At 32.5% G+C, this 138,969-nt stretch overlaps 19 protein-coding genes across 36 annotated transcripts in view; 9 read left to right on the forward strand and 10 right to left on the reverse strand.

Moving 5' to 3' along the window:
• Positions 1–3,183: 3,183 nt before the first annotated feature.
• Positions 3,184–5,975, forward strand: LOC113847243 (threonine synthase 1, chloroplastic-like). Its single transcript, XM_027476225.1, has 2 exons — positions 3,184–3,314; positions 3,361–5,975. The coding sequence occupies exon 2, from the start codon at positions 3,401–3,403 to the stop codon at positions 4,982–4,984; it is 1,584 nt and encodes a 527-aa protein (XP_027332026.1). The 5' UTR covers positions 3,184–3,314; positions 3,361–3,400; the 3' UTR covers positions 4,985–5,975.
• Positions 5,976–6,025: 50 nt separating this feature from the next.
• LOC113847244 (WD repeat-containing protein VIP3) lies at positions 6,026–8,567 on the reverse strand. Its single transcript, XM_027476226.1, has 2 exons — positions 8,136–8,567; positions 6,026–6,780 (listed from the first exon to the last, which is right to left on the reverse strand). The coding sequence occupies exons 1-2, from the start codon at positions 8,472–8,474 to the stop codon at positions 6,154–6,156; spliced, it is 966 nt and encodes a 321-aa protein (XP_027332027.1). The 5' UTR covers positions 8,475–8,567; the 3' UTR covers positions 6,026–6,153.
• Positions 8,568–9,277: 710 nt separating this feature from the next.
• Positions 9,278–12,411, forward strand: LOC113846214 (UBP1-associated proteins 1C). The gene is made up of 6 exons (XM_027474223.1): positions 9,278–9,537; positions 9,621–9,695; positions 9,981–10,111; positions 10,937–11,393; positions 11,645–11,758; positions 11,854–12,411. Exons 1-6 carry the CDS (start codon positions 9,451–9,453, stop codon positions 11,914–11,916), a joined length of 927 nt encoding a protein of 308 aa, XP_027330024.1. The 5' UTR covers positions 9,278–9,450; the 3' UTR covers positions 11,917–12,411.
• Positions 12,412–12,739: 328 nt separating this feature from the next.
• On the reverse strand, positions 12,740–17,360 carry LOC113846215 (60S ribosomal protein L18a-like protein). 2 transcript variants are annotated; one of them, XM_027474226.1, is made up of 7 exons: positions 17,170–17,360; positions 16,880–16,978; positions 16,253–16,321; positions 15,138–15,248; positions 14,154–14,280; positions 13,964–14,081; positions 12,740–13,102 (listed from the first exon to the last, which is right to left on the reverse strand). In XM_027474226.1, the coding sequence occupies exons 3-7, from the start codon at positions 16,260–16,262 to the stop codon at positions 13,028–13,030; spliced, it is 441 nt and encodes a 146-aa protein (XP_027330027.1). In that variant the 5' UTR covers positions 16,263–16,321; positions 16,880–16,978; positions 17,170–17,360; the 3' UTR covers positions 12,740–13,027. The 2 variants fall into 2 exon arrangements, with proteins under 2 accessions (XP_027330027.1, XP_027330025.1); XM_027474224.1 differs by lacking the exon at positions 16,880–16,978.
• Positions 17,361–22,814: 5,454 nt separating this feature from the next.
• On the forward strand, positions 22,815–27,441 carry LOC113846212 (mitogen-activated protein kinase kinase 2). 2 transcript variants are annotated; one of them, XM_027474222.1, is made up of 9 exons: positions 22,815–23,009; positions 23,100–23,184; positions 24,273–24,407; positions 25,196–25,420; positions 25,526–25,708; positions 25,798–26,027; positions 26,326–26,371; positions 26,452–26,547; positions 27,072–27,441. In XM_027474222.1, the coding sequence occupies exons 1-8, from the start codon at positions 22,933–22,935 to the stop codon at positions 26,539–26,541; spliced, it is 1,071 nt and encodes a 356-aa protein (XP_027330023.1). In that variant the 5' UTR covers positions 22,815–22,932; the 3' UTR covers positions 26,542–26,547; positions 27,072–27,441. The 2 variants fall into 2 exon arrangements, with proteins under 2 accessions (XP_027330023.1, XP_027330022.1); XM_027474221.1 differs by having other exon boundaries at positions 26,452–26,543; positions 27,072–27,440.
• A 163-nt stretch (positions 27,442–27,604) lies between these two features.
• LOC113846249 (protein phosphatase 2C 50-like) lies at positions 27,605–31,168 on the reverse strand. Of its 5 annotated transcripts, none has more exons than XM_027474292.1 (6): positions 30,882–31,168; positions 30,417–30,456; positions 29,278–30,251; positions 28,845–29,201; positions 28,647–28,752; positions 27,605–28,201 (listed from the first exon to the last, which is right to left on the reverse strand). In XM_027474292.1, the coding sequence occupies exons 3-6, from the start codon at positions 30,103–30,105 to the stop codon at positions 27,867–27,869; spliced, it is 1,626 nt and encodes a 541-aa protein (XP_027330093.1). In that variant the 5' UTR covers positions 30,106–30,251; positions 30,417–30,456; positions 30,882–31,168; the 3' UTR covers positions 27,605–27,866. The 5 variants fall into 5 exon arrangements, with proteins under 5 accessions (XP_027330093.1, XP_027330092.1, XP_027330094.1 ...); XM_027474291.1 differs by having other exon boundaries at positions 27,651–28,201; positions 30,360–30,456; XM_027474293.1 differs by lacking the exon at positions 30,417–30,456 and having other exon boundaries at positions 27,651–28,201.
• A 1,606-nt stretch (positions 31,169–32,774) lies between these two features.
• Positions 32,775–45,269, reverse strand: LOC113846392. Of its 3 annotated transcripts, none has more exons than XM_027474588.1 (16): positions 45,117–45,269; positions 44,005–44,072; positions 42,493–42,976; positions 42,132–42,408; positions 41,245–41,543; positions 40,399–40,581; positions 39,406–40,155; positions 39,223–39,314; positions 39,071–39,130; positions 38,896–38,984; positions 37,362–37,949; positions 37,141–37,215; positions 36,844–36,914; positions 36,691–36,748; positions 35,479–35,737; positions 32,775–35,254 (listed from the first exon to the last, which is right to left on the reverse strand). In XM_027474588.1, exons 3-16 carry the CDS (start codon positions 42,903–42,905, stop codon positions 34,533–34,535), a joined length of 3,936 nt encoding a protein of 1,311 aa, XP_027330389.1. In that variant the 5' UTR covers positions 42,906–42,976; positions 44,005–44,072; positions 45,117–45,269; the 3' UTR covers positions 32,775–34,532. The 3 variants fall into 3 exon arrangements, with proteins under 3 accessions (XP_027330389.1, XP_027330390.1, XP_027330388.1); XM_027474589.1 differs by having other exon boundaries at positions 42,138–42,408; positions 42,493–43,027; XM_027474587.1 differs by having other exon boundaries at positions 42,493–43,027.
• A 1,758-nt stretch (positions 45,270–47,027) lies between these two features.
• LOC113847210 (protein ALP1-like) lies at positions 47,028–51,456 on the reverse strand. The gene has a single exon (XM_027476171.1). It carries the CDS (start codon positions 51,434–51,436, stop codon positions 50,033–50,035), a length of 1,404 nt encoding a protein of 467 aa, XP_027331972.1. The 5' UTR covers positions 51,437–51,456; the 3' UTR covers positions 47,028–50,032.
• A 4,344-nt stretch (positions 51,457–55,800) lies between these two features.
• Positions 55,801–58,371, forward strand: LOC113846062. Its single transcript, XM_027473899.1, has 5 exons — positions 55,801–56,016; positions 57,106–57,274; positions 57,375–57,458; positions 57,533–57,736; positions 57,863–58,371. Exons 1-5 carry the CDS (start codon positions 55,966–55,968, stop codon positions 57,955–57,957), a joined length of 603 nt encoding a protein of 200 aa, XP_027329700.1. The 5' UTR covers positions 55,801–55,965; the 3' UTR covers positions 57,958–58,371.
• A 113-nt stretch (positions 58,372–58,484) lies between these two features.
• LOC113846061 (U-box domain-containing protein 34) lies at positions 58,485–65,023 on the reverse strand. The gene is made up of 9 exons (XM_027473898.1): positions 64,786–65,023; positions 64,121–64,242; positions 63,523–63,638; positions 62,174–62,301; positions 61,716–62,011; positions 61,485–61,586; positions 60,532–60,960; positions 59,270–60,019; positions 58,485–59,067 (listed from the first exon to the last, which is right to left on the reverse strand). Exons 1-9 carry the CDS (start codon positions 64,952–64,954, stop codon positions 58,876–58,878), a joined length of 2,304 nt encoding a protein of 767 aa, XP_027329699.1. The 5' UTR covers positions 64,955–65,023; the 3' UTR covers positions 58,485–58,875.
• A 10,155-nt stretch (positions 65,024–75,178) lies between these two features.
• On the forward strand, positions 75,179–76,987 carry LOC113847968 (peroxidase N-like). The gene is made up of 3 exons (XM_027477309.1): positions 75,179–75,397; positions 76,090–76,275; positions 76,400–76,987. Exons 1-3 carry the CDS (start codon positions 75,179–75,181, stop codon positions 76,985–76,987), a joined length of 993 nt encoding a protein of 330 aa, XP_027333110.1.
• Positions 76,988–80,528: 3,541 nt separating this feature from the next.
• Positions 80,529–82,863, reverse strand: LOC113874735. Its single transcript, XM_027512949.1, has 3 exons — positions 82,628–82,863; positions 81,022–82,504; positions 80,529–80,549 (listed from the first exon to the last, which is right to left on the reverse strand). The coding sequence occupies exons 1-3, from the start codon at positions 82,861–82,863 to the stop codon at positions 80,529–80,531; spliced, it is 1,740 nt and encodes a 579-aa protein (XP_027368750.1).
• Positions 82,864–88,000: 5,137 nt separating this feature from the next.
• LOC113874736 (DEAD-box ATP-dependent RNA helicase 3, chloroplastic-like) lies at positions 88,001–97,833 on the forward strand. The gene is made up of 19 exons (XM_027512950.1): positions 88,001–88,240; positions 88,402–88,433; positions 88,522–88,617; positions 89,368–89,444; positions 90,216–90,261; positions 90,678–90,738; positions 90,826–90,879; positions 90,992–91,072; positions 91,944–91,983; positions 92,135–92,247; positions 92,392–92,502; positions 92,827–92,943; positions 93,097–93,178; positions 93,385–93,440; positions 95,199–95,355; positions 95,546–95,615; positions 95,768–95,874; positions 96,115–96,545; positions 96,829–97,833. The coding sequence occupies exons 1-19, from the start codon at positions 88,040–88,042 to the stop codon at positions 97,462–97,464; spliced, it is 2,568 nt and encodes an 855-aa protein (XP_027368751.1). The 5' UTR covers positions 88,001–88,039; the 3' UTR covers positions 97,465–97,833.
• A 2,470-nt stretch (positions 97,834–100,303) lies between these two features.
• LOC113846417 (diacylglycerol O-acyltransferase 1A-like) lies at positions 100,304–108,844 on the forward strand. 4 transcript variants are annotated; one of them, XM_027474659.1, is made up of 17 exons: positions 100,304–100,489; positions 100,834–101,182; positions 101,470–101,556; positions 101,650–101,723; positions 101,834–101,909; positions 102,144–102,211; positions 103,021–103,144; positions 103,675–103,773; positions 104,979–105,080; positions 105,206–105,342; positions 105,960–106,041; positions 106,165–106,185; positions 106,505–106,567; positions 107,108–107,155; positions 107,815–107,877; positions 108,183–108,236; positions 108,339–108,844. In XM_027474659.1, exons 2-17 carry the CDS (start codon positions 100,862–100,864, stop codon positions 108,447–108,449), a joined length of 1,530 nt encoding a protein of 509 aa, XP_027330460.1. In that variant the 5' UTR covers positions 100,304–100,489; positions 100,834–100,861; the 3' UTR covers positions 108,450–108,844. The 4 variants fall into 4 exon arrangements, with proteins under 4 accessions (XP_027330460.1, XP_027330463.1, XP_027330464.1 ...); XM_027474662.1 differs by having other exon boundaries at positions 100,309–100,489; positions 100,596–101,182; positions 101,476–101,556; positions 108,339–108,823; XM_027474663.1 differs by having other exon boundaries at positions 100,331–100,536; positions 101,476–101,556; positions 108,339–108,823.
• Positions 108,845–109,576: 732 nt separating this feature from the next.
• On the forward strand, positions 109,577–110,390 carry LOC113846418. The gene has a single exon (XM_027474664.1). It carries the CDS (start codon positions 109,754–109,756, stop codon positions 110,114–110,116), a length of 363 nt encoding a protein of 120 aa, XP_027330465.1. The 5' UTR covers positions 109,577–109,753; the 3' UTR covers positions 110,117–110,390.
• A 1,504-nt stretch (positions 110,391–111,894) lies between these two features.
• LOC113848245 (casein kinase 1-like protein 12) lies at positions 111,895–117,819 on the reverse strand. Of its 5 annotated transcripts, XM_027477678.1 has the most exons (15): positions 117,422–117,812; positions 117,295–117,335; positions 116,313–116,382; positions 116,025–116,173; positions 115,831–115,926; positions 115,675–115,745; positions 114,380–114,441; positions 114,212–114,275; positions 114,052–114,136; positions 113,839–113,965; positions 113,625–113,707; positions 113,475–113,541; positions 112,971–113,077; positions 112,676–112,764; positions 111,968–112,615 (listed from the first exon to the last, which is right to left on the reverse strand). In XM_027477678.1, the coding sequence occupies exons 1-15, from the start codon at positions 117,495–117,497 to the stop codon at positions 112,468–112,470; spliced, it is 1,335 nt and encodes a 444-aa protein (XP_027333479.1). In that variant the 5' UTR covers positions 117,498–117,812; the 3' UTR covers positions 111,968–112,467. The 5 variants fall into 5 exon arrangements, with proteins under 5 accessions (XP_027333477.1, XP_027333478.1, XP_027333479.1 ...); XM_027477676.1 differs by having other exon boundaries at positions 111,895–112,764; positions 112,998–113,077; positions 113,478–113,541; positions 117,422–117,819; XM_027477675.1 differs by having other exon boundaries at positions 111,969–112,764; positions 112,941–113,074.
• Positions 117,820–119,954: 2,135 nt separating this feature from the next.
• On the reverse strand, positions 119,955–123,418 carry LOC113848244 (IQ domain-containing protein IQM1-like). Its single transcript, XM_027477673.1, has 10 exons — positions 123,119–123,418; positions 122,981–123,034; positions 122,195–122,662; positions 121,965–122,079; positions 121,773–121,838; positions 121,571–121,659; positions 121,367–121,454; positions 121,042–121,272; positions 120,815–120,916; positions 119,955–120,711 (listed from the first exon to the last, which is right to left on the reverse strand). Exons 3-10 carry the CDS (start codon positions 122,623–122,625, stop codon positions 120,280–120,282), a joined length of 1,554 nt encoding a protein of 517 aa, XP_027333474.1. The 5' UTR covers positions 122,626–122,662; positions 122,981–123,034; positions 123,119–123,418; the 3' UTR covers positions 119,955–120,279.
• A 7,572-nt stretch (positions 123,419–130,990) lies between these two features.
• LOC113847501 (heat stress transcription factor A-2-like) lies at positions 130,991–133,157 on the reverse strand. Its single transcript, XM_027476653.1, has 3 exons — positions 132,750–133,157; positions 131,438–132,281; positions 130,991–131,346 (listed from the first exon to the last, which is right to left on the reverse strand). Exons 1-2 carry the CDS (start codon positions 133,119–133,121, stop codon positions 131,460–131,462), a joined length of 1,194 nt encoding a protein of 397 aa, XP_027332454.1. The 5' UTR covers positions 133,122–133,157; the 3' UTR covers positions 130,991–131,346; positions 131,438–131,459.
• A 3,091-nt stretch (positions 133,158–136,248) lies between these two features.
• Positions 136,249–138,969, forward strand: part of LOC113848540 (nucleosome assembly protein 1;3-like) — a 2,956-nt gene continuing 235 nt past the window's right edge. Inside the window, exons 1-12 of one of the 3 annotated variants that reach the window (XM_027478126.1) lie at positions 136,249–136,422; positions 136,518–136,561; positions 136,643–136,738; positions 136,947–137,039; positions 137,224–137,305; positions 137,387–137,448; positions 137,544–137,728; positions 137,843–138,020; positions 138,127–138,170; positions 138,329–138,518; positions 138,649–138,663; positions 138,798–138,969. The exon at positions 138,798–138,969 is cut by the window's right edge and continues 235 nt beyond it. In XM_027478126.1, coding sequence (XP_027333927.1) covers positions 136,377–136,422; positions 136,518–136,561; positions 136,643–136,738; positions 136,947–137,039; positions 137,224–137,305; positions 137,387–137,448; positions 137,544–137,728; positions 137,843–138,020; positions 138,127–138,170; positions 138,329–138,518; positions 138,649–138,663; positions 138,798–138,866 — 1,104 coding nt within the window. In that variant the 5' untranslated portion in view covers positions 136,249–136,376 and the 3' untranslated portion in view covers positions 138,867–138,969. Of the gene's footprint in view, positions 136,423–136,517; positions 136,562–136,642; positions 136,739–136,946; positions 137,040–137,223; positions 137,306–137,371; positions 137,449–137,543; positions 137,729–137,842; positions 138,021–138,126; positions 138,171–138,328; positions 138,524–138,648; positions 138,664–138,784 lie in introns of all 3 variants that reach the window. The other 2 variants (XM_027478128.1, XM_027478127.1) reach the window with 2 other exon arrangements.

A 138,969-nucleotide genomic window follows, 5' to 3' on the forward strand; every position in this document is an offset into this window, starting at 1 on the left:
TAAGAAAAACGTTGCATCTTAATACACGGTATCAATACGGTTGTGCATTCTATTTAAGAAAATAAAAAGGAATTCGGGGATTCAAAATATGCAAAGCAAAGAATTTTCTAATAGTTACAGACTTACAGCCCTTTTTTTCAGGGAAAATTAAAAAAGGGAGGTTTTAAGACATTGCAATGAGATGTCCGCTCATAATTCGGTGGCACCAAAATATTTTATTAGCAAATTACTTGGGACAGGGAAAGAAGCCTTTTTATCAGACATCATGGTCCATAGTGATGTTTAGAAGTATGTGTGACGTGGCAATCATGTTCAAACTGAAACCTGATGCGCAAAACTCGTAATTTTGTTTGCAACTCTAACCAGAACCCCTACTCTCCTAGTTGCAGATGGATTCAACTCCATAACACTCACGAGTTAAGAACTTAGGATGTGTTTGCTTGTAAAAATAGATGTTCTGAAAAATCAATTTTAATGATGAAAATTACACACAACACATTATGGTTTTTCATTATGTATAAAATTATTTCAGTGTTTTGTTTTGTTTTTTTATATCTAAATATGTATTTTAGAGACATTTAATGATAGCATGAACACATTCTTAAAGGAAAATTTTATTTGTTCTATAATTACTCGTTTGTTTATTATTCATTTATAATATTTTAATCATTATGCGTTCAAGTTTTAACAAATGCGACAATATTAAATATTACAAAAAACGAAGAAAACAATATTATAAAATTGAGTTATTTTCACTTCCCTACTATATATATTAAAAGGCATCACGACTTACACAATCAAAATTACAACTGTATCATATTTCAAATTTGGTTTACCTTCTCTTAAACAAAACATTAAAGCGACAAGTTCAGTTTAAAAACATGTGAGGAGAAAATTTTAGGGTTCTTTCTTTTTCCCAGCTCCAACGAATCAGAGAAATCTGAAACCAAGAATAAAAAACATGAAACTAAAAGCAGAGCATAGCCAGAAAAAAAAAAAAAAAAACAGGGGATTCAAAAGCCCGGATTGTCTCTGGTCTGATGCATACATGATCCAACTCGATAAAAGGAGACAGTAATTATTATTATTTATTTTATTGAAAAACCCGGGCGCGAGGCAACGTGGCAATAAATAATAATAATAATTTATTTTTCAACATGATTTTATCTGTTATCAGTGAAATTCTTTGATTCATTAATTTGGTTTTGTTAGGGTCTACCAATCTGGCCCATAAAAAAAAAACTGCAAATAATCTCTTTTTTATGCTCAAGCAATCAAGGAAAGGTAAAAACAAAATTTAAACGAATATTATGATCAGTTGCCATCAAATACATATATTAGTTTGTAACAAATGGAACTCGTTTCTCTAAAACTTGAATTACAGTATTTTATAAGTATAATTGATTTTAAATTAGTGATAGATGGACTTTTTTTCCAATTTAAATATTTCCTCAATTTAGATAAATTAATTTTCTAACATGTACGCAAATAATTTTATAGTAATACATGTGAGAGGTACTATTTTAAATACTTGTGTGTATATGTGTGTGAAGGTGAAAAATACGTATGTGAGAATTTATACATCGTGTGAATATTTTGTATATACAAATTATAAAATTATTATAATATTTAACAAATTTAAATTATATTTTAATTCAAACGTAATAACAATATTTTGTTTACATTGCTGTTCATTTATAAATTATCACATTATTAATAATATTTAATATTTATGACAGCTGATTTAAAATTTATACCTATTGTGTATTTTGATTATTTGACAATATAAACACAATTACACTTAAAGGGTATAAAAAAAAAAAAAAACTCTTATATTATTGCAATAGATGTTAATTGAATGTTACAAACATTTGTTCTAATCACTCGTAATATGGTTAAAGTTGATTAACTGTGCTATTTTCTTAAAATACGTTGCTAACTAAAACTCCCGAGTTAAATATTTGACAATGTTTTTATTAAAATATTGTGTTAGAGTTCATTGAAAAGATAGATGTGCAACATTCGATTTTTTAGTAAAAAAAATTGTATAAGATTTTTTACTACTAACATTTTTCAACACACTGGTTGATTCACTCGTTCAAATACTCTAATTGATTCATTCACATGACATATTTTACTTTGACAAAACATCATTTATGCATGAATTTATTCATATTTAATACCAAATAGGATTAAAATAAATTATTAAATATATATTTTAAACACAATTTATAAATGTAAGCATGATTAATTGATTATTTTTTAAAAATATTTTAAAAATTTACCTGACTGCATAAAATTTAAATCATATACTTACTTGTACATTTTTTTAAATCATACATAAAAATAATTATTTACTATTATTTTTTATTCAAGAGAATAATAAATATAATATAATTTTTTAATTTAAAATGCCATTAAATTTGAAAAATATATATTTAATTATATTTTTAAAGAGTTGGAATTAAAGATGGTTAAGGAAAAATCAAAACATATTATAAATGTTAACAGGAGCAATCCTAGCTCTTCCTTGAGCTTCGCTTCTTGTCGCACGGGTACTCCAAACTTCAGGTTAAATCAAAAGACTAGCTTTTTTAATCGTTCAACATATAAAAAAAGCAATTATTGATGTTGATGGTGAGAGACTAGAATTTTATGCAGTTGAAAATTCAACCATGCAGGAATCCATATCAGAGCCATGCATTGATAATTCATTTCCTCCCCATGCCAGCTTCTCAACTCAGCAATTTCTAGTAAAAAATTTACATAATCTTACCGCATTTAACTCGAGTACATTAATTTAATAAGAGCAAATATTTATTGTAATATAATTTAATTCACTAAGCACATATATCACTATAAAAAAAACACCAAATCATCACAAGTGAATCAACACTATTTTTTCAATTGAAAATTCAATTATAATTAATTTGCCGAGATTTGAATTATTAGTTTCATATTTTTATACAAAAGTTAATAATTAACAAATTTGAATCTTAATTATGAAAAACATATATTAAATTTTTAAACTTTTATTTATTATATATTATTTATATAAATGAGTATATTAATTAGATACATGTTAATTATTTTACTACAATTACACAGTGGGAATGATAACCACATTTTAAACGTTGGAGAATATTACCTGCACGTGCTCATCAACGAGGAAGCCAGCCATAGATCTGATGTGAGTGGAGTCAATTTAACATCCATGAAATCACTTAGGAAGATAACCATAAATATAAATAACAAACAATAACCATTCATCCATCATCATTTCCTTCACCACTCTCAGTTAACTTAAGCACTCACTTTCCCTCTCTTCTTCTTCTTCTTCTTCTTCTTCTTCTTCTTCTTCTTCTTCTTCTTCTTCTCAATCCTTGTTATAATAACAAAAATGATGTCTTCCTTGTTGAACCCCTCTTTTTGCATCAACCCTATTCATATTCATTCAACTTCCACCCTTAACAAGAATAACCGTTTCGCCTCCACCTTAGTAACATGCACCTCCTCCACATTCGATCCCTCCTCTCACACCTCCAACAATCACTCGCCTCCGCAGCCGGATCCGCCCAACAGCATCAAAGACGAGGCGCGTCGAAACCGCTCCGCCGCCCACAACTTCACCGCCAAGTACGTCCCCTTCAACGCCGGATTCCATTCCTCCGAGTCATACTCGCTCGACGAAATCGTCTACCGCAGCCGCTCCGGCGGCCTGCTCGACGTACAACACGACATGGATGCCCTAAGAAGGTTTGACGGCGCGTATTGGCGCGCGCTCTTCGACTCGCGCGTGGGGAAAACCACCTGGCCTTACGGCTCCGGCGTGTGGAGTAAGAAGGAGTGGGTGCTACCGGAAATCGACGCAGACGACATCGTAAGCGCCTTCGAAGGAAACTCCAACCTCTTCTGGGCCGAACGTTTCGGCAAACAGTTCGTAGGAATGAACGACTTGTGGGTCAAACACTGCGGAATCAGCCACACAGGTAGTTTCAAGGATCTCGGCATGACGGTTCTGGTGAGTCAAGTGAACCGGTTGAGGAAAATGAACCGGCCGGTCGTCGGAGTTGGTTGCGCCTCCACCGGGGACACCTCCGCGGCGCTCTCCGCTTACTGTGCCGCCGCAGGGATTCCTTCCATTGTGTTTCTCCCCGCGAACAAGATCTCGACGGCGCAGTTGATCCAGCCGGTGTCGAACGGCGCTCTGGTGTTGAGCATCGGGACGGATTTCGATGGGTGCATGAAGTTAATCAGAGAGATAACAGCGGAATTGCCAATTTATTTGGCGAATTCGTTGAACAGTTTGAGATTGGAGGGACAGAAAACTGCGGCGATTGAGATTCTGCAGCAGTTCAACTGGGAGGTTCCGGATTGGGTGATTGTTCCGGGTGGGAACCTTGGGAACATTTATGCGTTTTACAAAGGGTTCAAGATGTGCAAGGATTTGGGGCTTGTGGAGAAGATTCCGAGGTTGGTTTGTGCTCAGGCTGCGAATGCGAACCCTTTGTATTTGTATTATAAGAATGGGTGGAAGGAGTTTGAGGCTGTGAAGGCTAAGACTACGTTTGCTTCTGCTATACAGATTGGGGACCCTGTTTCGATTGATAGGGCGGTGCATGCTCTCAAGAATTCGGAGGGGATAGTGGAGGAAGCCACGGAGGAGGAACTTATGGATGCCATGGTGCAGGCTGATTCTACTGGGATGTTTATATGTCCTCACACTGGGGTGGCTTTGACGGCTCTCATAAAGCTTAGGAATAGAGGTGTTATTGAGGGTAGTGATAGGGTTGTGGTGGTTAGTACTGCGCATGGGTTGAAGTTTACGCAGAGTAAGATTGATTATCATTCTCGACTTATTCCTGGAATGGGTAGCTATGCCAATCCCCCTGTTTCTGTTAAGCCTGATTTTGGCTCTGTCATGGATGTGCTCAAGGATTTCTTGCACACCAAGTTCCCCAAGTATAGGTCAACTTCCATATAAGTAACCCAGTTGTGCTTAATTCTTTTTTTTTTTCTGTTCACCTACGATCGTCAGTTTTGTAAAATTTGTTTACGGTATATGAACAACCTGCTTGTGGATTCTCGCCCTCTTGGGGCTGCTAACACATTACATTACCTTACTGTCGACAATGCAACTTCGTGAACTATTTTCTTAGATGTTTATGACAAGTAAACATCAAGAAAATGCTACCCGAATGGACTTGTCGTGTATAGTACCAGTTATTCCCTTGTTGGTTATTTGTACAGGAGATTTTCAATGTGTTATTTTATTTCAAGTGTAATCACATCAAATAAACCTCGAAGCTTTTGTTACTGCTGAAAACCACTCTCGGCCGAAGATATCGTGCTGCTAGACTGTCTTGGTATGTTTGGATTTGCAAAAATCTTGTTTTACAATCAAACATGATTGCATCCTTAAGAGTAACATTTGACTGAAAATTAAAAATGTAGGTTGAAAATTTCATATTTAGTCTAGCTACCAACTTGCTTTTGATATAAAAATCTTAAACATATCTTTTGCTTCAATTTAAAATCTTTTCGGTAATATATAAATTTTATTAAATTATCTAAAATAAAGTTTGTAAATAATTTCCAAAACCAAACTGTATAGAAATGTTGAAATAAATCACTTCCGCTCTCAGGGTGATCACGGGCAAATACAGCGTTCTCAATTTGACAATCACGGGAGACTTGGCGCTTTTCCCACTCGGCTTTGTAACTAATAGCAAAACAAATAACAAATCTTAAGTCTGCTGCGCACTTCAACCTGTATCTGCAGGCATCATCTTCGTAGTCAACGGTTTAAGACGCAAGTATAATAATCGATTGCGACTTGCCCAATATAATATCTTCTAACAGACTTGTGGGCTGATGCTATTTCGAGATAAACTAGGCCAAGTCATGAAAGGTCATATCCACTGCATCATTTTTTTCCAAAATTTGCAACTGGCGGATAAAATTTAAGGTAAATTCTTGAATGCAATGACTAAGAACAAATCATGAACAAAGGATACGGAATCAAAACTCGCATACAGTATGTACAAGGATGCATTTTTTTCAAATCATTTTGTAAAGAGAAAGCACTACAAGTTGATAACATTCCACAAAAAGTACAAATACACCGTCTCCTTATCGTGCGCAATATGCAAATCAGGAATAATCATACAGGGAAATGCTCTTGTCATCTGATACACTAGCAAGCCGACCACTTCGCACGTCATTACCTCCAGGTGGTCTAAAAGCCACTCCCCATACCTGGTCTGTATGGTTGCTCATTGTCTGAACAGATGCCCTCATGCTAAGATCCCATAGCCTTACAGATCTATCACTAGAACCTGTGGCAATGGCTGACCCATCTGGGCTCACATCCACACACAATACCCAACTAGCATGGCCTGACATGGTCCCGACTAATGCTTTTCCCTCAGCATCATACATGTGGACGTTACCATCATCTGAAGCTGTAAACAGTAGCCTTGGATCATAAGGAGAATAAACAAGAGATCTCACAGCCATGAAGTGACCTTCAAGGTGATGTAAAAATTTGGCACGTGGTACATCAAAAACAGAAATGGTGCCATCCATTGAGCCACAAGCCAGTCGTTTTCCATCAGGGCTCCATGCAACTGACAGCACAAATTTCTTGCTGCTGCTTTTGTCAGTAGGTTTGGGACCTTCTGGACGAGGAATTGAAAGAGTAGCAACCAGTTCCCACGTGGAAGTGTCCCAAAGCTTGACTGATGCACTACCTCCGCCAGCAACTGCTAGAATGGCACCCTGAAGGCAGGGAAATTGGTTGATTAAATAACTCTGTATTATTAAAAGGATAAAATAGTACTCTGGATAAAACGCTCATTTTCAACAGTATCATAAGGTGACAAAGCAATGAATGCTTTCTGCTATACTGCAAAACAAAATGGAACAGGTACAATTTCCATAGAAGGGTACATAGTAACAGGAGGTCAACAAAGCAAGGTAACAGTTTGTGGTTTGTAGTGCAAGAATTGGGGAATTGAACAAGTCCCTTTATGCAACAAAGGGCTATTTTGGGTCTCAGATTCTTGCTTATAGTTTTGTTACATACAACCTTCCTTTAAAGAATGTGGATGAATTTTCTCATGATACTCATCTTGAAATTTGCACCCCATTTTTAAGGGTGCATGACCCTAAGCAAAGGGTATGCTTTGAAGAATATTTAACATGACTGTAAAATCAAACATTTGCATGCAAAATAGCTCTTAAGCATGGCCATCACCCCATTTTTAACGAGGAAGTATATTTTTAGCATGCAAAAATGCCCACACTAGTGGCGACAAAAAACAAAGAGTCAATTTCAACACATTTGCCACGATTGTTAAACCATGGCTATCACAAGAAAAGGAGAAAAGATAATCGGTACTAAAAATCAGTTACGTAATAAAACAAATATAACGTGAAGAGATTTCATTGGAAATGAATCTTTCACTACAACCAGTATGTATTGTTATGCTTGCTTGACTGGTAAAAGAAAACTGCCTAACTGTTTTTCATACGAATTTCTTCACACTAAATAGCTCTTCTGCCAGAAAAATTAGTTAAAAGAATGCTTTGACATAAGGGCAGTCTCTTACTTGTTTTAGACTTATTAAGCCCATACCCACAAAATATCCCTAAAAAGTGGCTGGGTAGGAAGGAAAAACCTTTCTCCAAAAACACAGAAGCATTTGCACACGAATGCAAATATTAACTGTTGATTAGAAATACTACTACATTATATAAGTTTCAATGATCATTGGTCACATGTCACGAATCAAAGCAGAAATCATTTAGAATGTAAATACTTCGAGCCCTGACTTAGCAGACAGAACTTTCACTTAGGGTTGACGAAGCCTAATGTCATCAATCTCTAAAAGAGGAAAGAAAAAAGATTACGAACACTGAAAATTCTCTACGATCTTGAACATCATCATAACTAATCACTTGTCTGCAAAAATAATAAGCCAGCATTTCATACATAGCAGGTTTCACTGTTTTAGGGATTTAGCATTAGCACCAAACGAAAGGAATCGTTTATGTTAAGAACAAGAGACCTGCTTGATTAAAACAATTGAATAAAGTGAAGAGAAGAAAAACCCTATCATTATGATTATTACCTTGGGATCGAAACGCATTTGCCAGACTTCAGAGGGAGGAGCCTCGAGGGTGGCGATGGTGGCGTTGGAATCGACATCGAAGACGCGAACGAAGCTGTCGAGCGAAGAGGAAGCGGCGATGGAGCCGAGGGGGTGAGCGGCGACGGAAGCGACGCCGAGGCAGTGGCCGGTGTTGGTGCGCTCCAAAACGAGTTCGTCAGATCTCCAGAGACGGACGGTTTCGTCGAGAGAGCCGGTCAGGAGGAGCGGTGGTCGGGTGGCGGTTGCGGGTACCCATGTGACCGCCCACACCGAATCGTCGTGCGCGTTCTCCACCGATTTGATTCCACCCAGTTTCATTGTTCTCTCTGCTATATGCTCTTTCTTTCAGTCTTTCCTCACTTCGCAGCATGGACTTCGCTTATGCTGCACTCCAGGTTTTCAACTCTGCTACTGCTTCACTTCATGGGCCTCTCTCTTTTTGCTGTTAGGCCCATTCATGGACTTTTCTTAAGAATAAGGAAAGTCAGACAAAAACAAAAAAAGGAATAAGGAAATGCTGCATTGTTAGCTAATAGCTCCTTTCCCTCGTAACATTTATTTGTTGATAAAAATAACAACATATTTTGCTTTAAGCAATAATTTATAGCTTATTTGGTTTGTGTTTGCATTTATTACGATTCATAATTGTCAGATTAAGAGAATGCCAAGGTTTATGTTGATCTGTTGGTTCTTTTAGGCTTTGGAAGATCTAATACAGTATGGCCTGTTGTTCTGGTATATGAAATTTTAGGAGGATGAAATGTTCAGAGTTTTCATGAAAAGAAAGTTACCGAGTTTAATGGGTATTTTAAATAATAAACAATGATACATAATATAGATTACAATTTTTAATTTAATATTTGTAATTACAATTATTTTACTCTTGTTTATTTACTCATGTATAATATAAAACTCTTCACTAAAATAATATGTACTAACACAAATTTTAGAACATGAAAAAATTTAAATAGAATTTCTAATATTATATATAATAGTTCAAAAGATTACATGATTTAAAAAGAACAAAGGATAATAATAAGAACATTTTTTTGTTGAATTAATATTATTTTTTATTTTTGAAATCTATAAAATATAAATAAAGATAATTAATAACCAAGGTTAAAATTTTAAGATATAAGTAGAATAAGAAGCATAATCCCATTATCCTACCCACCCAAAATTGGGAGCAAATCGAAAAACCCTAGCCGGCTGGTGAAGGCTTAAACCCAGAATTAGGTTAACGGCAATTGCAGAACAGAAGCAACGTTGTGACCTTGAAAGTTAAAACTCAGACATGGTTTGGTTTCAATGTGAAGTTTGTGGAGACAACCTCAAAAAGCCTAAGTTGGCCAGCCACTTCCGAACTTGCTCCGCTCACAAAGTTCTCATTCAACTCCGCTAGCTAATAGTTATTTCTCATTCACATTTTGATGCCATTCCTCATTTTTTGTTTCTGTTGCGCAGTTGTCGTGCATTGACTGCGGGGAAATATTTGGGCGTGATACCGTTCAAGATCACACACAGTGTATTACGGAAGCGGTGTGTCTCTCATTCTCGCTATTCATTGTTATTTCTGAATGATGCATGCTTAATCACTTTCTTCCGTTTATACACGACGACGTTTATTTTGTGAAGATGGGTGGCTCTCTATTTCTACTAATGTGCAAAACAAGTATCTGATATGATTTCTCACTTTGTATATAATTACATTGTATTTGTTGGTTTACTTTTATTTTTGTCAGCATTCCAATTTTAATATAAGTTTTTAAAATATATATTAGCAATCTCATTTTCCCTGCTACCTATGCTTACTTTGTTTACCAGGAAAAGTATGGTCCTAAGGGCCAAGGGAAAACTTTGAACGTTGCAACTGCCAAGCCTAACCAGGATAACAAGCAAAGAGCTGAAGTTGATATTAATGTGGGGTTATCTGAGCATCCTCCATGGTTCTGCAGGTATATACTCTGCTTGACAATCTTTCTAGTGTCATGGTAGTGGTCAGAGTCATTCGTAGATGGTGTATTTATGTTAGAGAGCAAATGGAAATTGAGGTGCTGTGTTATTGTTATGTGTTTTAAAGATTATAAGAGTAAAACATTTATCATGGCCTGCATACTCTGTTCTGATAGGATCATTAAGGTTGAAGTTCAAACCTTTTATCTCCATGTAATGTAAATAGTGGATATAAAACTTAGGTGAGCCTATTGTAGAAAGTTCCAGTGCACTAGTTGAATGTGAATCATGTGCCTTCTGTTTTTGTTGAAGTATGCTAGGGGGGAAGGTTTGATGTATATGTTTAATGTAATATCATAACCTTAATTTTTTAAAACAAGTGGATTCTTGAAGTATAGTTCTGTTTAAGAGGATGCTTGCAGTTGTTAATGATATTAATGTTAACTTATTTATAGCCTGTGAGCATTGTTTGTTATAAATCTTGTGAAAATGCATGCTCTTAAAGTTCAGAGAATATTTTTCAGTTTTATTGGTGTCATCTACTTCATGTGAATATGTTGCACTGCCTGCACATTGCTGTCTCTTTCTTCTTTTCCTTTCAAAACATATAAGATTGATAACTTATACAAATTTGAGTGTCAACTGCCAAAAGTAGCGTATTATCTGAGAGTTTGAGACACTCTTTAAAAAGTATGTTAGTATTAGAAGGAGATTCATTGTGATTGGCCATTGTGCCCAGCATTTTCAGCTAGAAAGAGTTTTTTTTTAAAGATTGTGTCACCTTTATGATTTTGTCTGACTTGTTACACTTTTCTGTGGCTTTGCAGTCTTTGCAATACAAAAGCTACAAGTAAGCAAACACTTCTTCTCCATGCTGATGGAAAGAAACACAGGGCAAAGGCCCGAGCGTTTCATGCTGCAAATCAACAGCCTTCCCGGACAGACAAATCTGCCCCTGATGCAAAGGTTGCTGTGGGGACTCCTAATAATGACAAAATTGGGGAGCTGCCAAAATTGCACGAGTCTTCTAAACAAAATAACTCAAACACAGGGAATGAAATTTCTTCAGCAAAGAAAAAGAGAAAGCTTGAAGCGTTGGAGGATGACCTTATTAAACAAGGCAAGAATGACACTTCAGTTGACATGGGAAATGGGGAAGTAATTCAGGGTGAAGCAACTGGAGAGAGCAACTTGAAGAAAGAAGGCATAGTGGAATCTCACTGTACTAGTGCTGTCAAAAACAAAATAAAATGGAAGAAGTTTATCAAGTCAGCCTTGAAATCTGTATGTGTTTTGGATTATAGAATGAAATCGTTCCTTGTTTTGTGCTTAATTTATCTGTTATGTTATACTGATCTTTTCTGTATACAATGTGCATAGAGCAGTCATATAGAATCAATGAATTTTAAGATGAGCTTAACTAGAGCTGTGACGGCATCTATAATGAACTTGCTAAAAATGTGTGTTTGAGTGTTGGTCTCTACATCTAATTTCCCTGCTGCACCTGAATGTTGTTATTTTTATGCTTGTGGCAGCATCCTGATGGAATTTTGAAGATGAAGAAACTGAGAAAAGTTGTCCTCAAAGAACTGCAGGAGTCTGGAATTGTAGTGGATGAAGCTGAATTTAGTGAGGCGCTTGAGAAGAAGGTAAGTCCATCTAATGGATTGTGTATCTGTTTATTTATACGGTAGACATAATTATGAACAAAAATAAGTTTCCTTACGAAAGATTTGTGTGACAGATCAATTCCAGCTCCAGATTTGCAATTGAGAACAAGTATGTGCGTTTGCTGGCCAAAGATTGAGCTCCATGGAAATTTTCGTGATTCTATTGTGGTTTGGTAGACATTCATTCATAAAAAAATTAAATCTCCTTATAGAAAAATTTTGTGAACGAGAATACGGTACTGTTGCTTTGTGCAAATATTCAATTATTATCATCTTGCAGAAAAACCAAAGAAAACATCGAGGCAGAGAAATTTGTGTGGTTATAATGTTGAGTCATAAGCAATTGTAGAATTTGCGAAACATGCGTGTTCTTAAACGTGACCTTGCTCTCCTATATGAACGCTATGATGAGTTTATCAATCAAGGTGTACTTTTTCTTAGTAAACAAAATCATTATGTACTTTTAAGTTGAGGGAGTTCCATTTAAATTATTGTATTCGACACATCTCTAGCGTCTGTAATATGATATTTCCTATGTATATAATAAACGAGAAGGGTAGGATGAACATTTGTTCAAAATTAGTTTTCAAGGGTGGTAATTTCCCCGCCTTCCTAGTTCCTTCCAATTAAATGACAAGCTGGTTTCATGTTATTGGGTTTGAGACTAGTTAGTGCCGTAAAATGAATCAATATTGTGCAAGAGTCAGAACTATACGTGATTTTGTAAGTGAAGGTTGTGTTCATCACATTAGCAACATTTGCTAAAATTTTAGCTATAAAGTTATATAAATTTGTTTTTTTTAATACGAGGGATGTAATGTGCATGCTTGTGTTCTGCGTTTTTCTAGAATTTTTTTTAATAGAAACTGACCAAAAATGTAATTTAAGCACAACAATTTACTTATTCCTTTGAGCGTTGCACTTTTCTTGTCTAGACGAACATGCACTTCAGCATCCAAAGAGCTATAAAAAATTAATAGTGATTTTGGGAGAATTATAAACACTCACAATATTTCTTTGAGTATACACCAGTTCAGAAAATAATCAAATAAGGGATATGACGTATCATCATTCTCTCAACTTGTGGTACATAGCCGACAGATTTCTTGCTGTGAATTACTTCAACAATGTGCAAGATTTTTCCCACCTATTTGAAGTTTTTATATACATATGTCCAATAGTTTCTGATATCCCATCAGAATTGCTTCCGAATTTTTTTTCTTCTCAAATTTCACCTTTGCACTTGAATTAGAAATAGAGAGACCGTAATTTCAACAGAAGAATTACTGCAATTATCAGCAACGCTACTGAGCACAGTAATGCCTGCAAGTTGATCACCATGTCAATTTAGACATTACAGAAGCCACAATAAAAAAAAGACATCACTGAAGCCAAGTGAAATACAACAATTTGCAAAATCTGTAATCAGAAAATAAATTTAAATGGCAAGAATAATCAAAATAGTTGGAGAACAATCCTCAATATTTATAACTGTTGAAGCTCATTCTGCTTGATCAAGTTAGTCATTTGGCTTGTTAATATATTATTCCTCTGGTGTCAAATAAAGCAAAAGAATAACTAAATTATGCTAATTAAAAAATTAATTAATCTTATGTAATATTCCTAAATGGCAACGTCAAAACTGTGAAAATTAAGAAGTCATTTAATATCTTAATAGAAGAGAATTAAATTTTGGTAACTAGTTTCAAAGAGATTTCTTTCTAGTTTAAAAGGTGTATGAAATTAACTCATATTTCAAAAATTAAAAAAAAAAGTCATTAAAAATAAAATTTGAATTGAATAAGAGTATTTTAGAGATAATTTTATTAAATAATGTGAAATTATTTAAGATTTACTTATATTTTAACCACTAAACCATATTTAAAATTTTCTTATATTTGAGACCAAAGGGAATGTAATTAATGTTCATAAGTGTGTTTGATCCACAAAAGAAGCTTGGACTGTAAACTGGAGTTTCTAATGGTTTCTTGTTTATTTTAGTTCGATCCAACCTGAGCTAAGTAGTAAGTACCGGCCTTGGTTAAACCAATCGTATTTACAGCTAAATTTATTCCAGTGCACAATGTTGCCGTTAACATCTGCTAAAGTATGCACGAGCAAACAGACACACAAACACAAAACAAAATAGACAGAAAGAGAGCTGAGAGAAACAGAAGAGATTACAGCGATTGCAGAGGCTCCCAACCCTGCTCGCTCCCTAGGGTCCTTTCGATAGTGATTTCCAAAATAGAGAATTGTAGCATAGTACCACATAGGAGGGCATAGAAAACCAAAAAGAAATCTGCAATTTAACAAGCAAAGCCATGAGACAAGATGAGGATATAGGGGGAGAAAGTTGATTATAATTACTTACGAGAACCATCCGATCCCACATCCAAAACATGGAAGGGGCTTGTCATAAATTCCCATTGGGAAATCCTCTGGGTCTCTAATTAAGGCATACTTTCCCTTTCCATGCCCTGTTGCATCTATTGCTTGTCCTGCCATGGCCATAAAAATTGTTAATATTTCATTGGGGAGTTGGGACACATTGAGATGACGAGATAACAGTGAAAAATGAAATAGATTTGTACAGCTGTCTTTAACAAGTAAATATCGCACATGAGAAATACTAACAGCACACTCTTGTTTATTATCTAAAATTTATTAAAAATTACAAAAATTATGTGGGTATCATGTTTTCTCTCTCATACTTTGTTAACTTTCAATAAATATTAGCCAATATCTAAGAGTGTGTTAAAGATCTTTTTTTTCAAGGAGGAGGAGCTGCTTAGCCAAAACATATATGTATATTTGTCATAGCATATAGTACATAGCAGAGTCTGCTCTCTAAATGGTGGTAAATGGACAATTGGGCCAGAGATCAAACTCCAAGGAAAAACGGTAAGGGGTTCAAGGGATTTATCAATATCAATATAATAGAAATAGGAATTAAGTGTCACGAAAAATGTGATGCAGAAAACAGACAGTTTCATTCATCAATTACAAAGAGGAGCTGGTTCTTTATGAAGTAAAAGTTGCAAAGGAAAATGGAAAAGGCAACACAGACAAAAAAATAACTGCCAAATTTGTTGCATTTTGGACAATAAATGTACTGTAGTAAGATATATTATTCAGTCACAGATATCCTTAGCTGCATCCCCTCCCTAATTAAAAAAATAATGGAGGATGATACAAGTCCATTGGAGCCATCAGCATACTAATCCTAGTGTTCCAACAGATCCAATTTGATGATAAGGTTTGAAAATAGTAAAATCATGAAAATAAGTGAATACTAGTAAATAAATACAAAATATATATTTTGCCAGGTATACCGACATATCATTAATATTGTTACCTCTTGAATAGTTTCGAGCTGATGGCCTTAAAAGTTCATGATGCTTATCAGAGGCTGATCTCACTAACTCCACTTTGTTTCGCAAATCAACAGCCTCTTCCACCCTCAGATCTGCGAATACCAGGAAAATCTCATTTCATGGCAGGCAAGTTCGTTGAGTTGCATTGTTTCTTCTTGAGTTTCAAATGGCCCTAGATATATTCTAACAGTGGAAAGTCTACAAGTAGATTAACATGCAAAGTACAGGTGACGAAGGCTTGTTCCTATGGACAGTCATGCTTTCCTTGATAATTTTATTTTGATTTTAGTCCTCATATGCAAACAGGTTTAAGCATGATAATATCTATATATTCTTTATGAGGATATGGTCCTTATATATTCCTATGACGGGTTTTGGTCTCTTAACAGCTGGTACCTTATTAAGTTAGAACTATAAAGGGTCAATCCATCATAAAACGTAGGGATCAATACCTTAATAAATAATAAGTAGAAATCTAGAGGGTCTAAACCCCAGTGAGTGGACAACCCAAATGACCAAACACATATGAACTAAAACCTAAAAGAGATACCATTATGACTAAAACCCAAATTGGTGAAAACTCAGGGACTACCATCTACCTTAAACATCTAATTTTCATGGATACGTTCCTTCCCATGAAAATTTATTAGATGGAGATCAATCCTCACAATTTGGCCACAAGGAACAAATAATATGTTGCAATTCTTCTGTTCTTTTGGCCGTTTATTCTTGGCTTTTATTTAATTTCAAACTGCAACTTCTAGAAACTTGAAACCTAATAGCTCAATTATCCAAACAATGATAAACTATGTAATAAGGCTTGAAATCATGTAGACCAAGTGTTGTTCAAAATTCAAATTTCTCGTGTGCCACACTACACCAACTCTAACAATCATATCATTGAATAAATATTGTTTGGATAAATTCTAGTACTGATTTATATGATATCTTACAAGGATCAGTATTTGTGTCAGAACAGACAAAACATGGCAGGACGTCGTGTTTATTGCAAAGAGGAGATAAATAATCAAGCAACATTTACAATCTAAGAATATGCAATTGTATTTATACCCATAGGAAGTAATTGTTTAAGTACCTTTATCCATGGATTGTGGAGTGCGTTTGCACGTCAAGCCTCCAGCTGTGCAAATAACACTCAAAATCCCTGTTCAACAAAATACAATATGTTAGAACAAAATGATTGGTGAGACCAGCATGGTTCCACTTAGAAGCAGATAAACAAAAAAATATGTAACTTGCAAAGTAAGGTCATATTGGTTTGAGTTTTGACGACTTTGAAGCTCAGAAATCTTCAGAATATTTCAAAAAATATGCATGTGTAGACCTGTAGTCACTCGCATGTCAGAACAGGGAAACAAGGCCTCCCATATTCTGAGAAATATCTTATGTTTTCACAAAAATCATACATAATCTTTTTCAGGTTTTCAGTTATTCTGAGAAATTGGGAAATTCTATTTATCCTTCTGACTGCATCAAAATTACAATACACTACTATGTTACATAAACAACCTTTGTTCTTGGCCCTCGGCAGAAGCAGGAGGCTTTTCAATTTGATTGTTAGATTAATCAATTAAACTGTTAAACCCGAAGCTTGTTAATTAAGATACTAATCCTGCATTGTACACTATTTGGATGATATCCACAGTGGAAAACCTCAGCATAAAACTAACGAGAGCATCCTCAATTCAGAACTTCAGCTCACATAAAACGCATAGAAATTCTATCACATGCAGCTTGGATTGCACAATTCATATAAGAGCATGCCAATGAAATGGGCACCAACCAAAAGAAACGAAAATCCCTGAATCTACCGCAACCATCAAGAACAAAAAGGATCAACCAAACAAGAAAAAGAAAAAGAAAACAAAAGGAAAGAAAGAAAGAAAGAAAGAAACTTTTTTTCGCATCTGAAGGAAAAACTAGAATACCCATGTAGAAAAAAAGAAAGAGGGAATTAAAAACAACAGAAAAGTGAGAAAATTAAAGAGATACCGGGCTTTGAAGCACAAGAAGGAGTGGCACCGATCAGAGAGAAGGAAGTGGAATTAATTAGAAAAGAGAGGATCTTCGCATTTGATAGGTGTTCAACAAGAAAAGCAATTGCTGCTTCTTTTCTAATTTATCTGTTCTTGGCGCAAGACACTTCAACATTAAACAACTGAAAGCTCAATAGATTTGACTTTGTTTTGTGTCTGTTTCTGTCTTCTAGGTCTTGGGTAAAGGAAGTTAAAACGAATAGGAAATTCGATTGAAAAGGAAGAAAAACAAATGTAATTGCAATAGCAAGGGGTTAAAAATCCTTTTCTACTCGTCAACATTTTATTTTTAAAACTACCTTTTAATTTATAAAAAAATAAATTTTATGTATTGAAATGATTTGATAAAGTGAAGTAATTAAAATATATATAGGTATACTTTCAAATTAATAATTTTTATATGATAATTTATTGGTGAATAATAGAAAAAAAAATCAACATTCCAGTTGATTTTTATAAAAATATTAAAATTACATTTTGAAATCACTTATCAGTTGTTATTTTAAAAAATTCAACAAAAAGTACATTTTAAAAAAATAAGACAGCCCATATTACTTAATTTTTTTTTTTCAAATGGTGAAATTTCAGTTACTATGCAGATTCCTTGGCTGCTTTCAAGTCATTTTATCTAGTCTTTTCTTGAATCCAAACTCTTCAATCTAAAAAAAAGAAAAATAATTGAACAAAACAGTAATGGACTATTAATTCCCTAATTTGACTGTTAGTTTTTTTTGCATAATAATGTGTTTTGATTGGTCCGCCGCTGGTTGTTGCTTAGTAGTTATGAAATCATTTTAGCATTATTTACCTTCGCATCATATTTTTATACGAATTTTAATTTATAAAAATTAACAAATGATATTAAACATTCCTTTGAAAGAAAATTAAAATTGAATGGTCGATAGCCGCCGGCAGTGACCGTATTTGGGCAAAGCCTAAAGTTTGCTTATTTTTGTTCCAACGTAATTTTTGTGGAAATATTTTTCTTTTTTATACAATGTCAATTGTAATTCATGTTTTTAAAATTCCAACTATTAAATTTATCTCGTAATTTTTGTAAATTCAAATTTGAAAAGTTTCTTTTGAAAGAAAGGTGTGAATGTGTTACCTAATATTGAGTTACGAAGTTTAAAACAAGTGTGCCATTCATTTATTGAAGTATTAAAAGCTTAGAGAAGTTTTTTTATTATTATAAGTAACATTTGAAATTGATCTTTATAAGAAAAAAACTTATTAGTATTTAATTATTAACATTTTAAAGGAAGTCAAAATTAGTTTCTTAACATTTTATGAAATAATTTATTAATATTTAATCTTGATAGGGATCAAAATTTCACGTCTTAAAAATTAAACAGTAATAAAAAATATTTTAGGGGTAATTTTAAAAAAATTTCAAACTTTATACTTGACCAAATTTTATTTAAGTCAGTAATAAATAAAGTGTCATTGTGTGAATGCATCATCAAACAAGGGAACCATGTTACTATGAAAATTATTGGAATCTAATTTATATAAAAAAAAATAACATATAAATATAGGTTGTTGACTGCAACATGTATTTTATTAAATTAAATATATGAATGTTTATATCTCTATTAAAAGACATTGTGATAATAAGTTAGTAAAGGAATATTAGCAAATATTCTACCTAATATATTTTTAATTATTAATTAAAACTTATTATAAATTAATAAAGCATAAGATAAAAACATTAATTTAGGAGTAAAAAAGAGTAATATTTATATAATTTTTATAGTTTTTAATAGATTTTAACTAATAATAAAAGGTGTATTACAAAGAATGTATTAATAACTTGTATATAGGTGAAACAGGGTCTTAACATGCTTAATTTATAAATCAAACAACCGAATTGATCACATTAATATTCTTCTTGATAAGTCTTCTCTGTTTTGATGTAAATTTACAATCTTGTCAAAATAATGATGTAAAATAAAATAATTTTCAATCACATGTGTACGATAAAAGAAAAATGTCAATGTAATATTTATTGCTAAACGTTTAATCAGAAGCAAGTTTAGAAACGGTTTTCTTTCTCATTGTTGAACTTTCTTCTTGTCTCCCTTGAAGAAATAAAAAGAAAATACTAGTAATTAACTTAATATTTTGCAATGTCAGCTCTTGACTCCATCAATCATAGCCAAGGGTGATCGATGCTATGCAAAACTAAATAATTGGAGTTTAATGTATTATTAGTGTAAAGCTTTAACATTTCATAACGTTGTGTATCACTAATTAATAGTATAAAAAACTTTATAATAATATGTGAAATACCTTAATGGAACAATTTTACGTTGCCGAATATTAGTTACAGTTGATTTTTTTTTCTTATAAAAATGCTATACCTCAGTAATTTATGCTAACTCGTATATTCCTTTATATACTTCGGAACTACTATAAAAAATTTCATTACCCTTTCAAACCAAAGTATTTTGTTTTACATGTACAAAAATAATCCTAAATAATAAGAAACTCAGAGCTTGTTTATTTTTATTTTTTACAATTTTTCAAGTAAAAAAAATAAAACAGTAACAAATAATTTCATGAAAATTATATAACACCGTCATGAATTGTCTACTTTTCTTGATTTTTTTTTTTTAACTAAACTTTTAAAATCATGCAACTTTCATAAAAAGAAATCTCAAACCATATAAACTTAATACTAATGGAATATTATCCACGTCTACAAAGTGCCACCTACCACAGGGCAACTTTGACAAGTGTTAATACCTCTGCTGATGATATAACATTGTTATTTTTATTTTTAGCTATATGTAAGTAGAAAATTCTTTGTAGTACAGTTGGTTAGGTTATTCAGTTGTCACCCTAGAATTCAGTTTCGAGCCCTTTCATCAGATTTTTTTTTTTTCATTTTATTTCCTTGAATATGCTATATATAGGCCAATGAATTATTATTTTTCATTTCCCATGATAACATTAACATCTTTTATATCACAGTATCATGAGTGAAGTAGTGATATGCATGTTACTTCCTTTGTTTTCACTTGGCAAGATACAATACAATTCTTTAAATTATTAGTTTTTTGTTACATTAACACAACACTGACTAGAGTAATAAAATAAATAAATTCAGTTTATTTTAATCTGTTGTGAACTGAGTTAACCTTGAATATACTATATATAGGCCAATGGATTATTATTTTCCATTTCCCATGATAACATTAACATATTTTATATCACAATATCATGAGTAAAATAGTAATATATATGTTAAAATCTCATCAATATGCATGTTACTTCCTTTGTTTTCACTTGGCAAGATACAATACAGTTTTTTAAATTATTAGTTTTTTGCTACATTAACACAACACTGATTAGAGTAATGAAATATATAAATTTAGTTCATTTTAATCTGTTGTGAATCAAGTTGAAAGATTGTGTGTGGAGTTGCATGAAAGGGGTGTATAGAGGAAAGTGAAAAAATAGTGAGAGAGAATATTTTTAATTTATTTTTGCATACCTCGATAGCTACTATAAGAGTGTCTAATATATACTATAACAAAAAAGCAATAACTTAAAAGAAAATTTTAAATCATTAAACTTTATACAAAATAACAGAATTGGTCCTATTATTAAAAATAGTCTTACACATAGCTAATAGCGAATGTAATCTTTCAAACGGATAGAAGCTTGAATATCTTTTAGTTCTTTTTTACTGATGTCAATTATTATGCTTTGACCGGGACTAATGGGCTTTTGAATACTTTCTTCAGATATAGTGGATGTGGTATTAAGGGTAGTTATACTATCTGAGAGGGACAAAATGTTGTTAGCTATGCCAACAAAAAATGCTGGCTACTAATATTTGGTGGGGGACCTTATTGATGCAATTGCAGAAACACCCTCTTTCTCTTTAGCCTCTTTCTCTTTAGCATTTATTTGTTTAACTTCTAACAGCATGATATTTTGATTCTCTAATTGATTGCAGATTCACACTCGTAGGCCCATTCCAGCCAGGTAGCAATGATAATGATTGACGGGCTAATATTTACATGTATATGAACTTGCATATCATTAGAACTAAAGTCTTTCAAAATATATAATATCTTAAGAAAATATATTACTCAATATACTCATACGCCTCGTATTTTAAATATAGGACATGAAATGAGAGATAAAAAAATTTAATTAAAGTACGATAGCTAGAAATATAAATCCAACCACACTTCATGAAATAAAATTTTGTTGTTATTTGTAGATATATAAATATCATTATCACAATATTTTAATCATGATTTGTTTCTCAAACTTTTCTCCAACCACGTATTTCTCGAGTCCTTTTGTAGTCATGAAATTTGACTAGAAATGAGCCATGAAAAATGATTTTTGTTTAAGATAGCCACATTGAAGCTAGCGCAGGTGTGAAACGTGTTTTTTTGTGTGGGGGTCAATGATAACAATATCCACCAATTCCTATAATTCTTAGTTCATTTGGCTGGAGTTCATAGTTATCTAATGCTGGCAATGGCTTTTTGTCATACATTAGGTCATTAATGCCATGCGTTTAATTACACATGTCATTAATTGAACGTTGAACGCATGGAACAGTGAAGGCATTGTTGGTATTTGTTCTCAAAATAATATAATAAAAATTCAATATTCTTAATCCGATTTATCTCTAAACGTAGCATATTGAATGGACAACTTCACCTTGATATTAAATTATCAGTTTACTTCTAGTTAAAAGACAAATAAGATATATACACCACTAATTCTTGTATGTATCAGGCAACTGCACTCTATCTCACAGCAAGGAATTCATAGGGGGAATTTCCTCTTCATTCCATAAGCTTTTAAACATGATATCTGGGTCACATTAATGTCACAAAGAGAGGGAGAGAAGAGAAAAATAAAACTTGGTAACTTGCTCTCCTTGTTAATGTCAATAGGGTAGCTTGCTTTATCTTCTTGTAAATAGAAAAAGTAGCTAAAAAAGAATCTTAAAAGAGACGGCAAAGAAACTTTTAAAATTTAGAAAGAAGAAAGAAAATGACAGTGCATATTAGATAAAGGGTTAGGCACTAGGCAGCAATCACTCCCTAAAAAACAAAACGGCAGCAACAATACATTGTCAAGTATCTTCAGAACCGTGCTATACCCACCACAATTATATAGTGACTATACTATTTAACATTCACATACAACTCCACAAACACCACTATCTAACAATTGTATGTATGGGTAATGAGCTTTTTACTTTTCATGCAACTTAGTTATCGTATCGTCATATACTAGTATTTTTATGGAATAAAACTTCAAATTAATATCTTAGTTGTTTAATTTGATTTTTTTAAATATTAAAAATAGTTTAATTTATAATTCAATCATTCTGTTAAAATTTATTAGTTAAAACTTCGAAAAATAATGATGTAACAAAACGTTAAATGTGTGGGCCCGAGGTGAAGGGGCCTTGGAGTCTGAAAAGTCAACAAGAGCTGCATCTTCAAAGCTGCATCTTTCCATCCTCAGTTCGTCAATGGTGACTGCTCTCTCTGTCAGCCAATCACAAAATTTGTAATTTTCAGTGATAAAGCTATCATTTTTAACTTAAATAGTTCTCCTACCATACACTGTACTATGTTTTGATCTTAATTCTTATATACAGAGAGAGAGAGAGAGAGAGTCTTGGTTTAGTTTGAAAACCTAGTGAGTGAGGGGTTGTGAGGTGAAGCCCATAATCATGAAGAAAGGAAACTTGGGGCCCAGTCTCAAACTCTCAGTTCCTGCATCTGATCAAGCTAATTTTGCCAAGTTCTTGTGAGACACACTCTCTCTCTCTCTCTTTATTTGTGTGTGAATGTGATTGATTGATTAGGTTTGGGTTTTGACCAATTGGCTGTGTTGTAGGACTGAAAGTGGGACGTTTAAGGATGGCGATCTGCTTGTTAATAGGGATGGGGTTCGAATTGTCTCTCAGAGTGAAGTCGAAGCTGTAACATGATTCTCTCCATTTTCTATACATTTTTTACTTTGCAGCTTTCTTCTTCTTTTTGTTTAAATCTATATCCAATCGGGTTACTCAATTGTATCTTTTGTTGCATTTGATCTTTGGATCTGATGAAATGACTAGTGTGATAAGAAGGGATTCCTGATTTTTCTGTAGTTTCCTTATTCTGAGTTTTCCAAACACAAATGGAGTGTTACTTGTTTATTTTTAAATTCGATGGATTATTTGTTGGAGCCTAATTTTACTTAGCCCTTCTCATCTTTGTAAACTATAAATGGCAAAGGGTGAGGTGGGGGTTTGAGCCTAGTTTTACTTTTCCTAGTCTTTGCTGCTGTTTTAAATGGAACCAGATGTTGTTAATGAAGTTAGTGTCTCTTTGAATTCCTCATCTTATTTGTGTTGTGTCTTTAAACAAATGGAGAACAAGTTTATGAAGTGGAAGTGTGTTCAGCATACGTCATTCCCTTCATGGCTACTAAAGAAACTGAGTATTTAAATTCATTTCAATTCTATCCAAAGATTAAAATTTTTTACCCTCAAACAAAGTTTGTTGCATAAAATTGTTTACATTTTGAGTTAATGTTGGATCCTCTTCTTCCTTCCTCCATCTTCTTATTTTTGCTATTTGGGCGGGGGCTCAGGGAGACTGCTAAGGAACTCCTTGTTTCAATGCTTTCATCAATTTCTGATGTATGACACTGTCAGTCACGGGGGAAAAATCAGTCTGACTAATGATATTGGAAATTTTCTTGTGCATACCCTTGTATGGTCAATGCATTTTATTAAACAGAATAAGTTGATGGTAAATACATGGCCACGTTAAATGAAGACTCAGATTTATAAGTGACTCAATTTAAATTTGTTTCTGTTAAACTCCACATATGTTTAGTTATACTCAGCTGGAAATTGCAACTGGTGGTTTATGGTATAAAAAGAGCAGGGACCAGGGAGGCTTGAATGTTGATCTTCATGCATTTTCTTTTATGATTTGGTCGGAGTGCTAATTCTGGCTGAATTCATCAATTTCTGAACAAAATTTGTACATTGGTTTAACATCTGTGTTATGTTTTCAGCCACCTCCAATCAAGCCAACAGACAACCAGTTAAGTTTGGCAGACATAGATGTAATCAAAGTTGTTGGTAAGGGAAATGGAGGAGTAGTCCAATTGGTACAACACAAATGGACTAGCCAGTTTTTTGCATTGAAGGTATGCTTGCTGCATATTGCATACTTTGGTTTGGATTTGCATATTCTGTTCTCTCACCTCTAGTTAATTTATCCTTTTGTATTGGCATTGTCTACCCACATTGCATGCTTTTAAAGTAATGCCGCTCCCCATTTCATCCTTTTCATTAAGCAAGGACATTTGAAATGTGTCACACGAAGGCATGCTGTTTTTTCAACCAATATTTAATGATTAATATCATTAGGAGCAATTCAATTTCATTCAAAAAGTAAATAGTTCATTGTTAATATTGTTGCAGGTGGTTTCTTTGTTATGTCAGAACATCATATTTTTGTTCACCCAACTTTGGACCTTTGTTTAACTTAACATAATGATTGAAATGTGGGTCTCTTCCATAGGAACTTGTATATATCAATCAATCATTGAATGAGACTAAAGCATGTTATGGTCCTACTCAGATGACATCTGGACTAATGTTTTCAACTCCCCCTCCCCCTTCTCATTATTGAAAATTTCAGTCTTTGATCATTCCTTTTTTATTTTTCATTGATGGTGTAACTAATGTTTCCCCACGCTTTTAACAATTTTAAGTTTCAATTGTTTCTTTGTGTGCTTGCTTGTTGAACAATCTAGTATATTAGTTTAGTTTGAAGGGTGCTACTTCTCTATCATGATTTTCCTAATGTGTACTTAACTAACAAAACAAATACTTTCCAGTTATTCTGATATATTCACAACCTTAATGCTATCATATAAATCCATTTCTCTTCATTCTATTGTCACTCATGTATATATTCTTCACAACTCAGGTAATTCAGATGAATATCGAGGAGTCTATGCGCAAGCAGATTGCACAAGAGCTGAAAATTAATCAACAAGCACAATGTCCTTACGTTGTTGTCTGCTACCAATCATTCTATGAGAATGGTGTCATATCAATCATCTTAGAGTACATGGATGGAGGTTCCTTAGCTGATCTTCTGAAGAAAGTTAAAACAATTCCTGAGCCTTATCTTGCTGCCATCTGTAAGCAGGTATGAAGCAAGAAATTACACTTCAGTCTTGGTACCCATAATTCTTTTCACAGAATCCCAAACAAAATCTGATCCCTTTCTTTTTATCTTTTCTTAACGATGTAGGTGCTGAAGGGTTTAATGTATCTTCACCATGAACAGCATATTATCCACAGAGACTTAAAACCTTCTAATTTGTTAATAAATCATATAGGTGAAGTAAAGATTACTGACTTTGGTGTGAGTGCAATTATGGAAAGTACATCTGGTCAAGCAAATACTTTCATTGGCACATACAATTATATGTCTGTGAGTAAAGTGTGCAATTATTTATCATTTTACCTCCAAAATTTACCAGTGTTACCTAGAAAATAACATTCGCTCTGTCAATTTTACAGCCAGAGAGAATTAATGGAAGTCAGCGAGGCTACAACTACAAAAGTGATATATGGAGTTTGGGACTAGTATTGCTTGAGTGTGCTGTGGGGCGGTTTCCATATGCACCACCTGATCAAAGTGAAAGATGGGAAAGCATATTCGAGCTTATTGAAACGATTGTTGATCAACCTCCTCCTAGTGCTCCATCTGAACAATTTTCTACAGAATTTTGCTCATTTATCTCAGCATGGTAATTGTTAAATGTGCTAGCCTTTATTTTGCAGTGTGTTTTTGTTGATAAAAAATAGTAGAAGTGTAATTCACTTGCCCTACCTACATGCATGAACCCTTCTTTTCACATGCACTCACATTTAATTTTTTAAGATATCTTCTATAATTTCATTGAACAAGCCTTCATGTGGGTTTAAACATGTATAAAAACTTGGCTCCTCCCATCGCTATTCAGTTGGCTGTTTTGACATACTTCTATGTTACGATGTGTTTTTTGTGTTTACTGATCTTCCTTTTTGAATCTTCTCTTCCTTTAGTCTACAGAAAGACCCAAAGGATCGACTATCGGCTCAGGAACTAATGGTATGTGTAAATCTAGTTTATGTTCATATACCATGTACAATAATGTTTTTCTGATGCTATATATCTGATTGAAACTCCAGAGACATCCATTTATCGGCATGTATGATGACTTGGATGTGGATCTTTCAGCTTACTTCTCCAATGCAGGATCTCCTCTTGCAACCTTATAAAAGTTGGTTTGTTCTAGTCTTCAACTCTATTAAAAACTTAAGTAAAAGGTTATTCTTTTGTTCTTTTTCATTCTTTATGGTGGTCTCGAATGTTGATCACTATATGAATATAATGCATTGATTGGTCATAAGCAGGAGAATTTTTTCTTCTATATTGAGGAAGTTGTTTGTTGTTCTGTAAATGATAATGATGGTAATATTTTGCGGTTCTTCTTTTCCCTGCCCAATTAATATGATCCCTAGTGATGATGAAAGCTTAAAGGAAATATCATCCATTTTCAGATATGATTACATGAATTACAAATGATATGGTGTGCTCTCTCAGAACCATCTTGGTTTCACTGTTTCTTATACAAGCTTCTGAAAACAGGAAACAAAGTAAAAATATGGTGACATTTCAGTAATTAAAAGTGAAAATAGAAAATGTTTTTTCAAACCTAATGACTCCTAATATTTCTGGATAATCTGAGTACAGTTTTTTAGACAGTTGGAGTTAACGGTAATTTTGATTCCCTCTTTTTTAATTGTAGAGCACCGGTTGCATATGGGGAGCATTTGCAGATGAGGTGAAGAAACAGCTCCTAGAGTTATGTCAAAAATTCTGTATTTTGTTGATGAATGGTTGAGTTCTAGAATTTGTTGAGAAACTCATGTAGATGCAGAGGTCAAGAAATTTCAATGATTGGCACTTGGAAGAATTTTAATGCAGAAGATTATCAGGGGTTACTTGTGACAAAACATATCCCTAGGATTTACCAAAGTTGCTGATAATATGATCTGATGTACAAATTATTATGAGATAAAGTTTTGCCAGGCTCTCTCAATTGAACGTGAAAATTTATGCCTGTAATCACTCTGGCTGAACAGTCCCTCAAGTTATATTTGAGACTTTATTTGGTTAAAACTCGTCAAATTGCCTGATTAATTTTGGGGATTTTATTACTAGGAAATAAACTAATAATCAAATTTAAGGATGGTTCCAAGGTAGGATTTTATTACTAGGAAATAAACTAATAATCAAATTTAAGGATGGTTCCAAGGTACATTTAAGACTATGTTATGATCATCTGAGCAGCTAACTCAAAAAATTGGCTCTTAATATTTTTTAATAATTTTTTTATGATGCTTGGAAAGCTCTCACAGATACACAGTGATAACTCCTCCAAGCTGAAGGTATCCTTGTACATTGAGAATTTTAGCATATAACTTAGCCCTGGTTAAAAACTGACGAGCTAAAAAGTGCTAATGACTCTGAAATACAACTACAAATCAACAACATAAAATTAAGATATTCCAAAAGGAAATCAAGCTAAAAAAAAATTATTTTATGCTTTTCTCTTAATTTTTCTTTGAGGCTTTAAGTCTATCACTATTACAGATATGTTATCTTCGCTTCCCCTGTGGACGGCAAGTTTAGATAGATATTCTGCAGCAGACTGAGCTGCAGGATCAGCCCCTTCTCCGTGTCGTGTTGATCCGTCATCGCCATATTTCTTGTGCCAAAGAAGGATTCGCTTCCTTGCAACCTCACAGACCTCTTCATTTGTCATTACATCCCATAAGCCATCACTTGCTAGAATAAGACACTCATCGTTCTTCTCTCGATGCACAATATTGATTTCTGGTTCTGGAATTATCCATGGTTTCAAGTACCTATCACCTGTTGGACAAGAAGAAAATTAGACAACAATGGTTATTTGAATAAGAAATTTATGCAGCGAAAACCTTGTAGACTGAAATCAATTTGAAGTGTATTAATGTCCTCAGGACATGGATATAGGAAACTTCCCAAAATGTACCATTAAAAGAACACTAACTACGAAAATAAGTTATTTTTCTTTCTTGAAACTTAAAACATAAGTACAATAATGACGTGCAGAAAACAATGTTTGTCCTCGGTATCCAACTTCAGCACAAATTTCAGATAAATATTGTAAAAGTAGAGATGCAGAACTGAAAAAGTGCAGCTAAACCATTTGATTCATATCACAAAAATGTTCAACCCCTTAAACAAACACTAAACTCTTAGCAGCAACATGCAACCGCATAATATCAAGTTACAGGAAAACAAATCATGTTCAGGAGATTATGCAGCAATCACATACCTATGGACCTTGACATTGCCAAGACACCAAGTACTCGATATCCTTTCCAATGTATGACTCTTCCTCCTGCAGCTTCTATCCTTGCTCGCTCGTCATCTCTATCTGGCTGCAAACAGAAGTTAAGTTTCCTCTATGAGATAACTTCAGCTTCTAATGTAAATTCACCAAAAAGAGTGAAATTAGAATGAAACGCTCTACTTTGTGGTCAGCAGATAATGGCATAGCTTCTTTTCCACGATACAAAACAGCTCTTGAATCCCCACAATTTGCAACTACTATGTGGGTTTGACTTAAAATGGCAACCACTGCAGTGGAGCCAGCAGTCTCAGGAGCAACAGGTTCAGTATTAGACTCAGATCCATCACTGTTGTTTCCACTATTATCCGCACCAATTCCTCCAACCTCATCATCTACTTTCTGAAAACAATTGATGAATGCTTTCTTCCAATTGGCCTGCCAATCGTCTCTCCCATTTGTTTCATCCAAACTTGATTGTGTAGCATTTATCTCCTCAATCAACACTGAATGAAGACGTTGCTGGCAGTAATTAGCAACCTATGAAAACAGCACCCTATCAGAGAAACAAATTAACTTCAACAGTATAATTTGATAGAGTATTTTTAAGGCATACCTGTATTCCCCCATGTCCATCATAAACCCCAAAAAAGTGGGCAAGTGAGTGTCTTTTGTTTTCATTCACATGATGACTCATTAAAATCTGTGAAGGAACTTGTAAAAGTTGAGGCTTAATAGCAATAGCATCTTCCATCTCCTGTCTCTTTCCACAAATTGATGAGCAACCCCAGAGAGGGAAACTACTCAATTCCAAAGCATTCTGGTTGCTTGTTACCCATGTTTTATTCTCCTCTGGCAACTGATCAACAATCTCAGCAGGTAGTTTTGGATCAGACTTGTCATTCTCGCAAGCAATATCCATTGCAACAGAAACTGTGTTTTGCACTGGCTTTATAGATGGACATGGCTTGTTTATTCTAGACATACCACGAATATCATCATCAACCTTGATGACCATTGGTGAACCTATTTCAGCATAACTAGTCTTCATAGATGCAGATTCCTTCCCACACTCAAAATCCACAGCTAACATGAATTCATCTTCCTTTCTTGCCTGATTATGGCTTTCCTTCAAGACCCAATTACTCTCACATTCAATAACCATTTCTGAGACAAGGGCAGCTCCAACTTGATTCTCCTTTACCTCAGCAGATACTGTAATTTGGTGCTGTAGATGACTAACATCTGCATGGCTTTCACTTCCAACAGAATATGATTGACAACACTCCACTGTAGGATTTAATATTAAAGCAGCTGCTGCCGTATTTGCCATAAGCTTTAGCCCAGTTATCTCCATGTGGGTCGTCACCGCAGACTCCTTTTGAATCAAATTTCCAACTCCAAGTGTAAAAGGTACTGCAACACTAGAAGATATTTCCTCCATTGGTTTACTTTGCCTTGTAGCAATAGCCTTTCTTATTTTCCAGTACCCAATAAGCCGCAAGCCTTTAACTACTTTTTCCACCCTTTTTCCTTAAGCCTCCTTTCTATGATACAGTTTCAATCAGCATCAAAACACCAAGAAGGCACCTACGCCAAGAAATAAAAGGACTTTAGAATCAACCTCCTAGGAGAACAGTCAAATACAGTGCATCAAAATCCAAAATTTTAAGTTTATTCTCTTTGGGTATAAAATACTGGAATAGCCCACAAGATCCTTTCTGAATTCACTTGTTTTGGACTTCTATTTTAAACCTTTTCAAACCTTCTCTCTCTCCCTCCTTTTGATTGATCCCTGGAAAAACATGCAATAGATTATTCAAGAAACCAGCAGCAAATAATTGACAAAGTAAGTACCTTGTCCCTCTCTGGCAAACAGAGACAAGGGAAATGGGGTCACCGAAAATGAAAATTAGGAAGGAAATAGTGCAAATATGAGAAGAGAGGTTCCCTAGATCTGAGGCAAGTCACCCCAGCCACTGAAATTTCCCTTCCCTGGTTTTACCTCTTTCTGTTCCTTTCATGTGTCAATTACAACAAACAAGTCTTTGCCACCCAACCTCTACATGAATAATGATCATATCAAACCAAAGGCAAATAATTTTGCTCATATCACTATGGTGAAGGTGACCTTTGCTTAGATTTCTTCTCTAAAGTACACTCAGATTAATCTCTACAAACAATGAAAGGACATAACATATAGTAATCTTAGTTACTTACCTTCACCAAATGAAAATACAGCATGTAAACTGAAGGTTGGGAATGAAGGAGGAACAGAAACCTCAACAAACTATATGCAGGATGGACATATTATTTCATTAATGATTTTTTATTTTTGACAAAAAAAAAAAGAAGAAGAGGAGCTTCAGCTTTTTAAAATAAATTATTACGCAACAGATGACTTTGTTTTCCCTTCTTTTTTAATTTCATTTCATTTCATTTCTTTACAAACAAAAAGAAAAGGCAAAAAGTAAATGTATCATGAAGCAGGCTTTCCGTTCCATCCTCTGCAGGGTCGACACATAGCCCCTTTTTTCTAATAAAATATAATATTGCTAATAAGTGTCTAAGAATATGAATATTGATTAAAAAAATAATTTTTTTATCAAAAGTTATAATAAAAATCACAAGAGAATGTGTTAATAATATTTTTGTGTGATAATATTTTATTTTTATTCTTAAACAAGTAAATATTGATTAACAAATTTCTAAAAGATATTTAATCTTAGTTTGGTTCCATGGATTCCAGAGAAACTCTTTCTTTAATCTACCAATACAAGATTAAGACGTGGAAGTCACTCTAATCTCGATCTCTCTCATCCATTATGGACTTTAGTATCTTCTGCAAATGTGCTCTTAGATTATTTTATGCTATGTTAATGTTTGTTGATCAAAGATCAAACGTTGAACGATCCACCCCATTATTTTTCATTCTTTTAATACGAAAGAAAGAGGGCCAGTACGAGGAAGCCACGTGGGCGTGACAATCGAGAAGGGAGTACAAACACCCAAGTTCGAAGGGAGATGTATATGTATATGTACGAAAGTAACACAATAATAAAAGAAGAACAATTATATTATTAATTTTATTTTATGTGAATAATTTAGAGATGTTGTATTTGAAAAGATTACATGGAATATATAATACGATATGAGATACTGTTGAGTATTTAAAAAAGAGAAATGGTGCATTTAGAAACAGGGAATAGGAAGATGCATGAACCGAAGTGACAGAGACAAGAAACAAATAGTAAAGGCGTGACAGTTGACGCGTACAAATGAGGAAGCTCCAAAAAAGATATCTTAGAGATTCTCTTTCTCTTTGCATTTAGTTTTGTGCCGAAAGCCATGACAGACAACACCTTCAAACCCTTCCCTTTGTCTCCACGTGTTCTCCATTTCAGTGCTGACCAACCGACCATATCATAATCATTTCAATCTCTCTCCCTCCCTATGTATACGTCTTCTTCTTCCATACGTATTTTAAGCCAAAAAAGGAAAATAAATTACCGAAACAAATATGTATTTTATAGCTTCATCATATTACGTTCGTATCTGTTAAGTTTTTATTACAAACACTGAATTTTCTTCTCATATTAAAAACACAGCTTTGCTTGACATACTTTTAAGTACAAATAATTTATATACATATATAATTAAATAAAAGAATATTTTTAATCATTATTGTAATAGAATAAGTTATTTTAAAATATATTTATATTGTAAGTGTTAATTGATTATTTTTAAGTAAGTTTGATTTAATCTTAATTGTTTAAATTAATAACTTTAGTTACCCAAAAATAAACTTTATACTTGTTAATTTATAATTCTCTATAAGAATATTAATGTCAATTTATTACAAGTTTAAGTTTCATTCAAGTTTAGTGTTTTGAATGTATTTAATTCAGAAAGATGAAAATAGATTGTAATATTATGAAGAACTTTAATTTTGATTAAGTGATTCAAATTAAATTATAAATATACTTTTTAATTTAAAATTGCAAATATCTTTCATAAGAAACAAACTTGTTCAAATTAAAAATATCTACAATAAAGTACAGTTATTTTTTTCTAGCAATTTTTTTTTTCATAATCGAAAACTCTATTTAAACAAATTTATATATCACCCGAAATAATCTCTCTTCGATAAATACTCGTTTGAAGCAATATTGCGAGGTGTTTTCCACTATCGATAGTGCATCTGATTGAAAAACTGTTAAATATCTTTTTTAAAGACATTTGGCAATAATGATACTATTTCCCTGATAACTAAAATTTTTAATGTTTAATCACTGTTGTATGCCAGACATTAATGTGCCAAGTATATTTCAAAAAATGAGATTTTGGATTTTTCGTGTTTGTCATGCCTAAGTATATAGGTTGTCAATTATTTGATTTGAATAATATAATAAACAGATACCAACCCGTAGACTAATAAACAGAACATAACCCATACTCAACAGGCACCCCAAAAAAAGTTCTTTTAAAGGGACAGATAAAGGAACTTCAACTCACATCACTATTAAAATAAATCCCATCATTATTCGATTTTTTTGGCACATTATTTTAATTCGGAAGCAGGTAGCTAATTGGAAAAAAAAGAAAAACCTGAATTGTTGACTTTATTATAGTGTTAAACCGCGCATTCAAACCAAATGAATTGAAAATTCCCATCAAGTCCCAATATAAAGGAAATCGTTGGCTCCAGCAACATAAAATATGTTAATTACATAGAGGAAGTAAGGCTTAAAGAGGAAGACAATCCATACGAGTCACATGCTATCGATCCATGGATAGTATCCAAATCATTTGCGCCTTTGATGTCCCAACGGAATTTTACTACAATATCAATCTTTTAAGTAAAAAGATGGAAATCCGGAAGGCCAGCAAGAATTCAAAGCTTACCTCCAAGCATCACCTCATTTTCGTCAGGGAAGAAAATTCCCTTGCATAATTTCTTACAAAGGTGAACCCTGTCAAGAATATTTCAAGTTATTCAACGAGAAAATGAACCTTCAATCTTCAATGGTAGTAATTCATCCAGCTAAGGAATCTCTAAAGTCAATCAACTAGAATGAACATAAAAATTTCCCAATTCCTTGGCATAACTTTCTATGCTTAGGTTATTACAATATCAGGTAAAATGTCTAACCTGGATTCACTTGCAAAACGTAAATTGAAATTTAAAAGAAAAAAAGACTGAGCAATGATAGATCCCCAAAATCTCATAATATACCCAAAAAGTTGCATAAGCAGGACAGCAACAGGATTATCTGAACTGATCCAACGCAGACAACAATCAGTTGATCACATTCACAGCAGTGTAGTTATTCCTTGGAAATCTCATACAATAGTGTGCATAATACCTGGATGAAGCTACTGCAGCAAACTACTTGCACTCCATCTCATTTTAGGCATGTATCTGCAAAACGCAAAATGCCAAAAGAAAACCCAAGCAGGAGGGAAAAGAAGAGAGACCAACGGAGTGGCCAGCCAGTGTCATTTCAGCAAATGAAAAGCTGATTTTATTAGAAATATTAAATGTATGTACAAGAGGTCTTGTTCTCTGATTTTTAAGAGCTACAACCAGGACAGTGTTTGCTAAGATATAATTACTAGGATAGCTAACTTGTACCTTGAACAAAAAGATCTTTACAGTGGAAGTCATTAACTTTTAACACGAGCAAAATCTGAAACAGCTGGAAAGGTCACTCAAAAACAACTTGGGGAGAGAATAGCCTACCAAAGAATCTATATAGCCTAACTGTGGACGGGATTAGTCATAAGACCATCCTATGTAACTAGTCATTTCTTAAAAGTACTTTGCTTTGTTACTGGTATACTGAACAGGACTATACAAAGAAAGCAGCTTCAAACCATCATATTCAAGTCTGCAAGATCATCCATGGGAATTTCAAGGCCCATAAAGTCATCATGATCTTGTAATCCATCGTCATCAATATTCAACCATGACCCAAGATCCTGACCTTGGTCAGCAAGGTCATCACCTAGTACATCCATTCCAGGTAGCTGCAGGTTGGACAAATCAATAGGCTCATGGTCATCCAAATCACCCAAGCCAAACTCATCCTTTTCCTTTGCATTGCCATTTGTGGGCATTTCATTGGACTTTGAAACAGAAGGTAATGCTGGTTTTGGTTGCTCTGAAAGCTTGCCAAGAAGGCCATTCACAGAAACGGAATGCTGATTTGCTCTCTGCTTAGGCTTTGTCTTGGATTTTCTTTCTCCCTTAGCACTGGATGACGCTGGCCGACCCACTTTGGCAGTTCCATTTCTGGATAGTACCTCCCTGCTGTGCCCTTTTCCGTCTCTGTCCCTCTCGCTCCTCTTTCCTTTTGCACTGCTTGTTAGAGAGCTTCCAATGCCTGAAGCACTAGAAATACCTGGCATACCACCACCAACATCATCAAGGGACAATTCCCTCTTCTTCACTCTGCTTGACCAGAGATCTTCCTTCCCACTAGTTTGTTCAGATGAATGATTTAAAGCGGCAAGCATATCTGAAGAGTTCAGATCATGATTACCCATACTTTGACTAAATTGTGATGGGCTCTGCTGTGAACCCATGGAAGCTGCAGATAGTAAACAAAAAAAATAAAATATCAAAATCCAGCCTTTTCTGAGATGAGCATAACCATAAAAAAGATTATTTCACATTACATATCAGACAAAGAAGATGGTATATCTAATCAAAGCAATGAGAGTGTAAGCTAAAATGGTCATGCTAAACACAGCTGAGATAGAAGCATGGGGTAGATTAGAGCATTTATTCCAAATAAAGTAATGAAGAAGACACCTGTTCTTGCTTCCAGAGAGAGGGAAGAAGCACATGGTTTTGAGGATTCAGCCTCCATTCCATCTAACTGCCGAGCAAAACTAAGCTGGGAAGCAGCAAGGAACATATCCTTGAATAATGGCTCGCTGAAGCAGCTCTTGCCAGTATCTTCAAATTGATGGCATCGCTCCAATGTCCGTTTAACAAATCCCAATGCAGCTTGCTTGGCCATTTTGTTGCTTGAATTTTTCCCACCAGAGGGAGTAGGACCCCAACAAGCCTGACAATAAATCATTTTTCAATTTACTCTGCCATATGACCTAATTATACAAAACACGGGATTTTGAAGGGGATCACCGTAACAGTAATGTAATAGCCTTTTGACATGGTAGTCATGGGTTTTAGTAACAGAAATGGCCTATTTTCTCACAAGTAATAGTGCATACCTCTAACCCTCCTTAAACCCCATAATTGTGGGACTTGGGAGCCTTGTGCTTGGGGCACCCTTTCCTTGACTCTACTAGTAAATGGAAAGGCTTGATTCTTTTTCTAAAACAGTTTAAATTATTTTAAACAAGATAAAGAGGCAAATCATGGATTTTGGTTTTACTTGTAAAAAACGAAGAATAGGTCAAATATATCATGTCTGAACTATTTCTTGGGATTTACGCTTTCCAGATGTAAATGATAGGATTTATACACTAAAATATCTTAATTTGATGCAAACCCCAAGGGAGGAATACTACAATCACCCACTTTTATGTGTACAATACCTTAACAGCTCCAGCAGCTGCTTTATGGATAAACATGTTGCCAACAATACATATACTTACATGTGTGATGTGTTTCTCCTCCTAACACCCCCCCCCCCCTCCAAAAAAATAAAATTAAAAAAATAAAGGAATAACAATTGCTTTGCTTCCCAATAAAAATTGGCCACTTTTAATTGCTAAAATCAGCTCAGGGGTTTGATGTTTACAAAACTAGGGGAGAAAAAAATGTCCTACATAGACAATCGAAGAGAGTTTACACCAGGTTCTCACTAACAATCCTGTACCTGTTAGTGCAATATAAAGATCCCCAACCTTTTCAACAGGTGCATAACTAAATAGCATGCAAAAATTATATTCTGTTGAATTTGGGCTTTAACCCTAACTTAATGTCAAAAGATAGCTCATAAGGTGAGGAAATCATATTATATTTACAAATAGTATTGAATGTTAAGAAGATTACCATGTATTTCTCATAAGCCATGATAACAAGTTTATCTAGAGCATGTTGCTCAAAATCCCTGTTGAACAGAAAATTATATTTCCATTCAGAATAAAGAAAGCAAAAATGGTTAACATAAGCAAATAATTAGGGTATAAATGGCAGTGCAATTACTTCTCTTGAAGTTCTTTTTCCACCGAGGCAGATTTCAACAATCCATCTAGCAAGCTTTTCTTCTTGGAAATCTATAATATGCAAGAAAATAAGAATCATAAGTAAATTCATTAAATGTTGAATGAAATCTATAAATTGAAGGTTTTCATCTCTATGACTGATCTATATGTTTACATATTAGGAAGTAATATATAAATATCTAATATATGAGACATTACATAACAAATGATAGTTTTGGGGGAAAAACAGTTTTTTACAGATAATAAAGCATAACTTGGCTTCAACATCAGTCAGTACCTGTCTTTGGTAAAGCTCCTCTAGCCTAGTAATATCCTCCAATATTGCTTCATCATCTGCTTGCACCATTTCAGGCTTGAAAAATAAAATTAAAATCAGTATCATTCAAAACACCTTGAAGTAAATCCATTAGGTACATTAACAAGAAGAGTTCAGACAGAACTACAGAACAAACTAGAACAATATAGTTTAAATCCTTTGGATTAGGCAAGTAAGCTTACCACTGGTTCAGGGGCAATTCCAATGCTTTGAAGCTCCAAGAGAAGCTTATCATTTATATCCAAGTTATCATATTGCAACTCTGAACATGAGCTAGACATTGATGCTTTATCATGAAGAAAACCATTTACAGAGTTACCAAAGCTTGATTTCAGCCCAGTTGGAGGAATACCAACTACATCATTTTCAGTTTCATCACATTCTGGCTTCCCAATAATGCTATAACCATTATAAGCAGAATGACAAGCAAACTGACAATTTGTTCCTGGGCGGTGATCCAAACCACTCAATTCTAATTCTCCATCTGGCTCAAATTCAGTATCATATGCATCAAACTTGAAGTCGTCACTAACACCACTACAATACTCCTCTGAGATTAAAGCAGTTATAAGCCTTTGACAGAGAGGAATCACAGTATGATCTCCCTTGGAAAGTTGTAACGGTTCTGTAATAATTCTAGCATTCCATTGAGCATCAGATCCAACATCTCTTTCATGGCCTATCAACCCATATCCATTAACATAGGTTTCACAACCATCTATATCTGAAGGAACTGGTGTTGGTGTCAATGAGCTTGATTCAAGATTTACCTGAAGGGCAAGTGAAGTACTAACTAATTAAACAAGTTTGAATAATTTGTTCCCATTCTATGTTCATCTCAGAAATTCCATTTTTTAAAAAACCAATTTAATTTTGCTTCAATCATCAATAAAATTTATTTTATAAAACATTAAAGGGAAAATTTTAAAACATATATCAAAATAAAACAGAACAGATATATGATACAAACATAACAAAACAAAAAAGTTTATGGCCAATGTTCCATGCTGCATCAGAACATAATAGGCATTTGTAGTTTGACAAAAAAAGTTATTACTCCCAAATAATCAACCAAAGGTCATATCAATGCTATATAATAAAGGAAAAATCTGTGCTTGAAATTAAATACAGCCAAAAACCTGTATTCTTTAAAGGTGGAAAAATTAAACACTAAAACAGTCAATGGCTGTGCTGTATTTCATCCTCTAGATCATATTTATTGCACCAAATAAATGTCTAAACCAAAAGACAACATTGCATACTTGACCTGGTTGACATAAGAGTACATTTCAGCAATATTAAAAGGTTAAATTAAAAATTTGGTCCCTACACTTCTCACCATTTTTCATTTTAGTCTCTAAAAAAATAAAAAAATTGCATTTTGGGCACTACATGAAAATAATGCTCTCTAAATGTGTGCATCCTGTATAGGGACCAAATTATGGAGTTTTTTATTTTGTCAATATATGGACCAAAACAAAGTGTAAATTTTTTTTCATATAAGTAACAAATTAAAAATTGTTATCGGATGTACGGACCAAATCTAACAACATTGTGATATCAACAAACAACAAAGACTGATTCGTATATGTTTATTTTCATGTAGGGACAATAATGTAGAGTTTTCTCATGTGTAATCAGGGACCAAATTATTAATTTAACCAAAAAAAATTTGTCATTGTCATTCATAATCAGTTCAAAGGTAAAGATTAGTACCCTTTCCTTCCAGTAAGTAATAACCTCCTCAGATATCAAACAGAAGAAAGGCTCCATCTGCCTCCAGAAGGGGCTGGAAAAGGCATGAGCTGCAGTATTAAGAAAATACAAAACTACTCCATCAGAGAGAAATATTTAAGCTGCAAATACAGATAGTATTTAGTTAGATTCATACCAGAGTTGATAACACCCTTTACAGCAGCCAACAGTTCTTCATGTCCATCTTCTGACCCAACTAAACCAAATAAAAACAAAAAGTGAATAACAATATACTTGTACTGCTGACAAAAGTTGAGTTCATTAATATTTTTCTAGAGAAATGTGTACCAAAAAAATCTGCTGCTGTATTAATAGCAGGCTTTTGACGGGCATAGGCCTTGCGATCAGAAAGTTTCCTAGTTGGTGGACGACCTGCCTTGCTGCAAGCATTTCATCAAATCATAGATTTTAATCCATGTGCTCAAACAAATTGTCAAACAACCTAAACAAAGTACTTAGATGGATGTGAACCTTTCATTCTTATCAGATCCTAGTCTTGCGCTTCTAAGTTGTTTTGCAGTTCCTATATTCCCAAGTTTCTCAGAAGTCATTGGCATCAGGGATCTTGTGGCAGTATGACTGCGTCCTGTCCTCCCTTGCCTCCGAACACCATCTCCATGTTCTTCCCCAGAAACAAGTTTATTCTTTCTTGTTGGCAATACTAAGTTAGACACCTTTTGAACATTTTGTCCAGCTTTCAGATCTATATCTTCTGGTTTCCTACCCTTTTCTTTGGGTTTAACCTCAGCCACCCCTGACTCTTCACTTTCAGATAAGGCAGCAGAGGATGAAGGCTCGCTTTTTAATTTAATTTGCTGAGGAGAACTGCCAGCCAGACGTCTGGCAAATCCTAACCCAAGATCATTACCAGTCACATCAGAGGCAGTATCCAAACCAGGAGTTTCATCATTATTTGGAACAGGAGGCATGAAATTAGTTCTTCTGGCAGTGCGAGAGCTCTTTTGAGGTCTCTGCCAGTGGACAACAGGTGGGGAAGATGACCGTGCTGATGCCACACGTTTACGATTGTTACTACCAACACCAGCAGGTGGCTTTGAGGCACAGTGAGATAGCTCCCAATCATTAGGAACAGCTGCTCTATGGACAACTGGTGACAACTTGGGGGCAACGCCAGAACCTGATCGTGGGGCCCGAATAGCAGTGTTCATTTTTGTACTTGAGGTAGGGCTAGCAGTGTTAAATTCATCACGAACAGTTGCCCTGGGCATTGAACAAAACACAGATACTGAATCAATTATCAACTACAGAAAATATATCACACAGACGAAGAGATATTTGAACTATAATCACAGGGATCCATAGCACCCAGATATGGGACAACTGAACAACTCTACCAAAACAAGATGAAACAACATGCAGAAATAATTGTAGTGCAGGACAATTCTTTTTCCCAAAAGCACAAAATCATGTACAGAAGAAATGGGATCAACAGCTTCTGTTTACTTGTTAACAGCTCTGAAGTTCACCCTTTCCTTGTCCGAACTAACAGGACGACCCCGCCTATCATTGACAAGGGAATTATTATCTTGGTCATTTCTAGGGGTAGAGGCACGCATGCCCAACCCAGTCTGCTGAGAGATACCATCTGATTTGCCAGCTCCAACTGTTCCATTAGCAACTCCTGACCTGTACAAAGATACATGAAATGATTATATTTACAGCCTAAATTGAAGCTAGAGAATCAATAAGAATTGGATAAACAAAAAAAAATGTTACATGCTGTCTTCCATCAAGAATTTTAAATTCATGAGCCATAAAATCAGAAAGAACCTCTCAAAATCCCTCACAACTGTATTATCTTTCTTTGAAGTAAATCCTTCCACCATTAACACTCTCAGGAGAGAAGTCCAAAACAGTTACTTCCTATAATTTTACTTTTTTTTTTCAACTAAAAGTTTTGAAAGCAAACAGAGGCTACAATTCTATGGAAGTAAACAGTTTATGCAGTTATTCAGCAGTTAGTTAGAGAGGAAATGGTATGCTTGTATTTTCAAGAATGGCTATTTGCCCCGAAATTGAACAGGATTCTCTGTATGATTTCTCTCTAGGGATATATGCTCATGGTTATTTCATAGGAATTTCAATTATTGATATGCAGAGTTTGAAAAGTCTAACTGTTTTTTTTAAGACATTATGCCACTTTTCCCCCTCTCTTTAAAGGATGATTTTCTTATCCTCAAGCACCTCAAAAAATGTACCTACTGTCCTATCTTTCTCTTAAAATATCATATCGAAAAATGAATACGATAACCAAAATAATAATGATAACATAACGCATTCATTTCATACCTGAAAGAATGAGAATCATTTCCCAACTTTGACCGCGAATCAGTAACAATTCTTTGTTGTATTCCCTGCTTAGTTTCCTGGAAGGTGCTAACAGGTTTAGTCAATGTTGTATTTGGAGAACCATCTATTTTGATGCAGGAACGCTTCTTCTTCATTTTTGACTTTTCCCAACCATCACCTCCAATAGGTAAGGTTCGTTCTTCACTCGGAACTACACCATTGTTGGCAATCCGTAGTTTTTCCTTATCTCTGTCAACTGTCCCTGATGGCCTAACAAGAGAATTGGTCCGCACATCCATCTGGAATTTATCAAAACAAATCAGTTTCACTTAACAGGTTTTCATGCATTCCATGTTAATCTGAAAGATGATTCTCCACATAAGGAAAGAAAAAAAAATTAAAGCTTCAAGTCTACAACACTGCATCACATGCTTAATTAGAACAGAAAAACTGAAAAGGTAGAATATCCTATATTTCACCTTTCAGAGAAGAAAAATGAAAAGCATAAACAAACATAAACCTCATAAAAACCTACATGCCAGCTTCTGGTAGAACACTAAATACATAAATAAACCTGCATATAGTTTTTTTTAATATAACAGAATTTTACACAAAGTGATATCCACTAGAATACCAATGGAGAAATGTTCTAGCAAGCAACTTTTGCAAAGAACTAAAGGAGGTTTCCATGTAAATCAGGGATATGAACAAATGTTTCAAAATATACTACTATGGCATGTATACTATTTATAAGTTATAACTGTGCAGTATATATTTTTAATTTTGATACAGTAAGAAATTGAATAAGAAATAATAGGAGGCATTAAAAGAGTAGTGTTAACACTTGCAAACATGCATGGGGGAAAACAGAAATCAAAGACACATACCCTTACATCTACCATGGAAGTTCGAGTGCGCTTATTTGGAACAAGATTTTTGGCTCGTTCTTCTGACTTTTGCTGCTCAAGTTCAAAAGCACTTGTGACAGGATGACTTTGAACTCCAACCTTACCTATGCTTGGACCCAAGACCGGCCGATCACTTAGCATGGCATTAGAACGGTCATTAGAAAAACCTTCAGCTCGAGATCTCTTTTTAGAAGTTATAGCTGGGAAAACTTCATGAAATACAGATAGGGCCTCACTAAACATTTTCACACGTTCCCTGTCGAATAATGCATGGGCAATGTTATGACTTAATTACACACATCTAACTTCAACGCTAGCAACAAAACCTACAAAGAACTACCTTGCTTTCACATTGTTTGCATGCAAAATTTCCTTAAGTCGTTTGATGTCTTCTGGTATGGGCGATGGCAGTAGCTTGCCTTTAGAAGAACTAGATGGAGATTCGTCAGGTGAAATTCCAAGAGCAGCATTAGTGTGCCGCTTATAATCCATTTGACGATTAGACTTATGCTCTAGTGCTAACAACTTTGGATCAAAATGCACATAATTGAAGAAGCTTTCCACATCCCCATGCGTTGCTGAAGAACTGTTTCTCAACATGCTAGGAAGAGAAGACAGACTTGGATTTTCCATGCTTTCCCGAAAGCTACCTGATCTATCTAATGAAGCAGCTATGTGGGATCCACGTTGCCCAGGGTACAATGGTCTATCTGGGCTACTGGAAGATGGATCAAACTTGTTAGATGTTGCCATTGCACTAGTTCCCACACATCCTTTGAGTCAAAATTACAGGACAGAGAGTGGCGCATGACAAAGGTGTGGCACTGTAGCACATAAAGGGCAAATCTAAATTACAAGAGAATTGGACAAAGGACCTGAAAGAATAAAAATATTCAGCGAAAAATCAAACTCTAATGGCTGAGATGTGGAGATATTAATGTGAGCACCAATTCACCAAATGTAAGGCTTGGAATTACAAATAAGGACTAATGCTCTACAGTGCCACAAATTCATATGGCAAATAAAAAAACTTTCAAATTTATTAAAAGCTAAGGAATTTATAACACACCATGTAGAACTTATCTGAATGGTTAAAATTATATCATTCTCTTATTCCAAATCCCAGTGCTTAATAGTCAAAAAGGCAAAATATATTTGACATATATTCTCTAATGATTTCCACAGATGATGAAAACAAGTTTACATAAACATCAAAATTTTCAGAAGTAAATAAAGCTATCAATGCCAGCATTCTAATAAAAAGCTAATTAAATTGAAAACTTCAACAAATCATTATAAAGTATATTTTTAACTCCAATCTACTAAAAAAATCTCATAAAAGAATTAAATTACATCATACTTGTCAGCGATTCTGGTTTATATAGGCATAGGTCCTCATTTTCATTTCTCTAATTTATCATTTCTGATAATAATATACCACTTCAACTAAAAAAAATCAAACTAAATGCTGAATCTTTTAAAGGAAGAGTATATTTTAAATAAAAATTGTTTAAAAAATGATAATAAATACGTTTTTGAAAAATAAATAAATACCTTAATATAAGCTATTTTAGTTCTTTCCTTAAGGGATGAAAATAATAGCTTCTGGAAAAAACATTAAAAAATTATATTATAGAATCACTTTATTTTGAGCTTAAACAAATACTTCATAAATCTCTAGTATAAAATCTCATTTTAATAATGACAAATACATACAAGACTGACAACAACAAGTCCTCATAGCATGTGAACCTTCTTCTTGATGTGTTTAACTATCTAAGTTACAGTTGAATGAAGAAAGACTGCAGGATAAAAAAAACACATAAAAATTTTGTAAGATGTAGTAATTTACCTTTAGTCCTAATAGCAACTATCTGCCATCAAGCATCCTTTTGTAATAAATGTAGGTATTTTTTTAAGCTGCAAATTATAGAATGAAGAAAACTTGATGTTAACAGGCACTCCCATTCAAAAATGGAGGAAAAGAAAGTGAATAATATAACCATGTGTAAGAATTTTTCCAAGTTTACATTAGTCAACATAGATTTTGACCATAGAAGAGATGAGCAAGCTCATCATATGCAAGTCAGATTGACTGTACTTTCGCAAGTATCATGATCATATAAAGAAATATAATTTTATAAAAATAAATGAATGACTAGCATCATGGAGAAATCTATATATTTACAACAAATGCTATGAAGACTGGTTAACAATATACCATATACAAACCAATTACTTCTAGCATTTATGCTAACTATAAATCAAACTCCAATCTTCATTTACCGTATTCACTAGCAAACAGAATGCCAATCCTTACAAAAAATAAGCACAGTTTCTGACCACGCAAAAAACAGTTTAAGTCCCGCTCTCAGAAGGTGCCAAGCAGAAACATTAGATGACGCACACAGTTGTTCACAATTTCTCCTTCCTATACTCACCCGTCTTCCTTTTGCTCTAAAGTTTACTTCCTCAGTTCAGCGCATTATCTACCAACATATTACGCAATGACGGCACATACAATTTGCCATGTAGTCTGAACTTTTTTCTTTAATATATGATAAAATATAATGCAATATAACTACAATTTCGGTACGTCAATATCCTCAGTAGTTTTTCTTATAAAAAGCAATAGAAAATAAATATGTATCAATCAACGAGATAACTTGTGTAGCCTAAGCTGAAGCAAGTCCATGCAAGCAAATACCTCTTCTCCCCTATTGCCTCCATCTAAATTTGCTCGAAAGCACAATTATAATTTTAATTTGTTTATAAGGAAACAGATAAGTAAGAAGACGAAACCCTAGGGGTTCAATCGACGGAAAACAATAAAAGAGAAATAACGAACTACCTTCGTGAACCAGTAAGAGCATTATGAATTGCAAAAAAACAAAACCCTAGAAGTTGAATCGTGAAGAAAAAAAACTAAAAAAAAAAATAGCGAAATTCAAAATTGAAGAAGACCTTGAATGTTGTTGCAATGAAAAGAGAGTGTTATTGGTGATTGAGAGAATCGAAAGGTGGTTTGAATTTTGAAGAGTTGGGTTGGTCGACGCTGAGTTTGAGCTCCAAATTCGTACGACGCGAAGCCATGGAGGAGGAGGAGTCCGGTGTTTTGATCATGATCGCCAACAATTGGACCAACGTCGTTTTACCTTTTTGCCCATCTTTTGTGTTTTTCAAAATTTAGGATCCCCATTCAAACAGGGACTTTTCCGGAATACCATTTTCGATACCGTATAACTGGCAATGTGTTACATACATGTGCCATGATTATTATGGTGTCATGTAAATTTATGTCATCAGCTATATTCCAAACACTTAGGATTATAAATTATTTACACATCATATAATTTAAAATCACATGACCATAGCTAACCTAAAAAAAATCATACTATATTTTCGTGTCAGCTTAGGAGGCATACATGGTGAAAATATTATTATGATATAAAAGAAGTTAGTCTTTACTATTTAATATATTAAGTCAAGATGTACATGAATTGATTCAATCAATTTATTTTTTTAAAAGATAATTTTTTTATTAAATTAAAATTATTTAATTTGAATTTTAAAAATAGCAAATTCAAATCAAAACTACTCGATGAAAAATACGTTGGTTCATTTTATAAGTCGAGTTGACAACTTTATATAATTTTTTAAAATCTTAATTCAAAAATATTTAAAAAAACACAAACTTGCTATTAAAAATACGCAATAGTATCGTTAAACTTGATTTTAGAATACTAATCCATAAACACTAGTAGTGTTACACTAAGAATATAAAGTCTACTACCACGTGGTCATTTACCTTTGTTTTTTCAATTTATCTTTTTAAAAAATTATTAATAACATTTACCTTTATATTATAACTAAAAATATATTATTTGAGAAATAAAATATTAAGTAGAATTAATGTATATTTTTAAACATTAAAATTAATTAAAAATAATTTATAAATTATATGAAGTGATTTTAATTTTTATAAAATAAAATTTTCTATTTAACTTTTTTTATTACTTTATATAAATTTTTATAATTTTTAAGAATATCTGAATTTGTATTTATAAGTTTTTTCTTATATAAATTTTAAATTTCTAGTAAACACTTATATTTATATTTATAAATTATTTTATCATTTTATATAAATTTTTTAATTGTGAATGTTTATAATATTTAACACATTATTTGTATTATTTGTAGTTAAAATTTTCATTTATTATCTATATTTGGTTTAGTAAAAAATAATTTTTCTTTGCAAAAAATTTTATGGTCTATTATTTTTATTTATTTTTCTCAGAATTTATAATTTTTTAAAATATCTTCTATTTAAAAAATATAATTTTATATACACGTTTTATTATACTTGAATATATGGTTTTTTATTTTTTAAATTTATATTTTAAGTAAATTTTTTTGTTAATATGACTAACAAATTTAAGATATTGACTAGCTACAAATATGTGTAATAAATGAAGACGTGTAACATGTGAAAAAGGGTAAGAGATGGTGAATAAATTGAAAGACCATAGATTAGTTTTATACTAACTTTTTTATTTTACCGGTAAGTTGTATTTGGACGAAGCAGTTAAAAATGTTAGAGAATTTAAAATTTAAAAAAATTTAGATTACATTATTTTAATTTTTACTATTTAAAAATGTTTTATTTAAATAAAATAATTAAATTTTCTTCATTTTAAATATTTTTTGTTTTGATTGAGTAGTTAATTAACTTATATTCTTAAAAAATAAAATTATCATTATATTTAATAAAATTAATTAAAAATACAAGTAAAGCACACAATAAATAAAAAATATATATTATAAATTCTCACCTTTTATTAAAATTTAGAATTTTTTTTATTTTTGTCTACTAAAAATACTCATTTAAAATATTTCAATCAAACACACCCGCAATCTCAGTTCCATGAAGACATACACATGCTCATTCATCAAGTTGTTATGATGATGGTATATTCTGTAGTACATTGAACTCTTCCACTTCGAACCGAATGATGTATAAATGCAAACGAAGGGGGGCAAAAAGCAATAACCACTTAATTATAAATGCTCTAAAATACCAAAAAGTGCCAAATCTCCCAAAATCTTAAATTATGAAGTGAAGGCTCGTGAGTTTTTTGGTATATAACACACACAAACATACTCGTACCCATGAACAAATATTTTGTGGAATGACACTAATCGCTTGCCAAATATTTTGTACATGGTCAGGTGTGTAAAACAGAGTGCAATGTGTATGACCCTTACAGATTTGCTGCATGTGAACGTGCGTTAATTAAGTACAATATATGTCAAGGCAAGAGATATTAGGGCCCTTGACCAAGTTTTCTCTGGGTAACATAATTGTCAACAAAACTTCTAAATTAGGATTGACAATTTGCCTTTTATTTTGAAAATTTTTCTAATTTGATTGGATTATTGATATTATAGTACATGCAAAATGCATTTTGAATATGTATGAGTGAAGAAGCTACAGATAGAAAAAATAGTTCTTCACTGGTGTTATATAGCAGCAATGAATGATGAGTAAACATGTGGCAACTGCCGTTGGCTTTATTGGCAATGGCACCTACTTCTGTCAAGAACAGACTGGCCAAATGGCAGGACCAAACCAGAGTCAAATAAGTCTTGCAGGTAAAGAGGATACCGATGAGATTGAAAAGCAGACAAAGGAATTCATAAATTATAGCATCTTACATCATCGGATTTATAAAATTTTCAGTGTCAAGTCCTCACTGACTCGTGTTTTAAATGCTGTTTCCATTCCGTAGAGATTGTTCTATTCGACAAACTCTTAACCACAGAGGAGCTTGGCCAATAATACTATAAAGTTCTGTAGTAAATTTTTTTTAAAGAAAATGTTCTTTTAGTACAGAGCCTATGCTTAATGTCACAAAGCAACCTACATAGTAGATCCTTTGCTTTAGAAATCGTCAACCTTTCCTCCTTTGGAAAATTTAACTGACTTTTCCATTGCACGAACTGAAGTTTTTGATCGCGGAGACAAAAGAGAATAGAACATAATTTAAACCGAAACTGATTGATTGTCCCTGTTCGGCTTGGCCATTAAAAAAATTCAAAACAGTGATGACAATAGTCACCAGATGATGGGACAACCCATTTTCATTTATTCACTCCAGACCTTTGCTTCTTCCTTGAACTTTTCCCATAAATGACATTCTAAGCACAGGCTGTCCCCTGCTTTTGCAAAATAAAATCCTTGGTAATTAGAATCAATATCTCACTGGTGGATATTCAACACTACGCACGTGTCGAATATCAACTATCAGCTATTAATGCAGGGTCTTCTAGGTTTTCAAAAGGAGATTCATTTTTTTTTTCTGAAAGTAAAAACAAGGAAAGGGAAGAAGAAGAAAAATAAACAATTCCTTGAGAAGGGAATTTCATTGCAAGAGCAAAGCTTTCTCGTATGTACCCGAGGTACATGGTAAAGGGTAAATTCGTGTATATACATCTGTCATGTATCAAAAAGGGCCTATTGACATATTCAGTTAAAATAAATGAACTGCAAGATTCCCTGTAAGCCAATTATCCTCAAGGCAGTCAAATTCAAAAGATGCAAAACCATCCAAGTTTACTCACTAATATTACCATTGCCGTATTCGAGTTGGATGCGGCAATAACTATATTTGCCAAAACAGAAAAAGGGACTCCAAAATATCGACAGCATAAACCAAGCGCCAAAAATAGAAGCCGCCAACAACAAGAGAGAATCTGAGGGCAGTGGAAGAATAAAATTTGTCACCTGTTATTCTGTGCCGTCGGATTTGCTTTATCTGAGAGACTGAGACCTGTCATGTCAAGCTCGAACCTACAACTCCTTGCTCCTTCTCCGCCTTGTGATTCTCATATCTCCATGCACAAAGTCAAAACCCCTCCCTAGTCCTTCACTCAAATTCTCTATTCTCCCACAAAAACACAAAGAAAAAAAGAGATTTTTCCCTTTCCCCAAAGGCTTGGTCGATCGTCTGACAGTTGCTCAGTGGTAGTTAAGAGATCGCAGGGTTGGGGGAGTTTGGGCCTGTAACATTACGTGCGTGAAAGAGGGAAACATACGAAAGAAACCGGGATCCTACGGTCTTTGAAAGAGTCCTACTTTTTTAATGGGAAAAGAGTGAAAGTAGTTGGGACAGGGGATGAAACAGAAAAAGAAAAAGAGGGAAAATATTATAGTGGGTAAACAGATCGATTTTAACAACCCAACTGTTCAAAAAAGCATGCTGAGACCAGCAGTTTTCCAATTCCAAATGCGGATACACGACCAAAATATTCCACTTTCATTCTCTGTAACATTAGTCTTGGGAGCTAGACACATTGACTTTTGACAGAAGTCAAAAACATTAATTAGATCACATCATTAAGATTTCCAGGTTGGAGAGCTAGGGTCGTAGGGTCAAACATTGTAGGACACAGCAGAACAACAATATGTGAGTCATGGCATTGAACCGGAGAGAAAAAGAAAGAAATTAACACGCTGTGGTATCAAGTTAGCGTACATTAATTGAGGATTTAAAAGTCAAATTTAACGGCATAATAAGGAAGAAGTAGCGCGTAGTTTCGAACCAGCACAACCCGAAAGAGGAACTGAGCAGAAAATCTCTGAAACCATTAAGGACATGGCCAAAATCATTCAGTAAGAAAATCAAAGAGTACATTAATTTTTTTGGTTGGATAAAAGAATATCTTTACATATTGACACACCTAAACCCATCATTAACATAACATTACAATCTTATTCCCTCTGTGACTATAATAATAAGGCATAGCCAAAAGAATGACAAAATGAGGGTAAAACTACAGTACAACACGAGTAAGCATCCCTGTGGCACAAGAGAGAAAAGCTACAAAAAAGTAGTGCCAGCACGGCCATGGTGCAACAAATAGTGAGCAATACGATCTCTAGCCAGCACTGAAGCAGAAGAACGAACAGCATTCTCAGCAACCATCTCATCATCAAAAAGTTCAAACCCCCATTCAGGATCCATTCCCTCATTCCTCATCTCACAAATATTATGCAAAACACAACAAGCCCCAAGAACCCCAGGCAAATCCTCAAGCTTCACTTCGGTCCTCTTCTGCAAACAAGACCACCTTCCTTTCAACCTGGCAAAAGCATCCTTAGCAATCTTCTGGATATCAGCAACCTTCTCATTAAAAGCATGCTGCGTCCAAGTAAGGTTCTGATGCGTGTAAGGGACCAAAATCCCATCCATAAGAGGGTGCCCAGAATTTCCCACAACCCAAACATCCTTCAAACTCCCTCCACTAGCTCTCTGATACAAAGCGGATTTCTCCAGCACTTGATCATCAGAGAGAGAACCAGGCCACCCTATACACACATCACTGAAAACCCCTTTTGGATCAACCACACCCTGAACTGTTATAGAGTAAGAAGTTTTCTGGTTCCTCTCCGTGTGACGCTTATTGAAATAAGCGTTAACGTTAGATTTTGGAGCAATAATAGGAATGTGAGTGGTGTACATGGAACCCCCAACATTGGGGATTCCAGAGAGAGCTTCAAACTCTTCCATTACGAGTTTCATGTTGCCTTCATCTGGCCAACGGAGAAACTTTCGCATCAGAACGGTTTTAATGGCGTAACAGACCTCGAGAACGAGCTTGTGACAGGTGGAGATTCCTAAGCCGAAGCGTTTGGAAACTTCGCGAAGAGGGTCGCCGGTGGCGAGTCTCCAGATGCAAACGGCGACGCGTTGGCGAACGGGGATGGCGTCACGGAGCATGGTGTTCTTCTTGATGACGGCGGAATCGAGCTCGCTACAAATGAAGTCGAAGGTGGCTTTGCTCATTCGGAAGCATCGGCGGAACTCGTGGTCGGGGAAGTCAGGGTGGTTGCAGCGTTCCCACCAGTCTTTGGAACGGTCCTTCACCCATAAACGGCGTTGCGGAGCGGTGGTGGTTGAAGAACTGGTCGTTTGCAATTGCATGAGGGAGTCGTTTTGTTGGGGGCGACGACGAGGCTTTTTAGTTGGGGATGAGTCGACGTCGTTTAATTGGGGTTGGAATGGGTGAGGATTCATGAGCGTTGTTGTTGGTTGTTGGTGTTTTTCTAAGAGAATGAGGGAATTGAGTAAGTCGTTCAATGCGGCGTCGTTTAAGTCGGTCCAAGGGGTTGTCTGTTGGGGTTGGTTTCTGCGACGCTTCTTTGCGTTTGGATTGAAATTGGGATCCATGGTGGTGTCTGGGAATGGGAATGAGAAATAATCTTCCAGAGAATCGATTTCCATGTGTGAATATGGAGTGTGAACGCTGAAGAAATTCTAAAACCCTTCTGCTATTTATATACAGCGGGGAAAAGAAGCGCGTGCACAGATTGGAACGCGCTACCTTTGACTTCTGACTCTCACTCCACGATGGGAAACGTGCTTTTTTTGTTGGACGCGTTTCAAGATTAAGAGCGTTGCAAGAAACTTGAAAGAAGTTTCGGTCAATGTCATCGTTGAGATTGGGATTCAGATTAAGATGACCACACACTATTAGAAGTAAGTAGTAGTTTTTAATATATGTAAATAAATGTAAACACTCAAAGATTAAATGTTGGAATATTCAATAATGTGTCATAATGCAATAAAATCAAAGCATTCATAATATTTTCTTATTTAAATCATTTTAAAAGTTGTTTAAAATCTATAATTTTTTTAATTATAATTATGCAAGAAAAAATATAAACTAACGAATTGCTACACGTAAATGCAAAATATATGATATATCATCTGTACTTTTTATTTATATTTTTCATTTCATTCGTGTGTGAATATATATATATATATAAGATAATTAGTTGAAATTTTAGTAAATGTTTTTTTAATTAAAAATCAGGTTTCTTTTAACATGATTTTGTGAGTATATTGAGAACATTTTTAATCAAAAGTTTCACCTTTAATTTTTAACATTTTTAAATTTAGTAGTTGATGTTTATCTTTTATTTTTATCATTTTATATTAAAATTCAACATAGTAATCTTACCTTTATCTAGTTATATTGAAGTTAATATCATTAAAAATATTTTAATTTTAAAATTTTGTTAATTTCTTTGATAGATTTAATTTATAGTAAGAAAATTATTTTTATGAGAAGATGATTTATCACAGTAATTGTGAGAAACTGTGGAGGAAAAAGATAAAAAAAAATGTAAATGACATGTTGTTGTGAAAGTATAATGGTAACAAAAAAATATAATGTGCAATTTGTTTATCAATACATTCATACTTTTTTTACTGCAATTAATGGTATAGAGCTTAGTCTAGTAGAGGTCTTATGCAAAATTTAGAATGCCAAAGTACATCGAGAAAAGTAGTGATATTCGTTTAATGTCTATTGCTTAATGTAGTTCCCGTACAAAAGAACTTGACCAAGTATGGAATGACGATTCCCTCTAAAGCTTGTAGGTTATGCGATACATATTTTTTTTTATTGTGATATCTCCATGAAACTGTGGTACATGGTGTTTTAATGTTCAGTGTCAGTTATGATTACCTAGAAATTTGCACGAGATGTTACTAAGCATGGAATTCAACATGAAAAAAAAAGAAATTGAGTGGAGTTGTAATGGTATGATTTGCAGTAATATCGATAATTTAACTTCAATGGAATAATATTTTATCCAATAACAATATGTTAAATATTAGTGAAATATTTGATTCTATCAAATATTATTTTTGAAAGTGACTTACAATAGACATCTAGAAAGATTTATTGTATATGTGAATTGAATTAATTATTTTTTAATATGTATTGTTAATTTCTTTTATAGTATAACGGGTTAGAGTATCCTTTGTACTCTAAATTTATCATTGATATAATGTTAATGTTTAACAAAAAACAAATATTAAAATTATAGTTCCTGACAACTTTATTTGTACAAGAAAAAAAAAACTTAAAAAATACCTTAAAATCCTGTTAAATAATAATACATTATAAAAACAAATGAAATTTTTTTTGTCATTTTATTTGCATTAATTATCTTTTATACATTTTTTTTGACATTTAACTTAAAAAAAAACGTATTCTGACAATTTTAGTGTACCAAATTATAAAATTTATTTTTATTTAATTATTTTTTCCTATTTAAATGAGATTACGAATAATTCTGAATATTATATTTTTGTTGTCATTTTTAAGATAAATGCATTATAAAGACTATCACTACACTTAGTCATATCTACTGCTACAAATAATTATTGTCACATCAGTGAGCTTAAACGAAGAAGAAATGGACATTTGAGTTTAAACAAATTTATTAGTGATTAAAATATACAAAAAAAAATATTGATATATATAAACATAATATGTTTTTTTTATAGGCAATACATTTAAATAATATTAAATTATATTAAAGTGAAAATACTTATATCACTAGACACGTTGATTATAAAGATTGATCTAAGTTAACCTAACATGATGTGTAATATTCAAATCGAGTTGACGTGAGAAGAAGAGTTTTGTCACCAATTTTATCATCAATGGACAACAACTTAGGCTTTGTTTGGGAGTTCGGTTTAAGAGAAAAGAGATTAGAAGAGGTTTAATCTTGTTTGGAAGTTGTTTAATCAAGAGGGGAAAGTTTTTGGGTTTTCCTAAACCTCAAAAACTTTCTCTATTTTGGAGGTTTTCTTTCTTCCACTCTTTCATACTATTTTACAAATAGGATTTTTTAATTTTTTTTTAAATGTTAGTTTTTCAAGTGATAATTTTTTAAAAAAATTTTTAAAAATAAAAATTTTAATTTAAAATTTTTTTATATAATTAAACTCTCTATCACCTTCTTTTCTCAATATTAAATATCCAAACAATTGAGAAGTTTAACCTCCTTCCTCCGCCTTTCTTTTGTACTCCTTCTCCCTTCTTACCATTTTCCTTCCTTCTCCTTCAAACTCCCAAATAAAGCCAGATTTGTCTATAAATTTGCTATAATTAATTTATACATTCATGCATAAAGTTAATGCAAATTGCAGTGGAGAAGAGGGATTGAATTATATTGACACAGGTTATATTATTTTCTAAATTATCAATAATTTAATATTAAAATTTTATTATACATATAGAATATTGCAAAAAATAAATAACAACAACAAGCATATTTTTTTAAGAAAATTTTAAAATTATAAACCACACCACTTTACATAAAATATAGTTTTAATCCATCTAACCATTAAAGTATAATATATTATTTTAATTACTTGTAACAAAAAATATATAAAAAACGTATTTAAATACACATGACATCAATTTTAAAATTCACTGTTACACCTCTTAATATTTTTATTTATTTATCCAAAAATTAACTGCTGGCTTATAAATTTTATCATATAGTTCATATATTTAAATTTTAAATTTATTTAACATCTCATTTATATACCTTATATATATATATATATATTAAAATTACAAATTTTAAATTTTATTCATATAATTGCTTAATTTTAATAAAGTTAATATAAACAAACAACCTACTATTTAATAAAAATAAATTATGAAATTAATAAAAAATTTATTAACAATATAAATAAATGTTAATATCATTCAGAGCTCAATGGGTCCAAGCAGTTGCTAAACTTTGAATTTTCTATCGAGAGAATGGCTTGGACCGTGTTGACTGTCAAGTGTCAATATAAAAATATAATGTCTATAAATTGATAAGAATTGTATACCAAAAGGTTTTTGTGTTTAAAAACAGCTCAATTATGTGTATGGTTAATACCCTTTTTACGTGTATGATTAAAGAACAGATTCTTATCAAAATGTTAAAGGACTCAATTATGTAAAAAAAAAGGGTATTCCTAAGACTTTGTCAGTTTTCTTTCGAACAGCGACGTGTGACAAAATCTAATCTATAATTAATAAAATTGTAGAAAAGTTACTGTTGATAGCCACTAATTATTTATATTAAGCAGCAGCAAAACCTAAGTACTTAAGTGAAAGATTAAAAAACTTAGTCAGCAACTATAAATATCATGCGTAACATGTGATGATATGATATCACTATATTAAAAAATATAGGTACGAATTATTCCATATTTCAAAACTGCTAAAAGATAAAATAAGATCATAATTCAATTTACTTGCATTTTTTAAACACATATTTCGAGCCACGTGCATTTTACTTTTCTGGTATACCGTAGAGGTTCGTGTATATCTACGAAATGAGAGACTCTTGTCTTATCCATACATAAAGTGTTTTAAAGAGTAAAATTTCCTTCTAATAAGGATATATTTGGAAGTTTGATTTTTAAGGAAAAAACAAAAAGATAACTTTTTAATAACTCGGCAGTAGAAATACCCTATTTGGCACAACAGCCACAGAAAAAAAAAGCATAGTTATCGCTGCATATTCTTCTTATTATCTCAAGTATACATAGTTTCTTTAATAATTATAGCTTCACATTTTATTCCCCAAATCAAATTGTTACTGTACATAGTTCTATTGAAATATTAAATTGGATAAACTTGAAAAAAAATTATAAAAGAAAACAAAAATGTATAAATTTTGTTTTTATATATTAAAAATAACTTGTAGTTCTTTAATAATTTATCAATTGTGAATATTGCCCTCACTCTATCATATTTATAAATCGATCACTATTATGTTTTTATCTTATGACAGTGCCCCATGTCCATATTAGTGGCCACTGATTAGTGTTCCTCTGAAATTTGTGAACGGCAGAAGCAGGTAGGGGTGTTGTGTCCACTCATCACACGCGGTTCACAAATCATATACCAAACCAGACACGAAACCCAGATCAATTGTTCCTCTGCCATGGCTTCCCTTCTCAAAGTTCCTTCCTTTATCTCTCCTCTACACCAAAAGGTGATTTGGAACTCATGATGTTCCGTAATCTCAATGGTTACAAGTAAACAAGATGGATAATCATCAAATGGGGTTTAAATTTGTGTTTCTACTTTGGGGGGAGTTTGGAATTAGGATAGGTGACTTGGGTGGGTATGCTTTTAACTTCTCATTCCTTGATTTCTAATGCACAAGCTACTCATGTTGTTGGGTTGTTTGAACTTAACTTCCTAGTTTAGTAATTTATAGGAGTTTAAGGGATTTGGATTCTTAAAAGTGAGGTGGTCTTTAAGTTAAGAAAGTAAGGGCAGTTTGGTTTATAAATTATTTTCTGTTTTCGTTTTTAATTATAAAATTGCTACAGTGTTTTCGTTTTGTTTTCTGTTTTCACAGATTTGTAAAAATGTCTTTTGCAACCAAACAGGCCCTAAGGATGCATGAAACCGTGATTTAAAATCAGTTAAGTTCATGAGGTTATTTAATTCGAATCAAGAGTGTATTTTCTTATTTACATTTTTTTTTCAATTTTAGTATCTCACGGTAGAGGAATTGAATCCGGGTTTAAAATGCTCAAGAAATTATCAGTGTCATCACTAGTATCTGATACCACCTCACTCTCTCTTTCCCGTTGATGGTTAGATATGTTTTGTACCTCTTGTCCTCTGTTCTTGGTGGTAACTGGTAAACATGATCATTAGTCAATGTTGTCAATTGAAGAGCTAGCTAAGAGGGAAAAATGTGATTTTTCCTGAATATTTGATGGGAGCATCTAACTCCCCTTATCCCTGATGACTTGATATGTTTCTGTTTAATTTTTGTTGTTGCTGGCGCGTTATAAAGTAAACAAGACTTTATTGTTGGTATTTCCCAATCAGATTGAGAGACAAAAAAAAAAAAAGAAAAAGGATCAATGAGTGGATTTCAAAAGCATTTAACTTCAAGTTTTTCAAACTGAATTTCAGCAATGTTAGTTTTGCTGGTAATTTCAGCAATTTCTTGGCATTGAGTCTTGCTAATTAACACTTTGGTAGTGTGTCGTGTAATATGCTTTGTCATTTTGGACGACTAATCTTAATTCCGGAGTTTTATCAACTCTTTTTTTTGTTGCAGTTGAATAATGTTAGCTTTTCTCCAACCACCACAAACATGCAATCCAAATTTTATCACGCTAGTGTAAGAAATGGGAGATGGCATGTTCCTAGCGTGACAATCAAAGCTCAGATGGCTGTTGAAGGCGATGTACTTGACAAAGAATCCATCTCAATCAACGATGAAAGTGGTATGTAGTTGGTATTAGTTCATTTTATGCTTTATTCATGCGTCTTAGTGTTGCTTTTTGTACATTATTTTTATTCTAACTTTTGGATGGGATGTTTCAGATTATGGGGTTGTTAGCATTCACCATGTTGGAATTTTATGCGAAAGCCTAGAAAGATCACTTGACTTTTATCAAAACGTTCTAGGTATGCCAGCTTTTCAGACTAATATTTGCCGTGTAACAAGAGGTATATGAATGACTAAGTTAAATGAAGTGCAGGCCTTAAGATAAATGAAGCAAGGCCACATGACAAGCTTCCATACAGGGGTGCTTGGTTGTGGGTAGGCTCTGAGATGATTCATTTGATGGAGCTTCCAAATCCTGACCCTTTAACTGGACGACCTCAACACGGTGGTCGAGATCGCCACACGTGTATTGCAATCCGGGATGTCGCTAAGCTGAAAGCTATCCTTGATAAAGCTGGTACTCATTTACTTCTTGAATAGCATACCTTGAAGTTCTTCACCAATTCACACCACGATTTACAACTTTTAGATGGCAAGTGCTCTATTTTTTTTATTGCTTCCTCTGTTGTTTTCTACTTTGTAGGTATCCCCTACACACTTAGTCGTTCTGGAAGACCAGCAATCTTTACACGTGATCCTGATGCAAATGCTTTAGAGTTTACACAAATAGATGATTGATGCTTATGGATGTTACTTGCTTGGCCACTCCTCTGGCAGTCTATATATGTCACCAAAAGGCAAAACGTAGAAATATGTATGCAGATGACTACATGTATGTAAAGGCTGGAGGGATTGTAACTATTAAGCCATAGGAAAGTAGCCAGCTATGCAGTGGCACTCGCAGCAGTAGAGTATTAGTTCATCTTATTTTTCCAAATTCCTACTTGGAATATGCTGTTGGCTTATGGTCTCTTTTAAGGATAAACGTAACGTGAATAATTAGAAATAACTTTGAAGGACACGAGACTATAGAAAGTGATTTTTTCAGTCAAAGTATTGGAGGATCCATGAAAGGAGAGCATAAAAAGCACGTCATATAAATGAGGATTATAATTTATTTTTGAGAAAGTTTAAATAATAGTCAGCGCGTTCTAATATTGCGATTCTGCTTATTTTAGAAGAATAATTGATTTTTCTTTTTACTTTCTGAAAGTTCTTTTAAAAAACGATTGTTTCTTTTAAAGTTGTATTAAATATGCTGTTAAACCATCACAAGACTAATGTCATTCCAATAAAACGTTTGAAAAGTCATTGTGAATTACAAAATGTTCCCATTGGTAAAGTAATTAACCTCACAAAATAAAGCAAACAATAGTCCGTTATGTTATGATTGAATACTCCAATGATGGAATAATGTCTTGATGTAAACGAATAACTTAATATTTCATCTATAATAATAAGAAACTTCATTTTAATTCGGGCTTTATACAACGGCTCAAGAAAAGGTTATATACAACCTAGGAAAAAAATGGCTGCGCGTGCAGATAAATTACCAAATTTGTTTTACAAACCTTCTGTACAATTGAAATTCTGACAGTTTTTTATATGCTGCAAGCAAAATTAGGTTGAGAGGAGCGGTAAGGAATTCACTGCTTGCTAATTAAAAGGGGTTACTCCAGACTTCCACTCCTGAATGGCAGAACGTAAAGTATGGTTTGGAGTCAACGTAGAATGCTGGAGTTTAATCTTTGTCATGGGGGACACACAGTGTTTGCTGAGCCATGCCTTGATTGCTCTGTACTCATAAGTGAAACCATCCGCAGCAATATATGGATCATCCATGATTTCCTGCATTATTCACAAGTCAATCAAGAATTTGAAAAATGATAAAATATGTTTTTAATCCATTTAAAAAAATGAAAATAAAATTTAATCATATTTATAGGGACTAAAAACATGTTTAAGTAAAAAAAATATGAACACGATATGCATCAACAAAGATATCAAAACTCAACAACCTAATGTTCATCAGATAAGTGCAATCTAGTACCTGAAGGATTGGACAATAATACTGGCTTGGTGCTCTTGCACTATTTCTTCCCCTCCTTGCACTAACATTTGCCACATCAGAAAGTCTTTTGAGCAGTGGAAGAACTTCAGTATCAAGTTCTGGTCTATCTCTGCATCTAAGTGCAGCACATTGAAGGGCAACTTTAGCCAATTCCACTGTCTCATCCAGTGGCCAATTCCCAGCTGATTTATCTAATATATCACGGAAGGAGCCATTTCTAATTGCATCTTCAACAGTCAGAATGAGTCCACGTGCATGGCCACCAGTTATCAATTGGAGAGTTATGACTCCAAAAGCATATACATCTGATTTTGGTCGGACAGTGCCTGTTCTCTGATACTCAGGGTCCATGTAGTGCAAAGTACCAGCAAGCATTGATTCTCTGTACTCTGTTACATTGTCAGGCACCACGTCTGAAAGAAGTTTAGCTAGCCCAACATCTGAAATTTTGCTTACATAATTTCTGTCTAAAAGGATATTGCCAGGTTTTATATCTCGATGAACAATAGGTTCTGGCTTTGAATTATGTAGGAATGAGAGCCCACAAGCCATTTCAAAAACTACACGAAATCGAGAAAACCAAGGAAGTGGTGGTTTTCCATTTTTGTTGAGAAGATAGTCTTCTAGGCTTCCATTTTCCAGGTATTCATAAACAAGGCAACCATTCTCAGGACAGGCTCCAAGTAATAAAACCATATTAGGATGATGTAGTTGACTAAGAATCTCAACCTGCAACAAATGGGAGACAACAGCAACTCTGAAAGGAATGCTTTCTTTTGTTGTTGCAGCATTCAAATATTGAATTCATTCAAGATATTTAAAAAGAACCTATCATTAGAAAGCAATGAAAACTAGGATGTGCAAAGGAGTACGAGTTTGAAAATTTAATCAACTTTTAGATCAGCAAGATTTTGTATGAGTATTATTTCAGCTCACACAGTGAATCCAGAGGAAGCTAGATCTGTCAAGAATTAGTTGATTACTACCTTATTATCTGTCAACTTTTCCTAGAGTAGTCAAGTAGAGGTAGTGGGATAGTCAACTTTGAAAATTTCCCAGTGACTTGTATACTTGAGCTTGCATTTGCAAGTTTTATAAATCAATTCATGCTTTAGAACATTTAAAACATAGTAAGAAAAATCCCACAAGGACTCAACGATTTAAAGATTTCAGTAAGTCTCAGCATCTCACTCTCATATAGACAAATTCAAAGGGAAGAAGAAACAAAGCACAAGGAAAACCTCTTTCAGAAACTCCTCTCTCTTGTTGATTGCATCCTGGTGCAGAACCTTTACAGCTACTGGTGTGTGATCAAGATTGCACTTGTAAACTTTCCCATATCCTCCTTCACCAATTACTAAGTCCTCAGCAAAGAACTTTGTTGCTATCTTGATTTCATCCATGGTGTACTTTCTGTATCTCCTGTCATTTGAGAGCAACGTATCAACAATTCTCTGTTTTTCTATTGATTCTTTAAGAATATCAAGTTCAGCCATCTGTCTTTCGTATGACTCTTTGGCAAGCATACTTTTTGCCTCCTCTAGTTCTTTCATGACTTTCAAATATTTTGTTTTCTCTTCAGCAGCAATCTTTCTCAATATCTCCTCTCTTTTCAGGGAAGCATTTACTCTTTTAGCTTCTTCAAGAGATTCAGAAGTAAGTAAAAGGGCCTGCAGGTGAAGGTAGAAAAGTTAAGTCATGTTGTAAAGTAGTAATTATCTCTGATTGGGGCATGATTAATGTGGAGTGCCAAGCTCTAAACTATAGATTTAAGAACAATTTTAGCAACTGCGTCACAATGAAGCAGACATGGCTGTGGCTTTCAGAGTACTAAATTTTGAATAAAAAATTTGATGAAATTAAAGAGAGCATAAGCTTTATGTTTGAATATGATAGAAACCAATCATTTTTTATTTTGTTTTTGTTTGTTTGTTGAACAGATGACTTTAAGTTATCCAAAATTTATGTTATAAAATAATTAAGCAGCAGCACTGTATGCTCTGAGGACAGACAATTTACATTTTGTTTTAACAAGTTATTGTGACTCTCAAGTGATTAATACCTTTCATAGGCATCGGCTTAGGCATAGAATGGGCGGGGAAAAATAAAAAGAACTAACTTAGCTGAATTAGAGACCCAGACATGTATTTCTTTCTTCAAACAAAAGAGAAACCATATATTATCAAGCTCTCACCTTGTTTTGAGCTTGAACCAGGTCTTCACAAACCTGTTTGTACATGGCAATAGTATTCTGCAACTCCATCTGCAGCCGTTCCACTTCTTCTTGCATGATAAACTGCATAAGGACACCTAATATAAACGCCACAGCCATGTTGGAGAATCACATAATATAACTCTTTTACAAGTTATTCATCAGTGATACCCCTATTGTTCTTTTTGACCAAAAGAAAAGAAAGGAAGTTACCTGTTCACGTTGTGCCGATGTAATGGAATCAAACGAGTGGAGGTTGAAAGTGTCAATATCATCTCCACAGTTTTCTGTATTTTCTTCTTCATTTTTGGTAGAATTTTCAAAAGAATTCCTACGACTAGATGTCTTCAGACCAACATAACTCCGCTCTGATATTGATAAAAATCTGAAATTTTTTAGTAGTTTAGGTTCTGCTGAGGATGAATTAATTCCAGACATTTCTCTACTAATGCCAGCACCATTGTCTACTTTATTTACTTTCGTAGACATGAAGTACCTTGAACTTGCCTCTGTCGGAGGAAAAATAAGAAATCAGAAACTAGACAACTTCCATAGAGATTTTGTTCAAGATCCTGATTCTAATGAAAGCATCATCAAAATATAAATATAAGATGATCAAACTGTTAGGGCGCAGACATTAAGATCTTGAAATGCAAGAAGTTCAATTGTACCATGAGAATGTGAAGATGAAAATCCAGCTAACTTCGATATAATTCTATCTCTTGCTACAACATATACATCACAGCTCTCAGGAGCATATCTTAGAATGGGAGTTGGTATCCCTGGTCCTTTTAGCTTCCTGGAAGAAGAAAAACTCAAATTTAGGAGCTAGCAAGACGGGCATTGTTCTTGAATTCCTTTACAAAGTTCGCAAAAAGCTGAAAATTAATTTTCTTTCACAATCAAGATTGGTCCAGTTTTTCTTGATTTTACCGTAAAAAGTAATAAAAATACAATTTTGATAAAAAATGAGTAAATTCTTAACCTGAATGTTGAATTTAAATATGAATTTTGAATTTGACAATAGAAAATTATATATTTTTCTATGGATAAATTATATTTTTTTTTATGAATAAAACATATCTTACAATTTTATTTTGATATTATTATTATTCTTGAATTAACTGCTCAAGGATAAATCATGATTAATCAATTAATCGGCAATTGTACCATTAATAGGTTAAAACTAAGAGATAATTTAGGTGTAAGAGTTAAGAGTATCAATCTATCACCTAAATTTTCAAATAGTTAATTAAATTTAATAAATCTAATATTTATTAATACTCTTATTTATCTAGTTTTTTCTTTCTTTTATCAGGGTAATATATAAATAAGAAAACTACCATTACTACATGTTCATTGAGTAGTAATAATAATTAATTAAATAATTGATAATTATTTTAACACAATTTCATAAAATTGAATTGGAGAACATATAAGTAATCACAAGAAAAAACTAAGAGCCTTTAGCTTTTATCTATATAAATTAACTTTGTGATTTCTTTGTTTTTTTTTTATTTAACTTCTTTTAATTATTTTTCAATCCAAATATTCTCATCAATTGCTTTACTTAATATTTAAAGAATATTGATAATAGATGGTTGTAATTATAGTCTCTATAAAAATGATATTGGGAGAAATGTTCCTTTTTATTACAATTGAGGGGTATACTTACTGTTTGGTTGAAAGCATTTTAAAGAGTTTAAATACATTTCCAATAAAAGTTTTTGACTGTAGTGACAGATTAAGCATGCAGGTGCTAAACTCTTAATTGCAACAACCTAAGTAGATAACAGATTCTCTCAGGAAGTTAAAATCAAATTGATCTATTATATAAAAGCTCATAAATATTTATAATTTCCACCATGGTAAATTACATTATGTAGTAGCATAATTATGAAACTATTAATGATAGATACAATGCAATACTGTATGATTATTATGCATGGACTGAAATCAATAAAATGGAAAAGTCACGTTTGCTTTGACGCTTTGAAATTGAATATTTAGAAACACATACCTTGTTATAAAATTTGAGGAGTCAGAACCAAGCACTAATATTTGGACCCCCGACTCCAAAATAAAGCTAAGAAGTGCATTTGCAGCATTGTCATCTTCTAGCAGTATGGTTTCCATCTACAAAATTTCCACATTAATCTTCCCTTACCACCTTTTCAATCTCAAGTTGAAACTAGCAAAGGCCAAAAAACAAAGTTACAAAGCACATATACTCCAAGATTGGCAGCATGCGTACTCAATCCCCAATTCAGTACCAATGCTAGTACTACACTGCTGCATTTAGTAGTTTTAGCGTATCTGTTTTTTAATACCCATTTCCATAAGAATAGTGCTACTCAAGAATCTGAGACACAAATTTAAGTCCCGTTTTTCATTAATTACCTTACCTTAACATATTCTCACTCTTGCAAACTTGCTTAAAGGATTAGAGATCTGAGACTGTAAGGTATACTGAATGCCTAATCACGTATAATTATAAATATCTTATTCAAGATTCATTACGGAGGTCATGTCTTAATTTCTTAAAAATTCAAGCATTTACAAATCATATCAAATACTAGTGCATGTACTTGTACTGTACATGGTAGACATAACCTCACCAAGTTGGAATCGCAGAGTTCCTTGAATGGAACAAAGATTTGTTCAGACTTTTGTTTCACATCCTCCACATAAGCTGCAAACACATCGGCATCTACTTCTGAAATGGGAATATAATCTCCAGCTGCGAATAAGAAATCCCAAAACACCAGCAATGCATTTCAGTTAGTCTCTAATCATTTATGATTTAGGGTGTGTTTGCATGAACACTTTAATTATGCGTTTCAATAAGCTTTTTTCAACGGTAGTTTATGTGATAAATTTAGATTGAGATAAATTATACCAAAAAAATTATTGAAATAAGTTAAAAAAACTTAGAAGAATCATAAAAATGATTTTTATTAGTTTTCCATAAACTTTTTTAAGCATGATCTTAAAAGGTATTTGAAAGAACTTACAGAAACCTTAAGAAAACAGTAGTGTAATAAGTTCCTCTTACCTTATTTTAATAAATACTTTGACATAATTTATTTAAATAAGCTTATTTTAAGCTATTTTAATAAATTTCAAGATTAAATTTGTATCAGTAACTGTTAAAAGAGATTATTGAATAAATATTCAATTAACCAGTTTATCCACACATGCCTTTAGTTAATTGCACATTTGCACACAAAGGTACTTTCTATTAGCAAGCATATACGTGATTGCAAAATGAAAAGGGACATACTTGGGGTTGTAATTGAAGTGATTCTGGGGATGACGTGAACTAAGATGAACCTATCGGCTTGAGGGACGAGGTTGTCCAGCGCCCACTGCACGGCTCGCCGGCTACCCTTGGCGGCGCCGGAGCCGCCACTGACGGCAACGGCAACCGATCTCGGTGACGGTGTTGACATTCTGTGTGGATCGTATTCCGGTCAACGACGCTTACTTCCCTTGAATTGGTTTTTCACACACCGCAACTACCTTTGTTTTCGTTCAGACTGTTACTAATAAAATAAGAAAATTAATTATTTGTATTTCAAAATTATGACATCTTCATCTTTTAATATTCTTTCAGTTTTTTTTTAATAACATTATTTCTGATTTTGAGGAGTGTTTTTCAGAGGCATCGAGCATAGATATTAAAAAAAAATTTAGAAAATTAAAGATAATTATATTTAAATAATAGAATTAATAAAAAAAAAAAATAAACGATGTATTATCATTATCACTTAAATAAAATCTTAAATTTTATTCTGTGTTCAGACTCATTTAACAAATTCATCGCACGATGTGAGTCTAATTTAGATTAAATTAGATCAAAAATTAAAAAAAAATTATTTATATTTTTAGTAATATGTTTGAGTAAGTAAAAAAATATAAAAATAAAAAAATAAAATTACTATTCACATTTAGTAGGTTGTAAAAAAAAATTTCTTTCATCTTTGTTTCATTGAAATACATAAAATTATTAATTTTTCTCTTTTTTTTTTTTATCCAGACAACATCTAAGAGTTTCAACAATTAAGTGTTAGTGAAAAAAAAAACTCATTTCTTTTCCTCTTTAGCAAAGTGAAGAAAAAGTTCAAAATAGTAAATATGAATTAATACGAATTAAAAAATTTTAATTAAAAAATAGTTTTAATAAAAATTTACTATTTTTAATCTATAAACTTATCTATAAACATAAGTTAAAAAATAAAAAAATTTATTTTCTTTTTACTTTTTAAAGAGTTGAGCAAGTTAACCAAGATATGAATTATTTCATATCATTTAATTTTTTGTGTAGTTAATTAAATTTAAATATTGAATGATATATATATACCGCAGTCTTTAGAGAAAAAAATAAAGAAAAACGAAAAACATTAATTAAAGAGGAGTATAACGTATAATGGATATTTAATTTGATACTCTAAAAAATGTCATTATAGTAATTATTAACAATTTTAATTATTAATTTTGTTCTGTTAAAATTTAAGATGTTTTAAGACTAATTTTATAATATTTTTATATTACAATTAATCCTTTTAAAATATAAAATATTACTATATTTATTTTTATAGTAAGCTATAGTAGCATAAAAGAACTATTTTAGTGAAAAAAAGTGAATTAATAGACATTAAAACATGTTAAGAAAATATAAAAGAGAATGAACTAATTTACTGATATCATAATTTTTAATTAAAAATTGATATATTAAAAAATCATTAACTTTTATAATAATTAATTTAAAATTCATACTTCTTATATATTTTAATCAGTTAATATCATAAAAAAATCACGCTAATAATGTATTAAAAAATTTATAAAATTATACAAAATTAGTCTTCTTATTAATTTTGTTGTACTAAAAATTCTCAAAAATTTTATCTAAATTTTTGGAGAGTTAATAATTAAATTAAAATATGAAATAATTTTGAAGTTTAGAAGTAAAAAATTTAGTAAAACTGAAGAATTTTATAAGATACGAGATTTGAGTTTGAAGAGAGAAGATTTAGAGATTTTTCTTATTTTAGATGAAATTTAACATTTTGGTTAGTTAATTTTAGATAAAAGTATTTGTTCAATTTATTTTAACTCAAAAATTAAAATTTATAAGTTCTAGATAGAAGAAAAACGTTTGAATAGTGAAACTGTTAAACTTTAAAAGTAAATGAGCTTAATTAACTAAAAAATAATAATTAAAAGACCAATTACACACAGTGTAAACTAGAGTGATAAAAAAATAAAATATAAAAAGGCCTTTATATATTTTAATCATCAACAAAACAAATTTTCTTAAAAATATTTTAAATGAATATTTTGATGTTTTAGATATATCATAAATACTTATCTAATGCATGAGATATGGTTACCAAATTAAACTTTGAAATTTCATTCAACCAGCAATATTTGGTAAACAGAGTTGTACAGGAAGAAATTTAGATGAAAGTAACGTACATGCAATACTTGGGTATCCATGTTTGGGATTTTTATTGAACTGAATCACCAGTGTCAACCTACGCTTACATGCAAGTCTCCATAGCAACCCTTGTAAGTAATGTAGAGACAGTACCACTGGGGAGAATTTACTCAATATAAAGATATATAATTAAGTAGATCTTTAAACTTAACATATATATACATATATATTTTAAATATCACACATTATCATAGTGCAGATATTCCTAAATTTGATCAATACTTTGTTTCTTTCTAAATTTATGCCTTTGACTGCAGCTAACATATAATTTGATTCACGTGATGACTTGCACTGGGATACATATTGCCATGTAGCTTGAGTAGCAGTTCATAACAAAAATGATTTAATTAAAATATCAATATATGCAAACCTTTAAAGTATATGTTAGAAGCAAAAGATAAGTAAGAGAATAGAGGAAAAGAAATTAAAGGTGGTGACAGATAGAGAGCAAGCACACAGCTTCTAACATGAAAGGTCCATGCTAGGAAAGAGCCAAGTGCTCACTCTCTTCTGTCACCTCCACAAACAAACCTACATGCTTAGCAGACTCGAATTCAATTCTTTGTTCTCAACCTAAAGGAACAAGGAGAGCTTTTCTTTTGGGTTCTCTTATTAGGTTAACTGCTGCAACTTGATGGTGTAGGGTTTGGTTCTATATATAAGAGTGCCTGAGAAGTACCTATCTAACTTTCAAGAGAGACAAATAAGGAAATATGCAACTGACTCACATAAATTCTCTTCCATTAAATCTAATTGGCTCTTTGCTCCCGCAAACTAATAACCATTCATTGAAAAAAAGGATATTGGGGATTCCTTTGTGTAATAATAAATGTACTTTGCTTATTTTGTTGCAAAAAATGGATACAGGCAATCGAGAATATAAGGATATTCAACCATAAATTAGTCAAAAGTTGAAAAGTTAACTAATTCATTTGATAATGTTTGATAAACTAGTTTATAAATATAACAAACTTCTTACTCTACACACCTTATACTTTGGAGGAATTAGATCCATTAATCTTAAATAAATTTTAAATGATTTGAATTGAAAAAGCATATTTAGTTGTAACAACAATTATATATTGTGAGTAATTAATATTCTATAAGTAATTATACATTTTTAAAAAACAATCTTTAGTCTACAAGATTTACTTCAATTCTTTAAATGAATTTAAGGAGGGTAATAATAAATTAACAACAACATATAAAAATCTGAAAAATAAAGTAGACTTAGCAAAATAATGCATTAGGCACCCATGTCCTATCTTAAGACAACTTATGGAAGTTTATCAAAATTTATTTGCGAACTATGCATTCAAGAAGATGATAAGCATATTGTAGGTGAATATTTATATAATTATAGCAGTGTTGAACAATTGTGGAGACTGAGGCCTGGTGGGTTAAGACTAACTTGACCATATTTCTAACACATGGTTAATGTTACCAGCCTTTGCTCAGTGGCAGCTAGATATATCAATAAAGATCATGGATACTGAGTGCATATGCCAAATTTACATGCCCATCCTTATCAAAATAATAATTAATAATGAAGGAATAAAGAAGGAGATCGATAGCTACCTGGTGAAAACATAATTTATCAGGGAATTAAACTACTTGAACTTTAGAAAATCAAGTGAATGCGTTATCCGAAAGGGATGTTTTGTTGTGCACATACACAAATCTATATTGGCATACATAGCATAAAGTATATATTCTATTGTCAATTAATTAAACAAAAACGAAAAACCAAGGCAAAGATTACTTAGAGCCTGTTTATTTACATTTTTAAAAAGAGTTTTCTTAAATAAAAAAATACATAAATTAAGAAAAATATTATCGTTAGCTTGAAAGGGCTGATTCTAGATGATTAAAAATAATATTTTTTAATAAAGATAATTATTATATTAAATTTATACAAAGATTTATAAATGCTTTAATTAATAATTTTTTAACAAAAAATATTGAAAATTATTTTTGAAAAATAATATTAATATTTTAATATATTTAAGAGAATTAGCCTTAAATTTTTTGAACTTAGAATCAACGATGCTCAAGGAAGGCCGTTCTATTTGCTCAGCAAAAAGTTTAAAGCAGCGATTTAAGTTTCTTCAGAATTATTGATTGTTCAAATCAATAGCTATTAATTAAGAATTGGCATTACTGGGGAGTTATGCATGGAGCTGTCAGCTTCGATTCCATGACATTTGTCAAATTGGGTGTGTGTTCAAACATCAAAATACAGTCATACGAAGTATGGTGTTCATTCTAGAATCTCAAATGAAAATGTGAGAAAGATAGCTATGCAAAAATTAAAGGAATGTGAATTTGTAAGTGTAGCAATACTCTTTATTAATTAATTTAAGTTGTCATATTTATGAGTGTACAGGAAGTGTTCGATAAAGGCTAACTTTTTGTCATTCACACTATGCCATAAATGAGTTTTTGAAGCGCTAACTTAATTAACGATTAATAAAAATTATTTTGTAATTATATATTTAAAAAATAATTTTTTATTAACCGCTCTCAAAAGTACACATTATTCTGTCTTTTTTCTTGTTTACTTGTGTTTAGTTCATACAGATGTAGACTGTTTGGTTAACACTAGTATATAAACTCAAGATTCAATTTTGATTTGTGATAAAAATGAAGAAAACTCACAAAAAAATTAATTACAACTTTTGATTTAAACATAATAATAAATTTTTATTTTACAACAAAAAACTAAAAAAGAAATCAATTTCAAATTTTAGATTTGCAGTTTACATTTATACTTTGGAAAGCGGTTCAGCCTGGAACCGCTGTCTAATCTTAACATTACATAACGCTTGTTTAACAGCTCTTTTAAATATAATACATTGCAATATTTTAGAGCAATTCTAAACGCTCTCTAATTCAAAACAGAACTGCTCTTAGATCTTCATTTTGTCGTAGTGTCAATTCCAAACATGTGAAAAATTCCAATTGCACTTTTTGTGATTTATGTGCATCTGACTTATACGCAGTAGTTGGAAGATGTCTTATACATTAGGTTTTCTTATACAAAATCACAAGTTTATATATTTCTAAAAAAATCTTAAATATGTTGATTTCTCTTTCTAAATATAATGTATTTTGTTACACATTTTTATAAATTTTTTATTATAATTTAGTTTTTTAAATATTAAGATATTAGGATTTGATTTTTGTCTTAATTATATTTTTTAATTTTTATCTATAAATATAACACATTTTATAATAAATTTTTATAGTTTTTTATTAAAATTTAATTCTAAAATATTAAAAAGTTAGAATTTAATCTTTGGTGTAAACTTTTCTTTATTAAGTGCAAAAAGCTAACTCATTATTATCATATTATTTAATTTTTTTATATTTTAAATATTTTTAAAAAGTTTTCTAAAACCTTAATTTCTTTATCTTTTGGCTCCTTTATTTTATTCTCCCTGTGTTTTTGAGACTTAGAAAATTTTTAGAACTTACAATTAGAGCATTCGAAATCAAAAGGAAAATTGTCATTAAAAGATTAAATCCTAACATCGTAACATTTTAAAGATTAAATCCTAATAAAAAAACTTTATAAAAACATAATAAATTGTGTTATATTTATACAGAGAAAAAAGATATTTAAGCTTCTATAAAATAAACAGGTAACCATGATTTGGGGACATAATTTAAATTAAAGATTTTGTGTCAATAATTAATTTAATTTTTTTAAGTCAAAATACATATTAAATGAAAAATTGGGTATCTATCATTTAATTTAAAGTGAATTAAATTTACGGAAAATTACAATTCGAACGTGTATTAATTTTCTCACTTTATGCACAATAGAAGGCTTATATATCTCCCTAATTTTGCATTGTAAACTTAAAACTCAATTAAAGACAGAATGAAAACGCCAATTATATCTGAAAGAACTTGTCTATATCATTTAGTTGTTTTAGTAATTCCAAATAATAGCTGTGAGGAAAGCTGGAAAAATGAAAGTAGTCTTTACCTCTTCTTTGACACTAAATATACAAAAGAAGGAAAAAATCACCGATCAACAAACCAATCATAGCATCGCCACTTCTTCGTAATAAAGTTTGATTCGGATGCCCATGCCATTTAATCTTGAAAAGAACATTTTTCTTCGATAAATCAAAAGGCATAGCATCTTTTGACCGTCAAACAGGTTATTTTTAAACATATCTTTGATCATTAAAAATTAATATAGTATATCATTGTTTTTTTTCCTTTATACATACATCTCAAAAAAATACCATTACGTGTTTCATCCAACAACATAATAAGTAATTTTTACAGTGTCAAAATTCTATACTCTTTTTTATATGTAGAGTAATGATTAGCGTTAATTTTATATAAATAAATAGTAAAATTAGTGATTTATTTAAATATTTTTTAATCTTTAAAATGTTAAAAAATTACAATCATTAATTTAAAAAAAATATATAATACTCTCTTACAGTAACGTATCAAACACCTGAATATTACCTAAATATTATTCTAAGAATCGACATTTTCCCATAAATCCAAAGCATAATATAACGGTAACATGGCATGTTAAACGAATAAAGAAAAACAGTCTTGTAGGATACATGGTGGCATCGCATAAAGAAAAGTTAGATTATTTGTTTGTAGACAATTAGTGTGCAAGTTTGCTTCCCATAGTCTATGCGATCCACAAAAAACATCATCAGGTTTGGATCGTAAAGATCGTTTTCCACTTAAAACAGTGACAAAAAGTCACATACTTAAAAAGAAGCAATACGGAAGAAATCTTATGAGCTTTTAGTTAGAGAACCATTAATATTGACATGTACGATACCTCTCAACATTCAATTGACTTATATGGCTGTTTTCATGAATCAATTTTAATTAAATTAAACTAATTAATAAAATAGTTAAAATTAACTGAGTTTATTTAAATTTTGTTAACTTCAACCTTTAAAATTGAATTTAAGCATCTATAAATATAAATAAAAAAAGTGCATAATTATTGTGTTGAAGTTATAAAAATATAATAAATATTTATCTTTTTAATAAAATTTTACTATTATTAGCTGTTTATTTTTAATCTTAACAACTGAAATTAACAAAACTTTTTTTATTTTTAAGAAAATACTATAATAAAACAATTTTATTTTCATTCAATACAATTGAATCTAAATTCATTATCAACATTTACTCTTCTTAATTTTGATTTTAGTTTCCACCAGCTCCATTCATTAAAGACAAAAAAGAAAAATATAATAAATGCTTGATAAAAATTATAAAGTGTCGTATATATTTAATTAAAAACTTTTAAAAGATACCGAATTAAAAGGATTATGGAGAGGATAAACTTAGAACGTTAGAGCATCTTTGACCCAAAAATTATTAATCGAAATTTTTGTTGTTTAAGCTTTACTATAATATGATGAGATAGGTGTTAATATAGATAAGTCAATTAATTTTCTGACCATAGTTTAAAATAATAAAATTATTATTTTAGAAAGTTATTATTATTTCTTTCACGTGCTTACTCAATACTATTTCAGTTATACTTTTATTGTGTAGTATATTCAAGATACAATTTATAATAATGTTTTTTTTTTATCTTATATTATTATAGTATATTATTTTTTCCGAATGAAAACTTTTATAAGTTAATGTTTTCAATAATTTCCTTAGGAATTAGGGTGCAAGAAAAGAGCAATGTCAAATTTTTTATACCCATGCGGCATTGTTTGCAATCTGCAATATTGTATTAATTCAAAGTTTACCCTTAATTCTCATGGAGCTTGCAAAGGAAATTCTGGTCCTATGGGAGCTGGTTGACTCACAAGGATCAACATGATAATTAGCTCAAAAGTTGCCATCATTATTTAGGGTAAAACTCAATTTATAAGGAAATTTATGGAGTTGAGCCTGCATAATCTGAAAGTTCAACGTGATTCTAAAACAGTTATTGGAGCCATTAGCAATTTACCTCTGCTGTCCTCTCCTACTCAAATTTGAGTTCTTTTGTGATTGATGTGTCACTTTTAAAATATATTTACACGGAAAACGAAAGTTGTCTTTTTCCAGCTGATGTTAGAGCTTTTAGCTCCCTCTTCAATTGTCTTCCTTCTTATTGCGGATGCCACATGCATTCCTTTATCTAAAGCTGTCGTTTTGTAATCTACGAGACGAGATATGAACCTACACAATGCATATTCGATTTCATAGTGACATATTGCACATCAAACTTGTACGTAAACTTCCCACTGAAGCCAGTGAATGAAGACAGAACCAAAAGCAATGTACAAAGGAAATCTCTTACCAACAATATAGGTGTTTCGATTTTATTGGTTAATTTAACTGAAAATAAAAGCCATTGATGGAAATCTTGCATATGACAACGGTGTAATAGATTTTGTCTAAAAAAAGGTCACAATGCTAGCTGTTATATAATACGAAAATTTCTCGTACTTTCCTCACAAATCAACATAATCATCAAGGATTTTTTATTTATTTATTTATGTTAATGAGTTATAAAATACACATAAAATAATAGGATTTAACAGCCACGTCAATTTTAGGAATTTTTTTCAATACTCTAGGAGAATATGTTCTCTTACAATAATAATACTTATTTTTATATGATCTTTTTTTATTTTATTTTAAAAAAATTAAAGTATAACTGTAAGAAAGTATACACTACAGAAATACCAAAAATTTAATCTAACTTTAGTTATCACTTTGGAGGGAGCAGAAACTATAAGAAATGGTGGTTTAATATCAGGAAATTTGAAATTGTTATTTGCTACATATATATCTGCATCCCAACGGCAAAAGGATAGGGGATATATAAGTGCACCGTATTCGTGCATGCAGAGATTGGATAAATTAGAGTTTTATAGAGCAAGAAAGTTCTCAGGGTTTTAAAAAATAGACTGATAGAGTGATCTAAATCATCTAATTTCAATAATTTTCCATTTTTAAATTATATATGTAGGTTTTCTATTTCACACATAAAAATTCTATTTTTTTAATATATATTGATTATTAATGTATCACAGTATAATTACTGTGATATATGTATGGACTATGGTTAATACATGGAGAACTCAACTACTTTTGCCACATTGTTTGGCATATGCCATAATGCTACTGCAAATAGATCAATTGATATATATCTCTCATACTCAATGAACTAGGGGCACTCTTGAAACATTTTTACTTATGAGAGACTCATCACTGTTGTAAACTTCTTTCAAGTCTGAACAATGCAAATCACAAGTGTAAAATCATGTTTATCATACAAAAATTATATATTTAGATCCTAATGGATTTCCTATCTGTCTTAAAGTTGTCAACTAATTAACTTGAAGAGGTAGTCGTAGAAAAGTGATATTCTACTTCTGTAAGTGGGTCTGCCATAGGGGGAGGAATGGCCAACAGCATAAGAAACTTCATTGAATATTGATAATATAAAGACAAGTTTCCAGCATAAAGATTCTCACACATGCACAGCCATGTCTCCAGGTCTTAATCTTATCGTCATCTGGTGTCATACCATCGGGAAGAACTCTGATTGGACAATGATATAAAGCTACAATCCTAAGCTTAATTAATGGAAGAGGCACCATGTGATGTGAGAACCCATATTAAGCAAATTCGGGTTATTAAAAATACAGTACATGCATGTGAGATCTTATTTAATGCGTACGCAACTTGAAAGTCATTCAAGTTGATGGTTTATATTATATACTTTAGTGCGTCTTGATTCATTAATTTGAAGAGTAAACCTACAATTTGATAACCACTATAGCATGCCAGCATAACATCACACTAACACGTGATATATATAAGGTCAATATAACATTAATAATATACTATGTGAAGGTTTGTTATTCTAGATGACTTTGATCACATCACTCTAAATTGGTGTTTAATTAATGTACAAGATTGATTTAATTATACGTGCAAGGTAAAATTAAACAGCCTAAAGGATACACACTCACACAAGTGATGAATTGAGTCAAACACTGAGTAGCAAATTAATTATGTGAATATATAAATGTGATATATCTTGTATCATTGTCTATAAATTTAGCCTATAGGTTTGCACATTCATCGTGGCCTGGCCTCTTGTAATATTTGCATCCTTGTTTCATCTTTTAGTTATTAGTTAGACCTTGCAAAGTAATTAACAATGAAGAGGTCATGTAGTTGTAGGGGTTATTACTTCTGGCTAATCAATATGTTCCTTATGCTTTTGGCAGTAAGGTCCCAACTGACAACAGATTTCTATAAGTCATCATGTCCTAGCCTCTTCAAAATAGTAAGGAAAGAGGTTCAAAAAGCTTTAATGAATGAGATGCGAATGGGTGCTTCTTTGCTTCGTCTTCACTTTCATGATTGCTTTGTGAATGTAAGTTTAATTGAGATATATGGTTCCAACTTTTAGAGATATTATTTATCATTCTTATCCCAACACCCTCAAACACCATATTTGTTCATTCAGGTATACTTGATATATATATTTTTTCTCTCAAAAAGATTCCTTCAATTATATTTTAGCGCAATTTATTTATCCTCTGTTTTTTTTGTTAGTGTAATTCAGTTTAAAACATTTTGCAAATCGATCTTCCATAACTAAATAGACAAAAAAAAAAAAAGGATTGCAATTTATCCAGGGTTTTAAATTAATTGTAGTCCGCAACTACAATTAAGACCCCCGTTTCGTGATTATTGTAATCATGGCTGCATCAACCACATCTGTGTGCAATTGTCTACGACATTAAGGTTTTAGAAGCCTCTATAATCACATCCATGAACAGAATTTAGAACTTTGATTCGTACTCAAAATCTTTATTGTAGGTGCAATTTCCAGAGTAGTAAATTGCATGCTTAGATTATATTAGTACAATGAACCAGCATATACATATAGTTATATCAATAAATTGCACTACAGAATTTTTGTTTTAAATTATTCAAAATCGAATTTTTGTGACATAGAGCACTCACTAATAAGCCCCACCCAGGCGTAGATATTCATGTTACATCAAAATCCTACATACCTTGTTTTCATTATATCTTATTTATTATTGTTATTATTATCAGGGTTGTGACGGATCAATACTGCTAGATGGTGGTGACGATAGTGAAAAATCTGCTCTTCCTAACCTGAACTCTGCTAGGGGATTTGATGTTGTAGACACAATCAAAAGCTCCGTGGAGAGTGCATGCAGTGGGGTTGTCTCCTGTGCCGATATATTAACCATCGCTGCCAGAGAATCTGTTTTCCTAGTAATCATATTGAAATCCCACTATTCTCTATGCATGAATTTCTTTATTAATTCTTAAATGACGAATTTGTATTTATCCAAATTATACATATCTCATAAATTCATAATGTTTTGTTACTTTGCAGAGTGGTGGTCCTTTCTGGAATGTTGTACTCGGACGAAGAGATGGAACAGTCTCGAATGGAACACTGGCAAATGCGGTGCTTCCTTCGCCATTTGATACAATGGATACTATTGTTTCAAAGTTCACAAATGCAGGCCTTAATCTCACAGACGTTGTTTCATTATCTGGTGCTCATACTATTGGACGAGCAAGGTGTGTACTGTTTAGCAATAGATTGTTCAACTTCTCAGGAACAGGTGCACCAGACAGTACACTAGACATTTCTATGCTTGCTGACTTGCAAATTCTGTGTCCTCAAAATGGAGATGGAAACGTAACTACTGTCCTTGACCGAAACTCTTCGGATCTATTTGACAACCACTACTTTAAGAACTTGCTCAGTGGAAAGGGCCTTCTAAGTTCTGATCAGATTTTATTTTCTAGCGATGAGGCTACTTCAACTACTAAACCTTTGGTCCAGAGCTACAGTAACGATAGTGGTCTTTTCTTTGGGGACTTTGTCAATTCTATGATCAAGATGGGGAATATAAATCCGAAGACTGGGTCTGATGGAGAGATTAGGAAGAACTGCAGAGTTATAAATTCATAGTAATAGGAAACAGGCTTTGCAAGTTATGAACTAAGTTGGTGAGTTTACTTGTAATATTGTTGTTGGTGGGGGTATGGTTTTAAGGTCCCATGTAGTGGACACAACGTCAGAACCTAACCCTATAATAAATAAGATACATATGTTTTCAAAATCACAGTTATAACAGCCTTGTTTCAGTGGCACGCCATAATCTATCCAAATTGTTTTTAAAATGCAGAAAAAGCAAAATTGGATAATAACAGTAGCAGTCATTAATTTTACGTGTAAATTATATTATAGTAATCAAATAGAATGAAGATTAACAAACTTGTATATTAGCATTAACCCAATGTAATATTAATATTTCACAAGTTCAATTAATTAATCAATGTTTTTATTGAAAAGAAAAAAAAAACTATTTCGAGCATAAATTTTTACTTATAAAAAATTATGAAAATTAATATAGGTGCGAGTATTTTACAACTTATCTCACGGCAAATTTATTTTAATATTGTAATTAAAAAAATAATTTATTGATTTATAGGCAATCTGAAACAATTTTTCTGTTTGAGGTTTTTTTGTCAAATAAACTTAATTTTTGGCATAACAACTGGTAAAATAAATTTATTTTTTAATTTTTTATATTTATTTCGCCACAAAAAAGACGAAATAAGTAAGATCGCACCACGTGTTAAGTATAGACTAGTTTTGCAACCTAATTAGCGAAGTAAACATAGGCTACTTTCGCAACCTAATTGGTGAAGTAACCATCAAATTTTGCCACAAGCAAAGCGTAACTAATCATATATTGACACGTGGCTGTACAAGACCATTGTTTCATCACCAGAATAGCAAAAGTTGCTAAAATTAAAAATAATTGATAAAAATGAAATCTAAATAGATGGCTGGGAGGATTTTATACACGTGGCGACATCCCAACAGTTTCACTCTGCTCTTGGCGAAAGCAATCAAAATATGACACGTGGCTGGCCAAACAGTGACCAGTCCAGTCTTCTTCCTCTTCTCCTTCGTTTTGCACTTTTATTTTTCCTTTTTGGTGCTTCAGCGTCGTTCACGATTCTTCCTTCCCAAATTTGGCTAAAATCTAGTTTGATTTGCATTGTGAAGGGCATTTGTACCAGTTTAAGAGGTATAGTAATATGCATATTTATATATTATTGTTAATTTGATTTGTTAATTGAAAAATCTGATAAATGGCAACAATTAATTTTTTTAAATTTTTTAATTTTAAAAAAATTAATTGTATGTGGGTGATTGATTGATTCATGGGGGTGAGTGAAAAATAATTTAGTTGAAGGTTTATTAAGGTTAGTAAAAAAAGATTTAAATTTTAAATAGTTTTTCATTTATTTGTATATAGATTAATATGTTTTTAGAAAAATAAATTGTAATATAGTTAATTAAATGTAAAATTATAATAAACTGTTATAAAGGTAGGTTAAATTTAAATTAATTTAAATTGTTTGCATAAATTGTTATATGTATTTGAAAAAAATAGAATAATAGAAAAGTAAATAAATAAAATAATCATATAAAACTAAATATAATAATTTATATTTAGTTTTATTATAATAAATTATTTTTACACTTATATAGTAAATTAAGTAGAATTTTAAAATTGTAAATTTTGAAATGCAGTAATAATAATGTAAAATGTTATGACATGTGGCCATAAAATATTAAAATACAGTAATAATGTAAAATAATTAAGTATAAAATTTGTACGTAAATAATTATATATTTATTTTAAAAAATGTAACATTAATAATTGTTATGGAGCTATAAAAATAGCTGGTATTTTAAATTTCAAATGGAGCTTTAGTAACATTTGTTTTTTGTGTTTTAATCTCCCCCTATTGAATTTGGCTTCAAATAGATTTATCGACACATTTTCACCAGAATATGGAGACCTTACCAGCAGGAATTGGTTCTTTTGAAAACAGTTTTTAATTGATATTCCAAAATCAAATATGAGGTGCAAGAATCTTAAAATAAAATTATAAGTATGCAATTTATGTAGATTTAAATTAAAAATATGAAAAAATAAAAATTTAATTTAATATAATGCTAGTAATTAGAGTTTTGTATTTAAATAATGTAACATGATTTATATAAATTTTATTAAATACATTTTAAAATAAAAAAAATTACAATGGGTAAAAATTTATATATAATATGTATGAAAATGTAAATAAGAATTTATTTATTTAAAATAATATTGATACTGCATAAATTATAATTTGTATAGAATATAGGCTAGTAATTTAGTTATTTATTTTGTAAAAAGAAAAATTAGTTATAATTTAATTGATGAGATTATACCTGATTTTTGCATTTATAATATATTGCAATTTTGTATATTTAAGTCATTACAATGTGATAATGATTTGTTAGTAAATTTGTTTAGCTATAATAAAATATATATTATTAATTATGTTAGTAAAATATAAATTATTATTATTATTATTGAATGAAATTATTTGAGTAATCTTTTTTTTTGTCGTATAGATGGCATCATCTTCACAACAAAGTAGGGTTATTAATCCTGGAACAGAAGATTCATCACTTCTTGAGTTTTAGAGTATCCATATTTCTGAATATATTTGGGATGGACGTGATCACCCGATATTGAGGGTTAGGAAAAGTCAAAATATTTCTGGTGGATTAGAGGGTGTTCCGGAAGAAATTATTCCACATTTGGAGTTAGCAGGTTTTATTGGAGTGGCTAACTTGTCTCAGCCCAGTAGACATGGGATTGATTACTGCATTAGTAGAGAGGTGGAGGCCCGAGACACACACATTTATGATGACAACCACAAACCGTGTCGCCGAATTAAATGATCTTGAATTGGATTTCACACAATAAAAATAAAATTATTACGGCACAAATAAGAATTGAAATAAGAAGAAAATTAATAAAAAGTAAAAATAGAATAGATATGGAAAATGGCGCCACAATCGCAAGATTGATAAGTCAAGGAATGATCGCCACAAGAGTTTTGGCCTCTTGATAAGATCAAAGAAAATTGGCTCACTCAAGAACCTAGAGTCACACGCTCTCACAAGAGTATTCAATCTCAAATTATATTCAAAACTAATTAAAAGTATGTTTACAAGAGCTTATATATGCCTAATGCTTGTAAACTAATATTAACGCAAACCCTAATGGGCTTCTTGTACCAACAAGCCTAAATTCAAATAAACTAAATAAAATAACAAGATTTTATCCTAAATAAAAACTCAAAATAAGTAATGACTAATATTAAAATAAATAAACTAAACATAATAATTAAATCCTAATGAAACTCGTTAGAGTTCAAATCCTCTAAGCATATGTAATTGATTATCTTGGGCTTTTCTAACTCTAAATTGAGCTCTCTTTCAAATAAGACAGCAACAATCTTTTCTAAGTCTCCATTTATTCTTTTTGCCCTTGCCCTTGTCATTGGTCCTTGAAGCTCTTTCAATGCCTTCAAGTCTTTGTCTTCAATTGGCCTTCCTTGATTCTCATCAATCCCTCTTTCTTCAAGAAAATTTGTCCTCAAATTTGACTCTTTATTACCTACATCAACGAGAGATAAATCAAATACATTAAAAGTAGCATTAACACCATACTTACCTAATAAGTCCACTTTGTATGTATTATCTCTAATCCTCTTTAAGATTTGAAATAATTCATCCCCTCCTGTTTGAAGCCTTGCATTTCCTTGCATGGGAAACTTTTTTCTGCACATATGTATCCAAACCCAATTTCCAGATTCAAATTCTACTTTCTTCCTTCCCTTATTGATATACTTTGCTTGTTGCTCCACTTTTTTTTCAATTTGATGTTTTATTTTTCTAATTGGAGGTAGGCAGTAAGATACTTCTTTAGGGAAGACATCTTCAAAATCCTGTAGAAGAGAGAAAACACTACTAGGCAAAATATCGTTATTAAATGAATCCATAAATTTATTATGAGGACTTTCTTTATACAGAGGTAAGCACATAGGCCGAGAGGCCAACAAAACTTTCTTTACTTCTTTTTCTCTCACAAACAAATTTTCTCTCTTTTCATATTGATTGTTTTCTTCACCTTTCTTTTTACTCTCATATTTCTCACTTGTAAGTGTTTCACCTTTCTCTTCACTCTCATATTCCCCACTTGTAAGTGTCTTCACTTTTTCTCCTTTCTTTTTAAGGTTCCCCTCAAACTCACTCTTTTTCTTTTCATCTTTTCTCTCTTGCTCTCTTCTCAACCTCATGACTATTTGATCATCACACACTTGACTAGGAGTCATGGGCACTAGAGTGATTGTGCTTCCTTTATGTATAAATGTGAACTTGTTAGAATGACCATCATGAATAGCTTTCTTGTCAAACTGCCAAGGTCTTTCTAAGAGTATATGACTTGCTTCCATAGGCACTACATCACACAAGACTTCATCTTTATACTTGCCAATAGAAAAAGTAATTAAAACTTGCCTATTAACAACCAACTCCCCTTCATCACTCAACCATTGTAGCTTATAAGGCTTGGGGTGAGGAATAGTAGTAAGATTGAATTTCTCAATAAGTAGAATACTAGCCACATTGGTACAACTACCACCATCAACAATAAGAGAACAAACCTTTCCAAGTACCAAACATCTTGAATGAAAAATATTTTCTCTTTGTGTGGTATCATCCTCCTTAGCTAAACTATCCAAGAGACGCCTTACTATAAGCAAATCTCCCTCGTGGCATAAAGCTTCAAACTCACTATCCTCTTCACTTGAAGCGTGTGATGATTGAGATGAACTATCACTTGAGATCTCACCATTCTCTCTCAAAATCATGGTTTTCTTGTTTGGACATTGGGATGCAATATGACCCTTTCCAAGACATTTGAAGCATTTGATTGCTCTATGCTGAGAAGTAGGAGAAGCAGAAGTATTAGTAGAATTAAAAGAAGTTTTAGAGGAAGGTTTACCACTTTGCACAATTGTATCCTTAATTGATATTTCCTCATTCTTTACTTCTTCCTTCCACCCTTTTGAGTTGTAAGAAGAGACATTCTTCCTCAAAGTACCCTTTCTCTTTAGTTGTGCTTCTACTTTAATAGCTTGGTGAACCAAATCTTCAAGTTCCACATAGGGATGAAGTTCCACTATGTCACGGATGTCATGGTTCAACCCATTTAAGAAACGAGCCATTGTTACTTCTCTTTCTTCAAATACATTAGCTCGTATCATGGCAACTTCCATTTCTTTATAATAGTCATCAACACTTTTGCCACCTTGCCTCAAACCTTGAAGCTCTCTATTGTAGTATGTAGGAACAAATCTCCTACGCATTAGGTTCTTCATTTCAGTCCATGTATCTACAGGCTCCTCATCATATCTCCTTCGGTCCCTTTGAATTTGATCCCACCACACCAACGCGTAGTCGTAAAACTCTAGGGAAGCCACATTTACTTTCTTTTCTTCACTATAATCATGGCATGAGAATACTTGCTCTATCTTCAATTCCCACTCTAAGTATGCTTCAACATCATTCCTTCCATGAAAACTAGGAATTTTTATTTTAACTCCACCAATTCTCTCATTTTCTCTTATTCTTACATCTTCTCTTCTTCTTCTTTGATTCCTCCTCTCTCTATTATCTCTCCACCTATCATACCTCTTTTCTTCATCATCTCTCCTATTTCTTCTTCTTTCTCTTGAAGAATTACTAGAGTCTCCATGGGCATGTGAAAAACGATCACGTGACCGCCTTCTTGCATTATTTGTCAACGCCTCTTGAACATTCCTTATTGCTTCATTTTGCCTTTCAAACATGTTTTCAAATCTTTGAGCAAGTCTTTCAATTTGCGAGGCAAGAGTGCTCTCTCTACTTGATCCTCCTTCTTGAGACATTCTACAAAACAATAAAAGTTAATGCAAAAAGAAAAGGTTCTCTCCACTCGCTAAGTGTTTTCACTCAGTAGATATTCACTCGTATTTCACTCTAAATTGGCTTTTGTGTAAGGATTTTTCTCTTGCCTTTTCCCCTCAAATGATCTCAAGAGTTCTTAAGGAAATCAACCTCCAATCCACATAATTAACCAAAACCAAGAGACAATCAATCAATGAGACTCAAGTGAAGCCAACAAAAGAAAACTCTAAGACAAAACTAAGGAAGCCAACAAGACAATAGAAAAAAAAAGACTAAATAAGAAATAAGCACACTCAAAAATAGATTGCAAATAAGACAAAATTGGAGAATTTAAAGAAGATTATATAACGTTAAACAACTACTATTTTTTTTTTGTATGGAATCAAGCAAAATAAGTGAAAGATTGGAAGAAATATATCAAAAACACACTTTTGTGTGTTGCAATTTTTTTTTTGTAGTATATTTTTTTTTCTTTTTTTTTTCAATGAGCAACGTGTGATGAACAGTACTTTTCAATCCAATTCTAACCAAAGCTCTTGATACCAATTGATGACAACCACAAACCGTGTCGCCGAATTAAACGATCTTGAATTGGATTTCACACAATAAAAATGAAATTATTACGGCACAAATAAGAATTGAAATAAGAAGAAAATTAATAAAAAGTAAAAATAAAATAGAGATGGAAAATGGCGCCACAATCGCAAGATTGATAAGCCAATGAACGATCGCCACAAGAGTTTTGGCCTCTTGATAAGATCAAAGAAAATTGGCTCACTCAAGAACCTAGAGTCACACGCTCTCACAAGAGTATTCAATCTCAAATTATATTCAAAACTAATTAAAAGTGTGTTTACAAGAGCTTATATATGCCTAATGCTTGTAAACTAATACTAACGCAAACCCTAATGGACTTCTTGTACCAACAAGCCTAAATTCAAATAAACTAAATAAAATAACAAGATTTTATCCTAAATAAAAACTCAAAATAAGTAATGACTAATATTAAAATAAATAAACTAAACATAATAATTAAATCCTAATAAAACTCGTTAGAGTTCAAATTCTCTAAGCATATGTAATTGATTATCTTGGGCTTTTCTAACTCTAAATTGAGCTCCCTTTCAAATAAGACAGCAACAATCTTTTCTAAGTCTCCATTTATTCTTTTTACCCTTGCTCTTGTCATTGGTCCTTGAAGCTCTTTCAATGCCTTCAAGTATTTGTCTTCAATGGGCCTTCCTTGATTCTCATCAATTTCACATGTCCCTGAAGAGTGTACTATTACCTTTTAGGATGTTGCTATTCTCTTAGGATTACGCGTAGATGGGAGACCTGTTATAGCACCCACTGGAGGTGATTGGGCGCAAATTGTTGAAGACAGCCTAGGTATCAGGATCAGGTGCTTTTGTAGGGAGTTTTTTGAAGATGAGCTGGTTGGATGAGCACTTCAGTCATATTGCCATGCATAATTAGACTCCACTGCAAATTACTTGATTCGCTAGGGCATATATATTGAGGCTTATTGGAGGGTTCATGCTTCCTGACCACTCTAGCAGTAGGGTATCTGTGAAGTACTTGCCATTGCTTGAAGATTTTGAGCTGACCGGTGAATATAGTTGGGGTTTTGCAGTTCTAGGTTATTTGTACCGAGAGCTATGCATGGCCACCAACATTGATCGTGTTGCTATAGGAGGACTTGCTGTGTTGATTGTGATTTGGGCTCAGGATAGATTTCCCCAAATTGCGCCTACCAATCCTCCCTATACACGTCATTATCTTCCCTACGGTATTAAGTAAGTTGTTATTGTGACTGTTTTTGTATGCATTTGTAGGTTTTCTATTAATGTAATTTGTTTGACCTCATGATCTATTGTCAAAATTACTTGTAGATGGTTATCCCATAGTATCAGAAAGGGAAAGAAAGATGTCCAATACTACAGATATATTTTTTATCGTCTAAATTACTTATTTAAATAACATCATGTAAATAATAAGGTGTATTACACTATTTAATTTTGATTTGTTATTAATCGTATTTTTATGTCATAATACAGATTGTGTGGGTGCCATACAATATGGAACTCATCAATATTTTACCACCTATTTGTAGAGATGACATGGATTTATGGAAGACAGTGGTGCCACTTATATGTTTTCAAGTATGTGAGTGGCATCAACCTGATAGAGTAATGCATCAGTTTGGTATGATTCAGCACATACCAAGGGCTCCTTACCAGCCTGACCAACTACATGACCTAACCCTTAGAGGGAAGACTGGAGAAGATTGGTCAGCGAAGTTCAGTGTTATGTTAGAAATTTGGGACAATAGACGACTTTGGGTGATGACTAATGAGCTTCAATATGGTTTACTGAGCTCAAATTCAGAGTACATGCGGTGGTATGTTAGTCACACTCATCGTTGGATGACCAGGGATGCAGCATTATCAGCTTTATCGGTATGTTGATAGAGTATTATATAATTTGTTTACTATTAGTATTTTTTATATACAAAATTACACTACACCTATTATCCACTTGATGACCAACCACATACTCTTTTGTTTCAATTTTATAAACAGATCCAGGAGAATGTAGTTGCATGTATTTTAACCATTGAGGCAAGGTAGCGTATAATTCATCACAATCACCAAATACTTTAATAATGGCTTTTTGCTTCGCCTTCCAAGTTTTTTTATATGAAATTTTGTATCCAAACTGAGCACATATTCGCTCTTGTATCAATGAAATATGTATCGATGGCTCTTCGTTTACCAGTCCTACATAAAAGAAATTTTCTGAAGTTAATAAGAATGTCATTGTAAAAAGGAAAAAACAAATGACATGTCTTACCAAGAATGCATGAACAAATTAAATCGGAATCCAACTTTTGATGATCTTGAGAAATTCTCAAATTGACACATGTATGTGAACCACCCCACCTAGTAATTTTTCACTTGTTTGAATTCTTCAACAATGAAGCCCTCACTCTTCATGGACAACCAGAGGTATGGTTTAAGCATTTAGCATACAAACATGTTGGTTTAGACTCAGTTACAAAATAACTTTGATGAATCTTCATTGCGTAATGTTTTAACACATTTTCACATCTTCTTTACTATCAAATAATAAGCTAACAAATAAAGGATATCCTTCAACCCATGAATTGATTTCTTGAAGATGTTCTTCATTCATTTCTTGATCAGGATATTCCCAATTAATATACTTATACTTTGGAGTAACATTCCAAAAAGGAATTACAGTATCTCCTGCATTATATTTAGCATGAATATATAAATATATAACTATAAAAAAAAATTTAATAATTATTCCACATTACCTGCTACATTTTCAACTACTTGTATATTTAAGTTGGAATGAAACTCGCCTTCAACATCAGTAGAAGAAGAACTGCCTAACGAAATTTCTGCTGCTTCATCATCTCTATCAGTGTAACTCTCATAATCTGAGTTTTCATTATCCTCATCAACATCATTCCTAACTCCTTTATTGCAACAAATTTATCAATTATAATTCAATTAATTACATATAAAGATATTACAACATAAATAATTTTACCTTCATTATAATCACAACTCACAAGGGTCCTATCATTTTGCTGTGAAAGTGATAAATTTAAATTCATCGTCTGTAAGGGCACTGATGAACTTCCACCAACAGCAATATCTACATATAACTTAATAATATTTCTACTTGATTGTTGTTGAAATGCACTTATCATGCAATCAATATCTTCATTATCACATATATCCAAAGCTGTATACTGTCTAATATTTTCATCAATCAAAAAACGAGAAATTAATCTAGAAATAACTTGATTATGGTTAAGATTAAGTTTCAAATAATTTTTTTTCAATGTTTCATAACTTATTCCTCGTTTTATCTGCATCACTTTCTTATTTCCTTCAAAACTCACTCATTCATTTCCTTCATAGATTCTACCATTCCAATATATAATAATAAGAATTTCACTCATCCTGCATTTTAAAAAATAAACTTTATTTAATATTTAAATTTTACATTAATTAACATAAATAAAAAAACTACTCATTAATTAATTAATTTCACAATTTTTAATTAAAAATAACTAAATTCATGTAATAAAAATTAAATAATAAAATTATTAAAATAAATATACCTAATTTTCTTCTAATTTGCTCGCCAACGGTGAAGAAATGAGAGGGGGGATGGAGTATATATAAGGTTTAAATTTTGCCATATAATTTGCAAAAATTTTGTACCAATTTCACCACTAAAATCATGAAATTAAGCAAAATGTTGACACATGTCATGTTCTCATTTGTTTCATCAATTTTGTGGCAAAATTTATTTAAAATTAAATTCAGAAAAATATTTTTACCATCAAATATGTGAAATTCTTCTATTCGCGACACATATCAAATTTCTATAAATTTCGTCATGAGAGTTGCCAAATTTAATTAAGGATAATAATAAAAAAATATTTTTGCCAAACAATATGACGAAACTTCTTGCCATGTAACCCAAAAAACTCCAAAGTGAGAAATAGTTTCTCATGAACTATAAATTGGTCAATTGTTTTTTTATTTACAATATTAAAATAAATTTTCCCTTATCTCACTCCAACCTATGTATTGTTAGGCATATTAAATTTAATATAGAAAGGTAAAGTTATACCTACACCCTTTATAATATTATAATTTATAGTCACAACTCCTAATGGATCTTAATAGAAAAAATAAGCCATTATTTTCACTCATTCTTCTTTATTTGTCTAGTAACTAATATATTTGACTTCTATTATATTTACTTAAATTTTTTTATTTACTATTTGTTTATAATTAAGTTACAAATAACCCTTTTTATTTAATTAAAGCGTGAATAATGAAAATCAGATAATATAGAATCAATTAATAAGATTTGTTTTATTTTAAATTCTTTATTGCTTAAAAAAATTGTAATCCATATTAATCCTACCTCCCTGTTAAAATTCTGAAAACTATTAAGAATATATTTTATTATCAATTTGATTTTATTAAATTGCGAGTAAATTTCATTAAAAAAAAAAAAAAAAGAATGTTGGTACGGTTCTAATGCACGGGGGCTGAATCGTGGTGGCTGAAGGCAGCAGAAAGCCGGAGTGAGGGTGCCGGGAGCATGACAGTGTGCGGTGACGCCACGAACTGGGACGAAGATGCGTACAGGGAAATCGTACTGAAAGAGAGAGACATTGAAACCCGAACCGTTTTCCGAACCGCTTGGGCTCCCCCTTACACCCCTAACCTTCACACTCTCCTCGTTGCCTCCAGCGACGGTTCCATTGCCTCTTACTCCATCTCTCCCTCTAACCTCAATAATGTATTCTATTAACTATCTTACATACGCATTACTATCTTCAATTTATTTTTCATTCTATCAATTGTTTTCACTGCTCGTTATTTCATTTCACTCATAGCAATTTTATTTTATTTTATTTTGCGATGAAACTAGCGATTCTTATGCTTTTAAATTTGTCGCAGCCCTTTGGTTTTGTGAATGCCGATAAAGATAAGTAAGTGTGGGTTCGGAATTTATGCTTAATCAATTATTTATCAGTCTTAGGGTTAACTGTGTTTTCGTATGCCGTGTTTCTGGATTAGATTGTTCGCGGAACCCAATTGCTTCTTTCAAGCGCATGATGGACCTGCGTATGATGTCAAATTCTATGGTGATGGTGAAGATGCTCTGTTGCTGAGGTTCAAATTACCCCTGAACAGTGAACACTTACTGGTTCCTCTGTTTCTCTCCTTCTACTCTATTCTCATGGTGAACCACGCTAGGATACTTATACCCATGCGCGTAGTGTATGCATATTGCATATAGAGGCAAACTCAAGTATAGGAGCATGATGTTTCTGTTTGTGAGAATGCTTCTGTCACTTCATATTTTCCACTAAGGAGAAGTTTCTGTTTCACCCATTTAAATTTTAAAATGAGAACATCTGGCTTTTTGGTACTAATTATCTTGTATGATATACTTTTTCACATGTTGATAGATCTGAATTCCAGTTGCTATGTTGGTATTACCATTCTGGTTTTGGAAATTTGAATTTTGTATTCTTAAGTTTGTGTTTACGTTGTGCACTTCTATGTTATGCATTTGTGCTTGTTAATGTGTATATGCATTTACAGTCATGGTCTTGATTGAATTAATTGCATGATGAGCAAGTTTGTGAACTTTCTATGCAAGGGTTTTGTTTTAAAGAGAAGGGAATTTCTATTTGCTGGATATTCAGGGAGTTATGTGTTTGCAGATGTTATAGTTCTCCTTTATTTGGTGTAAATATTTGATATAAAATGTTAATATAATATAATTCGTATGCATGCTGAAATGATTGTTCGTGACATGATGCATGAATCAAACATATTAACCGACACTTATATTGATAAAACTGAGGGTGTTTATTACCATTTGACATATCTCCTGACAGCAGCTTTGTCTTGCAGCTGTGGTGATGATGGTCGGATTCGAGGATGGAGATGGAAGGAAATTTTAAGCTCAAATTATTCTGTTTCTTCACAAGGTGATATATCTCGCAGCTGCTATTGAATTTTAACTTACATTCTTGTTTTCTTCTTTGCTTTCCCTTGATTACTCTGTTTCTTCACATATGAATCTTAGTATTTTATCATAGAAAGTGGCCCTTGGTCTTGTCTTGTTCTTTTCCAAATGATAAAACTAAATCTGATTGATTTCATTTTTGAACATTTAATATCAAATTGAAACCGTTAATAAGAACTTAGATTTGTTCCTGTTTAAATTATAGGTTAAAGACGGAAAAGATAGAAGAGAAAAATACTACTCAAATGGTATTATACTATTATATAAAGCGATGATGTGACATGCATGATATAAAATATCAGTCTGTTACATCTATTTATACTAATATTCAGGGTTAAGTACTAGTGTTGTACAACTAGTACAAAGCATGGACCAGTAATACTTCCTACATGATAAGACTCATAAAAGGATCTTCCATCTCTCATTGTTGTTTTCTTAAATGAGAATTTAGAATTCTAAATGCAAAACATCAATGTGATTGATGTGATGCAGCAAGGATTTTGACTTTGTTCCCAAATAAAAGTAAATTATGGTTCAGCTAAATTTCTCTGTTTGGCTAAAGCTCAGTATGACATTTTTTTCCTCTTATACCCATCTTATTGTTTGTTTGATTTGATTAGGGAGTTGTGCTGTTCACCTCAAATTACCTATTCTATGTCATTTATTTTCTTATTTTCCCTTTGAATTAATGACTTGTTCCACGTCTTATGTATGGCATCCCATAATATTTCAGGAAATGATATCAAGCCAGTACTTGATGTGGTGAATCCTCAACACAAGTGAGTTTTTGGAGAATTGATGCATGTCTCAGCTTTGTTTGCTAGTTATTTTCTATAAGTACTGAAGAAGTAGAAGATGCCTTTTCATTCTTGATTTCACTATTGTTTGGTTCATATCATACTTCATGTATATTATTATCTGAATATCCTCTTCTTCATGTGGGCTCCATGTTTGGCATTTTTTGAAATAGACTTGGGTGTTTACAATGCTTGTTTATTTTATTTTATTTTACAATTGTTAACATTTTTGGTATTTGCCTGACCCAAAATCTGTCAGAAAAGGGGATTCTTCTCACAATCTGAATCTGAGCATATGCAGAAAATTTGTAGCATATATAGTATCAGTAGTTCCTTTGTTTCTCTGTTTTTGGTTGTCTGATTGTCCTCTATATACCCACACACTATTTGTCTTTCAGAGGTCCCTGGGGTGCACTTTCACCTATTCCTGAGAATAATGCTATTGCTGCTGATACTCAGGTTTGTAACTGTTCTGGTTGTTTGTTACAATAATTTGTTGTTATTTCATGACTGAGTTTGTGTCTATATTTTCTTGTTTGGTTGTAGCGAGGATCTGTTTTTGCTGCATCTGGTGATTCTTGTGCATATTGTTGGGATGTGGTATGTATTCATGGAAGGGGAATATAATTCTTGTGTAGGAAGTTTCTTTTGGGATAACTTTATTTTTATTTGTATCTCTGTTGATGCTGGACTAATATGTTATTGTTTATAGGAAACTGGTAAAGTAAAAATGGTATTCAAGGGGCACTTGGACTTTTTGCATTGTATAGTTGCTCGCAACTCCTCTGACCAGGTCTTGTCTCTTGACTTTATTGTCATTTTGACTCAGTGGTAATTGCTTATCGAAAGAAATAAACCCAGAGGTGAATAAAGGAGTTTTCGTCATGTTCAGACACTGCTCTGAATTTAATTAAGTAAAGGAAACTGTTTTACAAATTTTTACAGCTGTACAAAATAGTATGAAATAACAGATAAAGATACATGAATTAAACAACAAAACAACACATAAAGATAAATATACAGAACTGAAACAATATAACTAACAGAAATATCCCTATATATCTAGCAATGATCATGTTTCTCCCATACACTGTTAATTTATCAACTATTTTCAGGAATGTTTGCATTTGAAGTGTAAGAATTGACTTTTTTCTATAAATACTTGTTCAAAGACATATAATAAATAAAACAAGGCACACACCTGTTGATGTGCAATTAAGAAAGAAATGATGGATGTAAGAGGAAAAGTAGTAGTCCTAGTGGAGATAATGTTATTATAAAATAAAGAGAGTGGAAGATAAGATGGAGTTTTGTTAATTAAATAAATATATTTAAAAAAAATTTCCCTATATGTGATGTTCTCTTTACTAGGTTAATATTTTTTTAACATGTATGTGACATATATACTGTTGAAACAACTAGATATCTTTTCTGCAGAAACAGAAATAGGTATTCTACCAAAAATGTTAAAAGACTTTACACTATTAACATTATTTGAAGTTCCATTACTCTTCTGGTGATAGAAAAGATGTGGGTTATTATTTTAAAACCCTGACAGCTAAAGCATCTTCTCTGTCGCCATTGCTTTCTTACTTAGTAATCTTTTTGTCCACCCACAATTTGTCTAGTATTTTAACTATTGGTTCCTTCCGATTAATGTTCAGATCATAACAGGTTCAGAGGATGGGACTGCACGAATTTGGGGTACTGTTAATTTTTTAGCTCAAGTTACTAAAGCAGAACAAACTACATAAAGCATATTACTTTATGATGTAAATTAATTGGTTACTGAAATATATTGGTGCAGCTTTACTGGGTACTTATGTTTCTGTTCCTTATTTACCATATTTACTAGATTGCAAAAGTGGAAAGTGTACCCAGGTGATTGATCCAGCAAAAGATTTGAAGTTAAAGGGATCTGTTTCATGGGTTGGCTGTGTTGCCTTAGATGCAAGTGAGAGCTGGTTGGTAAGAGCATATCTATTATTTTATAATTTCTTTTCCTCTTTCTTACCTATTTTTTGTCTATGCATGGGAAAATATGGTGTATATGTTATTGAATTGCAGTTTCGGTTTATACATAGTTAAGGGACCATTGTCACCTTTATTCAGGCTTGCAGCAGTGGACGTAATATATCACTTTGGAACCTTCCTGCTTCAGAATGCGTATCAAAGATTCCAACTCGGGCTTGTGTACAGGACATGTTATTTGATAATAATCAAGTGAGTTGCTATCTCTGGTATCTCTTCAGTTGTTTCAAAATGGTCATTCTATGGTCACTATCAATGTCATATGCACCAGAAACTTGTAGGTGTTTATATCATATTCAAAATTTATTAGTAATATTAATTTTTTATTAGATTTTCTGGTGGAAATATGCTTGCGTAATTTACTCCTTTGTCAGCCATCGGTATTGATTGTAATTATCATTCAGTATCTGTCATGTTGAATACCTCTTTCTGAACATTGACTCATTACTTATAATATCAGTACTCTCTATAATTTTATATCTCCCAGTCCTTGTTAATCTTTGTCTTCTCTTTCAGATTTTGGCTGTTGGTGCAGATCCTCTACTGAATCGCTTCAACATGAATGGCATGATCCTTTCGCAAATACAGTGTGCTCCTCCGTCAGCTTTTTCTATCTCCTTACATCCAGCAGGGGTATGTACTCATTTAAAATCATTGCTATTGAGTTGTGATTAGTACCTTCTGTTCTAGTACTAACTGGTCAGCTCAAGCCTGCTGCACGGGCTCCTTGTTACTATCTGCTTTATTTAACATATGTTGGGTGTTTTACTGCATCATTCATTTCAGGTTATGGCAGTAGGGGGTTATGGATGTCTTGTTGATGTTATCTCACAATTTGGCAGCCACATGTGCACATTTCGTTGCCAATGTTCCTAAGCGAAGCTGAGAAATTGCAAGGCAAAAGCCCTAAGCAATTTCCAATTCAATGAATGACCAGCTCCGGGATTTATTACAGAATTGCAAGCCCTAAACAAGTTTCATTGGATGAATCGTAGATATCTTAGAATTATGTGGATTACCAGAAAAATGGAAAGATTTGTTTTTCTCTTTCTCCCTGCATGACTGTTTAGGCAGCTAGGTTTATAATTAAGGTTGACTTTTACGAGGTTAAACATTTAACAGTTCATTATGTGTGGCATACAAATTTATTTATTTTTGTTTGTATTATTATTTTTTTATCTTTTTTTTTTTATATATATACACATCTAAAAAATATATCCTAACTGTAAAAATGCCTTGAAGTGGTTAGAAAAAAACACTTTCTCTTTTTTTAATTGGTTGTTGGGGGCTTAAATGTTAGAATTTTATTTTAAATGATAAAAAAAAAACTTTGTATCTTGATGACTATTTTTTGTTTTCTTAAAGTTTTACATATAAAAATAGAATAAATTTTTATGGTCTTACATTTGATGATAATAAACTAAATAAAATTATGTTATTTTGTGTTTTTTTTTTTATCAAATTTATTTTGTTTGTTTAAACATAAGCTATCTAATTAGATAAATTTTATACAAGAGAGATGGATAGGATAAATTCTTATGATATATTTATTATATATTGTCGGTTATATAAATATTAAAAATAATATAAGATAAAATAAATTTTTTATCTTATTCTTTTATTACATCTATTAAATGAATCCTTATAAGAAATAAAATAATTTTTTTAAAAAAATATATAAAATATTCTTTCAAATTTACACATCCTACAACAAGTATTATAATTTTTTTTTTCTATTTGCAAGCATCATAATTTAAAATGGAGTCATTTTGTTGACTAAAGTAAAGCCCTCGAACTGAATGAGAAACACATCTTATCTACCGGTGTTTAAGGATTGATTTAAATTATTTTAAATCAATAAATTGATTAAAAAATAATTTAAATAAATTCTTAAGTGAAAAAATAAATAATTTAAAAAACATTTTATTGGTTTGGTCAATTTTTTTTATATTCAAAATTGAATTAACTTGTAATATATATTAAATTTATATTAATATTTTTCTCTCCTTAGATAAAATTTTAACTTAAGAGTGTTAAGAGTTGTGTTACAAAGTATATATTAAATAAATGTAAATATTTTATAATATTGATGTAAACAAAATTATTTTATCTAAATTATGTTATTTTGTGATACTTCAATCGATTTATAACAATATTATGAATTGATCTGGTTTAATTGTTAAATTTTATTTATTTTTGTTTTCTTTAATATTAGCTTTAAAAAATAAAAATAAAATAATTAATTTAATTTAAACTGGAAAAGATTAAATAAGATCGATCTAATTTTTTAAAAATAATTTAAGACTAAAGATATTAGAAGAATCATACTTATTAATTTTAAAAAATATATAAAATATTCTTTCAAATTTACACATCTTACAACAAGTATTATAATTTTTTTTTCTATTTGCAAGCATCATAATTTAAAATGAATTGTAAGTTTTTATTTATGACTGGATTAGGTTTTTTTATCAATTAATTTAAATGAAAACTGTATATACTCTGTTTGACACGTGTTTATGCTATGAGTTTCATTTTTTCTGAATTCCCAGAAAAATATTGCCCAGCTTATTTACCAAAAAACAAAGGCCAGCCAACTTCTTTGTCTACATGATTCTGAAGTTCATATCATTCAAAATAAATAAATCATGAATTAGCACTAAAAACATAATTATATCACATTCGTTTTATTTTGCTTCGTGTTATCTAAGCATGCGTTTGATTCGGCTTCCATGCTCAAAAAAGGTGCATAAAGGTGCATTAAAGGCGCAGCACATGCGAAGTAGGTTTATGGGCTAAAGCCCAAGGGATAGGGAGAGTTTGACCATGGGCATTGACTGGGGGCAAAATAGGGAGAAAAAAAGAGTACAGTCCCGCAACACACCTAGGAACCCTCGTTTCATTTATCACTTGACACTCACTCACTTCATTCACCATCGCCACAACGCTCTTCCTTTCCTCGACTCCGCGGCGTAGATCCGAGGAGTTTGGGAAACCCTAACCCTACTCCGTTCACCCAATCTTTGCTCCGTCATCATTCTCTAGGTCCTCTTTCTGTTCCATCTTCTATTTTCCGTTGTTTTTCATTATTATAAAACTGCGTTTTATTTGGTAAATAAATAGTAGATGTCTATGCCTTGCTCACTTCTATTCCTCTGTATGGTTTATTTTTGTGAGCTGTTATTTTTTTGAGACTATATTGAATTGAACTTTTAATATTCTATTTCCGTTGCAGTCATGGCAGGACTTGCAGCTGAGGGTTCACAGTTCGATGGTCGTCAATATGACGCCAAAATGAGCGACTTGTAAGGATTATTGTTTTAATCTGATTTTTATTTTAAGGTCTTCTTTATTATTACTGAAATTGTTGTCAATATTTTCGTTTGCTTTTGGATATATGGTTGCAATTGAATATGTTAACGTTATCTGTTTCATTTTGATGGATTTTTTTTTTCAGGCTTACATCTGATGGACAGGAATTCTTCACATCTTATGATGAGGTTTATGATAGTTTTGACGCTATGGGTTTGCAGGAGAATCTTCTGAGAGGCATTTATGCATATGGTAAATTTAATGTTCTTTTAGGTTTCCTAGTGATGTCCATTTAAGTTTTATTTTCATTGTTGTGCCTTCAATTCTTATGTTTTTGAATTGTTCAAAATTTAATTAGTGTAAGCATAGCACTAGACATGGGATTTGCCATACTCTTCTGTATTGTTTTAAAAATGGTGTTTGTTGTCCTGTACTGTTTCTGATTTATGGTAAATGTTTTGATTTTTAAACTCTGTATGATTATTGCTTTAGGTTTTGAAAAGCCATCGGCCATTCAGCAAAGGGGAATAGTTCCCTTCTGCAAGGGACTTGATGTTATTCAACAGGCACAGTCTGGAACTGGAAAGACAGCAACTTTTTGCTCTGGTATTCTGCAGCAACTTGACTACAGTTTGACACAATGCCAGGCCTTGGTTTTGGCACCAACTCGTGAGCTTGCTCAGCAGATTGAGAAAGTTATGCGGGCGCTTGGTGATTATCTTGGTGTCAAGGTTCATGCTTGTGTGGGAGGTACTAGTGTTCGTGAAGACCAACGCATTCTATCCAGTGGTGTTCATGTTGTGGTTGGTACTCCAGGTCGTGTGTTTGATATGCTGCGCAGGCAGTCACTTCAGCCAGATTACATCAAGATGTTTGTATTGGATGAGGCTGATGAAATGCTTTCCCGAGGTTTTAAAGATCAGGTACTTTCTTGTCCACAACTCACTCAGTCCTTTTTCACTTTTATATTATTGACTTTTTTGCTGTTTTTGTCTTCTTCCCACAGTTGTCTTTTTAGTTTTTTTGTATATTGATGTGTAAACTCATCCATGTCAACTCTTTTATTTTCTTTCTGTTATCATTAAAATATTTATACTTTCAACTCTCTGTTCATGTGTATATTTCTTGTTCCTATTGGGTTTTTAGTGCTAAAATAATTGATGTATGTATAACTGCCTGCTTTAACCTTGGTTTTATTGTTATCAGATCTACGATATATTTCAGCTGCTGCCATCTAAAATTCAAGTGGGAGTTTTCTCTGCTACCATGCCTCCTGAGGCCCTTGAGATCACAAGGAAGTTTATGAACAAACCTGTGAGGATCCTTGTGAAACGTGATGAGCTCACTTTGGAAGGTATTAAGCAGTTTTATGTCAACGTTGAGAGAGAGGAATGGAAGCTGGACACACTCTGTGATCTTTATGAGACATTAGCTATCACTCAGAGTGTCATTTTTGTAAACACCAGAAGGAAAGTCGATTGGTTGACTGACAAAATGAGAAGCCGAGACCACACTGTCTCTGCAACCCATGGAGACATGGACCAGAATACCAGGGACATTATTATGCGTGAATTCCGTTCTGGGTCTTCCCGTGTTTTAATAACTACTGATCTTTTGGCTCGTGGTATTGATGTCCAACAAGTGTCTCTAGTTATAAATTATGATCTCCCTACACAGCCTGAGAACTATCTTCATCGCATTGGTCGAAGTGGGAGGTTTGGCAGGAAAGGTGTTGCCATCAACTTTGTCACGAAGGACGATGAAAAAATGCTGTTTGACATCCAGAAGTTTTACAACGTGGTAGTCGAGGAGCTGCCATCAAATGTTGCTGAGCTCCTCTGATGAGATTTTGTCCTCCATCTTACTAGATGACATTAATCTGCGTTTGGGAAGTGTTATGTAATGTTTCTCCCCCTCTTCTCCCCCCCCCCCCCTTTTTCCTTTCTTTGGTTGTATTTCCGCTCTTAAAACCTTGTTTAATAGGCTTAGTAATTTAATTTAAATTGTCAGTTGTCTGAATATCCAAGTGTTAACTACTTGCTATGTGGAATCCCATTATTGGCCAAATTGGTACTGTCGCTGCACATTTTAGGACTCAAATTTTCTGTTTTACGTTTGATTACTTTACGTCAAATGCATTCATGTATTTTTATTTTTATTTGGAACTAATGCTATGGCTGAAGTGTGGCGTTTGAGATGAAGGCTTTTTTTACATTTGATCATGTGCTTTAATTTAAAACATTTGGAGTATGTTTGGAGCCCTTTTGGGACTACGTTGATCAAGTGGAGCATGAAATAATACATTATCTACGGTTTAGATTAAATGTGCATGAATTACAAAGCACATTTAATGAGAACAATTATTTTTTTCGATTCTAGGTGTCCTGAGTTTTTGGTAAATGTACAAGCAAAGCCTTGGTTATCAGTTCAAAAGAACACGCATGGACATTGAATGCGAATGGAATAAATTCTTCGTTTCATGCTTCGGGACGGGTGATCGTTTACTTCCACGTTTCATGTTTTGAGACGTGTAAACGTCCGATTGTTTGATTTTTAATGATAGAAAAATGCTAACCTTTGTATTTAAGATATTAGAACACTAGTTAAGGAATTAAAAATATATTCATTTTCATGTATTTTTTAATTCATTTAAACATAAATTTTAATTAAAAAAAATTATTTATTAGTTCTTTAATCACTATCTTAAAGACACTAGTTAGTAAGATCCTTGATGATAAAATGAAAATGTGGATTGAGACGAAATGGAATTGAATAAAATAAAATTATTATGATATAATTTAAAACTATTTTATTTTTTAGAACAGAGTAAAGGGTTTATTATATTAAATAAAAAGGAAATGAATTGAACTTTTTTTCTTTACTTGTTTGGTTGGATAGAAAAATATAAATAATTATATTAAATAATTTTCTTATTCTTCTAATAAAATAAAATAACAGTTTGATTATTATGACAAAACTCCCTCTTCTTTTCATCTTTTTGTCTTCAAATCGGAAAGATTAAAATTACGGTGGGCTTTACATTAATTCTAAACAAAGTTTAAATTTCATTTCATCATTCATGCAAGGGAAAAGAAAAATAATCATAAACGAAATGACAACTACTGTCATTTCATGTTAGTTTGCTTTAATTTTCAATTATTTGAATCAATCCAAATATTAATTTATATTATTTTGTTAATTTAAAGAGAATTTAAATCTTCCCATTTTGATAAATAATGTGATATAATTATATAATAAGTAAAGAGAAAAAATATTTTTATTGAGTGCAAACTTACTTTGATCAATTATAAATCTAATTAATAAATTTAATAAAAATTATATATATTTTTTAACATAATCATATTATGTTATTAAATAATATGGGCGATATGAACCTATCTGCTTTCCCGATTGAAAAAGAGTTGTTATACTGATTGATGTTCCATTGATGGAGGTGGCGGCAACAATTGCAAGCCAAGAAAACATTTCCTCCATCACTTTTCTACGTTAAGTTGCCCTTTTTATGCTGTTTTAGCTTCCGTGATATGAAAAACATTAACGCATACCTTGTTTATTTATCAATTTGGAGATTCTTTTTTACAGTTGGGCAGTTGGTACCATATGTGGTTGCAGTTGAAACATGATAGAAACACTGATGGTTGACGGAGCAATTAATTGTTTTCCTCTCCCTCAGCAACTTTATATTAGTTTTACTTGTAAAATAGTATCATTTTTCATTTTGGTAGCTGTTATTTCCGTTCCCAGTATCTTTTCTCAAAAGCTAAGTTTTGAGACATGCAATGCTTTGTTTCAAATGGGCAGAAACAATCGGTAAAAGAAAACAAGTTATATTATATACTTTAGAAAATTTTCAATTTCTATTTTGGTCACTGTTATTTCCGTTGCTTTTATCTTTTGTCAAAAGCTGAGTTTGAAGACATGTGCTTTGTTTGATTTGGGAGAACATAATGAGTAGAGAACAAATGGACAGAAAGAGTCTGTAAAAGAAGAGAGTTATAATTTTATACTATTTCGTTGATTAGAGTAAATGAAGGAAAAGAGAAGAATTGCGTTTCAGCTCATGAAAATTTATTCACACTCAAGTTGGGTTAGTTTGGTATTTTTTTTTCCCCATCAAATTCAACTTAAACCATAATTAGTATCTATTTTTATATATTAACTTTATCATAATTATGTTTTTAATAATATTTTTTATTAATATAAAAATAATCATCTAATAATATATTATAATCAATGAATAAAATATTTAACTATATTGTTAACATTAATATAAAATTTTTCATAAAATTAATTATATATCATATTTATAAACACAACATTATATATTAATACACAGTAATATTAAAATAATGTACATAAAAATGTAACGGTAAATTTGAGATTTAAAAAACAACTATAGTATTTCTTTTTTAAAATTATAAATGAAACACATACAAAAAAATATTCAATTTTAGCACGTATTAATATACATCCAAACTAAACTTTAATCACGTGATTTAACCAAATATTGGAACAAATAATTATAGAATTCCTTAATATAATGACAAATCCTATTTAACCCTGACGTTGAATAATTGTGAAGTCATATTACGTCAACGCGAGAAGAGTAATTAATTAGAAAAATGAGTAGATTAAGGAAGAACGAGGATGAACATTAGTCAAAGTAAGAGAAATGAAGAAGAAGGAGAGGGAATCTAGCGTAGAGGAATGAAACAAAATGGAACCGACCCGAATGAGAATTGGAAGACGAAGACGTGTCGACGAATTTACTTACTTAGTACCAGCGATTAAGAAATGAAGTTACGATCGCTTACGTTACGTGTCAACTTGAAGAACACGATGTGATGTGGGTTTCTCTTCCTCTGTCTCCATTCACCACCGTTCCCTTTTGCAGTTTCGTTAATTACCCTAATTTTCTTTTGCAAACGTATAAAATATTGTTAATGTACTAGGAATGGGCCAGGCCTAGGGTTCCACCACCGCTTTTCTTCATTTATACGAATCAGATTCCATTATCTCACTCTCTCATTGTCTTCGTGCATGAACACAACACCACCGCAACACTTACCATCTTCCTCTTTCTCCCTACTTTCAATAAATTACTAAATCAATTTTCATTGTTATTCGTTCTTTCCTTTTTATATTGTTATTAAAGAATAGTAATAAAACTGTTTTGTGGAGATACGGCAGAGTAAGAGTCGTTCGCTTTTCTACTCCGATGGCGATTTCTGGTGAGCCTCAAAGTGTCACCAATGGTCTCAACCACTCTTCCGTGCGCCGAAGGACCAGCGCCTCCGCCGCCGATGGCCTCTTCCACTCCTCTGCGACGGTCGAAGGCGAGAGTTCCGGCGAGGAGTTGGTCAAGGATTCCGGCTCCGACGACTCCATCAGCAGCGAGCAACTCCCCGTTGGCAATCGAGAAGCAGAGCAAAGACAAGTGCCTGATGTTTCGGCTCTCAAATTCGTGTACCGCGCTTCCGTTCCTGCTCATCGCAGAGTGAAGGAAAGTCCGCTTAGCTCCGACAACATTTTCCGTCAGGTTTTCGCCGTTAATTTGTGGAACTAATTAGAACTTAACTGAACCGAACCGCTTCGTTTCATTCCCGTTCTGTCTAATAAAAAGTTGAATACATGAACCGTGAATGCAAGCGAATTATAGTCTTAAACTCGTTGAAACTGGAACGTTAATAAGTATGCGCTAGTTAGTAGAACTTGGTTTTTTATTTTATGTTATGAATTGAATGCGATGGGGGGTGGGAGTGTGGTTATAAATAGGTGTGCAGTGCTGACTATGTAATTGTATTTGTGTACTAATTATTCAATCAGCTGCAGAGTCACGCGGGCCTCTTCAATCTCTGTATAGTAGTGCTTGTTGCCGTTAATAGCCGACTTATCATCGAGAATTTAATGAAGGTTTGCCTCTTCCATGTTTAATTGTGCATTCACCTGCAACAATTATGCCCTTAATTTTGACGATTCTGAATATGTGTTCTGTTTGACCTGCAGTACGGTTTGTTGATCAAGTATGGATTTTGGTTTAGTCCAAAATCGTTGCTAGACTGGCCCCTCTTCATGTGTTGGTAAAAAGCGTGATGAAGTCCCTTGAGGATAAACTAGTTGTTTTGTAATTCTTTTGAGAATTGTTTCTTAAGATGCTATTTAACAGTAAGTGGTTGTGCTTTGCTTGCAGTCTTACTCTTGCTGTATTTCCTTTTGCTGCCTTTATAGTGGAAAAGTTGGCACAACAAAAATATTTTTCTGAACCTGTAAGTGATCCGGCTGAATGAGTTTTCTATTAGATTGCTCAAGGAAAAAGTGATCTGTAACAACATTAAAGCCTTGTTCAAGGAAAAAGTGTTCTGTAACAACATTATAGCCTTGTTCACTGCATAACCTAAAATAGTTTTGGAATATGGTCAATTGTGGTGTGCCATTTGCTCAACCATATAATCTTCAATATTTACATACATGATAATATTATATTGACTTTAATATCGCAGGTTGTTGTTCTACTTCATATAATCATTACTTCTGCTGCACTTTGCTATCCTATTTTAGTAATTCTCAGGTCAGTTTAATGCTTTTGTGTATATTCTTCAAATTTTATACCAGATACCTTTTTGTTTTGACTTTTGTGGTTGCTTGTGTGTCTATTTTAGAAGAATTTGCTAATAGAATATTACTTTAAATTGATAATGGTGTTATAATCAAGGTTGTCAAACACTGAGTTTGCTGTGAACTCATAACATCTATAAACTCCTAAGAGTCTATATCATGCAAAAATAATATTTAAAAAGCTACCATAACAAACTTAGAGCATACTTAAATAGCCAAATCATACAACGACAACATTATTTGTTGCCCTTATTCCAAATGTGGTGTTTTGCAACTTGTGTAGAGGGAAGAAAAGCGGTGCCTTAATTCCAAAGAGTGTCATGTTGGTGAGAAAAATGTGATTTTCCTTTTCTTTTGTTAAACTTGTTGAATCGGGTAGCGAGTTCATTAATGTTTACCTAAAAATAAGTTTACATGCAATTTGACACTATTTCCTTGCTTGGGATTGTAAACTCATGAGCTTACATGTTAAAACGTGAGTTTAACAACCATGTTATAATTATAAAAATTTGTCATTATCCTGCATTGAAATTTTAAAAAATATATATCAATATATATTATTATTATTATTATTTGAGAAGAGATTTAGAGCCCAAGGGTGAACTTTGAACCTGATTGAGTTGTCTTGCAAATTATTCACAGATAGCTTTAGTAATAATGATGGCTACTGAGGGATAAAATAATTTTACAGTTGTATATGCTTAGTCATTTCATAGATATATGCCAAAAAGATGATTGCTAACTTGTACCATTTCTTTGCAGGTGTGATTCTGCTTTTCTGTCAGGTGTCACGTTAATGCTATTTGCTTGCATTGTATGGTTAAAATTGGTGTCTTATGCACATACAAACTATGATATGAGAGCACTTGCCAAATCAATTGAAAAGGTAATATTTTAAGTACCATTTGTAAGTCAGTATTTAAGCAACTCATGCAATCATTGACCTCTTTGCCAATTGATTTTGAGTAGCTTTATCAAGATCAGACACAAATTGTGCAATAGCTTCTAATTCCCTAATTTCAATTTTAATTTCCCAGCTACTTGTTTCATGGCTTTAATTTTAACTGTTGATCCAACTCTTGAAACAGAAATACCTATAACCATTGCATAATGTCATTTGCGCTTATTTGTATCATTCATACTTTAAGGATGACAATATGTTGTACAATGTATGTGATGATTAGTTTTTAAACAGGAGCATCCTGCTTGACTAAGCTGTAGCCTATGGATCATGTTCTCTTAAAACTTCCATGTGCTAAAGTACAGTTTTATTTCATCTTCATTCAAATTACTTCCACCCTGTTTTCCCCTGCATTACTTCCATGTGTCTGGGTGATTATCTCTTCATATGTGTAAATATGTGATAGATAAACAATTTGTTATCCCCGTTATTCAAACATGTTTCCTGCATTATAGGGAGAAGCATTGCCCAATACTGTGAATGTGGACTATCCTTACAATGTGAGCTTCAAGAGCTTGGTGTACTTCATGGTTGCTCCTACATTATGTTACCAGGTAGCAGTACTTTCAAGTGGTTTAGTTAATTTTTTGAAGCAATTTCTTTTTATTTTCCGTTATTGCCTCATTTAGATTCACCTATTTTGTTTGACATTTTCATTCGTTTTTCTCCCATCACAATGCTTATAGGCACAATCATGTGGACTAACTTGCCCATATATCTTTGATGTGGATTATGTCTGAGATTTTTAGTTAGTCTATAATCAGGGATGCTGTTAGCAACCCAGAAACAGAATATGATAAAAGAATGCTAATTGTATTGAATTGTGAATAACAACAAAGAAAAGGAGATAGTTCTTTTCCACTGATTTCATCCCTTTCACAACAGAGCAAATGCTTAGTTTACAAATGCGAAGAAATCTGAATGATTCCCACCCACTGCCCCAATATCCTCCTATATATTGCTCAACTTTTACCAATCTCAACAAACCTGAATGATTCCTTCTCCCCCCCACTATCAAACTAATTACTCTAACCATCCCACTCCTGACACTTGCACACATATTACTTTAATTATCTTTCGGCATATGTCTCCATTTATTATCCTATCTTTCCTTTCCATCTTCAAACATTGGCCACTTGACCTCACACACCTATGTTGAAATACTCTATTTTATTTTCTTGGTACACCCTTTCAAACCTAACATTTTGTAGCATCAAATATTGTCTAACGAAATCTATAGCAGAAATCCCTAAATTCTTTCCCTAACTCCTCCTGTACTTCCCATTTTTACAAAATTCCCATCATATTTTCCTGTTGCATCCTATAATCTGCTAGTTTGTAGCCACAATCTGTTAGTCTCTTCCTCAATCTTGCTTTTTGAGAGAGGGGGGAGGGGGAAGGAAGCTGACCCAGTTGTGTTCTATCCTGGTGCTTGCTTCTCATTATTATGCCTAGAAGCTAAGAATCTTTTTAGGGACTGGTATTTCATTACTTGCTGGCATGAAAATTTATATGTAACATACATCTCTGGCACTTAGTGAGAATTCTGGATTACTGATGATGACATCTATTAATTTTAGTGTTTATCCTAAGTTTCAGAATTTTGCTTGATAGTCTAAGCAGGTTTCTACAGTTCATTTGTTTGCTTATTTTCCTGCATAAAGTATCTCTACAAGAATTGAATTTGTTTGTTTTTTTTCCAGAGTATAATTTCTCACTTTTTTATGTGCATGTTTTGTGTTATGAACTACTGTTTCAGACAAACTATCCTCGAACACCATACATTCGAAAGGGTTGGGTGGTCCGTCAACTTGTCAAGCTGATAATATTTACAGGAGTTATGGGATTTATAATAGAGCAAGTAAGCAGTACCCGTTAATCAATTGTGTTCATTTCTACCTTTATTTTCTTTTTGTGCATTTTTTTTAGTTTATTTCACCAATCATACAAGTATTCTAAAATTGTTTTGACTTTGTAATTTTGCAGTACATTAATCCTATTGTACAAAATTCACAGCATCCTTTGAAGGGATATCTTCTTTATGCCATTGAGAGAGTTCTGAAGCTTTCTGTTCCAAACTTATATGTGTGGCTCTGCATGTTCTATTGCTTTTTCCACCTTTGGTATTCCACCTCTTGTTTGGTTCAACATGTATGTGTGTGTGTGTATTTTATAAGATATTAGTGTGAAATTATTCTCAATTGCTATAAATTGAATAATTGTAGCTCTAGTTTCTTGTGTTAGTTAAAGCCTCAAATTTTGTATCCTGGCAATTTTCTGATGGTGATGCCATTATAAGTCTGTTTGTAATTGATTAATCTTCAAACCATCCATGAAGTGATATCCACCTTCCTAAACACCCTCTACTGTAACTGCATCATTGATGCAAAGATCTAGCTGATTTAGAGGTGTGCATGTAGTGGCTATTGGTTAAGTTACAGCCTTATTTTTTATGTAGAGACTATTGATGCACAAAAGAATTTAAGAGCTTTATTTTATTGATGAATTTGTGTAATTTTCCTGTGGCCAATGAACATATTTTATTCATCATCAATGCCCTTTTTCCTTTTCTTCTCTTTAATAAAATTATTCTTTAAAAAATACTAGATCTATTTGTGCATGCATGAGTGCTGATCTGCGTGTCTTATTTGTGAATATTAGAAAAAAGTTCAGCTTTGATTTTTTAAGATTTGGTTAATATCTGAGGCAGCTTATCCTTGGGGTGTCTGTTGCAATGTAGGTTAAATATACTGGCAGAGCTTCTTCGATTTGGCGACCGTGAATTCTACAAGGATTGGTGGAATGCTAAAACTGTTGAAGATGTAAGTTCTTGATCCTGATATTAGTTGTTTACTTGGAGTCCTTTCAATCATTCATAGAGAGGATTTGTGACTTGTTGCCTTTGTGTCTCTATATATTTGTGCTGCTGCTACTGCTGCCATCAGTATTGGAGGATGTGGAATATGGTATGTCTCTTTTTCAAACTTAATTTTGATGAATGTTAGCAGGTCTTTTGTGGGGATGAAATTCATGTGAACATTTATATATACATGATATAATTATCCCACTAGTGTATAATGATGATTGAGTGACAACTCAGAGACTATCTTGACAAAAGGAAGAATGAGAAGTTATAGTTTTTTGCCATCTATTATGCTTAGCTTTCCATCTGATGCTGAATAATGGTTTCTAAAACCACCCATCAGAGCATATCATTGATTATTTATCTCCATGTGTAGTTCAAAATCATTTGTATACAACTGAGTGGATTTTTTTAAATTGCAGCCTGTTCACAAATGGATGATCCGCCACCTGTATTTTCCATGTTTAAGGATTGGTATACCGAAGGTAATCCATCCACCTCCTTTTTTGATGAATGGATTTGAGCTGATTAATTCTAAACACCTTTTAGGATGTTGTCTGCCTTTGCTTATCGTCTCAGGTTGCCAGTAAAATGATCTTTTAACTGAAATGAACATCTTATGTTTATCCTATTAAAAAAATAGGTTTGTAAAACTTATCAATATACATATACATGCGTGTGCAAGAGAGAGAGAGAGAGAAGGAATCACATATTGCAAGAAGTCTTGAATACCTATTCCATTTGATAATTTTTTCTAAATATTGAATTTCATCAACCCAACCATGAACCATGTAATATTTATCTTGATAACCATATATATTAAATTTTAGATAAATTGAACATTTATAGATTTGTAATTATACTGACGGGATTTGTTTATATTTTAAAAAGTATATTGTATGATAAAATTTGTGATTTTCGTCAGTGGCTCACATTTTTATTAGTTCTTTCATCAAACATTATTGGTCTCTTATTTTTTTAGAGTTCTAGATATATTTATAATTTTGATTTTATTTGCTGTACAGGGTGTTGCTCTTTTAATCGTCTTCCTGGTTTCTGCGTTGTTCCATGAGGTTTGTTGTTTATCTCTCTCTATATCTCATTTCCTCTTATGGTATCATGTCATAATGATTGTTCTGCTTGAGCGCTTGTCGTTGTCAGCATGCTACACTGAATGCAGTCAGGAAGAAACTTGCCTTAATTTATTCTTGGAGTATTCTTTCTCCCCATTTCCCTTCAGCAGATTGGGACTCTGGGAGAGGATTGAAAAATAGATACAAAGTGGAGACTGATTTGGTAGAAATGAGTATAAGACATTACATGTTTTTGAACTATCTACAACCTCAAGGGGGCTTGAAAACCTTAGCCTTAAGCTGCTAGCTACCATAATATCAACTACCTAGGAACCTGTAGTGTGGCATGTGTAGATGCTAGAATTTGCATATCTGAAAATGGATTGACATGGCAATTCTAATGGACTGTTACATTTTCTAGTTTCTACATTTGTTATTAAAATATTGATTTTAGCACCAAAATTTCCCTTGATTTACTTAAAAGGATGCTTTCTTTAGCCATGAGTAATTTTTTTGCACACGTAATTATGTATTCAATGAAACCTGTCATTTGTTCCTCTTAAAAAAATGTACATCTGCAATTATGAATAATTTGATAATTTTATTGCCAAAGACAGATTCACAAATTTTCTCATGATTTATATTTCAACTGAGTGCAGCTGTGCATTGCTGTTCCTTGCCACATATTCAAATTTTGGGCTTTTTGTGGAATTATGTTTCAGGTAAAATCAAATTACCATATTATGCTTCGGTTTCCCCCTCTGCTATTACTAAACTAGCACATATTATAGTAAAATTAACACAAATTTCCAAGCAACCAAACTTCTCCCCTTGTCCCTACGAAGAAGGTGAAGGCTAGCCAATAATGAAAGAAAAAGGGAAGTTTTTTTTTTCCTTTTTTTTTATGGCCCAACGAAAGAAATATTCTCTAATGAATTGGTGACATGTTACTTTGGAGTAGTTGATGATTATGATATCATCTATATTTTTGGTTCAGTTGACATGATAATGAATGCCTTCTTTCTAGGTTCCTTTGGTCTTGATCACCAATTATCTGCAAAATAAATTCAGAAACTCAATGGTACGTCTGCTATCTAAACATGTCGTTAATAATGTATCTTATAACTCCATCATATTGAATTTGATACATTGGTTCTTTAATTTGTAATTTTCTTCATTCCAGGTCGGAAATATGATTTTTTGGTTCATATTCAGTATTCTTGGTCAACCTATGTGCGTGCTGCTATACTACCATGACTTGATGAATAGGAAAAGCAAACTTGACCAGAGCTAGCATTAGATTTTAATTTTTCAGAGGATATAATTGATGTGATTATGCTGGTCAATATTGTTTTCTACGGGGACTTTCATCTACCATGAGTCATGACAGTGGCTGCTCTGAAGGATTTCCACCTGATTTGACAGTTCGCGAGTCTCATGTACTTAACAACTCTCCTCTGGCAATTGTATCAATATATGCAATTTTGAGATCAAAGCACTGGCACTCCAAGGAACTCTGTAACTGATTTCTGTTTAATGTTATTTATTAGAGGGATAGATGTAAATATTTTGTGCTCAATATATATTATAGAATTCCTAATCTTCAAGTGACGATGTCTTTTAATATGGCATTTTTTGGTGCTGCACTAGCATGTTAAACTTAATAAATGAGGGGTGCTTGGAATGTTGAAAAGGAATACCTTGGTTGTAGCAGATAACTACACTAACTTGCAAGAGTTCTTTGTCTAATTTCCATCAAAAATTAGTTTTATGGTTTTATGCAGATCTAATTTTACCAATTGAAAATGTGTCACTTCCCAAAGGTCACTGGTATCATTTTTAATTAAAAATATGCACCCTATAAATTAGTGAATTATTTGTCGTTAATATTTATTATGGTTAATTGATTAACAACATTTAACAAAGGTTAACTATAAAAATATTAATAATAAACTCCTGAATAAGTACAACACAGGCAAAAACTTAAAACAGAGAGAGACAAAGTGAAGTTTTACTGCCCGGTTAGTGATTATTTGATCAGCTATAAGGTGTTAGAGAGGTCGAGCCATAAACTGAGAAGTAATGATACCTTATTAAATCTTAAATAATAACACGATATTCATACAATAAAACTTCATGGTAACATACAATATATTTTTTCTTTTCACCTTTTATCATATTATCATCATCTATTTTTCTCTCATTTATATAAATTTATTTTTTCTGAAACGAAAGGGGCTATCCAATCAACTAGCAGAAGCAAGAGCACATGATCCAAATCGGAGGACCCAAGGGTCCAATTTAACGACGGCGTGCATGTCACGTGCACATGTTGCGTGGCCCAGTTTGATTGGTATCTTCCTCCACGCTCAATAAAACCCATTATTTTATTCGTAAAAATAATTACCACCGACGCAAAAGCATTGTAGTCAGCGCCCCTCCAAAACAGACACAGTCACATTGTCGATTAAGAAAATGAGATATTCATCGGTGAAAAACATGGTAAGCTGTTAGCTACACGAGAAAAAGAAAACACACCTTTTGTAAAAAGCTTCAGTCTTGAGAAGAGGGTGGGTGGGGGTGTTCCCACTTGCAAAAATGGAAGACTTCAGATCCAAATCGTACGGTGATGGAAGGATGCAGATTGAAACCTACACTGGAGGTGGAGGTGGAGGTGGTGGTGTCCATGGCATGCAAGATCTCCGTTGCTACAGTGCGTCCTATGCTTCCTCTGTCCACCCAACACAAACCCATATAGGAAATGATGCAAAGTTCAAGAAAGGAAAGTCCACAAATGGTTCCACCTCAAAAAGCTGGAGCTTTAGTGATCCTGAGTTGCAAAGGAAAAAGAGGGTTGCTAGTTACAAGGTTTATGCTGTTGAAGGTAAGCTAAAAGGGTCTCTGAGGAAGAGTTTTAGGTGGCTCAAGGACAAGTGCAATAGAGTTGTCTACGGCTGGTAATTAACTATTTTTTAGCTTCTTCTTGGAGGCGGCTACTGTTCTTGAATCTCTTATTAAAATCAGCATCATTCAGCTGAGTGTCTTATATATATATATATATAAGAATAATTATTTGCCTTTGTTTATTTGCCGGTTAGTGTTTATTTCCGTTGCTGGAAGTACCCATAAAGAATGTAATATGGAAGAGAAATCGTGATTCATGTGCTCATTTTGGTTTCTGTAAAGTGTAATCACCTTTGCTTGCTTCCTCGTCCAAATATATTGTTGCAACTTACTTTTCTAACCCTGGTGATTCACTTCCTTCTAGTTCTATACTGACTTTTGTATTAGTAATTTGGACAGGAACTAGTGCATGCATGTTCAATACTCATTACTTTAATCGATTCCACTCTTCCCCCAGTTATCTTTGCATTATCTAGATTCTGTAATCCAAAAATTGATAAACTTTTGAAGTGGAAGGCGGGGAAGCCTCTTTGATGTAATTTTCCTTTAGAATTGCTCGAGTTTCGCTGTCCGCAAAGGACATCCTTTTTTCCTTTTCTGCATGATAAGAATGATACGGGTTAGGAAGAAACGTTTGGATGCTGCATGCTGCTCTATGAGCTAACATTTTGTTAAGACGTCTCCAAGATGTCTTAAGTATAGGGAAAGAAATTCGAGTCACTGTTGGTTGAAATGATGCATTGAGGGAGCAATTGTATTTGGAGTAACATGTTGCTGACAACCCTTTAGATCACTACAGCCTAGAGGCAAATTTTGGCAGATGATTATGATTTGGCATTGAAGTGATTTTTATGCCTAATGGAGTCTTATGTTGCAGTTTTTCAGGAACAAGGAATTTTCCATACTCAAATGATTCTTCCAAGTTTGATAATTTAAGCAAAAGTATTTCGTGTGTATATTTATTTTCTTGAGAAATTACCCATATCTGGGTGACATGATTTGCCAAGTTTGCTAGCTGCGTTGGGTTTTAAGAATTGCATGTTCTAGATTGCATTACATACATGGCAAATACTATTATAACGCCTTGCGTTGTTAGGTTATTGTCTTTCTGATAATTATTTCAACGTGTATATGAATTCTTGACAATCCTTTGCGATTATTATCCAAAACTATACTGTTTTGAGTGACGAGTCGCAGGAGTTTCAAGTACTATGTATTTTGCGCCATGAGATAAACAGTTAGTTTAGAATGGTTCTGTGCTTTTAGAAAAATTGCCGACCCCCATTTCTACATGACCAATTCAAGTGATTTTATGACAACCCTTTTTAGTTGTGGTTGAGAATATCGACTCCAAAGTCAAAAGGAAGCGGTTGAAGTTTATGACACAGCAATTAACATGTTTGAAAAATGAAAATGCCAGTTAGTTTACAAAAATCATATTTTAATTACAGGTCAATGGATGGATACAAGTTATGGGTTAAGCATACGCATAGCGAAATTCAATTGGCTAGCGCCAATACAGCAAGGACCATGAATTCTTAAACGCTTGCGTCTACGTTACCAAATAACAGACAAATTGCAAGTAAATCAACATTATATACATATAATTTTCTTCACCAAATCTAAAGAATCGCTAGATGACCAAGTAATGCAGATAAACGTTGTCCCACTGCAAATGAGTAACATCTTACTAACTAACTACGTTTGATCAGATTTTAATTCGGGTATTAAATTCAGACGGACAAAAATGCATAAACAAAGAAAATTAATAGGCTAAGCACGTCTTGTTCCATCAACGAGCAAATATAAGTACAAAAACTACCACAAATGAATGGGACTACGATCAACCCAATTTAATGAAAACATTTTCAAAGATCGAAATAAAATGCAAACAAGTTTATTGTGACGTATAACAAGGAAAAACTAGAGATACTGTTGATTTCAGCTTTGATAGGGAACTCACAAGGTTGAACATTCCAAATTCCTAATACCAAAATAATTTCCAGACACTTACACCGTGGAAACTAAGGGAAGCTTATCCAACAAGAGTACAATGACTAATTACATTTTTGCTGGTATTTGATAGTTTTGACATTTACGGTCCACGTGAAACTGTAAACGTCTGGTAAACCAATATAATAACTCACAGGAAAAGATCTTATAAAACATAGGAGTTCCAGCCAGAGGCGAAGAGTGCCAATTAAACCTGAGCTTTACAGCAAGCACAATCCCTGGTTTAAACTCAAATTATTTCAGCTTCTCAGCTTCATCGGTTTGAGCAGATGAGTTAAGAATACAAACCCAGAATTTCATGTTCAGATCCAAATTTCCTCACAGCTCAACTCAGTAACATAAGCAACTTTGAGTGCCTATCAACTCACAAATTCACTAGGTGAGAAGGTGAGAAATTAATAATGAGCCCTCTCATCATTCTCTAACTGCAAGCCCTCCATGCCCCTAAGTGCAGTGTCATAATTTTTTACATGAGAAGCATTTCTTGCAGATGAAACTACTCTCTTGGGATCAGAAGATCCAATTGGTGAACTTCTTTGTCCACTCAAACCTCTGTGTGCTGCTCCAGGGCTAGCCTCAGCAGCACGAGTACGAACATCTGACTCAGCACCAACAAATGCATCACGGCTACTAGAAACAGCAACCCGCCTTGATGATCCACTTGACTGACCCAAAACATTGGCACTTGATAACTGCATGATCACAGATGAGGCATTTATTGAGTTTGAATGCAAAGCTAATTTTGATTTCACATACCATCGCATCACATCACATCACATTCAGAATCAGAATCAGTTAACAGATCCATAACAATGATCTGATTTTGTATAAAGAACCACGCAACCATGCCTTCTAAAGAACTCAGAACAACATCCTTAATAACAGAGTTGTTGGTGACTAAATTTTTCTGCTTTGAGAAACTTACAGTATTTAAAATGGGCCCTGACATTCTGCGCCTTGAGGAATCCACTGAAACCAAAGCAGGAGGTCGTCCTTCTTCCCCTCCTGAGATAGGAAACAGAAAAACACCAGGCAGATCAATAACTAACAAGATACCATTTAAACTTAGGTAAAAAATTCCAAGAGATGTGCTTTTGCAAAACCTATATCAATTGGTAGTTTGAAAAACAAACTGAAGGTAAATAACAAAGCAATAATGGGATATACAAGGTAGCTAAAATTCATTCAATTTCTCTAGAAAGAATGAAAATAATATTATTTAAATTAAGAAAATATCAGAAAGAAAAGATTGATCACATCAGAGTATGCTAGAAAATTGAGGTTACATGAATATAAAGAAAATCATACACTTTAGAAAAAGCTTTACTGAACAACAATGTGATAAAGGTACATACATATAAAATATAAAGGCCTATCACACTACAAGAGAACTTGAATAAACTACCTGTAGGTCTATCAGCACTAGTAACAGCTGGTGGCATTCCAGAACTGGTTCCAGCACTAGGGCCCTAAATAAAAGCAAGCCTCTGAGTCCCATCCTTCAGCAGTGATAAGCTGATCTCAAAAGGGGAAATAAAAAGAAAAAACTTACAATAGCCCGTGCTGGGGGAGTGGCTAGCTGTGATTGCTGATACTTCAAAATGGTCCAGTCAAACACATAATCAAACTGGAATCCTGTTCAAAATGCCAATTTAATAGGAAAAGCAATTTCAAAGCACGGTCCTAATATCAGAAGGTAGTAAATAAAAGATTAACATAAGAAGTGAGGCAAAAGGGGTCCCTTCTAAATGAGAATAATTTCAAACCTTCGCGAATGAACAGGTCACGAAATATCCTTTTGAGGTAAGCATAATCTGGCTTATCATCAAACCTTAATGAGCGGCAGTAATGGAAGTAAGATGCAAATTCTGATGGATAACCTCGACACAAGGCCTGGAATAAGCAATATATTCTCAGTGTAATGTATGAAAAAGAGCACATGGTATATGGATAGAAAAAGGATTCATAATTTCACTTACTTCAATTGAGGTAGAAACCTTTTTCTCACTGATTTTCTCATATTTCTGTTTCTTTGTTCCTGCTTTAAGTCCCTGCCAAGGAAGACTACGAAGACAAAGAAAATCAGAAAAAGTATACAGTAGTTGCAGACACCAAAGTAGGGTAGGTAGAAATAATCACCTTCCTCTTAGGAAGTACATTAAAACATAACCAAGTGACTCTAGATCATCTCTCCGGCTTTGCTCTAAGCATCAATCAACAGAGAAGTAGGAACATGCATCTATTAGATAACAAAAAATAACCATTCATTATACAAATGTCAGTAAAGAATCATGAAATAACACATACCAATGCCAAGGTGAGTATTCATGCTAGCATATCTTGCAGTTCCAGTCAAATTCTTATTTTCCCTGCAGTATTAATGATTGAATAGATTACACATATTGCAAGATAAATTGATAGCCGAGCAGCAGCAATCTACCATTTTAAAACATTTGTTGAAATATGAGATATTATTAATAGAAATCATAACTTGGGCCTAGAAACTAGAATAAAACTATAAAAGAAAGTGTAAAGACAGGATTTTCATTCAAGGTCAGGACCATAATTTCAGAATGCATGGAATTTCTCTTTACACAAATGTATTAGGATAATCTATGACAAGACCTCAACAAAGTATTCTTTTGCACAACAAGTGTCTCCTTACACATGACTTCTGAGTCTCAAATGCCCAAATGACATAAATCTTGTATATGTAAGAGCTTTTGTCATAATCTATGATATATTGATATCATAATCTACTTAAAAGCAAATTCAGAATTGTGTCTTCAGGTGGCTTAACGAGAATATTGTTAAAACTTTCAGAGCTTTTGTCATACAAGAGTGAATGCACAGAAATACAGCAGCAACATTTAGATCATTGGTATATCTATTGTGCTATGAATACCACCAGAAGATATGCTGATAGACCAATGCCTTAACTAAAATACTCTAGAAGACTAAAACTCAAGAAGATGTAGAACACGCTTGTGATGTGGGGCAAATATAACAAAAAAGGTGCAACCAAATGATGGGTTTTAGTTATGGTAATGTTGGGAGTGGACATTTAAAGGAAATTGTAGAATATTTCATGCAGAGGGTGCAAACAGATCTAGAAGAAGGTGAAGCCAGAAGGAGAAAGAGGGAGGCAATTATTGAAACTTGGCTGGGGTATTGGTGTTGTGGTGGAGTCCTATTCTCTGCATAATTCCACAGGTATTTTCTTTCTTTTTCTGAGATTATATTTTTATAATCTTGTAAGGAGTCAACTTCTTAAATTTGGGTTTTGACCAAGCTCATGCCGCCATGTAATTTATGTAGCCAACCTCACCTAGCAGAATAAGACTTAGTTGTTGTTGTTGTAAGGACTTAACCTCCATTGTTTTAAGAAAATTTCCGGCACCAACACTTTGGTATCAAACCTATAATTTCTTTGATATTATATTCTCATTAAACTCATACTAACATAACCTGCCTAATCTTAATTTTTCCTTTGGAAGCTTGTTCAGTGCATGATAATTCAACAAGTTACAATTACTATGGGATAAATGTAATTCAAATTAGGTAAGTAGCACATATATTGCAAAACAACTAAACCTTCGTACCTGTATGGAATGTGTTGATGGGTTGAACTATCTCTGTATTTCTTAGCCAATCCAAAATCAATAGCATAAACCTACATTGCACATCATTGCACTAAATACCTCCATACAGGAACATACAATATATCCAAAAGTCAGCATTTTAACAAGATTGGCCACCTGGTTTGCACGCCTTCCTAACCCCATCAGAAAATTATCTGGTTTGATATCCCGATGTAAAAATGACTTAGAATGAATGAACTCAACACGGTTGATCTGGGATAAAACATTAAAAGAAATTTTAAAATTTAAAAACAGAAAAAAAAGGGAAAATGTTTGCATGCAGAAAGTTTACAAAGTTTACCAAGGCCTACCATTTGATCAGCAAGCATGAGAACAGTCTTTAGTGATAGCTTTCTACTACAGAAGTTAAATAGATCTTCAAGACTCGGCCCAAGCAGGTCCATCACTAAAACATTGTAATCTCCCTCCACTCCAAACCATCTGACATTTGGAATTCCAGCTGCCATAACCAGACTTGAGTTACAACTAAACATAAATTATAAATGAGATAGATTTACAGGGGGAAGGCACTCCTGCCCTCCTTGCAGGAAGTGCAAACAAAAGAAAGATAAAGCAATTCATATAAGAACGGTCATTACTTCCTCCCTGGAGAATTCTGTACAACTTGGACTCGTACAGTAATTGAGGATGCTTTGTCTTGACATTTTCCTAATTTAAAAGCACAGCAAGGAACAGAAAGGAAGAACAAGTAAATCATCTCTAATGCAATAATTTAGTGGCTACTCAAGAAAATGCAAATTCCAAAACTAGAAGCTCAAGTTGAAACACTGATTTAACAACTTATCAAAAGAAAATTCCCACGACATAATTTTAAGCCATATTAGTATGCCACTGTTTCCAATCCAATCCCCAACCCAAAACCTTCAAAATAGTGCAGCAAACTTGAAGAGGCAGGGAAAAGCAAATATGTAGCTGAAGAAAATGTTAGTACTTTTAAAGTACATATATCCATCAATCTAGCAGCTCTAGCTCATCTAACATTGTACTCGATCCACAGAGCATAGTAATTATTGGATACAACCTATTCTTAGCATAATTATTTCACCTATCCATGTGATACAATTTCACAAAGTTTTGTGCTGGCTAAACAATTGCCTATCACAACCTCACTCTAATATTATATATACAATTTTGTTTCCAGCCTAGGGTCTCTTCAAAGCTCTAAGTAAAATGCTTTCTAAACGGCCAAATGTCTTTCACATGCATCCTCTAAGAGCACTATGTCACCCTCCAAGAAATAAGGAATCAGGAATAAGCTCGATGAAGATGCTAGACATCTAGAATGCAAGTATACAACGAGGTCATTAAGAATGCCGGATAAAACTACAACTCAGAACCAAATTTCACAACCACATGCGCAGGAAACCATCTTTCCAAGACAGCAATTTCATAATTCAGATTGATTCATAGCAGAAATTAGCAGGCATATGCAAAACTCACAATTTGTCGTCTATTCCAGACTTCAGAGAAACGAACGAAGGCAACGCATGTTTTAAAAAATTAATAAAAAATTACTGAAAATGGAACAAATCCAAAACCCAATTGATTAAGAAGACTTACAAGCTTAATTGCGACCTCTTCATTAGTTTGAATATTAGTACCTGCACAAACCAGAAAAAGAAATCATCAAAACAGAGAGAAATTACGAAAAAGTGGACAAAAATCACCGAAGGAAAAAGAAAGAAACCTAAATAGATCTCCCCAAAGGAGCCGCTGCCGATCTTCCGACCCAGGCGAAACTTATTCCCAACACGAGGTTCCATTCAAGACGATGAAGTCTAAGCTAACCGAAGCCCTAATTCAAAAAAGGGAAACCACTAAATGCCATACATAACCGTAATTGATGAATCGAAACGAGACATAACGGAGTAATATGGAAAATGGAAGAGGGAAGAGATCTAGGGTGAGAGGAAATTGTGTTTGTGTTAATGGTGTGTTGAGAGGGTGATAATTGTAGGGTTAGGTTAAAAGAAAGAGAATTTGGAAGAAAAGAAAAGAAAGCGTAAGGAGTGATATGGAATGGATATGATACGGTGTGGTGCGGTGTTTGTGTTTCTGTTTCTCTCTCTTACATTATGGGAATGCAATGGAAGCAGCAACCGTCGGTTATTTTTTGGCTCCGAAAGCATGTCCACGCGTGTTCTTTACGCGTGGCACAACTTCCTTCGATGTAGGTGGGGACACACACCCTCTTCCCCACTGGGACCCTCCGTCACGTGACTTATCCATCATCCACTACCATCATTCACCGTAATTCACACGTGACCCAATCGCGCGTAACTCAATCATTTTCCCCTTATCGTATTATATCACTTTAAGATTAATAAGAAAAACAGAGAGAAAATTCTAATAAAATGATACACAATACACCGTGTCTTCTTTGAAGTGATTTTAACTTTAATTTCTCATAAAAATATAGATGGATATAATGGTTTTTCAATTTTGATGTTTGATTGTACTCTTAGAAATTAATTATTGGATAAATATCGTAAAATAATATTTTTAATAAATAAATAAAATCCTTAATAATACGAGTTGTTTTAGTGCAAAATACTTGTATAAAATTAACATCGTCTTATTTATTTACTAAAACCATATGTCTTAGTGTGATGATGGACTTTATTTTTCAAAAATTATCTTGAGTAAATATTAATATAAATACACTGTTTTTTAAGTTATCTTTTAACTAGTTTTGATATAGAATTAGCATGTGTTATTGTAATTTCAAGTTAAGATATTGAGAATTTTAAAAATTTAAATTGTATTAAAAAATTCTGGTAAAATAATATTATGTTCAAAAAATGTTCGTCTAAATATATATTTTAAAAAAATTGGTTTTATATAATTTAAATAAAACAACTGGCAACACAACTAAAGAAGAATTCGTAATCTTTTTTTTTTAATAGAAGAAAAATGCTGTCATTACAGCATTTCATGCGAGTAATTCTCATGCGAGCACATATCCAGACTGACAATTCACGTAAACAATTAATAATAAATTTACAGATCATTTTAAACAAAAAATAAATAACGTTAACAAATATTCAAATTGTTTCTCTTTTCTTTTTCTTTTTTTTTTCAAACCACGCATATATATATATATATATATATATATATATACTATTTACATTCCTTTTGTTTTATTTTATTATTATTATTTATTTTCACTGTTTGCTAATTACGATTATAAAAAATCAGTACTTCTCTCGTTTTTTCTTCATAATTTTCCATCTCTGAGAACCTGATAAATATTTCATTTGCATTTTTCATAATTCTTAGTTTTTTAACATTACTGTCATGGTTTCATTATTTATGACTCTAACAAGTCATTTATTTTTACCTCTCTCCTGCAATTATTTCTTATTACATGAGTATAGTCGCGTAAGAAAATGCATTCAACTAATAATCAATTTATTGAGTTTTGTAAATTATAAAAAAAAAAAGACAAATTATATATATATATATATATATATATATATATATAGAGAGAGAGAGAGAGAGAGAGAGAGAGAGAGATAGAGAGAGAGATTCCACGTTGAATACTTTTTCCACATCATTTTTAATTTAAAATGAACTTTAAATTTATCGTTAGTTGTACCTAAGAATAAAGTGTTTAACACGTGCTCATACAAGAATTACTTCTCATATATTACCCACGATTAGCATTTCTTCGGGTAACACGCTTAGCCTTTTTAAAATTTTTATTTTTAAATACATCAAACTATGTTGAACAACTCAATGAATCAATCAAAATTGACCCATTCACAATTAAACATTGGATTACGAGGTATTTGATCTGACTAATTAGAATAACTCGTGTCATGTAACTTAAAATCTAAATATTAATCGTATAACATTAACAGTATAATTAAAGTATCAAACAACAACCGTCCAAATAACTATGAACACTAATACGCGGTAACCCTGACCATAGTGGAGTACACAGACTCGCGCTAATGGATTAGCACATTTAATCCACGTATAGATTAATTTGTTTTCATAATAAAATACATTATTATATTTAGAACTATAATTTATATCCGATATCACCGATTGTCGTAATGTCGGAACACACAAGATATTCTTTTCATCTGATCCTTTTTCATTCCACTGTGCTCTTTCCGTTTAAGTTTCAAAATTAGAAATTTCATACAAGGCTTAAAAGAAAGAAGCGTGACTTCAACAAAAGCAAAACCCAAAAAGAAAAACAAACAAGCTAAAAGGCAATAAATGAGTTTATACTGCTTTATATATAATGTGAACTAAGCGTACAGTAAAAAATCAATTGAATCTTTTTCTGCCTTCCCAAAAACGAAAGAGGCAGAAAAGTGGAAGGATCCAATGTGCTAAATCCAAATTCCTGAAAAATGAAGAAATAAATGAATTTTGAATTCAAACAAAGATACAAGAGTTTTGGTTAGTCCTATGAATTATAATCTCATGATGTACTAGTTGCCGCCGCAAGAAAGTGCCCTCTTCTTTCACCATAGCAGAGATGACCAATTTTTGGTCAACGAAAGGTCCTAACTAATGATTGTGCATCCTTTAACTCGCAGTTGGAATTGGGTTTCTTGGACTGGGCAATCCCATGTATGCAAGCCTAGGGGACATCCTAACTTTTGGGCTGGGCCTGGGAGAGGGGATTGGGCCATAGTTTGTTACTCTTGAAGAAGTGGACCTTGGAGACAAATTGACTTGCTCCAATGCCCTGGATTGCAAGTGTCCAGGATAGTCACGGACACACCCAATACGAGGTCCTGCCCCAGTGGACCACTTGCAAGACAACCTCTTAGACACGTTAAATAACGCCGCATCATTGTCATCGTTTTTATGCATTGTTGCCACGTTGCTATCATTGTCATTGATTGCAGTTGAGTTAGATGTTAGAATAGGACCCATGGTTTGTTGTGATTCATCAGTGGCAATAAATGAAGTAGTCCCAACAAGCGAAGGAGCATCATCATCTATAGCAAATCTCTGCGGGAAACAAGCAAAACAAACAACCATAAGGTGTCTATAATTTGTTTTATTAAGTGGGTGGCATGTGTAAATTGTAATATTCTCAGGACTAAACCTATACCTTTACATCGGTGAGGTCTACTTTGTGCTCCTCAAGAAAGCTTATGAATTCTTTGAAGTTCTCTTCTGTTGGGTGGTAGTGACCACTATATGGCCAAATAGCCTGCATTGTTTGTGTATGTGACAACATTTACTTAGCAAGTTTGCTTCTTAAAATAAAATTGAGCATAATAATAATAATAATTATTATTGAGCATGATGATGTGAAATGCTGTCTTAAATTGATACCTTAAGGGCACCTTGATGGGCCACTAATCTGCCAGCTGCTGTGGTTGCACCCCCAGCTAGAAAGCTTGAGTGCTGAAATGTACCCTTTTGCTTTCGCCCCACATACAAGGCCCTTGTGGTGCTAAGAACAAATATCCATTTGGATTTCTCATCAGTCTCTACAAAACTACCATTTTGTCTGTAAACAAGCTTTCCATTTTCAACTATTACTTCATATTCTTCCCTTTCTTTCTGCAATGGTAACAACAAAGATGAACAGTGTTACACAAGATAAGCTCAAGCATTTTCGTGAAACCAAACGTGGGATTGTTCAAAGATAACTTACCGGTCCAAGATATTCAATGCATTGGCGTTGTAGAGTGCTTCTTGGGCATTTCTCAAGATTTATTTCCTTACCGTCCCCAACATCCAACCTACATATCATTATAAAACGAAAAAGTTAGACCACAATTCAGAACCTTAGCTAGTTTTTACCATCTTCATTATAACTTTAGTCTAAATAAATAGATATCTTGGAACAAGAGTTTACCAATAGAAAAACGGTTGAGTGCTTTGGCTTTCGAACCAAATGTCATAGTATATGTGCAAATTGTGTCCATAGCGATGACGTGGGTCAATCTATACAGCAAAAAAAAAGGAATTGACACTGTTAACACTTGACACCAGAAACTAAAAAGTGCACTCCGTTTCCAAGAACAATAGCCAAGAATGGTTCGGATTCAAGGACTTACAGCTTCAAGCCAATGTTGTAGAGCTAGCTTTTGTGCCTTGTCATCTTTGGACAAACCTTTGCCAACCTGTATAAAAAACTCCTAGTAGTTAGCACTTGGCACCAACTCGTAGACCCCAAAGAAATTATTCCAAATAAAATAACATTAACCAGACAATGACTAAAGTTAAACAACTGAAATTATGAGAATTACCTTAGCTGCTCTTGTCCTTGCTCTTGCCCACCTTGACACAGCGGTTTCTGGTTTTTGGACATCAAAGAATGAAATAGAACTACGTTTGAGAGCAGCAAAGTCTAAAGCCTTCCACCTACATCGTTTAAAACTCGTCGCTTAAATAACATACTCAGCTTCCTCAAAAGGTTTTTAAGCAAATAATATGTATAACACTACTAAAATTATTTTTGCGTTTTATTGAGACTAACCATAGCTCCTCCACAACCACAGCACAATCTGCAAGATTTCTTCTCGTACGGTAACTCTTGTACACTTTTTGAAGTTTAGTTGCAGCAGCATCAAGCTCACAAGTAGGTCGAGGAAAAGCGAAAACCACTTTTTCAGGCAGAGAAAGCACAGGCACTGGTTTATGTTTGAATTCACTTTTGCTTGCAAGAGTATCCCAATCCATGTTCCCCTTATCTTGAACAAACGATTCAAGGATCATATCTTGGGGTCTGTTATCCCTCAACCGGTTGCTCATCTTGTTGGACCCATTTGGCAAAACATTAGCAGTTTCTGATTCCCTTTTCTTGAAGCTTGATGCCCTCAAAATCAAAGTCCAATCTTTGGAATCAAAGAGACAATGTCTAACAATTTCTTCCCAGGCAGATTGGAGTAATGAAAGTGATAATCCCATGGAGCAGCAGATAACCCCCACACTTCAATTTTTAAGTCTGCACATAAAGTTTCATAACCCCCAATTAAAAGCCTTAAAATTTGTTACAACTTCACATCAAGGAAATGAAGCACACAATGCATAATATAGCTATAATATTATAATAACATATATCCTAATACCTATTTTAAAATTAATGAACCAATGATCAAACAACTTCAAAGAAACATATATGAAAATCCAAAGCTATGATTTACCGTTCTTGTATGGTGTATCAAGATTCAAGATATGTCTCTACTATGTTATTGTTGTTGATGTAATTGAAATCTAACTAGAACAACAAACAAATAAAGATGGGTATGTCACACTGGCTTGCCTTTGCTTATATATGGACTCTGGGGAAGACAAAAACTCCACTGTAAGTGCGTATCTGTCAAATTCAAACGTGTCAAAAGCTTGAAAATGAGAGAAAAAAGAGCAGTCGTTGAATTCCACAACGAATCTACCAACATACCTTCGATTTGGAAAATAAAGGTTGGCGAATAAGTAAGTTTCAAAGTTTTCTTTTTTGTTTTTTTGGGTTTATCCACGAGTTTTTGAGAAATTCAAAGCATGGTAGGTTTGAATTCTCCTTTTCAGTTCTGTGTGAAAGTCGAAGTCCTTTATACACTCATAAAGGTTGTGTTTGCATTTCTTTTCTCCTCCTTCTGAGAGCATAAATAAGAACAACCACCACGTAAAGCTGGCGGTCAAAGAAAGTAAGCTTCCATGAAGAAGCACGAATTGCTTTTATGATAATAATATATCTATGCTCAATTTCATACGCCTAATTCTTACGCTTAATATTTTAGATGTGAAAACTAAAATCAAATCAACCTTAATTTTCTTATTTTCATCACCTCTTTTGTCCAAAAAATAACAAAGTTTTATAAGTTTAAAAATATATTGCCGAATTAGTTAATTCGTAATATATTTGTAAAATATCTTACAATTAGCTAACAACTAATTTTCACAATATTTTATAAAAATGAAAGAAAGTGATATAATCAATTCGTGTTTCATTTATTATGGTCAACGAGCTCTTGATATGGGTTGAAATCACAATCCGCGTCTCGTGAAACGTGTCCTTCAGCACAGACATTACTAATATATTGCCACAAGCAGAAGCAGAAGTGATATTTTGGCTGTTAATAAGAGAGTAGTTTTCATATCACTTTTATTTTCTATGCGCTTTTCCAGCTGCCGAATTCTGATCAGTGATTGCTTTACATACAAACTTGACTATCATTTACCTACATGCTTTAATGGGAATATGAATTATAACTTACCCACGACTTTGGACTTTGGTGCTTTTTTAAAGTATAAAATTTAAGTGTAATTTTAAGTAATTTTTTATTAATTCTATTAAATACTTGAAAATAGTAGTATTTTATTAAAAGATAACATATTCATTACACTATAAATACAAAAAGTATAACAATTATTTTATAAATAATTATCATTTTTATGTATTTAGTTCAAGTTAGTATAATTAATTTTTAATTAAAATTAAAAAAAATTTCAATGCTTTACAGTGATATTATCAACTTGTGTTTATATGGAGTTATAGTTTTAATTAAGAAACAATATTAAAAATATGAGCCAACAAAATATATAATACAATGACAACCCAACAAAGAAATGAAGTGAGCATGCATAAAATATTAACAGGATCTCCTTATTTAAAAAATAAATAAAATTATCGTTTTCCGGATATCGATGTGTATAGTAATACTTTATTTTGCTGCTTTGGAATACAATAAGTAAACTACCTTACTCTAATCTAGTATTTTTTTAAGTATATGTCAAAGAATATGATGAATTTTTTAATTTTAAATTATATATTATTTATAGTGATAATATATAATTAATTTAAAATAATAAGAAAATATTATCTCTTTAAAAATTATTCATCCTTAATAACTTTAAAAAAACAAATAAATTTATTTGCAAAATATATATAAGTTAAAATATGAGAAGGCAAGAAAGTTAACTTTATATATACAAAGTTGTAATATTTGTCAACTTTAATTTTTAAAATATTTAAAAAATATATATTAAAAATATAAATTATATAAGATAAAACATGAGAAATAAGAATATATCTAAAAATTATTAAGCACATAAATCAATTGAGTAAGTTATTTTAACTTAATTTATAACTGATATTTTGTATTGAGATATTAGTATTATTAATCATTTAAAATTGTTTTTAAAAGCTAAAATTAATTTTTAGTTTTTATTATGCATGTTAAATTATGTTAAAAAAATGGATATCTATGTATGGAAATCGGCACCATTCACGTGGATTGCGAGACACGTGTGCGAAGTAAAGATGGTCAAAATTCAAGATCTCTTCTTTGTTGGAACTTCAATTGGCGCCAAATTTTCACCGTATATTCGCATTCGGAATTCGCAGCAGACCAGATTAATTCAAAAATGTTAGGAAGTTTATCAGAAAATATACAGTACAATAAAATATTATAAAATTCAAGAAGGGAAGATTATTTAAATCTTTTCTAATTTTTTTTCTTTTATATTTGTAATTATTGTGCCATCTTAACACTCTTTTACATTTAAGATTAAATGTTGTCTATTTTAGTTATAAAAAATAATATATACCTTTACTGATTTTTAATAATTCTAGGTTACTTTATAAAATAAATATCAAAGAAAAATAGACACATTTATTGTTTTTAATAAAATGAAAGCATTTTACAATAATTATAAAGTTTTGTAAACATAAAAATTAAGATATATTAAAAAAATTTATCTTGTTATTTGTACAATTGATGTTAGATTTTAACACGTTATCTCATGCTTATGATTGTAAATCCTTTACTTTTATCACACATGCAGTCGATGAATGATCTTAATAATACATTCTTAAAGACATCGGTTTTTCATAATTTTAAAAATTAATTTCTGGAATTATTAATTTTTTCTGAAAATAAGTTGACAAAATTATGATTTTACACATTCAAAATTAAATTTTCAGAATTAAGATTTTACACGTTCAAAAAATTAATTTTTAATTTTGAAATTTTACACTTTCAAATATTAATTTATAGGATTAAATTTTTATATTTCTGAAGACTAATTTTCATAATTATGAACTAATTTTAAAATAAAATTTTAGAATTAAGATTCTACACACCTGAAAATTAATTTTTAAAAGTGTAAAACTTTAATTTTAAAAATATATTTTTAGAAGTGTAAGTCATAATTCAACAAATATAATTTTTTAAAAAAATAATTTCTAAAAATATGGTTATATATATATCTATATATATTACACATAATATTAACTAGTTCTACTTATAAGGTAAGTGTTTAAATTTATTAAAACGAGGTAGATCAAGCCAATATAAAAGTAAGAATTAATTTTTTAGAGTTACAGAATTTGATAATGATAATAATAATTATTATTGTAGATTGGTGGTAGTCCATGGTCATGTTTCAAAATCTTTGAGTTTAGAGAGATATATAGATTGTTGAAGTCAATGCCTCGTATTTTGAAAGGTAAAAAAGATCGTCAATATTTTCATCCGTGCACAACTTGTAACCTCAATCTCATGTTTGACTTCTTGGTTATGACATAGAAACCGTAAACATAATACCAACAACTCTTTTATTTTAGACAAAATTTTGACTTTTCATTATTTGTTTCACACTACGAAATAATTTATTATCAACATTATTGTTAAAATACTTCAATTTTAATCATTTTCTGTATGTGTCAACTTCTCTCAGTAGCCGCCCTTCCTTCATGTCCAACAATTTGTATTCATTAACCACATCTATTCAAAATAACTGACAAATATAAGGATATATATAAATGTATAATTAATATTTCGATGAATTTATAAGAGGGTAGATAATTTGTTTTCTCCTAACAAAGGTAGAACAGTCTTTTTACAATATGTATTAGGTGCATAATTTTTAATAAAAATGAATATAAAATATTTAATATTTATATTCTTTTAAGTAACTAATAATAATTAAAAAAGATAAAATCTCTTAACCATACGTGCATCGAATGAAAAGATGAAAACAAAATTAATTAGTTCTTTTTTTCTAACTAAATTCTGTACCAGACTACCGCTACCAACCCAATTTAAGTTCAAGTATTCATAGGCATCTTAGTTATGGGAAGCACTACGTGCAAAAGGTTTAAAATATCTTATCTTATTGTGAAATTAAAGGAGTGGAATGATCCATTTGTTGACATTGAAAAGTTCAAAAGATTCATGGAATGAATCAGTTTTGTATGTTTAATTGTCCAGCCAATTTCATTTCTCTCAAATCGTCTTTCTTGTTAACTACTGTGATAGCTTCACACATTTTATAGCTCAACACACAAAGATTGCCATTACATGCTTTTAAGTCTCAAGTCTCAACTATTTTATTCTCAGTCTTTTACATGTTTCATTGTTTTTTCAATCTAAATGTATTTTATATTAAGAAATAAATATATGACTTAAAATATTTCATGTCCAAATATATATATATATATATATATATATATGATATTTTTACATCGGTAGAAGTAAAAACTTTTATACCCAATCTAAGTCTTTTATTTAACTTAAATCTAACAGGATATAATTTATTACTTCACTGACTGTTAGATTTAAGTTAAATAAAAATCTCAAATTAGATATAAGAATTTTTAAGCTTATATTAGTATAAGAAGGTTATTCTTTATATATATATATATATATATATATATATATATATATAATATTCTTTTTATGGGTTAAGATCCATTGATACTGGGTATAAATTTTTGTAAACTTACACAAAATTCTATTCGTATAAATCAATAATCTAACGGTTGAAAAGTTATCTATTATTTAACCAAAACAATAAAATACAAGCGCATAGAAAGAGATAACTTTTTAACCGTTAAATTATTAATTTGTTTAATTGAAATTTAGTGTAAATCTTTTAGACTTATACTTAGTGTTAATAAATCATATTCCTATTTTTATATATCATTATTTAATTAATTATAAATTAATAAAATAAATTATAATTAATTTTAATATTATATTAATATAACATTACATATCTTTTAAATTATTTAACACAAATAAACTAATTGCACAGTTAATTTACCAAATAATTTTACTTATATAAGTTACTTATATATTTATAAAAAATTCACAACTTTTAACTAATTTCACAATTAGAACTCACAGGGCACTTGTTATTATTCTTCTAATAAAATTTAGATTAATGTAAAATATCAAATTGATTGATGATAGGTGAAACTAGTGCTAAAATTATCATTTATATATAAAAAAAAAAGTGATAAAAAAAAGTAAAAATATTAATTATAACTAGTAAAGTAATGTTTTGGTTAAAAATATTTGGACAAAACTTTGTCAAGGTACTTTTTAGAAAATGATCAATATACAAAATAAATGGTTTAATTTTTTTTCAAAAAGTAAATAAATCATAAAAAATTATATGAAAATTTGTCTTAAAAAATATTATTAGCACTTTTTCACTCAGAAAACCTAATTTAAGAAGAAGAAAAAAACATCAACTTTATGGGGAAAAAAAAACTCAGTATATTCCTAACAAAGTGTTTTATAGTAATATTTTGGTTGACCGGTTTCTGTGCTCAGCCGTCAAGGTAGTTGACCCGTCGGCAGCGAAATTGTTTTTGGTCATCCGAATCGGAGCAACTTGTCTCCCACTACACGATCCTGTCCACGCTTAATTACAACAAAAATTACGATTAGATTTTGCTATTCCATTTCCATCTACGTGTATTTTCTTTTACTCTTGTGTGCCAAGAAAACAATCTTCAAACTATGCTTAGGCCTAAAAGCCAAAATAAGATTACGTGAATGGCATGCATAATTGGAGTTGGATATGAATCCGACAGAGGAAATGGGGCCCATCACAAAAGAAAAATGAGATGGAAAGGAGGCAATAATTGCTGTTGAGTCGATTTAGTTGCTTTCAAACCCTCTACTAGGCTGGCATGCATATGTCCACTTGTACATGCAAAGGGGGCATATCATATATCAAAATGTTTGTCACAAATAATTGACAGAACAGATAGTGGATGATGGGGGGGGTGGGGGGAGAGGGGAAATAGAGAAGCAGAAGAAAAAATAATGATGATGTGATATGTGGCTAAAAGTTTTTATGAAATTTACCTTATCTTATTTTATATACTCACGTACAAATATGTTTTAATCGTTACTATATAGTGGTGGCTAAATTCTTCATGTATGGATGGATCATATACATTTATGTTTTTCTCATTACTTCCTTAAAAATGCTACCTGTTTGTTTCAAGAGAAGTTTCTTCGTTTCTTTCTGTCTATCCGTAGGTTTTAGAAGGTTACCTAATTCAAATATTAGACCAAAAAACAGCAAGAGAACAAGTCCTATAAGTATTGCAATAATCAACAATGACTGAGAATTCTAGGAAAACTTATTGCTTCAGAACACAGTGTTTGTTGGCTATTAATACAATTAGCCGCCCCAGAATCACTCGTCTAAACCTTAACTTCTAAACAGTCAGCTAAGATAATCGCATAATTGGAGGATTCATAACTACCATTTTAATGTCCATGCATGCAAGTAACATTCGCATCATGGAAGAGTCTTTTTATATTCATGTTCAATTACGTTGTTAATAAGAAACGTGAACTAAATAAATTATGACAAACCCGATTGGCCGTGAATTTTTTTTCACCTAACATTGACTTTCTGGAAGCTGCTTGGATAGATGATTTGATCTATAATTTATTTTAACCCTAATAAGATGGAAGCTGACTTGCTCCGTTTACAATGTGAAGCTGCGGAAACTGGACAAAGTAACAACATCAACATTTCAATGTCTATGTTAATGGGCCAATGGCTCTATTATGGCCCAATATACTGAACCTACTCGTGCAGCATTAGTAACTAGTAAATGGATTAACGTTGCATGTACTTGAGTTGGGTCCATGGAATCATTAATCATGTCACGAGCATGAGTCATGACTTCTCAACAATGGTTCACAAACAGATCCCCATGTTTTCATATGAATTACTTGTATTAAATTATTGTGCATAATTTATGCATTGTCCTTTTATAAAAAATAAAATCCTTTTAGAGTAGTGTGCCATTTCCCATTTATCTACAGGAGTCTTGAATGAAGTAGATTATTGGTTAGATCACACAAAAAATATAACTATAACCTACACTTTCAGGTAAATTATTCGACCTTTTCATTATCCCACAACTCACGACTAGGGCGGTGTGGCTATTTTTGATGGAGCATTGATTCAGTTGGACTAGCAGAAGTTGTTTCCTACTTCCGTAAGTTTGATGTTGGTAACTTGGGTTGGAATGGGGGCTTAATCTCTCATAATTTTGTGTGTGTTTTTTTACTAATTATTTTTCTTCAAACAAATTCTACACATCGTTTAAACCTCATTTTTCATGAAGGAGGGAGTTGGCGGCCTCCATCCAGCTTGTGTTCACTGTTTACAATGATGAATAGGAGTTCATTGTATAAGTATTTTAAGTAAAATTTACACGTCTTAAAAGAATCAGCGTGAGTCTTAATTTGTCAATGTTTTTTTTTTTCAATTAAGTATTATTCTGTAAGCAAACTTTACATATATTTTATATTTACTTTTTCTTGATAAATATTAAAAAAAACCTTATCTTAAGTCTACATTATAAAATATTAATGTTTTATTGTCTTTTTTGTGGTCTAGAGATCCGTGTCTTTTTGAATAGCAAAACTTTTGTGTCACTCTTGGGTGCATATTAACACCCGGCAATCAAGTTCTACCTAAAGAGAGTACACGTGGCGAGTCTCAGATCGCACAATGCACTAACCCAAAAAAAAAAAAACAAAAGCATACTGCAAGGTGTGAACTTACTTGCGAAAATGCAACTGCATTTATCTATCTAATAGTGGTATTATATTATATGAAAAATTGTTTACATGGGTCCTTAAAAAATATTAATTAAGAAATCAAAACGAAGAAAGTCCCATCGAGTGTTTGGTTCGTTGTAGTACGATTATGACGCTGGTTTCTGATATAGCTCATTACCTAACACATGGCATGCTAGTGCTCCTAACTCGGGACCTTTATAGTTAATGACTAAAGCTCTTAGTTTCAGTATGTCAGTGTATTAGTGATTATTTTGTTTAGTAAACCAGGCTAATTAAATTTTATACCATATTTCTGTTACTGAAAAATTTTCTCTCTTAAATATAAACACCATTTACTATTCGTTAATATTTGTGAAAATGTTATTTTAAATTGAAGAGACAAGAAAGAGACCTTCCAAAGAAAAAGTGACTTGACACCACCACAAAGACCACGGGAAGCTTTGAACTATGAAGTATTTTCCACACTACAAATTTACAACTGTCATAGTAATTACTACATCACAAGAGGCACAGCCATAACCATAACCATGCCGACATAGGACTTCGTACAAGCAGAGGAAACCAAAATTTAAGATCAAACACAAGAGGGCTAGACTAGACAGCATATCAACAATTTGGACCCGGCTGAACAGAAATTTGAAAAAATCTCGCTTGATCACGTAAAAACTGGTGCGAGCATCCGGGTCTTGTATTTTTTAAGGTGGGGGTAATTGAAGAGTCTTGTAATATTTAGCTCTTCATCTTGTGTTGCAGCAGAAAATATACACAAACACGCTCTTCCAACCTGCAAATGTACCGTTCACACAATGTCAAGATGCAACAATAAAGGGCAAATTATTCAAAACTAAAGACTTATGAAATTAGAGTAACATTACCATTACAAGCCACTAATGAGATTCAACTAGTTTGCCCCACTAGTCCACTAGCAGATCCAACCCAATCTGTTGGCTTAGTAATCAAATCCTCTAACTCAAGATAGATATTGGAGTCATTCACATCTAGTTCTTCATCAACAACAGAATTTTCCCCCATTAGTTTTTCTGACATGACATGATAGGCAGAAACAGAAGGTACATCTTGTACACTTGATCTAGAACCATAGGCCCTTAATCCTTGCATTGAGCTGCGTAATCCATCTTCCATAGGAGAGGGAGTTGGGGGCTCCATCATGCTCGTGTTCGCAGTTTCAGCCACAAGTCCATTGAGCTCGGATTGCAATGTAGCGAATTGTTTATGACTTTGGTGTCTATAATCAACATCAGGGTCAGTCTCCATGGCCTTTGGGAAGGTTACATGACACGGGGTTCCAAGCAATCTTGGTCTCTTAACCATGTCAGCACCATCAAGCTCTCTTTTCCGTTTAATCTTTTGGATTAACTGTTCAAGAAACTGTGGCCTTCTAGCCATTCTTGTGAGGAAAAATATCATCTGATACTGCTTTGACTCAGCACACCGAATTCGCTCCTGAACATTTGTGAGTTGAACGTGCGAATTCTCCTGCTGCTGCCTAAGCTTGAGAATTTCCACTTTCAAAATGTTCTGATCCTTCTTCAGTTTCTCCACTTCAGCCTCCAAGCCTGGCTTCATCACAGTGAGTGATCCCTGATGTAGTTTGTTATACTTACTCCTCCTCCTTATGCTCTTCAGCAAATGCTTCTTCCCTCCCTGGAATCCTTCATTTGCAAACTCCCAACGGTCCGAATCAACCTTCCTAAAGCCCTGTGCCCAAGGAAAAAGAACAAGTTAATTTGGAATTACAAGTAGTTCAATTGCATCACAGTACTGATATATACATATAGAAACACGTTTGGTTGAGATATTAAAAACAATTTAGACGATGAATCCAATCCCTTCTCACAGGAACTAGATTAAAAATAAAATTACATTATTTAATGTTACAAGTAATTCAACAAATCAATTCCTGAAGTTATGAAATCACGAGAACATCATTCTAATCCTGGAATTAACAACTAACACTTATTTTAATCCCTTATATTACATTTTAATTCTCAAAAAATACAAAAAATTGACAATTGATAACTAAAAAGACAAACTTGAAAGCGTAATCAGTTTATTTTAAAAAGTCTTAAGAGACCGAGACACAACACAAGATTAAAGATACATAAATTTGAGAAATTAAACCTTGAGGAAGGAAATAGTTAAAAAGATTTGGGAAATTTTACTGACGTAGGTGTTGAGCTGGCGAACGAAGCTGGAGAAATTGCTGTGCTTGAAGTACTTGGGGAGAAGGGTTTTGGAGAATTCGTGAGAGTCCCAAACGACGAAACTATCGCGAGTTTTGCTCCACGACACAATGGGGTCGGTATGAGGGTCCTCGACCATTTCAAAGGTCTTCTTGAGAAAGGGTGGTGGACCCACTTCGTTTAACCCTTCCATGGGTTTTGGCAACTTGATCGATGACGAAGAGGAGGAGGCGTTAACGACGCTGTCATCAACTTCTTCTTTGACGTGAGCCGTTACTTCTTCCGTGAGCTCGGAATTGGAACGAGCGTTGTCATCGAGTAACTCTGCTTTGACTCTTAATACTTCTTCTCCCATTCCTTAATTCCACCGTTCTTTCTTATTTTTCCTGTGTCAGTGTTGAAGAGAAGTGAGAAAGTGGTTTCACACAGTTTCCTCTGTTTCCATTTATAGACGATAAAAATAATTTAAAATTCTGTTTTTCCAAAAAAAAAAAAAAAGGGTGACAGTGTGACACAGAAGAGGGGAATAGCGTATCTTTGTAGCTGTCTGTCTATTTTAGGAAACTCAGTCCGACAGCCACGTTTTGATGCCTCTTATTTTGTTGCCACCTGTCTGCAGATAGTCAAATCTTTTTTCCAGACATCAAATCGCCTTATCCTTTTACGTCTCCTTTCCTGTTTCTTCAATGGAAATGCAATGCATCAACCAAAAGATTTAATATTAAGAAAGAAAATGTTAGAGTTTTTTTATTCTATTTTAAATATTTATTGTATGATTTTTTTTAATTACATGTCTTTTTTAATAGACCCCATTAATCTATCTTTATCTGTTGGTCATATGAGGTACCGAATTGGTCAGATGGACTAATGATACATGCAGCATCCACATGGCACGTGTCCAAAAGACCGAAGTAAACGGAGTGGCTTTGTCCTCACTCCTCAGCTGTAACATCAGCCTGAAGCATACTGCAAACATAGTACATACAGTATTCAAGACCGCAGGCAAAGCCTTTTTATTGCTGTTTTTTCTTTTTCTAATTATTTTCTGTATTCTTTTATTAATTGGATTTTATTTTTAAAAATGCTAACGTTAATCTTTTGATTTTATTTTAAATTATTGTAAATATTTAAATAAATTTTATTCCTTTTAAATGTATAAAATTAAGCCTAAATATTGTTGTAAAGAAAAAAAATAAATATTAATCTTTAATAATAAATGACTTAATATCATTTAAGCAAGTTTTTAGATTTGAATTATTATTTATGTAAAAATTTTCAGTAACATAGTTATATTTTATATTTAAGTGTCTAAATAAATTTAAATTAAATCGAATAAAAAAAAACGGTAGAGAGGTGCAAAGTGCAGACCGATAAAATTGTTGCTGAAAATTTAACGGTTACGGTCCATGCGGTTATGTAGTCATTGTTGTCGGTGACCATCTGCATGCATGACAAGTGTCACAACCGTTTCTGCCTGTTTTGATATCGTAACAGCTTTATCGAGTTTGTCAAATATTCTTGCTATTAACATTAACATGTTACATGTCACATTGAACGGACATGAAAAAAAATATCAATCAATATTTTTTTTTATAAAAAAAACTGGAAATGAGTATATAAACTTTTTTATTTTAGTTTTAAAAAAGTTTAGAATCAATGTAAGAAATGCATATTTTAATTAATTTTCTATTTTATTTATTAAATTTAAATGTTAACTAAAGAAATTATCATTTTTTTCATTTATATAACTAACTAAAATTATTAAATTTATTTTGATGTCAAAAATAAAGTGTGTAAGAAATAATTAGCTTGTTTCAGAAGTAAAATTTGAAATTTATTTTATGAACTTGAATAAATCGACAACAGAGAGTTAACCTTGGTGTTAAGAGAGGGTTTGACACCGCCTATAAAAAGGATAAGAAGAACGCACCTCAAAACTGTGACTACGGGAATAGGAGAAAAAGCTCCGTGCCGATCGCACTGAAAAGATGAAGGGCCAAAAACCAAAGGAGTGAAAGAACGAAACGGTGGTTGCGGGCACATGCAACGACGTAAGAGCAATGTCGTTTCACGGGATGAGGATAGGGTTCATACCTAACAATGCTGCCATAATAATTGTGGGCATGGCTTGATTAGCGATTAACGTGGCACACGCACGAGTTTTAAGTCCTGACTTTTTGGCATCAAGACACAACATGAAAACGTGGCTCAAAATTAGCCTCTTATTATTTGCCGCAGGATCTATCACTGTAACGAATTTGTAAAATAGAATAAAATTGATATAATGAAGTTGTCACTTGTGACCCAAAATAGGTGTTACTAATGATTGAGCTAGAGTAGATATGGGTCCATGCGTGCGTCCACTTTTTATTCTTTAGGTTCCACTAACTGAGGTGCATTACCAATCGGTCACAAGATAAATTTTTGAAGCTTTTCTGAAATTCTAGTGCCCATATCTTCTTGTCTGTAATTAATTTGTTCAGCATGAATATGGTGTGAAATAGCTATATCATGTAAGGCACGAGGGCCCTGGGTCTTAATTTTCAGGTTCGATTCGATTTGTGACGTTGAAAGATTGATGTGCCAAATGTCTGAATCCTCTTCACATGGACGACCCAACTAGCACGATTCGTGCTTTTGGTTGAGAATACGAAGATCGGAGCACAAAAATTGAAGTCTTGTTTATATGATCAGATCTCACAGCATAAAAATAGCGAAGCATTATTAGCTCTCAATTTGAAATTAATTACCCTATTACATTTCAAATTACTATAATACATCACTGATCCCCACTGAATGCGATATAATTAGGTGGATAGGAGTGTTTGAATTCCAAATTTCACTGATCAATAAAGAGAGTAATCATAACCAGTCATTCCGAGGGGAAACGTATAACAAACGATACAATCTCTGTAGGAACCACGGGTGAGGTAGCAATGGCTGATGATTAGTGTTTCCATTTTCCAATACATATGTTAAAATTAGAGAGTCAAATAATTGTTAACTGGTAATTACATGACAATTGTGCAATATAAAAATAAAAATACGTGAGAGATCCAATATTTAGATCATTGACAGTTGAATTAGAGAAATAACAAATACAATCTCAAGTTAAATGCATCCTTTGAAACAAAATATTATTAATTTGTCTTGAAAAACTAATTAATAGCATACATTGATTCACGGAATATTTTTGGTCGTTCTTGATTAATGTTTTTTTTTTTTTGTGCTGATTCGTGGATTGAATCAACATTTGTTCCCAAAAAACTATTATTCATGGACGGGCCTGGTATCGTTTTGGTCCAAAAGCAAAACATCTTGATTATGTTTTGTAGAAGAAGGGGTTTTTGAAGCAGGCTAAGTTTGCTGGGCCCCCATAAAGTATTTAATGGACAAGTATTGGTCAAAACAAAATAGGAATAGGAATAGGAAAAGAAGCCCTAGCCAATAAAGAGGAGAAATCCATGGGGGTTTGAAAAAAGCGGAAAAGAGGATTGGAGGGTAGCCACGTTTAGCATTAGCAGCAAAAAAACCCAAACCCTCTTTTCTCTTTTTATTCTTCTTCTTCTCCCCTTAGGGTTTTAGCTTCTTTTCTCTTTACGCCTCTACAATGAGCAACGACAAGGATGCCTTTAGTGTTGCTGATCTCACTTCTGGTATTCCACTCTTTTTCTATATTCTGTTGTTTATATTTGATATTTTTTTGTTTCACACGTTTTTAATTTTTGTTTGTTTTGATTCATTGCTGAAGTTCTCAACGAGGAGAATAGGGCAGACCTTGTCAATGATCTTAAGGTTGGTATGAACTTGAGATTGAGATTTTTCTGTTCATATAATTTATTTATTTATTTTTATTTAATATTGAATTGTGCGCAGAACAAGATACAGAATTTGGCTGGACAGCACTCCGATATTCTAGAGTCCCTGTCACCTAATGTCAGAAAGCGTGTTGAGGTTCTTAGAGAGATCCAAGTATGACTTGCATCTGTAACCTATGTTGTTTGGATTTCTTCTTCATGTTTTTAGATGTGAAATCAAGTTTCATGCTTGGGTTAGTAGATGTGAAGTGTTGTTTTAAAGCATCGCTTGCTAGTTTTATGTGTTATTGGTAGCATTTATGTATTGGGGCTTCCATCATATTGCGGTTGTTTTCTAAGATTTTTCACCCCTGATCTGACAGGGTCAACATGATGAATTAGAGGCGAAGTTTTTTGAGGAGAGAGCAGCTCTCGAGGCCAAATACCAAAAGTTGTATCTACCTCTCTACACTAAGGTGAATCTAGCGAGTTGTATTTTATGATATAAGCTGTACCTGGATGTGTAGCATAATACAGTTTCATATTCAGCTACTTAAACCATGCAGTTTTCTTTGAATGAATTTTGTAGTTTAAAAATCGTGATTGGGAATTCTATGGGAATAATAAATAAAATCTTGACCTTGTTATGATTGAATGCAGCGCTTTGAAATAGTAAATGGTCTTACGGAAGTTGAAAGAGGGGCAGCAAATGAAACAACACCTGATAATGAGGAGGATAATGGTAATTATTGCAAACGCACGTCTTTTGTCTTTCAAATTCAATAATTTTTCAATTCTTCAATACAACAATGTGCTTGTGTAGAGAAAGGAGTGCCTGCATTTTGGCTTAATGCAATGAAAAATAATGAAGTATTAGCTGAAGAGGTTAGTCTGCTGGGTTCAACAATTGAATTTTATAAAACACTTTTTGCAACAATTATCTTGTTTAGTAATTTCCTTGTTAATTATGAAAAAAATAGATTTCTGAGCGAGATGAAGGTGCTCTCAAGTTTCTCAAGGATATAAAGTGGAGCAGGATAGATAACCCTAAAGGATTCAAACTTGACTTTTTCTTTGATACCAATCCATATTTTACCAACTCTGTCTTGACGAAAACATATCATATGATTGATGAAGATGAACCAATATTGGAGAAAGCAATTGGGTAAGCTTTTATTTATTTATTTATGCTGCTACCTCACTCTTGCTAGTTTACAATCATGCCAAAATGAGTTGGCTTATTCTTGATTAAAATCTTATTGCTTCTTTTTTCTTTTAGGACTGAAATTCAGTGGCACCCTGGAAAATGCCTGACACAGAAGCTTCTTAAGAAAAAGCCTAAGAAGGGTTCAAAGAATGCTAAACCAATTACCAAAACCGAAAACTGTGAAAGTTTCTTCAACTTCTTTAACCCACCGCAAGTTCCTGATGATGATGAAGACATTGATGAAGATACGGTATTGATGTCCTTATAGATAAACACAAAAGTAGAAATAAAAATAAGTAAATTTGAATTTTCATGCTTTATCTATACACATGATTTTTTTTTTATTCTTTTAACAGGCTGAGGAACTTCAGAATCAGATGGAACAAGACTATGACATTGGGTGAGCTTAATTTTCTTTTACTTGTGTTAGCCATGGCATGTATTTCAAATTTCGTACTCAGCTGTAATTGTTGATTTTTGTTTCCCTACCTATTAGGTTTGGTATTTTGTTATCTTGACTTTTATATCTATTTTTGATGAGTTGCCATACTTGCTTAGATCAACAATAAGAGACAAGATTATTCCCCATGCTGTGTCATGGTTTACTGGTGAGGCCATTCAGGGGGAGGAGTTTGGAGATCTGGAGGATGATGAGGATATTGAAGAGGATGATGATGAAGAGGAGGATGACGACGAAGATGATGAGGACGATGATGAAGATGAGGAAGAAAGCAAGACTAAAAAGAAGGTATAATTTTTAATTGCTTCAAAGTTCTCATACCCTGGTTTGTCTTCTATTTGATGGTTGAATCTTAATGAAAATTTTCTCTTTTGGGGGACCTCTCCATGGCATTAATTTATTTGGAATACTGCTGCAGTCATCAACACATAAGGTATGATATTTTGATTTTGTGATCTAAGGGAGGTGGCATGGGTTATTGAAACATACACACAGGATCGTACTCTTGATATAATTTTTATTTTTTATTTACATGTCTGAATTTTTGTGATGACTGTAAATCTTCAGAAGGGTGGAAGAGCACAGTTTGGTGATGGCCAACAGGGTGAGCGACCTCCAGAGTGCAAGCAGCAGTAGAAATGTATTTCTGCAGTGGGTTATTTATGCAGTTGTTGGTGTTCGAGAATATCTGGTGTAAAAGTGGGTTTCATGTGGTTTTTAATGTTACTTAATTCATTTT

Source organism: Abrus precatorius, unplaced genomic scaffold (genome assembly GCF_003935025.1).
Source record: "Abrus precatorius isolate BTA unplaced genomic scaffold, Abrus_2018 Scaffold8, whole genome shotgun sequence".
Lineage (NCBI taxonomy): Eukaryota > Viridiplantae > Streptophyta > Magnoliopsida > Fabales > Fabaceae > Abrus > Abrus precatorius.

Coding starts and splice junctions, on each gene's coding strand:
- LOC113847243 (XM_027476225.1), top strand. CDS start 3,401: ATGATGTCTTCCTTGTTGAACCCCTCTTTTTGCATCAACCCTATTCAT.
- LOC113847244 (XM_027476226.1), bottom strand. CDS start 8,474: ATGAAACTGGGTGGAATCAAATCGGTGGAGAACGCGCACGACGATTCG. Junction 6,781..8,135: donor AAATGCGTTTCGATCCCAAG/GTAATAATCATA, acceptor CCCTGCCTTCAG/GGTGCCATTCTAGCAGTTGC.
- LOC113846214 (XM_027474223.1), top strand. CDS start 9,451: ATGGTTTGGTTTCAATGTGAAGTTTGTGGAGACAACCTCAAAAAGCCT. Junction 9,696..9,980: donor CACAGTGTATTACGGAAGCG/GTGTGTCTCTCA, acceptor TTTGTTTACCAG/GAAAAGTATGGTCCTAAGGG. Junction 10,112..10,936: donor CATCCTCCATGGTTCTGCAG/GTATATACTCTG, acceptor GTGGCTTTGCAG/TCTTTGCAATACAAAAGCTA.
- LOC113846215 (XM_027474224.1), bottom strand. Junction 14,281..15,137: donor AGCTCGAAACTATTCAAGAG/GTAACAATATTA, acceptor TGGCCATGGCAG/GACAAGCAATAGATGCAACA. Junction 13,103..13,963: donor TGGGAGCCTCTGCAATCGCT/GTAATCTCTTCT, acceptor ATCAACTTGCAG/GCATTACTGTGCTCAGTAGC.
- LOC113846212 (XM_027474222.1), top strand. CDS start 22,933: ATGAAGAAAGGAAACTTGGGGCCCAGTCTCAAACTCTCAGTTCCTGCA. Junction 24,408..25,195: donor GCCAGTTTTTTGCATTGAAG/GTATGCTTGCTG, acceptor TTCACAACTCAG/GTAATTCAGATGAATATCGA. Junction 26,028..26,325: donor TGCTCATTTATCTCAGCATG/GTAATTGTTAAA, acceptor CTCTTCCTTTAG/TCTACAGAAAGACCCAAAGG.
- LOC113846249 (XM_027474292.1), bottom strand. CDS start 30,105: ATGGAGGAAATATCTTCTAGTGTTGCAGTACCTTTTACACTTGGAGTT. Junction 29,202..29,277: donor ATGGACATGGGGGAATACAG/GTATGCCTTAAA, acceptor CTGTTTTCATAG/GTTGCTAATTACTGCCAGCA. Junction 28,202..28,646: donor GGCAATGTCAAGGTCCATAG/GTATGTGATTGC, acceptor CTTGTCCAACAG/GTGATAGGTACTTGAAACCA.
- LOC113846392 (XM_027474588.1), bottom strand. CDS start 42,905: ATGGCAACATCTAACAAGTTTGATCCATCTTCCAGTAGCCCAGATAGA. Junction 39,315..39,405: donor GGATCTGATAAGAATGAAAG/GTTCACATCCAT, acceptor AAATGCTTGCAG/CAAGGCAGGTCGTCCACCAA. Junction 36,749..36,843: donor GAAAAAGAACTTCAAGAGAA/GTAATTGCACTG, acceptor TCTGTTCAACAG/GGATTTTGAGCAACATGCTC.
- LOC113847210 (XM_027476171.1), bottom strand. CDS start 51,436: ATGGAAATCGATTCTCTGGAAGATTATTTCTCATTCCCATTCCCAGAC.
- LOC113846062 (XM_027473899.1), top strand. CDS start 55,966: ATGGCTTCCCTTCTCAAAGTTCCTTCCTTTATCTCTCCTCTACACCAA. Junction 56,017..57,105: donor TCTCTCCTCTACACCAAAAG/GTGATTTGGAAC, acceptor TTTTTGTTGCAG/TTGAATAATGTTAGCTTTTC. Junction 57,737..57,862: donor AGCTATCCTTGATAAAGCTG/GTACTCATTTAC, acceptor TCTACTTTGTAG/GTATCCCCTACACACTTAGT.
- LOC113846061 (XM_027473898.1), bottom strand. CDS start 64,954: ATGTCAACACCGTCACCGAGATCGGTTGCCGTTGCCGTCAGTGGCGGC. Junction 62,012..62,173: donor TTCATCTTCACATTCTCATG/GTACAATTGAAC, acceptor TTCCTCCGACAG/AGGCAAGTTCAAGGTACTTC. Junction 60,961..61,484: donor TGGTTCAAGCTCAAAACAAG/GTGAGAGCTTGA, acceptor CTTCACCTGCAG/GCCCTTTTACTTACTTCTGA.
- LOC113847968 (XM_027477309.1), top strand. CDS start 75,179: ATGAAGAGGTCATGTAGTTGTAGGGGTTATTACTTCTGGCTAATCAAT. Junction 75,398..76,089: donor TTCATGATTGCTTTGTGAAT/GTAAGTTTAATT, acceptor TATTATTATCAG/GGTTGTGACGGATCAATACT. Junction 76,276..76,399: donor CCAGAGAATCTGTTTTCCTA/GTAATCATATTG, acceptor GTTACTTTGCAG/AGTGGTGGTCCTTTCTGGAA.
- LOC113874735 (XM_027512949.1), bottom strand. CDS start 82,863: ATGTCTCAAGAAGGAGGATCAAGTAGAGAGAGCACTCTTGCCTCGCAA. Junction 82,505..82,627: donor AGAGATGATGAAGAAAAGAG/GTATGATAGGTG, acceptor TTTTCATGGAAG/GAATGATGTTGAAGCATACT. Junction 80,550..81,021: donor AAAAGAGAGAAAATTTGTTT/GTGAGAGAAAAA, acceptor TCGTTGATGTAG/GTAATAAAGAGTCAAATTTG.
- LOC113874736 (XM_027512950.1), top strand. CDS start 88,040: ATGACAGTGTGCGGTGACGCCACGAACTGGGACGAAGATGCGTACAGG. Junction 88,434..88,521: donor GTGAATGCCGATAAAGATAA/GTAAGTGTGGGT, acceptor TTTCTGGATTAG/ATTGTTCGCGGAACCCAATT. Junction 92,248..92,391: donor ATGCAAGTGAGAGCTGGTTG/GTAAGAGCATAT, acceptor ACCTTTATTCAG/GCTTGCAGCAGTGGACGTAA.
- LOC113846417 (XM_027474659.1), top strand. CDS start 100,862: ATGGCGATTTCTGGTGAGCCTCAAAGTGTCACCAATGGTCTCAACCAC. Junction 101,557..101,649: donor TCATCGAGAATTTAATGAAG/GTTTGCCTCTTC, acceptor TTTGACCTGCAG/TACGGTTTGTTGATCAAGTA. Junction 101,724..101,833: donor TGGCCCCTCTTCATGTGTTG/GTAAAAAGCGTG, acceptor CTTTGCTTGCAG/TCTTACTCTTGCTGTATTTC.
- LOC113846418 (XM_027474664.1), top strand. CDS start 109,754: ATGGAAGACTTCAGATCCAAATCGTACGGTGATGGAAGGATGCAGATT.
- LOC113848245 (XM_027477675.1), bottom strand. CDS start 117,497: ATGGAACCTCGTGTTGGGAATAAGTTTCGCCTGGGTCGGAAGATCGGC. Junction 115,927..116,024: donor TCATGCTTGCTGATCAAATG/GTAGGCCTTGGT, acceptor GTTTTATCCCAG/ATCAACCGTGTTGAGTTCAT. Junction 114,442..115,674: donor CATCAACACATTCCATACAG/GTACGAAGGTTT, acceptor TTAATACTGCAG/GGAAAATAAGAATTTGACTG.
- LOC113848244 (XM_027477673.1), bottom strand. CDS start 122,625: ATGGGATTATCACTTTCATTACTCCAATCTGCCTGGGAAGAAATTGTT. Junction 122,080..122,194: donor GTGGTTGTGGAGGAGCTATG/GTTAGTCTCAAT, acceptor TAAACGATGTAG/GTGGAAGGCTTTAGACTTTG. Junction 121,455..121,570: donor ACTCAACCGTTTTTCTATTG/GTAAACTCTTGT, acceptor AATGATATGTAG/GTTGGATGTTGGGGACGGTA.
- LOC113847501 (XM_027476653.1), bottom strand. CDS start 133,121: ATGGGAGAAGAAGTATTAAGAGTCAAAGCAGAGTTACTCGATGACAAC. Junction 132,282..132,749: donor TTCGCCAGCTCAACACCTAC/GTCAGTAAAATT, acceptor CCTTGGGCACAG/GGCTTTAGGAAGGTTGATTC.